A 134,115-nucleotide genomic window follows, 5' to 3' on the forward strand; every position below is an offset into this window, starting at 1 on the left:
ACTATCATTTACAAGTGTCTCCTTTTATTCCGTCCCAGCTTTGGACACGTCTTACAGGAAGTCAGCCCTTATTTATATATTTCTGCAGTGGCTGAAGCTTAATGAGAAAGAGTAACAAGTTGTTCATAACAACATAAGAAACACATTGTGCATTTTCTCTCAAATACTCCTTCACTTTGTGCCAAAAGAAATACCAAGGTGAATACCTAGGCCACAGATTCAAGCTAAAGATCTTCCTGCTGAATGCAAGGCGCAATAAAAACTGCATATCGCTGGACTAAAGCATTCCTTGCATAGCCTCTAACATCATAACATAACTGAGCTGCTAGCAGCAAGCTAACCAATACCTTTCTGAAATGAGAATGACATGTGCTTATCTGCTCAATCAGTGCTCAATCAGGCCAGATTTAGAAAAGGTGGAAAGGGTCCAAGTGGATGCCCCTTCCTTTTTAGGGTGGGTCCTGCTGACTATCATAGGATTGCTTGTAAAAGTGGTCAGGGTCAGAGGAAAAGCTGCCAACACTTCTTAGCGTTCTCTATAGATGCAGCCATTTTCTGTGACTGTAATTTCGGCCTTTTCCCAGAACTCTCTATTCTGCCTATGCAAATTAACAAAAGCAGTGCTTATTCCTCACTTGCTCAAAGGTCCTTCCTGTCCAGAAAGCTCTGATTAAGCATGCTTATTTTCTTTTTCTGGGATATTTTAAATTGTTTCGCTGTCCAGTCTGTGGCAGTAGAAAGCTGCTTATGATGCCAGGTTTTGATGAATCCCCAAGGTACAAGTACAGAGGAATATATCAGTCTCTAGGATATGGAACTTTTAGCTAACACATCACAATATGTGATGCTTGCCAAGAAAACACTACATTCTGGAGCGCTGATGATCAGAACATTCTGCTCCTGAAGGATAGAAAATACAGCTTGATTGAAATAAAGTCTGTTTATATTGACGCTCTCTCTCTCCCTATATATACATACATGCGTACACACACACACACAGGTATGTCATGCATTTCTTCAGATTTGTTTCAACCATTTACCATTTATTGGAGAATCCCTACTTTTCAAGTGACTGCAAATGAAGTCATCTCTGGCACTTTTTGTGCAAAGTAAGAGACGCACATGACACCTTTTTATAAAAGTCATCGGTTTCTTTGTTACTGTGTACTTTCAAAGCATGGGGCTTTCACACGTCAGGTAAACCTGATTACCACTACACAACAAAAGCAGATGCAGCTTTCTTATCTATGTCGTGATAGAACAGTTGTGAATTGAGTAGAAGAAGGGCCCTGATGTGATACTTATTACATGCAGCCTGTAAGATAGTCAAACATGCAGGCTAGGAAGGAAGATGCAAATATCAATGTATTAGAAAAACACCTAAAGGCGAGTGATATGCTTTCATTCATGCATGGCTAGGAAAAATCGCCATACTGTTGCAAACATTCTTACACCACCAACTGGAAATAAATGATTCTGACATTGAACGTAAAGGTGACAATGCATTTGTATCATCACCTTGAGAAGGATCATCTTGGAATTGAGCCGAGGGCCTCTGCACTCAAAGCCAGAAACACTCCACTAAAATAAGATTCCTGTTGGTGCCAACAATTCTCCATGTTAATGCTTGTTCTAGGTGAGCAGTGAACCGATTGCAGGGCTCTTTTGAAAGCAAGGTCTGAGAACCAACAGATACATCCACACGCCGATTACTTTAGTGTTTTGAGAGAATTCCCTTTCTTGGAACGAGATTGCATGAAATAATCTTCAGGGCTTGGACAATTCCATGGCAAAACGGCACCTATCAACATTGTAGCCAACACAATATAACAACTGTTTCTGCCCGGTTTCGAACCGGGGACCTTTCGCGTGTGAGGCAAACGTGATAACCACTACACTACAGAAACAGATACCTACAGTTGATTTTTCTGTAATGAAACTGCTCCGAACTGGCTATTCCATGGGCCTCTGGCTTTAGATTTATTTCATGCAACCTGCCCGACATCCCTAGCTGAACGCTCGTACATGCCATGCAAGACCAGATGTTTGGTATTAGCTCAGACTGGGCAGGGCTGAAGCATGAGACTCTAGCAAAGAATTATCCACTACTGCGAAGAAAAAATTGATGTTGGTTTTGAAACGCAAACTTCAAAACAACTTGAAAAGAGTACCAAGAAAAGGGCTCGTCCGGGATTTGAACCCGGGACCTCTCGCACCCAAAGCGAGAATCATACCCCTAGACCAACGAGCCCTCAAAATCCTCTTACCTCTCAAAAGCTAATACCGGCTCTAAGCCCGCAATGAAGATCATGCTGGTATCTTTATGATGCTTGGTCTGTGAATACGCATGAAAGTCAGTCTCAACTTACCCTTTCTCAAACGATAGCACTATCATTTACAAGTGTCTCCTTTTATTCCGTCCCAGCTTTGGACACGTCTTACAGGAAGTCAGCCCTTATTTATATATTTCTGCAGTGGCTGAAGCTTAATGAGAAAGAATAACAAGTTGTTCATAACAACCTAAGAAACACATTGTGCATTTTCTCTCAAATACTCCTTCACTTTGTGCCAAAAGAAATACCAAGGTGAATACCTAGGCCACAGATTCAAGCTAAAGATCTTCCTGCTGAATGCAAGGCGCAATAAAAACTGCATATCGCTGGACTAAAGCATTCCTTGCATAGCCTCTAACATCATAACATAACTGAGCTGCTAGCAGCAAGCTAACCAATACCTTTCTGAAATGAGAATGACATGTGCTTATCTGCTCAATCAGTGCTCAATGAGGCTCGATCAGGCGAGATTTAGAAAAGGTGGAAAGGGTCCAAGTGGATGCCCCTTCCTTTTTAGGGTGGGTCCTGCTGACTATCATAGGATTGCTTGTAAAAGTGGCCAGGGTCAGAGGAAAAGCTGCCAACACTTCTTAGCGTTCTCTATAGATGCAGCCATTTTCTGTGACTGTAATTTCGGCCTTTTCCCAGAAGTCTCTATTCTGCCTATGCAAATTAACAAAAGCAGTGCTTATTCCTCACTTGATCAAATGTCCTTCCTGTCCAGAAAGCTCTGATTAAGCATGCTTATTTTCTTTTTCTGGGATATTTTAAATTGTTTCGCTGTCCAGTCTGTGGCAGTAGAAAGCTGCTTATGATGCCAGGTTTTGATGAATCCCCAAGGTACAAGTACAGAGGAATATGTCAGTCTCTAGGATATGGAACTTTTAGCTAACACATCACAATATGTGATGCTTGCCAAGAAAACACTACATTCTGGAGCGCTGATGATCAGAACATTCTGCTCCTGAAGGATAGAAAAGACAGCTTGATTGAAATAAAGTCTGTTTATATTGACGCTCTCTCTCTCCCTATATATACATACATGCGTACACACACACACACAGGTATGTCATGCATTTCTTCAGATTTGTTTCAACCATTTACCATTTATTGGAGAATCCCTACTTTTCAAGTGACTGCAAATGAAGTCATCTCTGGCACTTTTTGTGCAAAGTAAGAGACACACATGACACCTTTTTATAAAAGTCATCGGTTTCTTTGTTACTGTGTACTTTCAAAGCATGGGGCTTTCACACGTCAGGTAAACCTGATTACCACTACACAACAAAAGCAGATGCAGCTTTCTTATCTATGTCGTGATAGAACAGTTGTGAATTGAGTAGAAGAAGGGCCCTGATGTGATACTTATTACATGCAGCCTGTAAGATAGTCAAACATGCAGGCTAGGAAGGAAGATGCAAATATCAATGTATTAGAAAAACACCTAAAGGCGAGTGATATGCTTTCATTCATGCATGGCTAGGAAAAATCGCCATACTGTTGCAAACATTCTTACACCACCAACTGGAAATAAATGATTCTGACATTAAACGTAAAGGTGACAATGCATTTGTATCATCACCTTGAGAAGGATCATCTTGGAATTGAGCCGAGGGCCTCTGCACTCAAAGCCAGAAACACTCCACTAAAATAAGATTCCTGTTGGTGCCAACAATTCTCCATGTTAATGCTTGTTCTAGGTGAGCAGTGAACCGATTGCAGGGCTCTTTTGAAGGCAAGGTCTGAGAACCAACAGATACATCCACACGCTGATTACTTTAGTGTTTTGAGAGAATTCCCTTTCTTGGAACGAGATTGCATGAAATAATCTTCAGGGCTTGGACAATTCCATGGCAAAACAGCACCTATCAACATTGTAGCCAACACAATATAACAACTGTTTCTGCCCGGTTTCGAACCGGGGACCTTTCGCGTGTGAGGCGAACGTGATAACCACTACACTACAGAAACAGATACCTACAGTTGATTTTTCTGTAATGAAACTGCTCCGAACTGGCTATTCCATGGGCCTCTGGCTTTAGATTTCTTTCATGCAACCTGCCCGACATCCCTAGCTGAACGCTCGTACATGCCATGCAAGACCAGATGTTTGGTATTAGCTCAGACTGGGCAGGGCTGAAGCATGAGACTCTAGCAAAGAATTATCCACTACTGCAAAGAAAAAATTGATGTTGGTTTTGAAACGCAAACTTCAAAACAACTTGAAAAGAATACCAAGAAAAGGGCTCGTCCGGGATTTGAACCCGGGACCTCTCGCACCCAAAGCGAGAATCATACCCCTAGACCAACGAGCCCTCAAAATCCTCTTACCTCTCAAAAGCTAATACCGGCTCTAAGCCCGCAATGAAGATCATGCTGGTATCTTTATGATGCTTGGTCTGTGAATACGCATGAAAGTCAGTCTCAACTTACCCTTTCTCAAACGATAGCACTATCATTTACAAGTGTCTCCTTTTATTCCGTCCCAGCTTTGGACACGTCTTACAGGAAGTCAGCCCTTATTTATATATTTCTGCAGTGGCTGAAGCTTAATGAGAAAGAGTAACAAGTTGTTCATAACAACATAAGAAACACATTGTGCATTTTCTCTCAATTACTCCTTCACTTTGTGCCAAAAAAAATACCAAGGTGAATACCTAGGCCACAGATTCAAGCTAAAGATCTTCCTGCTGAATGCAAGGTGCAATAAAAACTGCATATCGCTGGACTAAAGCATTCCTTGCATAGCCTCTAACATCATAACATAACTGAGCTGCTAGCAGCAAGCTAACCAATACCTTTCTGAAATGAGAATGACATGTGCTTATCTGCTCAATCAGTGCTCGATCAGGCGAGATTTAGAAAAGGTGGAAAGGGTCCAAGTGGATGCCCCTTCCTTTTTAGGGTGGGTCCTGCTGACTATCATAGGATTGCTTGTAAAAGTGGCCAGGGTCAGAGGAAAAGCTGCCAACACTTCTTAGCGTTCTCTATAGATGCAGCCATTTTCTGTGACTGTAATTTCGGCCTTTTCCCAGAAGTCTCTATTCTGCCTATGCAAATTAACAAAAGCAGTGCTTATTCCTCACTTGCTCAAATGTCCTTCCTGTCCAGAAAGCTCTGATTAAGCATGCTTATTTTCTTTTTCTGGGATATTTTAAATTGTTTCGCTGTCCAGTCTGTGGCAGTAGAAAGCTGCTTATGATGCCAGGTTTTGATGAATCCCCAAGGTACAAGTACAGAGGAATATATCAGTCTCTAGGATATGGAACTTTTAGCTAACACATCACAATATGTGATGCTTGCCAAGAAAACACTACATTCTGGAGCGCTGATGATCAGAACATTCTGCTCCTGAAGGATAGAAAAGACAGCTTGATTGAAATAAAGTCTGTTTATATTGACGCTCTCTCTCTCCCTATATATACATACATGCGTACACACACACACACAGGTATGTCATGCATTTCTTCAGATTTGTTTCAACCATTTACCATTTATTGGAGAATCCCTACTTTTCAAGTGACTGCAAATGAAGTCATCTCTGGCACTTTTTGTGCAAAGTAAGAGACACACATGACACCTTTTTATAAAAGTCATCGGTTTCTTTGTTACTGTGTACTTTCAAAGCATGGGGCTTTCACACGTCAGGTAAACCTGATTACCACTACACAACAAAAGCAGATGCAGCTTTCTTATCTATGTCGTGATAGAACAGTTGTGAATTGAGTAGAAGAAGGGCCCTGATGTGATACTTATTACATGCAGCCTGTAAGATAGTCAAACATGCAGGCTAGGAAGGAAGATGCAAATATCAATGTATTAGAAAAACACCTAAAGGCGAGTGATATGCTTTCATTCATGCATGGCTAGGAAAAATCGCCATACTGTTGCAAACATTCTTACACCACCAACTGGAAATAAATGATTCTGACATTAAACGTAAAGGTGACAATGCATTTGTATCATCACCTTGAGAAGGATCATCTTGGAATTGAGCCGAGGGCCTCTGCACTCAAAGCCAGAAACACTCCACTAAAATAAGATTCCTGTTGGTGCCAACAATTCTCCATGTTAATGCTTGTTCTAGGAGAGCAGTGAACCGATTGCAGGGCTCTTTTGAAAGCAAGGTCTGAGAACCAACAGATACATCCACACGCCGATTACTTTAGTGTTTTGAGAGAATTCCCTTTCTTGGAACGAGATTGCATGAAATAATCTTCAGGGCTTGGACAATTCCATGGCAAAACGGCACCTATCAACATTGTAGCCAACACAATATAACAACTGTTTCTGCCCGGTTTCAAACCGGGGACCTTTCGCGTGTGAGGCAAACGTGATAACCACTACACTACAGAAACAGATACCTACAGTTGATTTTTCTGTAATGAAACTGCTCCGAACTGGCTATTCCATGGGCCTCTGGCTTTAGATTTCTTTCATGCAACCTGCCCGACATCCCTAGCTGAACGCTCGTACATGCCATGCAAGACCAGATGTTTGGTATTAGCTCAGACTGGGCAGGGCTGAAGCATGAGACTCTAGCAAAGAATTATCCACTACTGCAAAGAAAAAATTGATGTTGGTTTTGAAACGCAAACTTCAAAACAACTTGAAAAGAGTACCAAGAAAAGGGCTCGTCCGGGATTTGAACCCGGGACCTCTCGCACCCAAAGCGAGAATCATACCCCTAGACCAACGAGCCCTCAAAATCCTCTTACCTCTCAAAAGCTAATACCGGCTCTAAGCCCGCAATGAAGATCATGCTGGTATCTTTATGATGCTTGGTCTGTGAATACGCATGAAAGTCAGTCTCAACTTACCCTTTCTCAAACGATAGCACTATCATTTACAAGTGTCTCCTTTTATTCCGTCCCAGCTTTGGACACGTCTTACAGGAAGTCAGCCCTTATTTATATATTTCTGCAGTGGCTGAAGCTTAATGAGAAAGAGTAACAAGTTGTTCATAACAACATAAGAAACACATTGTGCATTTTCTCTCAAATACTCCTTCACTTTGTGCCAAAAGAAATACCAAGGTGAATACCTAGGTCACAGATTCAAGCTAAAGATCTTCCTGCTGAATGCAAGGCGCAATAAAAACTGCATATCGCTGGACGAAAGCATTCCTTGCATAGCCTCTAACATCATAACATAACTGAGCTGCTAGCAGCAAGCTAACCAATACCTTTCTGAAATGAGAATGACATGTGCTTATCTGCTCAATCAGTGCTCAATTAGGCTCGATCAGGCGAGATTTAGAAAAGGTGGAAAGGGTCCAAGTGGATGCCCCTTCCTTTTTAGGGTGGGTCCTGCTGACTATCATAGGATTGCTTGTAAAAGTGGCCAGGGTCAGAGGAAAAGCTGCCAACACTTCTTAGCGTTCTCTATAGATGCAGCCATTTTCTGTGACTGTAATTTCGGCCTTTTCCCAGAAGTCTCTATTCTGCCTATGCAAATTAACAAAAGCAGTGCTTATTCCTCACTTGCTCAAATGTCCTTCCTGTCCAGAAAGCTCTGATTAAGCATGCTTATTTTCTTTTTCTGGGATATTTTAAATTGTTTCGCTGTCAAGTCTGTGGCAGTAGAAAGCTGCTTATGATGCCAGGTTTTGATGAATCCCCAAGGTACAAGTACAGAGGAATATATCAGTCTCTAGGATATGGAACTTTTAGCTAACACATCACAATATGTGATGCTTGCCAAGAAAACACTACATTCTGGAGTGCTGATGATCAGAACATTCTGCTCCTGAAGGATAGAAAAGACAGCTTGATTGAAATAAAGTCTGTTTATATTGACGCTCTCTCTCTCCCTATATATACATACATGCGTACACACACACACACAGGTATGTCATGCATTTCTTCAGATTTGTTTCAACCATTTACCATTTATTGGAGAATCCCTACTTTTCAAGTGACTGCAAATGAAGTCATCTCTGGCACTTTTTGTGCAAAGTAAGAGACACACATGACACCTTTTTATAAAAGTCATCGGTTTCTTTGTTACTGTGTACTTTCAAAGCATGGGGCTTTCACACGTCAGGTAAACCTGATTACCACTACACAACAAAAGCAGATGCAGCTTTCTTATCTATGTCGTGATAGAACAGTTGTGAATTGAGTAGAAGAAGGGCCCTGATGTGATACTTATTACATGCAGCCTGTAAGATAGTCAAACATGCAGGCTAGGAAGGAAGATGCAAATATCAATGTATTAGAAAAACACCTAAAGGCGAGTGATATGCTTTCATTCATGCATGGCTAGGAAAAATCGCCATACTGTTGCAAACATTCTTACACCACCAACTGGAAATAAATGATTCTGACATTAAACGTAAAGGTGACAATGCATTTGTATCATCACCTTGAGAAGGATCATCTTGGAATTGAGCCGAGGGCCTCTGCACTCAAAGCCAGAAACACTCCACTAAAATAAGATTCCTGTTGGTGCCAACAATTCTCCATGTTAATGCTTCTTCTAGGTGAGCAGTGAACTGATTGCAGGGCTCTTTTGAAAGCAAGGTCTGAGAACCAACAGATACATCCACACGCCGATTACTTTAGTGTTTTGAGAGAATTCCCTTTCTTGGAACGAGATTGCATGAAATAATCTTCAGGGCTTGGACAATTCCATGGCAAAACGGCACCTATCAACATTGTAGCCAACACAATATAACAACTGTTTCTGCCCGGTTTCAAACCAGGGACCTTTCGCGTGTGAGGCAAACGTGATAACCACTACACTACAGAAACAGATACCTACAGTTGATTTTTCTGTAATGAAACTGCTCCGAACTGGCTATTCCATGGGCCTCTGGCTTTAGATTTCTTTCATGCAACCTGCCCGACATCCCTAGCTGAACGCTCGTACATGCCATGCAAGACCAGATGTTTGGTATTAGCTCAGACTGGGCAGGGCTGAAGCATGAGACTCTAGCAAAGAATTATCCACTACTGCAAAGAAAAAATTGATGTTGGTTTTGAAACGCAAACTTCAAAACAACTTGAAAAGAGTACCAAGAAAAGGGCTCGTCCGGGATTTGAACCCGGGACCTCTCGCACCCAAAGCGAGAATCATACCCCTAGACCAACGAGCCCTCAAAATCCTCTTACCTCTCAAAAGCTAATACCGGCTCTAAGCCCGCAATGAAGATCATGCTGGTATCTTTATGATGCTTGGTCTGTGAATACGCATGAAAGTCAGTCTCAACTTACCCTTTCTCAAACGATAGCACTATCATTTACAAGTGTCTCCTTTTATTCCGTCCCAGCTTTGGACACGTCTTACAGGAAGTCAGCCCTTATTTATATATTTCTGCAGTGGCTGAAGCTTAATGAGAAAGAGTAACAAGTTGTTCATAACAACATAAGAAACACATTGTGCATTTTCTCTCAAATACTCCTTCACTTTGTGCCAAAAGAAATACCAAGGTGAATACCTAGGCCACAGATTCAAGCTAAAGATCTTCCTGCTGAATGCAAGGCGCAATAAAAACTGCATATCGCTGGACTAAAGCATTCCTTGCATAGCCTCTAACATCATAACATAACTGAGCTGCTAGCAGCAAGCTAACCAATACCTTTCTGAAATGAGAATGACATGTGCTTATCTGCTCAATCAGTGCTCAATGAGGCTCGATCAGGCGAGATTTAGAAAAGGTGGAAAGGGTCCAAGTGGATGCCCCTTCCTTTTTAGGGTGGGTCCTGCTGACTATCATAGGATTGCTTGTAAAAGTGGCCAGGGTCAGAGGAAAAGCTGCCAACACTTCTTAGCGTTCTCTATAGATGCAGCCATTTTCTGTGACTGTAATTTCGGCCTTTTCCCAGAAGTCTCTATTCTGCCTATGCAAATTAACAAAAGCAGTGCTTATTCCTCACTTGCTCAAATGTCCTTCCTGTCCAGAAAGCTCTGATTAAGCATGCTTATTTTCTTTTTCTGGGATATTTTAAATTGTTTCGCTGTCCAGTCTGTGGCAGTAGAAAGCTGCTTATGATGCCAGGTTTTGATGAATCCCCAAGGTACAAGTACAGAGGAATATGTCAGTCTCTAGGATATGGAACTTTTAGCTAACACATCACAATATGTGATGCTTGCCAAGAAAACACTACATTCTGGAGCGCTGATGATCAGAACATTCTGCTCCTGAAGGATAGAAAAGACAGCTTGATTGAAATAAAGTCTGTTTATATTGACGCTCTCTCTCTCCCTATATATACATACATGCGTACACACACACACACAGGTATGTCATGCATTTCTTCAGATTTGTTTCAACCATTTACCATTTATTGGAGAATCCCTACTTTTCAAGTGACTGCAAATGAAGTCATCTCTGGCACTTTTTGTGCAAAGTAAGAGACACACATGACACCTTTTTATAAAAGTCATCGGTTTCTTTGTTACTGTGTACTTTCAAAGCATGGGGCTTTCACACGTCAGGTAAACCTGATTACCACTACACAACAAAAGCAGATGCAGCTTTCTTATCTATGTCGTGATAGAACAGTTGTGAATTGAGTAGAAGAAGGGCCCTGATGTGATACTTATTACATGCAGCCTGTAAGATAGTCAAACATGCAGGCTAGGAAGGAAGATGCAAATATCAATGTATTAGAAAAACACCTAAAGGCGAGTGATATGCTTTCATTCATGCATGGCTAGGAAAAATCGCCATACTGTTGCAAACATTCTTACACCACCAACTGGAAATAAATGATTCTGACATTAAACGTAAAGGTGACAATGCATTTGTATCATCACCTTGAGAAGGATCATCTTGGAATTGAGCCGAGGGCCTCTGCACTCAAAGCCAGAAACACTCCACTAAAATAAGATTCCTGTTGGTGCCAACAATTCTCCATGTTAATGCTTGTTCTAGGTGAGCAGTGAACCGATTGCAGGGCTCTTTTGAAGGCAAGGTCTGAGAACCAACAGATACATCCACACGCTGATTACTTTAGTGTTTTGAGAGAATTCCCTTTCTTGGAACGAGATTGCATGAAATAATCTTCAGGGCTTGGACAATTCCATGGCAAAACAGCACCTATCAACATTGTAGCCAACACAATATAACAACTGTTTCTGCCCGGTTTCGAACCGGGGACCTTTCGCGTGTGAGGCGAACGTGATAACCACTACACTACAGAAACAGATACCTACAGTTGATTTTTCTGTAATGAAACTGCTCCGAACTGGCTATTCCATGGGCCTCTGGCTTTAGATTTCTTTCATGCAACCTGCCCGACATCCCTAGCTGAACGCTCGTACATGCCATGCAAGACCAGATGTTTGGTATTAGCTCAGACTGGGCAGGGCTGAAGCATGAGACTCTAGCAAAGAATTATCCACTACTGCAAAGAAAAAATTGATGTTGGTTTTGAAACGCAAACTTCAAAACAACTTGAAAAGAATACCAAGAAAAGGGCTCGTCCGGGATTTGAACCCGGGACCTCTCGCACCCAAAGCGAGAATCATACCCCTAGACCAACGAGCCCTCAAAATCCTCTTACCTCTCAAAAGCTAATACCGGCTCTAAGCCCGCAATGAAGATCATGCTGGTATCTTTATGATGCTTGGTCTGTGAATACGCATGAAAGTCAGTCTCAACTTACCCTTTCTCAAACGATAGCACTATCATTTACAAGTGTCTTCTTTTATTCCGTCCCAGCTTTGGACACGTCTTACAGGAAGTCAGCCCTTATTTATATATTTCTGCAGTGGCTGAAGCTTAATGAGAAAGAGTAACAAGTTGTTCATAACAACATAAGAAACACATTGTGCATTTTCTCTCAAATACTCCTTCACTTTGTGCCAAAAAAAATACCAAGGTGAATACCTAGGCCACAGATTCAAGCTAAAGATCTTCCTGCTGAATGCAAGGCGCAATAAAAACTGCATATCGCTGGACTAAAGCATTCCTTGCATAGCCTCTAACATCATAACATAACTGAGCTGCTAGCAGCAAGCTAACCAATACCTTTCTGAAATGAGAATGACATGTGCTTATCTGCTCAATCAGTGCTCGATCAGGCGAGATTTAGAAAAGGTGGAAAGGGTCCAAGTGGATGCCCCTTCCTTTTTAGGGTGGGTCCTGCTGACTATCATAGGATTGCTTGTAAAAGTGGCCAGGGTCAGAGGAAAAGCTGCCAAGACTTCTTAGCGTTCTCTATAGATGCAGCCATTTTCTGTGACTGTAATTTCGGCCTTTTCCCAGAAGTCTCTATTCTGCCTATGCAAATTAACAAAAGCAGTGCTTATTCCTCACTTGCTCAAATGTCCTTCCTGTCCAGAAAGCTCTGATTAAGCATGCTTATTTTCTTTTTCTGGGATATTTTAAATTGTTTCGCTGTCCAGTCTGTGGCAGTAGAAAGCTGCTTATGATGCCAGGTTTTGATGAATCCCCAAGGTACAAGTACAGAGGAATATATCAGTCTCTAGGATATGGAACTTTTAGCTAACACATCACAATATGTGATGCTTGCCAAGAAAACACTACATTCTGGAGCGCTGATGATCAGAACATTCTGCTCCTGAAGGATAGAAAAGACAGCTTGATTGAAATAAAGTCTGTTTATATTGACGCTCTCTCTCTCCCTATATATACATACATGCGTACACACACACACACAGGTATGTCATGCATTTCTTCAGATTTGTTTCAACCATTTACCATTTATTGGAGAATCCCTACTTTTCAAGTGACTGCAAATGAAGTCATCTCTGGCACTTTTTGTGCAAAGTAAGAGACACACATGACACCTTTTTATAAAAGTCATCGGTTTCTTTGTTACTGTGTACTTTCAAAGCATGGGGCTTTCACACGTCAGGTAAACCTGATTACCACTACACAACAAAAGCAGATGCAGCTTTCTTATCTATGTCGTGATAGAACAGTTGTGAATTGAGTAGAAGAAGGGCCCTGATGTGATACTTATTACATGCAGCCTGTAAGATAGTCAAACATGCAGGCTAGGAAGGAAGATGCAAATATCAATGTATTAGAAAAACACCTAAAGGCGAGTGATATGCTTTCATTCATGCATGGCTAGGAAAAATCGCCATACTGTTGCAAACATTCTTACACCACCAACTGGAAATAAATGATTCTGACATTAAACGTAAAGGTGACAATGCATTTGTATCATCACCTTGAGAAGGATCATCTTGGAATTGAGCCGAGGGCCTCTGCACTCAAAGCCAGAAACACTCCACTAAAATAAGATTCCTGTTGGTGCCAACAATTCTCCATGTTAATGCTTGTTCTAGGTGAGCAGTGAACCGATTGCAGGGCTCTTTTGAAAGCAAGGTCTGAGAACCAACAGATACATCCACACGCTGATTACTTTAGTGTTTTGAGAGAATTCCCTTTCTTGGAACGAGATTGCATGAAATAATCTTCAGGGCTTGGACAATTCCATGGCAAAACGGCACCTATCAACATTGTAGCCAACACAATATAACAACTGTTTCTGCCCGGTTTCAAACCGGGGACCTTTCGCGTGTGAGGCAAACGTGATAACCACTACACTACAGAAACAGATACCTACAGTTGATTTTTCTGTAATGAAACTGCTCCGAACTGGCTATTCCATGGGCCTCTGGCTTTAGATTTCTTTCATGCAACCTGCCCGACATCCCTAGCTGAACGCTCGTACATGCCATGCAAGACCAGATGTTTGGTATTAGCTCAGACTGGGCAGGGCTGAAGCATGAGACTCTAGCAAAGAATTATCCACTACGGCAAAGAAAAAATTGATGTTGGTTTTGAAACGCAAACTTCAAAACAACTTGAAAAGAGTACCAAGAAAAGGGCTCGTCCGGGATTTGAACCCGGGACCTCTCGCACCCATAGCGAGAATCATACCCCTAGACCAACGAGCCCTCAAAATCCTCTTACCTCTCAAAAGCTAATACCGGCTCTAAGCCCGCAATGAAGATCATGCTGGTATCTTTATGATGCTTGGTCTGTGAATACGCATGAAAGTCAGTCTCAACTTACCCTTTCTCAAACGATAGCACTATCATTTACAAGTGTCTCCTTTTATTCCGTCCCAGCTTTGGACACGTCTTACAGGAAGTCAGCCCTTATTTATATATTTCTGCAGTGGCTGAAGCTTAATGAGAAAGAGTAACAAGTTGTTCATAACAACATAAGAAACACATTGTGCATTTTCTCTCAAATACTCCTTCACTTTGTGCCAAAAGAAATACCAAGGTGAATACCTAGGTCACAGATTCAAGCTAAAGATCTTCCTGCTGAATGCAAGGCGCAATAAAAACTGCATATCGCTGGACGAAAGCATTCCTTGCATAGCCTCTAACATCATAACATAACTGAGCTGCTAGCAGCAAGCTAACCAATACCTTTCTGAAATGAGAATGACATGTGCTTATCTGCTCAATCAGTGCTCAATCAGGCCAGATTTAGAAAAGGTGGAAAGGGTCCAAGTGGATGCCCCTTCCTTTTTAGGGTGGGTCCTGCTGACTATCATAGGATTGCTTGTAAAAGTGGTCAGGGTCAGAGGAAAAGCTGCCAACACTTCTTAGCGTTCTCTATAGATGCAGCCATTTTCTGTGACTGTAATTTCGGCCTTTTCCCAGAACTCTCTATTCTGCCTATGCAAATTAACAAAAGCAGTGCTTATTCCTCACTTGCTCAAATGTCCTTCCTGTCCAGAAAGCTCTGATTAAGCATGCTTATTTTCTTTTTCTGGGATATTTTAAATTGTTTCGCTGTCAAGTCTGTGGCAGTAGAAAGCTGCTTATGATGCCAGATTTTGATGAATCCCCAAGGTACAAGTACAGAGGAATATATCAGTCTCTAGGATATGGAACTTTTAGCTAACACATCACAATATGTGATGCTTGCCAAGAAAACACTACATTCTGGAGCGCTGATGATCAGAACATTCTGCTCCTGAAGGATAGAAAAGACAGCTTGATTGAAATAAAGTCTGTTTATATTGACGCTCTCTCTCTCCCTATATATACATACATGCGTACACACACACACACACAGGTATGTCATGCATTTCTTCAGATTTGTTTCAACCATTTACCATTTATTGGAGAATCCCTACTTTTCAAGTGACTGCAAATGAAGTCATCTCTGGCACTTTTTGTGCAAAGTAAGAGACACACATGACACCTTTTTATAAAAGTCATCGGTTTCTTTGTTACTGTGTACTTTCAAAGCATGGGGCTTTCACACGTCAGGTAAACCTGATTACCACTACACAACAAAAGCAGATGCAGCTTTCTTATCTATGTCGTGATAGAACAGTTGTGAATTGAGTAGAAGAAGGGCCCTGATGTGATACTTATTACATGCAGCCTGTAAGATAGTCAAACATGCAGGCTAGGAAGGAAGATGCAAATATCAATGTATTAGAAAAACACCTAAAGGCGAGTGATATGCTTTCATTCATGCATGGCTAGGAAAAATCGCCATACTGTTGCAAACATTCTTACACCACCAACTGGAAATAAATGATTCTGACATTAAACGTAAAGGTGACAATGCATTTGTATCATCACCTTGAGAAGGATCATCTTGGAATTGAGCCGAGGGCCTCTGCACTCAAAGCCAGAAACACTCCACTAAAATAAGATTCCTGTTGGTGCCAACAATTCTCCATGTTAATGCTTGTTCTAGGTGAGCAGTGAACCGATTGCAGGGCTCTTTTGAAAGCAAGGTCTGAGAACCAACAGATACATCCACACGCCGATTACTTTAGTGTTTTGAGAGAATTCCCTTTCTTGGAACGAGATTGCATGAAATAATCTTCAGGGCTTGGACAATTCCATGGCAAAACGGCACCTATCAACATTGTAGCCAACACAATATAACAACTGTTTCTGCCCGGTTTCAAACCAGGGACCTTTCGCGTGTGAGGCAAACGTGATAACCACTACACTACAGAAACAGATACCTACAGTTGATTTTTCTGTAATGAAACTGCTCCGAACTGGCTATTCCATGGGCCTCTGGCTTTAGATTTCTTTCATGCAACCTGCCCGACATCCCTAGCTGAACGCTCGTACATGCCATGCAAGACCAGATGTTTGGTATTAGCTCAGACTGGGCAGGGCTGAAGCATGAGACTCTAGCAAAGAATTATCCACTACTGCAAAGAAAAAATTGATGTTGGTTTTGAAATGCAAACTTCAAAACAACTTGAAAAGAGTACCAAGAAAAGGGCTCGTCCGGGATTTGAACCCGGGACCTCTCGCACCCAAAGCGAGAATCATACCCCTAGACCAACGAGCCCTCAAAATCCTCTTACCTCTCAAAAGCTAATACCGGCTCTAAGCCCGCAATGAAGATCATGCTGGTATCTTTATGATGCTTGGTCTGTGAATACGCATGAAAGTCAGTCTCAACTTACCCTTTCTCAAACGATAGCACTATCATTTACAAGTGTCTCCTTTTATTCCGTCCCAGCTTTGGACACGTCTTACAGGAAGTCAGCCCTTATTTATATATTTCTGCAGTGGCTGAAGCTTAATGAGAAAGAGTAACAAGTTGTTCATAACAACATAAGAAACACATTGTGCATTTTCTCTCAAATACTCCTTCACTTTGTGCCAAAAGAAATACCAAGGTGAATACCTAGGCCACAGATTCAAGCTAAAGATCTTCCTGCTGAATGCAAGGCGCAATAAAAACTGCATATCGCTGGACTAAAGCATTCCTTGCATAGCCTCTAACATCATAACATAACTGAGCTGCTAGCAGCAAGCTAACCAATACCTTTCTGAAATGAGAATGACATGTGCTTATCTGCTCAATCAGTGCTCAATCAGGCCAGATTTAGAAAAGGTGGAAAGGGTCCAAGTGGATGCCCCTTCCTTTTTAGGGTGGGTCCTGCTGACTATCATAGGATTGCTTGTAAAAGTGGTCAGGGTCAGAGGAAAAGCTGCCAACACTTCTTAGCGTTCTCTATAGATGCAGCCATTTTCTGTGACTGTAATTTCGGCCTTTTCCCAGAACTCTCTATTCTGCCTATGCAAATTAACAAAAGCAGTGCTTATTCCTCACTTGCTCAAAGGTCCTTCCTGTCCAGAAAGCTCTGATTAAGCATGCTTATTTTCTTTTTCTGGGATATTTTAAATTGTTTCGCTGTCCAGTCTGTGGCAGTAGAAAGCTGCTTATGATGCCAGGTTTTGATGAATCCCCAAGGTACAAGTACAGAGGAATATATCAGTCTCTAGGATATGGAACTTTTAGCTAACACATCACAATATGTGATGCTTGCCAAGAAAACACTACATTCTGGAGCGCTGATGATCAGAACATTCTGCTCCTGAAGGATAGAAAAGACAGCTTGATTGAAATAAAGTCTGTTTATATTGACGCTCTCTCTCTCCCTATATATACATACATGCGTACACACACACACACAGGTATGTCATGCATTTCTTCAGATTTGTTTCAACCATTTACCATTTATTGGAGAATCCCTACTTTTCAAGTGACTGCAAATGAAGTCATCTCTGGCACTTTTTGTGCAAAGTAAGAGACGCACATGACACCTTTTTATAAAAGTCATCGGTTTCTTTGTTACTGTGTACTTTCAAAGCATGGGGCTTTCACACGTCAGGTAAACCTGATTACCACTACACAACAAAAGCAGATGCAGCTTTCTTATCTATGTCGTGATAGAACAGTTGTGAATTGAGTAGAAGAAGGGCCCTGATGTGATACTTATTACATGCAGCCTGTAAGATAGTCAAACATGCAGGCTAGGAAGGAAGATGCAAATATCAATGTATTAGAAAAACACCTAAAGGCGAGTGATATGCTTTCATTCATGCATGGCTAGGAAAAATCGCCATACTGTTGCAAACATTCTTACACCACCAACTGGAAATAAATGATTCTGACATTGAACGTAAAGGTGACAATGCAATTGTATCATCACCTTGAGAAGGATCATCTTGGAATTGAGCCGAGGGCCTCTGCACTCAAAGCCAGAAACACTCCACTAAAATAAGATTCCTGTTGGTGCCAACAATTCTCCATGTTAATGCTTGTTCTAGGTGAGCAGTGAACCGATTGCAGGGCTCTTTTGAAAGCAAGGTCTGAGAACCAACAGATACATCCACACGCCGATTACTTTAGTGTTTTGAGAGAATTCCCTTTCTTGGAACGAGATTGCATGAAATAATCTTCAGGGCTTGGACAATTCCATGGCAAAACGGCACCTATCAACATTGTAGCCAACACAATATAACAACTGTTTCTGCCCGGTTTCGAACCGGGGACCTTTCGCGTGTGAGGCAAACGTGATAACCACTACACTACAGAAACAGATACCTACAGTTGATTTTTCTGTAATGAAACTGCTCCGAACTGGCTATTCCATGGGCCTCTGGCTTTAGATTTCTTTCATGCAACCTGCCCGACATCCCTAGCTGAACGCTCGTACATGCCATGCAAGACCAGATGTTTGGTATTAGCTCAGACTGGGCAGGGCTGAAGCATGAGACTCTAGCAAAGAATTATCCACTACTGCGAAGAAAAAATTGATGTTGGTTTTGAAACGCAAACTTCAAAACAACTTGAAAAGAGTACCAAGAAAAGGGCTCGTCCGGGATTTGAACCCGGGACCTCTCGCACCCAAAGCGAGAATCATACCCCTAGACCAACGAGCCCTCAAAATCCTCTTACCTCTCAAAAGCTAATACCGGCTCTAAGCCCGCAATGAAGATCATGCTGGTATCTTTATGATGCTTGGTCTGTGAATACGCATGAAAGTCAGTCTCAACTTACCCTTTCTCAAACGATAGCACTATCATTTACAAGTGTCTCCTTTTATTCCGTCCCAGCTTTGGACACGTCTTACAGGAAGTCAGCCCTTATTTATATATTTCTGCAGTGGCTGAAGCTTAATGAGAAAGAGTAACAAGTTCATAACAACATAAGAAACACATTGTGCATTTTCTCTCAAATACTCCTTCACTTTGTGCCAAAAGAAATACCAAGGTGAATACCTAGGCCACAGATTCAAGCTAAAGATCTTCCTGCTGAATGCAAGGCGCAATAAAAACTGCATATCGCTGGACTAAAGCATTCCTTGCATAGCCTCTAACATCATAACATAACTGAGCTGCTAGCAGCAAGCTAACCAATACCTTTCTGAAATGAGAATGACATGTGCTTATCTGCTCAATCAGTGCTCAATGAGGCTCGATCAGGCGAGATTTAGAAAAGGTGGAAAGGGTCCAAGTGGATGCCCCTTCCTTTTTAGGGTGGGTCCTGCTGACTATCATAGGATTGCTTGTAAAAGTGGCCAGGGTCAGAGGAAAAGCTGCCAACACTTCTTAGCGTTCTCTATAGATGCAGCCATTTTCTGTGACTGTAATTTCGGCCTTTTCCCAGAAGTCTCTATTCTGCCTATGCAAATTAACAAAAGCAGTGCTTATTCCTCACTTGCTCAAATGTCCTTCCTGTCCAGAAAGCTCTGATTAAGCATGCTTATTTTCTTTTTCTGGGATATTTTAAATTGTTTCGCTGTCCAGTCTGTGGCAGTAGAAAGCTGCTTATGATGCCAGGTTTTGATGAATCCCCAAGGTACAAGTACAGAGGAATATGTCAGTCTCTAGGATATGGAACTTTTAGCTAACACATCACAATATGTGATGCTTGCCAAGAAAACACTACATTCTGGAGCGCTGATGATCAGAACATTCTGCTCCTGAAGGATAGAAAAGACAGCTTGATTGAAATAAAGTCTGTTTATATTGACGCTCTCTCTCTCCCTATATATACATACATGCGTACACACACACACACAGGTATGTCATGCATTTCTTCAGATTTGTTTCAACCATTTACCATTTATTGGAGAATCCCTACTTTTCAAGTGACTGCAAATGAAGTCATCTCTGGCACTTTTTGTGCAAAGTAAGAGACACACATGACACCTTTTTATAAAAGTCATCGGTTTCTTTGTTACTGTGTACTTTCAAAGCATGGGGCTTTCACACGTCAGGTAAACCTGATTACCACTACACAACAAAAGCAGATGCAGCTTTCTTATCTATGTCGTGATAGAACAGTTGTGAATTGAGTAGAAGAAGGGCCCTGATGTGATACTTATTACATGCAGCCTGTAAGATAGTCAAACATGCAGGCTAGGAAGGAAGATGCAAATATCAATGTATTAGAAAAACACCTAAAGGCGAGTGATATGCTTTCATTCATGCATGGCTAGGAAAAATCGCCATACTGTTGCAAACATTCTTACACCACCAACTGGAAATAAATGATTCTGACATTAAACGTAAAGGTGACAATGCATTTGTATCATCACCTTGAGAAGGATCATCTTGGAATTGAGCCGAGGGCCTCTGCACTCAAAGCCAGAAACACTCCACTAAAATAAGATTCCTGTTGGTGCCAACAATTCTCCATGTTAATGCTTGTTCTAGGTGAGCAGTGAACCGATTGCAGGGCTCTTTTGAAGGCAAGGTCTGAGAACCAACAGATACATCCACACGCTGATTACTTTAGTGTTTTGAGAGAATTCCCTTTCTTGGAACGAGATTGCATGAAATAATCTTCAGGGCTTGGACAATTCCATGGCAAAACAGCACCTATCAACATTGTAGCCAACACAATATAACAACTGTTTCTGCCCGGTTTCGAACCGGGGACCTTTCGCGTGTGAGGCGAACGTGATAACCACTACACTACAGAAACAGATACCTACAGTTGATTTTTCTGTAATGAAACTGCTCCGAACTGGCTATTCCATGGGCCTCTGGCTTTAGATTTCTTTCATGCAACCTGCCCGACATCCCTAGCTGAACGCTCGTACATGCCATGCAAGACCAGATGTTTGGTATTAGCTCAGACTGGGCAGGGCTGAAGCATGAGACTCTAGCAAAGAATTATCCACTACTGCAAAGAAAAAATTGATGTTGGTTTTGAAACGCAAACTTCAAAACAACTTGAAAAGAATACCAAGAAAAGGGCTCGTCCGGGATTTGAACCCGGGACCTCTCGCACCCAAAGCGAGAATCATACCCCTAGACCAACGAGCCCTCAAAATCCTCTTACCTCTCAAAAGCTAATACCGGCTCTAAGCCCGCAATGAAGATCATGCTGGTATCTTTATGATGCTTGGTCTGTGAATACGCATGAAAGTCAGTCTCAACTTACCCTTTCTCAAACGATAGCACTATCATTTACAAGTGTCTCCTTTTATTCCGTCCCAGCTTTGGACACGTCTTACAGGAAGTCAGCCCTTATTTATATATTTCTGCAGTGGCTGAAGCTTAATGAGAAAGAGTAACAAGTTGTTCATAACAACATAAGAAACACATTGTGCATTTTCTCTCAAATACTCCTTCACTTTGTGCCAAAAAAAATACCAAGGTGAATACCTAGGCCACAGATTCAAGCTAAAGATCTTCCTGCTGAATGCAAGGCGCAATAAAAACTGCATATCGCTGGACTAAAGCATTCCTTGCATAGCCTCTAACATCATAACATAACTGAGCTGCTAGCAGCAAGCTAACCAATACCTTTCTGAAATGAGAATGACATGTGCTTATCTGCTCAATCAGTGCTCGATCAGGCGAGATTTAGAAAAGGTGGAAAGGGTCCAAGTGGATGCCCCTTCCTTTTTAGGGTGGGTCCTGCTGACTATCATAGGATTGCTTGTAAAAGTGGCCAGGGTCAGAGGAAAAGCTGCCAACACTTCTTAGCGTTCTCTATAGATGCAGCCATTTTCTGTGACTGTAATTTCGGCCTTTTCCCAGAAGTCTCTATTCTGCCTATGCAAATTAACAAAAGCAGTGCTTATTCCTCACTTGCTCAAATGTCCTTCCTGTCCAGAAAGCTCTGATTAAGCATGCTTATTTTCTTTTTCTGGGATATTTTAAATTGTTTCGCTGTCCAGTCTGTGGCAGTAGAAAGCTGCTTATGATGCCAGGTTTTGATGAATCCCCAAGGTACAAGTACAGAGGAATATATCAGTCTCTAGGATATGGAACTTTTAGCTAACACATCACAATATGTGATGCTTGCCAAGAAAACACTACATTCTGGAGCGCTGATGATCAGAACATTCTGCTCCTGAAGGATAGAAAAGACAGCTTGATTGAAATAAAGTCTGTTTATATTGACGCTCTCTCTCTCCCTATATATACATACATGCGTACACACACACACACAGGTATGTCATGCATTTCTTCAGATTTGTTTCAACCATTTACCATTTATTGGAGAATCCCTACTTTTCAAGTGACTGCAAATGAAGTCATCTCTGGCACTTTTTGTGCAAAGTAAGAGACACACATGACACCTTTTTATAAAAGTCATCGGTTTCTTTGTTACTGTGTACTTTCAAAGCATGGGGCTTTCACACGTCAGGTAAACCTGATTACCACTACACAACAAAAGCAGATGCAGCTTTCTTATCTATGTCGTGATAGAACAGTTGTGAATTGAGTAGAAGAAGGGCCCTGATGTGATACTTATTACATGCAGCCTGTAAGATAGTCAAACATGCAGGCTAGGAAGGAAGATGCAAATATCAATGTATTAGAAAAACACCTAAAGGCGAGTGATATGCTTTCATTCATGCATGGCTAGGAAAAATCGCCATACTGTTGCAAACATTCTTACACCACCAACTGGAAATAAATGATTCTGACATTAAACGTAAAGGTGACAATGCATTTGTATCATCACCTTGAGAAGGATCATCTTGGAATTGAGCCGAGGGCCTCTGCACTCAAAGCCAGAAACACTCCACTAAAATAAGATTCCTGTTGGTGCCAACAATTCTCCATGTTAATGCTTGTTCTAGGTGAGCAGTGAACCGATTGCAGGGCTCTTTTGAAAGCAAGGTCTGAGAACCAACAGATACATCCACACGCTGATTACTTTAGTGTTTTGAGAGAATTCCCTTTCTTGGAACGAGATTGCATGAAATAATCTTCAGGGCTTGGACAATTCCATGGCAAAACGGCACCTATCAACATTGTAGCCAACACAATATAACAACTGTTTCTGCCCGGTTTCAAACCGGGGACCTTTCGCGTGTGAGGCAAACGTGATAACCACTACACTACAGAAACAGATACCTACAGTTGATTTTTCTGTAATGAAACTGCTCCGAACTGGCTATTCCATGGGCCTCTGGCTTTAGATTTCTTTCATGCAACCTGCCCGACATCCCTAGCTGAACGCTCGTACATGCCATGCAAGACCAGATGTTTGGTATTAGCTCAGACTGGGCAGGGCTGAAGCATGAGACTCTAGCAAAGAATTATCCACTACGGCAAAGAAAAAATTGATGTTGGTTTTGAAACGCAAACTTCAAAACAACTTGAAAAGAGTACCAAGAAAAGGGCTCGTCCGGGATTTGAACCCGGGACCTCTCGCACCCATAGCGAGAATCATACCCCTAGACCAACGAGCCCTCAAAATCCTCTTACCTCTCAAAAGCTAATACCGGCTCTAAGCCCGCAATGAAGATCATGCTGGTATCTTTATGATGCTTGGTCTGTGAATACGCATGAAAGTCAGTCTCAACTTACCCTTTCTCAAACGATAGCACTATCATTTACAAGTGTCTCCTTTTATTCCGTCCCAGCTTTGGACACGTCTTACAGGAAGTCAGCCCTTATTTATATATTTCTGCAGTGGCTGAAGCTTAATGAGAAAGAGTAACAAGTTGTTCATAACAACATAAGAAACACATTGTGCATTTTCTCTCAAATACTCCTTCACTTTGTGCCAAAAGAAATACCAAGGTGAATACCTAGGTCACAGATTCAAGCTAAAGATCTTCCTGCTGAATGCAAGGCGCAATAAAAACTGCATATCGCTGGACGAAAGCATTCCTTGCATAGCCTCTAACATCATAACATAACTGAGCTGCTAGCAGCAAGCTAACCAATACCTTTCTGAAATGAGAATGACATGTGCTTATCTGCTCAATCAGTGCTCAATCAGGCCAGATTTAGAAAAGGTGGAAAGGGTCCAAGTGGATGCCCCTTCCTTTTTAGGGTGGGTCCTGCTGACTATCATAGGATTGCTTGTAAAAGTGGTCAGGGTCAGAGGAAAAGCTGCCAACACTTCTTAGCGTTCTCTATAGATGCAGCCATTTTCTGTGACTGTAATTTCGGCCTTTTCCCAGAACTCTCTATTCTGCCTATGCAAATTAACAAAAGCAGTGCTTATTCCTCACTTGCTCAAATGTCCTTCCTGTCCAGAAAGCTCTGATTAAGCATGCTTATTTTCTTTTTCTGGGATATTTTAAATTGTTTCGCTGTCAAGTCTGTGGCAGTAGAAAGCTGCTTATGATGCCAGATTTTGATGAATCCCCAAGGTACAAGTACAGAGGAATATATCAGTCTCTAGGATATGGAACTTTTAGCTAACACATCACAATATGTGATGCTTGCCAAGAAAACACTACATTCTGGAGCGCTGATGATCAGAACATTCTGCTCCTGAAGGATAGAAAAGACAGCTTGATTGAAATAAAGTCTGTTTATATTGACGCTCTCTCTCTCCCTATATATACATACATGCGTACACACACACACACAGGTATGTCATGCATTTCTTCAGATTTGTTTCAACCATTTACCATTTATTGGAGAATCCCTACTTTTCAAGTGACTGCAAATGAAGTCATCTCTGGCACTTTTTGTGCAAAGTAAGAGACACACATGACACCTTTTTATAAAAGTCATCGGTTTCTTTGTTACTGTGTACTTTCAAAGCATGGGGCTTTCACACGTCAGGTAAACCTGATTACCACTACACAACAAAAGCAGATGCAGCTTTCTTATCTATGTCGTGATAGAACAGTTGTGAATTGAGTAGAAGAAGGGCCCTGATGTGATACTTATTACATGCAGCCTGTAAGATAGTCAAACATGCAGGCTAGGAAGGAAGATGCAAATATCAATGTATTAGAAAAACACCTAAAGGCGAGTGATATGCTTTCATTCATGCATGGCTAGGAAAAATCGCCATACTGTTGCAAACATTCTTACACCACCAACTGGAAATAAATGATTCTGACATTAAACGTAAAGGTGACAATGCATTTGTATCATCACCTTGAGAAGGATCATCTTGGAATTGAGCCGAGGGCCTCTGCACTCAAAGCCAGAAACACTCCACTAAAATAAGATTCCTGTTGGTGCCAACAATTCTCCATGTTAATGCTTGTTCTAGGTGAGCAGTGAACCGATTGCAGGGCTCTTTTGAAAGCAAGGTCTGAGAACCAACAGATACATCCACACGCCGATTACTTTAGTGTTTTGAGAGAATTCCCTTTCTTGGAACGAGATTGCATGAAATAATCTTCAGGGCTTGGACAATTCCATGGCAAAACGGCACCTATCAACATTGTAGCCAACACAATATAACAACTGTTTCTGCCCGGTTTCAAACCAGGGACCTTTCGCGTGTGAGGCAAACGTGATAACCACTACACTACAGAAACAGATACCTACAGTTGATTTTTCTGTAATGAAACTGCTCCGAACTGGCTATTCCATGGGCCTGTGGCTTTAGATTTCTTTCATGCAACCTGCCCGACATCCCTAGCTGAACGCTCGTACATGCCATGCAAGACCAGATGTTTGGTATTAGCTCAGACTGGGCAGGGCTGAAGCATGAGACTCTAGCAAAGAATTATCCACTACTGCAAAGAAAAAATTGATGTTGGTTTTGAAATGCAAACTTCAAAACAACTTGAAAAGAGTACCAAGAAAAGGGCTCGTCCGGGATTTGAACCCGGGACCTCTCGCACCCAAAGCGAGAATCATACCGCTAGACCAACGAGCCCTCAAAATCCTCTTACCTCTCAAAAGCTAATACCGGCTCTAAGCCCGCAATGAAGATCATGCTGGTATCTTTATGATGCTTGGTCTGTGAATACGCATGAAAGTCAGTCTCAACTTACCCTTTCTCAAACGATAGCACTATCATTTACAAGTGTCTCCTTTTATTCCGTCCCAGCTTTGGACACGTCTTACAGGAAGTCAGCCCTTATTTATATATTTCTGCAGTGGCTGAAGCTTAATGAGAAAGAGTAACAAGTTGTTCATAACAACATAAGAAACACATTGTGCATTTTCTCTCAAATACTCCTTCACTTTGTGCCAAAAGAAATACCAAGGTGAATACCTAGGCCACAGATTCAAGCTAAAGATCTTCCTGCTGAATGCAAGGCGCAATAAAAACTGCATATCGCTGGACTAAAGCATTCCTTGCATAGCCTCTAACATCATAACATAACTGAGCTGCTAGCAGCAAGCTAACCAATACCTTTCTGAAATGAGAATGACATGTGCTTATCTGCTCAATCAGTGCTCAATCAGGCCAGATTTAGAAAAGGTGGAAAGGGTTCAAGTGGATGCCCCTTCCTTTTTAGGGTGGGTCCTGCTGACTATCATAGGATTGCTTGTAAAAGTGGTCAGGGTCAGAGGAAAAGCTGCCAACACTTCTTAGCGTTCTCTATAGATGCAGCCATTTTCTGTGACTGTAATTTCGGCCTTTTCCCAGAACTCTCTATTCTGCCTATGCAAATTAACAAAAGCAGTGCTTATTCCTCACTTGCTCAAAGGTCCTTCCTGTCCAGAAAGCTCTGATTAAGCATGCTTATTTTCTTTTTCTGGGATATTTTAAATTGTTTCGCTGTCCAGTCTGTGGCAGTAGAAAGCTGCTTATGATGCCAGGTTTTGATGAATCCCCAAGGTACAAGTACAGAGGAATATATCAGTCTCTAGGATATGGAACTTTTAGCTAACACATCACAATATGTGATGCTTGCCAAGAAAACACTACATTCTGGAGCGCTGATGATCAGAACATTCTGCTCCTGAAGGATAGAAAAGACAGCTTGATTGAAATAAAGTCTGTTTATATTGACGCTCTCTCTCTCCCTATATATACATACATGCGTACACACACACACACAGGTATGTCATGCATTTCTTCAGATTTGTTTCAACCATTTACCATTTATTGGAGAATCCCTACTTTTCAAGTGACTGCAAATGAAGTCATCTCTGGCACTTTTTGTGCAAAGTAAGAGACGCACATGACACCTTTTTATAAAAGTCATCGGTTTTTTTGTTACTGTGTACTTTCAAAGCATGGGGCTTTCACACGTCAGGTAAACCTGATTACCACTACACAACAAAAGCAGATGCAGCTTTCTTATCTATGTCGTGATAGAACAGTTGTGAATTGAGTAGAAGAAGGGCCCTGATGTGATACTTATTACATGCAGCCTGTAAGATAGTCAAACATGCAGGCTAGGAAGGAAGATGCAAATATCAATGTATTAGAAAAACACCTAAAGGCGAGTGATATGCTTTCATTCATGCATGGCTAGGAAAAATCGCCATACTGTTGCAAACATTCTTACACCACCAACTGGAAATAAATGATTCTGACATTGAACGTAAAGGTGACAATGCATTTGTATCATCACCTTGAGAAGGATCATCTTGGAATTGAGCCGAGGGCCTCTGCACTCAAAGCCAGAAACACTCCACTAAAATAAGATTCCTGTTGGTGCCAACAATTCTCCATGTTAATGCTTGTTCTAGGTGAGCAGTGAACCGATTGCAGGGCTCTTTTGAAAGCAAGGTCTGAGAACCAACAGATACATCCACACGCCGATTACTTTAGTGTTTTGAGAGAATTCCCTTTCTTGGAACGAGATTGCATGAAATAATCTTCAGGGCTTGGACAATTCCATGGCAAAACGGCACCTATCAACATTGTAGCCAACACAATATAACAACTGTTTCTGCCCGGTTTCGAACCGGGGACCTTTCGCGTGTGAGGCAAACGTGATAACCACTACACTACAGAAACAGATACCTACAGTTGATTTTTCTGTAATGAAACTGCTCCGAACTGGCTATTCCATGGGCCTCTGGCTTTAGATTTCTTTCATGCAACCTGCCCGACATCCCTAGCTGAACGCTCGTACATGCCATGCAAGACCAGATGTTTGGTATTAGCTCAGACTGGGCAGGGCTGAAGCATGAGACTCTAGCAAAGAATTATCCACTACTGCGAAGAAAAAATTGATGTTGGTTTTGAAACGCAAACTTCAAAACAACTTGAAAAGAGTACCAAGAAAAGGGCTCGTCCGGGATTTGAACCCGGGACCTCTCGCACCCAAAGCGAGAATCATACCCCTAGACCAACGAGCCCTCAAAATCCTCTTACCTCTCAAAAGCTAATACCGGCTCTAAGCCCGCAATGAAGATCATGCTGGTATCTTTATGATGCTTGGTCTGTGAATACGCATGAAAGTCAGTCTCAACTTACCCTTTCTCAAACGATAGCACTATCATTTACAAGTGTCTCCTTTTATTCCGTCCCAGCTTTGGACACGTCTTACAGGAAGTCAGCCCTTATTTATATATTTCTGCAGTGGCTGAAGCTTAATGAGAAAGAATAACAAGTTGTTCATAACAACCTAAGAAACACATTGTGCATTTTCTCTCAAATACTCCTTCACTTTGTGCCAAAAGAAATACCAAGGTGAATACCTAGGCCACAGATTCAAGCTAAAGATCTTCCTGGTGAATGCAAGGCGCAATAAAAACTGCATATCGCTGGACTAAAGCATTCCTTGCATAGCCTCTAACATCATAACATAACTGAGCTGCTAGCAGCAAGCTAACCAATACCTTTCTGAAATGAGAATGACATGTGCTTATCTGCTCAATCAGTGCTCAATGAGGCTCGATCAGGCGAGATTTAGAAAAGGTGGAAAGGGTCCAAGTGGATGCCCCTTCCTTTTTAGGGTGGGTCCTGCTGACTATCATAGGATTGCTTGTAAAAGTGGCCAGGGTCAGAGGAAAAGCTGCCAACACTTCTTAGCGTTCTCTATAGATGCAGCCATTTTCTGTGACTGTAATTTCGGCCTTTTCCCAGAAGTCTCTATTCTGCCTATGCAAATTAACAAAAGCAGTGCTTATTCCTCACTTGCTCAAATGTCCTTCCTGTCCAGAAAGCTCTGATTAAGCATGCTTATTTTCTTTTTCTGGGATATTTTAAATTGTTTCGCTGTCCAGTCTGTGGCAGTAGAAAGCTGCTTATGATGCCAGGTTTTGATGAATCCCCAAGGTACAAGTACAGAGGAATATGTCAGTCTCTAGGATATGGAACTTTTAGCTAACACATCACAATATGTGATGCTTGCCAAGAAAACACTACATTCTGGAGCGCTGATGATCAGAACATTCTGCTCCTGAAGGATAGAAAAGACAGCTTGATTGAAATAAAGTCTGTTTATATTGACGCTCTCTCTCTCCCTATATATACATACATGCGTACACACACACACACAGGTATGTCATGCATTTCTTCAGATTTGTTTCAACCATTTACCATTTATTGGAGAATCCCTACTTTTCAAGTGACTGCAAATGAAGTCATCTCTGGCACTTTTTGTGCAAAGTAAGAGACACACATGACACCTTTTTATAAAAGTCATCGGTTTCTTTGTTACTGTGTACTTTCAAAGCATGGGGCTTTCACACGTCAGGTAAACCTGATTACCACTACACAACAAAAGCAGATGCAGCTTTCTTATCTATGTCGTGATAGAACAGTTGTGAATTGAGTAGAAGAAGGGCCCTGATGTGATACTTATTACATGCAGCCTGTAAGATAGTCAAACATGCAGGCTAAGAAGGAAGATGCAAATATCAATGTATTAGAAAAACACCTAAAGGCGAGTGATATGCTTTCATTCATGCATGGCTAGGAAAAATCGCCATACTGTTGCAAACATTCTTACACCACCAACTGGAAATAAATGATTCTGACATTAAACGTAAAGGTGACAATGCATTTGTATCATCACCTTGAGAAGGATCATCTTGGAATTGAGCCGAGGGCCTCTGCACTCAAAGCCAGAAACACTCCACTAAAATAAGATTCCTGTTGGTGCCAACAATTCTCCATGTTAATGCTTGTTCTAGGTGAGCAGTGAACCGATTGCAGGGCTCTTTTGAAGGCAAGGTCTGAGAACCAACAGATACATCCACACGCTGATTACTTTAGTGTTTTGAGAGAATTCCCTTTCTTGGAACGAGATTGCATGAAATAATCTTCAGGGCTTGGACAATTCCATGGCAAAACAGCACCTATCAACATTGTAGCCAACACAATATAACAACTGTTTCTGCCCGGTTTCGAACCGGGGACCTTTCGCGTGTGAGGCGAACGTGATAACCACTACACTACAGAAACAGATACCTACAGTTGATTTTTCTGTAATGAAACTGCTCCGAACTGGCTATTCCATGGGCCTCTGGCTTTAGATTTCTTTCATGCAACCTGCCCGACATCCCTAGCTGAACGCTCGTACATGCCATGCAAGACCAGATGTTTGGTATTAGCTCAGACTGGGCAGGGCTGAAGCATGAGACTCTAGCAAAGAATTATCCACTACTGCAAAGAAAAAATTGATGTTGGTTTTGAAACGCAAACTTCAAAACAACTTGAAAAGAATACCAAGAAAAGGGCTCGTCCGGGATTTGAACCCGGGACCTCTCGCACCCAAAGCGAGAATCATACCCCTAGACCAACGAGCCCTCAAAATCCTCTTACCTCTCAAAAGCTAATACCGGCTCTAAGCCCGCAATGAAGATCATGCTGGTATCTTTATGATGCTTGGTCTGTGAATACGCATGAAAGTCAGTCTCAACTTACCCTTTCTCAAACGATAGCACTATCATTTACAAGTGTCTCCTTTTATTCCGTCCCAGCTTTGGACACGTCTTACAGGAAGTCAGCCCTTATTTATATATTTCTGCAGTGGCTGAAGCTTAATGAGAAAGAGTAACAAGTTGTTCATAACAACATAAGAAACACATTGTGCATTTTCTCTCAAATACTCCTTCACTTTGTGCCAAAAAAAATACCAAGGTGAATACCTAGGCCACAGATTCAAGCTAAAGATCTTCCTGCTGAATGCAAGGCGCAATAAAAACTGCATATCGCTGGACTAAAGCATTCCTTGCATAGCCTCTAACATCATAACATAACTGAGCTGCTAGCAGCAAGCTAACCAATACCTTTCTGAAATGAGAATGACATGTGCTTATCTGCTCAATCAGTGCTCGATCAGGCGAGATTTAGAAAAGGTGGAAAGGGTCCAAGTGGATGCCCCTTCCTTTTTAGGGTGGGTCCTGCTGACTATCATAGGATTGCTTGTAAAAGTGGCCAGGGTCAGAGGAAAAGCTGCCAACACTTCTTAGCGTTCTCTATAGATGCAGCCATTTTCTGTGACTGTAATTTCGGCCTTTTCCCAGAAGTCTCTATTCTGCCTATGCAAATTAACAAAAGCAGTGCTTATTCCTCACTTGCTCAAATGTCCTTCCTGTCCAGAAAGCTCTGATTAAGCATGCTTATTTTCTTTTTCTGGGATATTTTAAATTGTTTCGCTGTCCAGTCTGTGGCAGTAGAAAGCTGCTTATGATGCCAGGTTTTGATGAATCCCCAAGGTACAAGTACAGAGGAATATATCAGTCTCTAGGATATGGAACTTTTAGCTAACACATCACAATATGTGATGCTTGCCAAGAAAACACTACATTCTGGAGCGCTGATGATCAGAACATTCTGCTCCTGAAGGATAGAAAAGACAGCTTGATTGAAATAAAGTCTGTTTATATTGACGCTCTCTCTCTCCCTATATATACATACATGCGTACACACACACACACAGGTATGTCATGCATTTCTTCAGATTTGTTTCAACCATTTACCATTTATTGGAGAATCCCTACTTTTCAAGTGACTGCAAATGAAGTCATCTCTGGCACTTTTTGTGCAAAGTAAGAGACACACATGACACCTTTTTATAAAAGTCATCGGTTTCTTTGTTACTGTGTACTTTCAAAGCATGGGGCTTTCACACGTCAGGTAAACCTGATTACCACTACACAACAAAAGCAGATGCAGCTTTCTTATCTATGTCGTGATAGAACAGTTGTGAATTGAGTAGAAGAAGGGCCCTGATGTGATACTTATTACATGCAGCCTGTAAGATAGTCAAACATGCAGGCTAGGAAGGAAGATGCAAATATCAATGTATTAGAAAAACACCTAAAGGCGAGTGATATGCTTTCATTCATGCATGGCTAGGAAAAATCGCCATACTGTTGCAAACATTCTTACACCACCAACTGGAAATAAATGATTCTGACATTAAACGTAAAGGTGACAATGCATTTGTATCATCACCTTGAGAAGGATCATCTTGGAATTGAGCCGAGGGCCTCTGCACTCAAAGCCAGAAACACTCCACTAAAATAAGATTCCTGTTGGTGCCAACAATTCTCCATGTTAATGCTTGTTCTAGGTGAGCAGTGAACCGATTGCAGGGCTCTTTTGAAAGCAAGGTCTGAGAACCAACAGATACATCCACACGCTGATTACTTTAGTGTTTTGAGAGAATTCCCTTTCTTGGAACGAGATTGCATGAAATAATCTTCAGGGCTTGGACAATTCCATGGCAAAACGGCACCTATCAACATTGTAGCCAACACAATATAACAACTGTTTCTGCCCGGTTTCAAACCGGGGACCTTTCGCGTGTGAGGCAAACGTGATAACCACTACACTACAGAAACAGATACCTACAGTTGATTTTTCTGTAATGAAACCGCTCCGAACTGGCTATTCCATGGGCCTCTGGCTTTAGATTTCTTTCATGCAACCTGCCCGACATCCCTAGCTGAACGCTCGTACATGCCATGCAAGACCAGATGTTTGGTATTAGCTCAGACTGGGCAGGGCTGAAGCATGAGACTCTAGCAAAGAATTATCCACTACGGCAAAGAAAAAATTGATGTTGGTTTTGAAACGCAAACTTCAAAACAACTTGAAAAGAGTACCAAGAAAAGGGCTCGTCCGGGATTTGAACCCGGGACCTCTCGCACCCATAGCGAGAATCATACCCCTAGACCAACGAGCCCTCAAAATCCTCTTACCTCTCAAAAGCTAATACCGGCTCTAAGCCCGCAATGAAGATCATGCTGGTATCTTTATGATGCTTGGTCTGTGAATACGCATGAAAGTCAGTCTCAACTTACCCTTTCTCAAACGATAGCACTATCATTTACAAGTGTCTCCTTTTATTCCGTCCCAGCTTTGGACACGTCTTACAGGAAGTCAGCCCTTATTTATATATTTCTGCAGTGGCTGAAGCTTAATGAGAAAGAGTAACAAGTTGTTCATAACAACATAAGAAACACATTGTGCATTTTCTCTCAAATACTCCTTCACTTTGTGCCAAAAGAAATACCAAGGTGAATACCTAGGTCACAGATTCAAGCTAAAGATCTTCCTGCTGAATGCAAGGCGCAATAAAAACTGCATATCGCTGGACGAAAGCATTCCTTGCATAGCCTCTAACATCATAACATAACTGAGCTGCTAGCAGCAAGCTAACCAATACCTTTCTGAAATGAGAATGACATGTGCTTATCTGCTCAATCAGTGCTCAATCAGGCCAGATTTAGAAAAGGTGGAAAGGGTCCAAGTGGATGCCCCTTCCTTTTTAGGGTGGGTCCTGCTGACTATCATAGGATTGCTTGTAAAAGTGGTCAGGGTCAGAGGAAAAGCTGCCAACACTTCTTAGCGTTCTCTATAGATGCAGCCATTTTCTGTGACTGTAATTTCGGCCTTTTCCCAGAACTCTCTATTCTGCCTATGCAAATTAACAAAAGCAGTGCTTATTCCTCACTTGCTCAAATGTCCTTCCTGTCCAGAAAGCTCTGATTAAGCATGCTTATTTTCTTTTTCTGGGATATTTTAAATTGTTTCGCTGTCAAGTCTGTGGCAGTAGAAAGCTGCTTATGATGCCAGATTTTGATGAATCCCCAAGGTACAAGTACAGAGGAATATATCAGTCTCTAGGATATGGAACTTTTAGCTAACACATCACAATATGTGATGCTTGCCAAGAAAACACTACATTCTGGAGCGCTGATGATCAGAACATTCTGCTCCTGAAGGATAGAAAAGACAGCTTGATTGAAATAAAGTCTGTTTATATTGACGCTCTCTCTCTCCCTATATATACATACATGCGTACACACACACACACAGGTATGTCATGCATTTCTTCAGATTTGTTTCAACCATTTACCATTTATTGGAGAATCCCTACTTTTCAAGTGACTGCAAATGAAGTCATCTCTGGCACTTTTTGTGCAAAGTAAGAGACACACATGACACCTTTTTATAAAAGTCATCGGTTTCTTTGTTACTGTGTACTTTCAAAGCATGGGGCTTTCACACGTCAGGTAAACCTGATTACCACTACACAACAAAAGCAGATGCAGCTTTCTTATCTATGTCGTGATAGAACAGTTGTGAATTGAGTAGAAGAAGGGCCCTGATGTGATACTTATTACATGCAGCCTGTAAGATAGTCAAACATGCAGGCTAGGAAGGAAGATGCAAATATCAATGTATTAGAAAAACACCTAAAGGCGAGTGATATGCTTTCATTCATGCATGGCTAGGAAAAATCGCCATACTGTTGCAAACATTCTTACACCACCAACTGGAAATAAATGATTCTGACATTAAACGTAAAGGTGACAATGCATTTGTATCATCACCTTGAGAAGGATCATCTTGGAATTGAGCCGAGGGCCTCTGCACTCAAAGCCAGAAACACTCCACTAAAATAAGATTCCTGTTGGTGCCAACAATTCTCCATGTTAATGCTTGTTCTAGGTGAGCAGTGAACCGATTGCAGGGCTCTTTTGAAAGCAAGGTCTGAGAACCAACAGATACATCCACACGCCGATTACTTTAGTGTTTTGAGAGAATTCCCTTTCTTGGAACAAGATTGCATGAAATAATCTTCAGGGCTTGGACAATTCCATGGCAAAACGGCACCTATCAACATTGTAGCCAACACAATATAACAACTGTTTCTGCCCGGTTTCAAACCAGGGACCTTTCGCGTGTGAGGCAAACGTGATAACCACTACACTACAGAAACAGATACCTACAGTTGATTTTTCTGTAATGAAACTGCTCCGAACTGGCTATTCCATGGGCCTCTGGCTTTAGATTTCTTTCATGCAACCTGCCCGACATCCCTAGCTGAACGCTCGTACATGCCATGCAAGACCAGATGTTTGGTATTAGCTCAGACTGGGCAGGGCTGAAGCATGAGACTCTAGCAAAGAATTATCCACTACTGCAAAGAAAAAATTGATGTTGGTTTTGAAATGCAAACTTCAAAACAACTTGAAAAGAGTACCAAGAAAAGGGCTCGTCCGGGATTTGAACCCGGGACCTCTCGCACCCAAAGCGAGAATCATACCCCTAGACCAGCGAGCCCTCAAAATCCTCTTACCTCTCAAAAGCTAATACCGGCTCTAAGCCCGCAATGAAGATCATGCTGGTATCTTTATGATGCTTGGTCTGTGAATACGCATGAAAGTCAGTCTCAACTTACCCTTTCTCAAACGATAGCACTATCATTTACAAGTGTCTCCTTTTATTCCGTCCCAGCTTTGGACACGTCTTACAGGAAGTCAGCCCTTATTTATATATTTCTGCAGTGGCTGAAGCTTAATGAGAAAGAGTAACAAGTTGTTCATAACAACATAAGAAACACATTGTGCATTTTCTCTCAAATACTCCTTCACTTTGTGCCAAAAGAAATACCAAGGTGAATACCTAGGCCACAGATTCAAGCTAAAGATCTTCCTGCTGAATGCAAGGCGCAATAAAAACTGCATATCGCTGGACTAAAGCATTCCTTGCATAGCCTCTAACATCATAACATAACTGAGCTGCTAGCAGCAAGCTAACCAATACCTTTCTGAAATGAGAATGACATGTGCTTATCTGCTCAATCAGTGCTCAATCAGGCCAGATTTAGAAAAGGTGGAAAGGGTCCAAGTGGATGCCCCTTCCTTTTTAGGGTGGGTCCTGCTGACTATCATAGGATTGCTTGTAAAAGTGGTCAGGGTCAGAGGAAAAGCTGCCAACACTTCTTAGCGTTCTCTATAGATGCAGCCATTTTCTGTGACTGTAATTTCGGCCTTTTCCCAGAACTCTCTATTCTGCCTATGCAAATTAACAAAAGCAGTGCTTATTCCTCACTTGCTCAAAGGTCCTTCCTGTCCAGAAAGCTCTGATTAAGCATGCTTATTTTCTTTTTCTGGGATATTTTAAATTGTTTCGCTGTCCAGTCTGTGGCAGTAGAAAGCTGCTTATGATGCCAGGTTTTGATGAATCCCCAAGGTACAAGTACAGAGGAATATATCAGTCTCTAGGATATGGAACTTTTAGCTAACACATCACAATATGTGATGCTTGCCAAGAAAACACTACATTCTGGAGCGCTGATGATCAGAACATTCTGCTCCTGAAGGATAGAAAAGACAGCTTGATTGAAATAAAGTCTGTTTATATTGACGCTCTCTCTCTCCCTATATATACATACATGCGTACACACACACACACAGGTATGTCATGCATTTCTTCAGATTTGTTTCAACCATTTACCATTTATTGGAGAATCCCTACTTTTCAAGTGACTGCAAATGAAGTCATCTCTGGCACTTTTTGTGCAAAGTAAGAGACGCACATGACACCTTTTTATAAAAGTCATCGGTTTCTTTGTTACTGTGTACTTTCAAAGCATGGGGCTTTCACACGTCAGGTAAACCTGATTACCACTACACAACAAAAGCAGATGCAGCTTTCTTATCTATGTCGTGATAGAACAGTTGTGAATTGAGTAGAAGAAGGGCCCTGATGTGATACTTATTACATGCAGCCTGTAAGATAGTCAAACATGCAGGCTAGGAAGGAAGATGCAAATATCAATGTATTAGAAAAACACCTAAAGGCGAGTGATATGCTTTCATTCATGCATGGCTAGGAAAAATCGCCATACTGTTGCAAACATTCTTACACCACCAACTGGAAATAAATGATTCTGACATTGAACGTAAAGGTGACAATGCATTTGTATCATCACCTTGAGAAGGATCATCTTGGAATTGAGCCGAGGGCCTCTGCACTCAAAGCCAGAAACACTCCACTAAAATAAGATTCCTGTTGGTGCCAACAATTCTCCATGTTAATGCTTGTTCTAGGTGAGCAGTGAACCGATTGCAGGGCTCTTTTGAAAGCAAGGTCTGAGAACCAACAGATACATCCACACGCCGATTACTTTAGTGTTTTGAGAGAATTCCCTTTCTTGGAACGAGATTGCATGAAATAATCTTCAGGGCTTGGACAATTCCATGGCAAAACGGCACCTATCAACATTGTAGCCAACACAATATAACAACTGTTTCTGCCCGGTTTCGAACCGGGGACCTTTCGCGTGTGAGGCAAACGTGATAACCACTACACTACAGAAACAGATACCTACAGTTGATTTTTCTGTAATGAAACTGCTCCGAACTGGCTATTCCATGGGCCTCTGGCTTTAGATTTCTTTCATGCAACCTGCCCGACATCCCTAGCTGAACGCTCGTACATGCCATGCAAGACCAGATGTTTGGTATTAGCTCAGACTGGGCAGGGCTGAAGCATGAGACTCTAGCAAAGAATTATCCACTACTGCGAAGAAAAAATTGATGTTGGTTTTGAAACGCAAACTTCAAAACAACTTGAAAAGAGTACCAAGAAAAGGGCTCGTCCGGGATTTGAACCCGGGACCTCTCGCACCCAAAGCGAGAATCATACCCCTAGACCAACGAGCCCTCAAAATCCTCTTACCTCTCAAAAGCTAATACCGGCTCTAAGCCCGCAATGAAGATCATGCTGGTATCTTTATGATGCTTGGTCTGTGAATACGCATGAAAGTCAGTCTCAACTTACCCTTTCTCAAACGATAGCACTATCATTTACAAGTGTCTCCTTTTATTCCGTCCCAGCTTTGGACACGTCTTACAGGAAGTCAGCCCTTATTTATATATTTCTGCAGTGGCTGAAGCTTAATGAGAAAGAATAACAAGTTGTTCATAACAACCTAAGAAACACATTGTGCATTTTCTCTCAAATACTCCTTCACTTTGTGCCAAAAGAAATACCAAGGTGAATACCTAGGCCACAGATTCAAGCTAAAGATCTTCCTGGTGAATGCAAGGCGCAATAAAAACTGCATATCGCTGGACTAAAGCATTCCTTGCATAGCCTCTAACATCATAACATAACTGAGCTGCTAGCAGCAAGCTAACCAATACCTTTCTGAAATGAGAATGACATGTGCTTATCTGCTCAATCAGTGCTCAATGAGGCTCGATCAGGCGAGATTTAGAAAAGGTGGAAAGGGTCCAAGTGGATGCCCCTTCCTTTTTAGGGTGGGTCCTGCTGACTATCATAGGATTGCTTGTAAAAGTGGCCAGGGTCAGAGGAAAAGCTGCCAACACTTCTTAGCGTTCTCTATAGATGCAGCCATTTTCTGTGACTGTAATTTCGGCCTTTTCCCAGAAGTCTCTATTCTGCCTATGCAAATTAACAAAAGCAGTGCTTATTCCTCACTTGCTCAAATGTCCTTCCTGTCCAGAAAGCTCTGATTAAGCATGCTTATTTTCTTTTTCTGGGATTTTTTAAATTGTTTCGCTGTCCAGTCTGTGGCAGTAGAAAGCTGCTTATGATGCCAGGTTTTGATGAATCCCCAAGGTACAAGTACAGAGGAATATGTCAGTCTCTAGGATATGGAACTTTTAGCTAACACATCACAATATGTGATGCTTGCCAAGAAAACACTACATTCTGGAGCGCTGATGATCAGAACATTCTGCTCCTGAAGGATAGAAAAGACAGCTTGATTGAAATAAAGTCTGTTTATATTGACGCTCTCTCTCTCCCTATATATACATACATGCGTACACACACACACACAGGTATGTCATGCATTTCTTCAGATTTGTTTCAACCATTTACCATTTATTGGAGAATCCCTACTTTTCAAGTGACTGCAAATGAAGTCATCTCTGGCACTTTTTGTGCAAAGTAAGAGACACACATGACACCTTTTTATAAAAGTCATCGGTTTCTTTGTTACTGTGTACTTTCAAAGCATGGGGCTTTCACACGTCAGGTAAACCTGATTACCACTACACAACAAAAGCAGATGCAGCTTTCTTATCTATGTCGTGATAGAACAGTTGTGAATTGAGTAGAAGAAGGGCCCTGATGTGATACTTATTACATGCAGCCTGTAAGATAGTCAAACATGCAGGCTAAGAAGGAAGATGCAAATATCAATGTATTAGAAAAACACCTAAAGGCGAGTGATATGCTTTCATTCATGCATGGCTAGGAAAAATCGCCATACTGTTGCAAACATTCTTACACCACCAACTGGAAATAAATGATTCTGACATTAAACGTAAAGGTGACAATGCATTTGTATCATCACCTTGAGAAGGATCATCTTGGAATTGAGCCGAGGGCCTCTGCACTCAAAGCCAGAAACACTCCACTAAAATAAGATTCCTGTTGGTGCCAACAATTCTCCATGTTAATGCTTGTTCTAGGTGAGCAGTGAACCGATTGCAGGGCTCTTTTGAAGGCAAGGTCTGAGAACCAACAGATACATCCACACGCTGATTACTTTAGTGTTTTGAGAGAATTCCCTTTCTTGGAACGAGATTGCATGAAATAATCTTCAGGGCTTGGACAATTCCATGGCAAAACAGCACCTATCAACATTGTAGCCAACACAATATAACAACTGTTTCTGCCCGGTTTCGAACCGGGGACCTTTCGCGTGTGAGGCGAACGTGATAACCACTACACTACAGAAACAGATACCTACAGTTGATTTTTCTGTAATGAAACTGCTCCGAACTGGCTATTCCATGGGCCTCTGGCTTTAGATTTCTTTCATGCAACCTGCCCGACATCCCTAGCTGAACGCTCGTACATGCCATGCAAGACCAGATGTTTGGTATTAGCTCAGACTGGGCAGGGCTGAAGCATGAGACTCTAGCAAAGAATTATCCACTACTGCAAAGAAAAAATTGATGTTGGTTTTGAAACGCAAACTTCAAAACAACTTGAAAAGAATACCAAGAAAAGGGCTCGTCCGGGATTTGAACCCGGGACCTCTCGCACCCAAAGCGAGAATCATACCCCTAGACCAACGAGCCCTCAAAATCCTCTTACCTCTCAAAAGCTAATACCGGCTCTAAGCCCGCAATGAAGATCATGCTGGTATCTTTATGATGCTTGGTCTGTGAATACGCATGAAAGTCAGTCTCAACTTACCCTTTCTCAAACGATAGCACTATCATTTACAAGTGTCTCCTTTTATTCCGTCCCAGCTTTGGACACGTCTTACAGGAAGTCAGCCCTTATTTATATATTTCTGCAGTGGCTGAAGCTTAATGAGAAAGAGTAACAAGTTGTTCATAACAACATAAGAAACACATTGTGCATTTTCTCTCAAATACTCCTTCACTTTGTGCCAAAAGAAATACCAAGGTGAATACCTAGGTCACAGATTCAAGCTAAAGATCTTCCTGCTGAATGCAAGGCGCAATAAAAACTGCATATCGCTGGACGAAAGCATTCCTTGCATAGCCTCTAACATCATAACATAACTGAGCTGCTAGCAGCAAGCTAACCAATACCTTTCTGAAATGAGAATGACATGTGCTTATCTGCTCAATCAGTGCTCGATCAGGCGAGATTTAGAAAAGGTGGAAAGGGTCCAAGTGGATGCCCCTTCCTTTTTAGGGTGGGTCCTGCTGACTATCATAGGATTGCTTGTAAAAGTGGCCAGGGTCAGAGGAAAAGCTGCCAACACTTCTTAGCGTTCTCTATAGATGCAGCCATTTTCTGTGACTGTAATTTCGGCCTTTTCCCAGAAGTCTCTATTCTGCCTATGCAAATTAACAAAAGCAGTGCTTATTCCTCACTTGCTCAAATGTCCTTCCTGTCCAGAAAGCTCTGATTAAGCATGCTTATTTTCTTTTTCTGGGATATTTTAAATTGTTTCGCTGTCCAGTCTGTGGCAGTAGAAAGCTGCTTATGATGCCAGGTTTTGATGAATCCCCAAGGTACAAGTACAGAGGAATATATCAGTCTCTAGGATATGGAACTTTTAGCTAACACATCACAATATGTGATGCTTGCCAAGAAAACACTACATTCTGGAGCGCTGATGATCAGAACATTCTGCTCCTGAAGGATAGAAAAGACAGCTTGATTGAAATAAAGTCTGTTTATATTGACGCTCTCTCTCTCCCTATATATACATACATGCATACACACACACACACAGGTATGTCATGCATTTCTTCAGATTTGTTTCAACCATTTACCATTTATTGGAGAATCCCTACTTTTCAAGTGACTGCAAATGAAGTCATCTCTGGCACTTTTTGTGCAAAGTAAGAGACACACATGACACCTTTTTATAAAAGTCATCGGTTTCTTTGTTACTGTGTACTTTCAAAGCATGGGGCTTTCACACGTCAGGTAAACCTGATTACCACTACACAACAAAAGCAGATGCAGCTTTCTTATCTATGTCGTGATAGAACAGTTGTGAATTGAGTAGAAGAAGGGCCCTGATGTGATACTTATTACATGCAGCCTGTAAGATAGTCAAACATGCAGGCTAGGAAGGAAGATGCAAATATCAATGTATTAGAAAAACACCTAAAGGCGAGTGATATGCTTTCATTCATGCATGGCTAGGAAAAATCGCCATACTGTTGCAAACATTCTTACACCACCAACTGGAAATAAATGATTCTGACATTAAACGTAAAGGTGACAATGCATTTGTATCATCACCTTGAGAAGGATCATCTTGGAATTGAGCCGAGGGCCTCTGCACTCAAAGCCAGAAACACTCCACTAAAATAAGATTCCTGTTGGTGCCAACAATTCTCCATGTTAATGCTTGTTCTAGGTGAGCAGTGAACCGATTGCAGGGCTCTTTTGAAAGCAAGGTCTGAGAACCAACAGATACATCCACACGCCGATTACTTTAGTGTTTTGAGAGAATTCCCTTTCTTGGAACGAGATTGCATGAAATAATCTTCAGGGCTTGGACAATTCCATGGCAAAACGGCACCTATCAACATTGTAGCCAACACAATATAACAACTGTTTCTGCCCGGTTTCAAACCGGGGACCTTTCGCGTGTGAGGCAAACGTGATAACCACTACACTACAGAAACAGATACCTACAGTTGATTTTTCTGTAATGAAACTGCTCCGAACTGGCTATTCCATGGGCCTCTGGCTTTAGATTTCTTTCATGCAACCTGCCCGACAACCCTAGCTGAACGCTCGTACATGCCATGCAAGACCAGATGTTTGGTATTAGCTCAGACTGGGCAGGGCAGAAGCATGAGACTCTAGCAAAGAATTATCCACTACTGCAAAGAAAAAATTGATGTTGGTTTTGAAACGCAAACTTCAAAACAACTTGAAAAGAGTACCAAGAAAAGGGCTCGTCCGGGATTTGAACCCAGGACCTCTCGCACCCAAAGCGAGAATCATACCCCTAGACCAACGAGCCCTCAAAATCCTCTTACCTCTCAAAAGCTAATACCGGCTCTAAGCCCGCAATGAAGATCATGCTGGTATCTTTATGATGCTTGGTCTGTGAATACGCATGAAAGTCAGTCTCAACTTACCCTTTCTCAAACGATAGCACTATCATTTACAAGTGTCTCCTTTTATTCCGTCCCAGCTTTGGACACGTCTTACAGGAAGTCAGCCCTTATTTATATATTTCTGCAGTGGCTGAAGCTTAATGAGAAAGAGTAACAAGTTGTTCATAACAACATAAGAAACACATTGTGCATTTTCTCTCAAATACTCCTTCACTTTGTGCCAAAAGAAATACCAAGGTGAATACCTAGGCCACAGATTCAAGCTAAAGATCTTCCTGCTGAATGCAAGGCGCAATAAAAACTGCATATCGCTGGACTAAAGCATTCCTTGCATAGCCTCTAACATCATAACATAACTGAGCTGCTAGCAGCAAGCTAACCAATACCTTTCTGAAATGAGAATGACATGTGCTTATCTGCTCAATCAGTGCTCAATCAGGCCAGATTTAGAAAAGGTGGAAAGGGTCCAAGTGGATGCCCCTTCCTTTTTAGGGTGGGTCCTGCTGACTATCATAGGATTGCTTGTAAAAGTGGTCAGGGTCAGAGGAAAAGCTGCCAACACTTCTTAGCGTTCTCTATAGATGCAGCCATTTTCTGTGACTGTAATTTCGGCCTTTTCCCAGAACTCTCTATTCTGCCTATGCAAATTAACAAAAGCAGTGCTTATTCCTCACTTGCTCAAAGGTCCTTCCTGTCCAGAAAGCTCTGATTAAGCATGCTTATTTTCTTTTTCTGGGATATTTTAAATTGTTTCGCTGTCCAGTCTGTGGCAGTAGAAAGCTGCTTATGATGCCAGGTTTTGATGAATCCCCAAGGTACAAGTACAGAGGAATATATCAGTCTCTAGGATATGGAACTTTTAGCTAACACATCACAATATGTGATGCTTGCCAAGAAAACACTACATTCTGGAGCGCTGATGATCAGAACATTCTGCTCCTGAAGGATAGAAAAGACAGCTTGATTGAAATAAAGTCTGTTTATATTGACGCTCTCTCTCTCCCTATATATACATACATGCGTACACACACACACACAGGTATGTCATGCATTTCTTCAGATTTGTTTCAACCATTTACCATTTATTGGAGAATCCCTACTTTTCAAGTGACTGCAAATGAAGTCATCTCTGGCACTTTTTGTGCAAAGTAAGAGACGCACATGACACCTTTTTATAAAAGTCATCGGTTTCTTTGTTACTGTGTACTTTCAAAGCATGGGGCTTTCACACGTCAGGTAAACCTGATTACCACTACACAACAAAAGCAGATGCAGCTTTCTTATCTATGTCGTGATAGAACAGTTGTGAATTGAGTAGAAGAAGGGCCCTGATGTGATACTTATTACATGCAGCCTGTAAGATAGTCAAACATGCAGGCTAGGAAGGAAGATGCAAATATCAATGTATTAGAAAAACACCTAAAGGCGAGTGATATGCTTTCATTCATGCATGGCTAGGAAAAATCGCCATACTGTTGCAAACATTCTTACACCACCAACTGGAAATAAATGATTCTGACATTGAACGTAAAGGTGACAATGCATTTGTATCATCACCTTGAGAAGGATCATCTTGGAATTGAGCCGAGGGCCTCTGCACTCAAAGCCAGAAACACTCCACTAAAATAAGATTCCTGTTGGTGCCAACAATTCTCCATGTTAATGCTTGTTCTAGGTGAGCAGTGAACCGATTGCAGGGCTCTTTTGAAAGCAAGGTCTGAGAACCAACAGATACATCCACACGCCGATTACTTTAGTGTTTTGAGAGAATTCCCTTTCTTGGAACGAGATTGCATGAAATAATCTTCAGGGCTTGGACAATTCCATGGCAAAACAGCACCTATCAACATTGTAGCCAACACAATATAACAACTGTTTCTGCCCGGTTTCGAACCGGGGACCTTTCGCGTGTGAGGCAAACGTGATAACCACTACACTACAGAAACAGATACCTACAGTTGATTTTTCTGTAATGAAACTGCTCCGAACTGGCTATTCCATGGGCCTCTGGCTTTAGATTTCTTTCATGCAACCTGCCCGACATCCCTAGCTGAACGCTCGTACATGCCATGCAAGACCAGATGTTTGGTATTAGCTCAGACTGGGCAGGGCTGAAGCATGAGACTCTAGCAAAGAATTATCCACTACTGCGAAGAAAAAATTGATGTTGGTTTTGAAACGCAAACTTCAAAACAACTTGAAAAGAGTACCAAGAAAAGGGCTCGTCCGGGATTTGAACCCGGGACCTCTCGCACCCAAAGCGAGAATCATACCCCTAGACCAACGAGCCCTCAAAATCCTCTTACCTCTCAAAAGCTAATACCGGCTCTAAGCCCGCAATGAAGATCATGCTGGTATCTTTATGATGCTTGGTCTGTGAATACGCATGAAAGTCAGTCTCAACTTACCCTTTCTCAAACGATAGCACTATCATTTACAAGTGTCTCCTTTTATTCCGTCCCAGCTTTGGACACGTCTTACAGGAAGTCAGCCCTTATTTATATATTTCTGCAGTGGCTGAAGCTTAATGAGAAAGAATAACAAGTTGTTCATAACAACCTAAGAAACACATTGTGCATTTTCTCTCAAATACTCCTTCACTTTGTGCCAAAAGAAATACCAAGGTGAATACCTAGGCCACAGATTCAAGCTAAAGATCTTCCTGGTGAATGCAAGGCGCAATAAAAACTGCATATCGCTGGACTAAAGCATTCCTTGCATAGCCTCTAACATCATAACATAACTGAGCTGCTAGCAGCAAGCTAACCAATACCTTTCTGAAATGAGAATGACATGTGCTTATCTGCTCAATCAGTGCTCAATGAGGCTCGATCAGGCGAGATTTAGAAAAGGTGGAAAGGGTCCAAGTGGATGCCCCTTCCTTTTTAGGGTGGGTCCTGCTGACTATCATAGGATTGCTTGTAAAAGTGGCCAGGGTCAGAGGAAAAGCTGCCAACACTTCTTAGCGTTCTCTATAGATGCAGCCATTTTCTGTGACTGTAATTTCGGCCTTTTCCCAGAAGTCTCTATTCTGCCTATGCAAATTAACAAAAGCAGTGCTTATTCCTCACTTGCTCAAATGTCCTTCCTGTCCAGAAAGCTCTGATTAAGCATGCTTATTTTCTTTTTCTGGGATATTTTAAATTGTTTCGCTGTCCAGTCTGTGGCAGTAGAAAGCTGCTTATGATGCCAGGTTTTGATGAATCCCCAAGGTACAAGTACAGAGGAATATGTCAGTCTCTAGGATATGGAACTTTTAGCTAACACATCACAATATGTGATGCTTGCCAAGAAAACACTACATTCTGGAGCGCTGATGATCAGAACATTCTGCTCCTGAAGGATAGAAAAGACAGCTTGATTGAAATAAAGTCTGTTTATATTGACGCTCTCTCTCTCCCTATATATACATACATGCGTACACACACACACACAGGTATGTCATGCATTTCTTCAGATTTGTTTCAACCATTTACCATTTATTGGAGAATCCCTACTTTTCAAGTGACTGCAAATGAAGTCATCTCTGGCACTTTTTGTGCAAAGTAAGAGACACACATGACACCTTTTTATAAAAGTCATCGGTTTCTTTGTTACTGTGTACTTTCAAAGCATGGGGCTTTCACACGTCAGGTAAACCTGATTACCACTACACAACAAAAGCAGATGCAGCTTTCTTATCTATGTCGTGATAGAACAGTTGTGAATTGAGTAGAAGAAGGGCCCTGATGTGATACTTATTACATGCAGCCTGTAAGATAGTCAAACATGCAGGCTAAGAAGGAAGATGCAAATATCAATGTATTAGAAAAACACCTAAAGGCGAGTGATATGCTTTCATTCATGCATGGCTAGGAAAAATCGCCATACTGTTGCAAACATTCTTACACCACCAACTGGAAATAAATGATTCTGACATTAAACGTAAAGGTGACAATGCATTTGTATCATCACCTTGAGAAGGATCATCTTGGAATTGAGCCGAGGGCCTCTGCACTCAAAGCCAGAAACACTCCACTAAAATAAGATTCCTGTTGGTGCCAACAATTCTCCATGTTAATGCTTGTTCTAGGTGAGCAGTGAACCGATTGCAGGGCTCTTTTGAAGGCAAGGTCTGAGAACCAACAGATACATCCACACGCTGATTACTTTAGTGTTTTGAGAGAATTCCCTTTCTTGGAACGAGATTGCATGAAATAATCTTCAGGGCTTGGACAATTCCATGGCAAAACAGCACCTATCAACATTGTAGCCAACACAATATAACAACTGTTTCTGCCCGGTTTCGAACCGGGGACCTTTCGCGTGTGAGGCGAACGTGATAACCACTACACTACAGAAACAGATACCTACAGTTGATTTTTCTGTAATGAAACTGCTCCGAACTGGCTATTCCATGGGCCTCTGGCTTTAGATTTCTTTCATGCAACCTGCCCGACATCCCTAGCTGAACGCTCGTACATGCCATGCAAGACCAGATGTTTGGTATTAGCTCAGACTGGGCAGGGCTGAAGCATGAGACTCTAGCAAAGAATTATCCACTACTGCAAAGAAAAAATTGATGTTGGTTTTGAAACGCAAACTTCAAAACAACTTGAAAAGAATACCAAGAAAAGGGCTCGTCCGGGATTTGAACCCGGGACCTCTCGCACCCAAAGCGAGAATCATACCCCTAGACCAACGAGCCCTCAAAATCCTCTTACCTCTCAAAAGCTAATACCGGCTCTAAGCCCGCAATGAAGATCATGCTGGTATCTTTATGATGCTTGGTCTGTGAATACGCATGAAAGTCAGTCTCAACTTACCCTTTCTCAAACGATAGCACTATCATTTACAAGTGTCTCCTTTTATTCCGTCCCAGCTTTGGACACGTCTTACAGGAAGTCAGCCCTTATTTATATATTTCTGCAGTGGCTGAAGCTTAATGAGAAAGAGTAACAAGTTGTTCATAACAACATAAGAAACACATTGTGCATTTTCTCTCAAATACTCCTTCACTTTGTGCCAAAAGAAATACCAAGGTGAATACCTAGGTCACAGATTCAAGCTAAAGATCTTCCTGCTGAATGCAAGGCGCAATAAAAACTGCATATCGCTGGACGAAAGCATTCCTTGCATAGCCTCTAACATCATAACATAACTGAGCTGCTAGCAGCAAGCTAACCAATACCTTTCTGAAATGAGAATGACATGTGCTTATCTGCTCAATCAGTGCTCGATCAGGCGAGATTTAGAAAAGGTGGAAAGGGTCCAAGTGGATGCCCCTTCCTTTTTAGGGTGGGTCCTGCTGACTATCATAGGATTGCTTGTAAAAGTGGCCAGGGTCAGAGGAAAAGCTGCCAACACTTCTTAGCGTTCTCTATAGATGCAGCCATTTTCTGTGACTGTAATTTCGGCCTTTTCCCAGAAGTCTCTATTCTGCCTATGCAAATTAACAAAAGCAGTGCTTATTCCTCACTTGCTCAAATGTCCTTCCTGTCCAGAAAGCTCTGATTAAGCATGCTTATTTTCTTTTTCTGGGATATTTTAAATTGTTTCGCTGTCCAGTCTGTGGCAGTAGAAAGCTGCTTATGATGCCAGGTTTTGATGAATCCCCAAGGTACAAGTACAGAGGAATATATCAGTCTCTAGGATATGGAACTTTTAGCTAACACATCACAATATGTGATGCTTGCCAAGAAAACACTACATTCTGGAGCGCTGATGATCAGAACATTCTGCTCCTGAAGGATAGAAAAGACAGCTTGATTGAAATAAAGTCTGTTTATATTGACGCTCTCTCTCTCCCTATATATACATACATGCATACACACACACACACAGGTATGTCATGCATTTCTTCAGATTTGTTTCAACCATTTACCATTTATTGGAGAATCCCTACTTTTCAAGTGACTGCAAATGAAGTCATCTCTGGCACTTTTTGTGCAAAGTAAGAGACACACATGACACCTTTTTATAAAAGTCATCGGTTTCTTTGTTACTGTGTACTTTCAAAGCATGGGGCTTTCACACGTCAGGTAAACCTGATTACCACTACACAACAAAAGCAGATGCAGCTTTCTTATCTATGTCGTGATAGAACAGTTGTGAATTGAGTAGAAGAAGGGCCCTGATGTGATACTTATTACATGCAGCCTGTAAGATAGTCAAACATGCAGGCTAGGAAGGAAGATGCAAATATCAATGTATTAGAAAAACACCTAAAGGCGAGTGATATGCTTTCATTCATGCATGGCTAGGAAAAATCGCCATACTGTTGCAAACATTCTTACACCACCAACTGGAAATAAATGATTCTGACATTAAACGTAAAGGTGACAATGCATTTGTATCATCACCTTGAGAAGGATCATCTTGGAATTGAGCCGAGGGCCTCTGCACTCAAAGCCAGAAACACTCCACTAAAATAAGATTCCTGTTGGTGCCAACAATTCTCCATGTTAATGCTTGTTCTAGGTGAGCAGTGAACCGATTGCAGGGCTCTTTTGAAAGCAAGGTCTGAGAACCAACAGATACATCCACACGCCGATTACTTTAGTGTTTTGAGAGAATTCCCTTTCTTGGAACGAGATTGCATGAAATAATCTTCAGGGCTTGGACAATTCCATGGCAAAACGGCACCTATCAACATTGTAGCCAACACAATATAACAACTGTTTCTGCCCGGTTTCAAACCGGGGACCTTTCGCGTGTGAGGCAAACGTGATAACCACTACACTACAGAAACAGATACCTACAGTTGATTTTTCTGTAATGAAACTGCTCCGAACTGGCTATTCCATGGGCCTCTGGCTTTAGATTTCTTTCATGCAACCTGCCCGACAACCCTAGCTGAACGCTCGTACATGCCATGCAAGACCAGATGTTTGGTATTAGCTCAGACTGGGCAGGGCAGAAGCATGAGACTCTAGCAAAGAATTATCCACTACTGCAAAGAAAAAATTGATGTTGGTTTTGAAACGCAAACTTCAAAACAACTTGAAAAGAGTACCAAGAAAAGGGCTCGTCCGGGATTTGAACCCAGGACCTCTCGCACCCAAAGCGAGAATCATACCCCTAGACCAACGAGCCCTCAAAATCCTCTTACCTCTCAAAAGCTAATACCGGCTCTAAGCCCGCAATGAAGATCATGCTGGTATCTTTATGATGCTTGGTCTGTGAATACGCATGAAAGTCAGTCTCAACTTACCCTTTCTCAAACGATAGCACTATCATTTACAAGTGTCTCCTTTTATTCCGTCCCAGCTTTGGACACGTCTTACAGGAAGTCAGCCCTTATTTATATATTTCTGCAGTGGCTGAAGCTTAATGAGAAAGAGTAACAAGTTGTTCATAACAACATAAGAAACACATTGTGCATTTTCTCTCAAATACTCCTTCACTTTGTGCCAAAAGAAATACCAAGGTGAATACCTAGGTCACAGATTCAAGCTAAAGATCTTCCTGCTGAATGCAAGGCGCAATAAAAACTGCATATCGCTGGACGAAAGCATTCCTTGCATAGCCTCTAACATCATAACATAACTGAGCTGCTAGCAGCAAGCTAACCAATACCTTTCTGAAATGAGAATGACATGTGCTTATCTGCTCAATCAGTGCTCAATCAGGCTCGATCAGGCGAGATTTAGAAAAGGTGGAAAGGGTCCAAGTGGATGCCCCTTCCTTTTTAGGGTGGGTCCTGCTGACTATCATAGGATTGCTTGTAAAAGTGGCCAGGGTCAGAGGAAAAGCTGCCAACACTTCTTAGCGTTCTCTATAGATGCAGCCATTTTGTGTGACTGTAATTTCGGCCTTTTCCCAGAAGTCTCTATTCTGCCTATGCAAATTAACAAAAGCAGTGCTTATTCCTCACTTGCTCAAATGTCCTTCCTGTCCAGAAAGCTCTGATTAAGCATGCTTATTTTCTTTTTCTGGGATATTTTAAATTGTTTCGCTGTCCAGTCTGTGGCAGTAGAAAGCTGCTTATGATGCCAGGTTTTGATGAATCCCCAAGGTACAAGTACAGAGGAATATATCAGTCTCTAGGATATGGAACTTTTAGCTAACACATCACAATATGTGATGCTTGCCAAGAAAACACTACATTCTGGAGCGCTGATGATCAGAACATTCTGCTCCTGAAGGATAGAAAAGACAGCTTGATTGAAATAAAGTCTGTTTATATTGACGCTCTCTCTCTCCCTATATATACATACATGCGTACACACACACACACAGGTATGTCATGCATTTCTTCAGATTTGTTTCAACCATTTACCATTTATTGGAGAATCCCTACTTTTCAAGTGACTGCAAATGAAGTCATCTCTGGCACTTTTTGTGCAAAGTAAGAGACACACATGGCACCTTTTTATAAAAGTCATCGGTTTCTTTGTTACTGTGTACTTTCAAAGCATGGGGCTTTCACACGTCAGGTAAACCTGATTACCACTACACAACAAAAGCAGATGCAGCTTTCTTATCTATGTCGTGATAGAACAGTTGTGAATTGAGTAGAAGAAGGGCCCTGATGTGATACTTATTACATGCAGCCTGTAAGATAGTCAAACATGCAGGCTAGGAAGGAAGATGCAAATATCAATGTATTAGAAAAACACCTAAAGGCGAGTGATATGCTTTCATTCATGCATGGCTAGGAAAAATCGCCATACTGTTGCAAACATTCTTACACCACCAACTGGAAATAAATGATTCTGACATTAAACGTAAAGGTGACAATGCATTTGTATCATCACCTTGAGAAGGATCATCTTGGAATTGAGCCGAGGGCCTCTGCACTCAAAGCCAGAAACACTCCACTAAAATAAGATTCCTGTGGTGCCAACAATTCTCCATGTTAATGCTTGTTCTAGGTGAGCAGTGAACCGATTGCAGGGCTCTTTTGAAAGCAAGGTCTGAGAACCAACAGATACATCCACACGCCGATTACTTTAGTGTTTTGAGAGAATTCCCTTTCTTGGAACGAGATTGCATGAAATAATCTTCAGGGCTTGGACAATTCCATGGCAAAACGGCACCTATCAACATTGTAGCCAACACAATATAACAACTGTTTCTGCCCGGTTTCAAACCGGGGACCTTTCGCGTGTGAGGCAAACGTGATAACCACTACACTACAGAAACAGATACCTACAGTTGATTTTTCTGTAATGAAACTGCTCCGAACTGGCTATTCCATGGGCCTCTGGCTTTAGATTTCTTTCATGCAACCTGCCCGACATCCCTAGCTGAACACTCGTACATGCCATGCAAGACCAGATGTTTGGTATTAGCTCAGACTGGGCAGGGCTGAAGCATGAGACTCTAGCAAAGAATTATCCACTACTGCAAAGAAAAAATTGATGTTGGTTTTGAAACGCAAACTTCAAAACAACTTGAAAAGAGTACAAAGAAAAGGGCTCGTCCGGGATTTGAACCCGGGACCTCTCGCACCCAAAGCGAGAATCATACCCCTAGACCAACGAGCCCTCAAAATCCTCTTACCTCTCAAAAGCTAATACCGGCTCTAAGCCCGCAATGAAGATCATGCTGGTATCTTTATGATGCTTGGTCTGTGAATACGCATGAAAGTCAGTCTCAACTTACCCTTTCTCAAACGATAGCACTATCATTTACAAGTGTCTCCTTTTATTCCGTCCCAGCTTTGGACACGTCTTACAGGAAGTCAGCCCTTATTTATATATTTCTGCAGTGGCTGAAGCTTAATGAGAAAGAGTAACAAGTTGTTCATAACAACATAAGAAACACATTGTGCATTTTCTCTCAAATACTCCTTCACTTTGTGCCAAAAGAAATACCAAGGTGAATACCTAGGCCACAGATTCAAGCTAAAGATCTTCCTGCTGAATGCAAGGCGCAATAAAAACTGCATATCGCTGGACTAAAGCATTCCTTGCATAGCCTCTAACATCATAACATAACTGAGCTGCTAGCAGCAAGCTAACCAATACCTTTCTGAAATGAGAATGACATGTGCTTATCTGCTCAATCAGTGCTCAATCAGGCGAGATTTAGAAAAGGTGGAAAGGGTCCAAGTGGATGCCCCTTCCTTTTTAGGGTGGGTCCTGCTGACTATCATAGGATTGCTTGTTAAAGTGGCCAGGGTCAGAGGAAAAGCTGCCAACACTTCTTAGCGTTCTCTATAGATGCAGCCATTTTCTGTGACTGTAATTTCGGCCTTTTCCCAGAAGTCTCTATTCTGCCTATGCAAATTAACAAAAGCAGTGCTTATTCCTCACTTGCTCAAATGTCCTTCCTGTCCAGAAAGCTCTGATTAAGCATGCTTATTTTCTTTTTCTGGGATATTTTAAATTGTTTCGCTGTCCAGTCTGTGGCAGTAGAAAGCTGCTTATGATGCCAGGTTTTGATGAATCCCCAAGGTACAAGTACAGAGGAATATGTCAGTCTCTAGGATATGGAACTTTTAGCTAACACATCACAATATGTGATGCTTGCCAAGAAAACACTACATTCTGGAGCGCTGATGATCAGAACATTCTGCTCCTGAAGGATAGAAAAGACAGCTTGATTGAAATAAAGTCTGTTTATATTGACGCTCTCTCTCTCCCTATATATACATACATGCATACACACACACACACAGGTATGTCATGCATTTCTTCAGATTTGTTTCAACCATTTACCATTTATTGGAGAATCCCTACTTTTCAAGTGACTGCAAATGAAGTCATCTCTGGCACTTTTTGTGCAAAGTAAGAGACACACATGACACCTTTTTATAAAAGTCATCGGTTTCTTTGTTACTGTGTACTTTCAAAGCATGGGGCTTTCACACGTCAGGTAAACCTGATTACCACTACACAACAAAAGCAGATGCAGCTTTCTTATCTATGTCGTGATAGAACAGTTGTGAATTGAGTAGAAGAAGGGCCCTGATGTGATACTTATTACATGCAGCCTGTAAGATAGTCAAACATGCAGGCTAGGAAGGAAGATGTAAATATCAATGTATTAGAAAAACACCTAAAGGCGAGTGATATGCTTTCATTCATGCATGGCTAGGAAAAATCGCCATACTGTTGCAAACATTCTTACACCACCAACTGGAAATAAATGATTCTGACATTAAACGTAAAGGTGACAATGCATTTGTATCATCACCTTGAGAAGGATCATCTTGGAATTGAGCCGAGGGCCTCTGCACTCAAAGCCAGAAACACTCCACTAAAATAAGATTCCTGTTGGTGCCAACAATTCTCCATGTTAATGCTTGTTCTAGGTGAGCAGTGAACCGATTGCAGGGCTCTTTTGAAAGCAAGGTCTGAGAACCAACAGATACATCCACACGCCGATTACTTTAGTGTTTTGAGAGAATTCCCTTTCTTGGAACGAGATTGCATGAAATAATCTTCAGGGCTTGGACAATTCCATGGCAAAACGGCACCTATCAACATTGTAGCCAACACAATATAACAACTGTTTCTGCCCGGTTTCGAACCGGGGACCTTTCGCGTGTGAGGCGAATGTGATAACCACTACACTACAGAAACAGATACCTACAGTTGATTTTTCTGTAATGAAACTGCTCCGAACTGGCTATTCCATGGGCCTCTGGCTTTAGATTTCTTTCATGCAACCTGCCCGACATCCCTAGCTGAACGCTCGTACATGCCATGCAAGACCAGATGTTTGGTATTAGCTCAGACTGGGCAGGGCTGAAGCATGAGACTCTAGCAAAGAATTATCCACTACTGCAAAGAAAAAATTGATGTTGGTTTTGAAACGCAAACTTCAAAACAACTTGAAAAGAGTACCAAGAAAAGGGCTCATCCGGGATTTGAACCCGGGACCTCTCGCACCCAAAGCGAGAATCATACCCCTAGACCAACGAGCCCTCAAAATCCTCTTACCTCTCAAAAGCTAATACCGGCTCTAAGCCCGCAATGAAGATCATGCTGGTATCTTTATGATGCTTGGTCTGTGAATACGCATGAAAGTCAGTCTCAACTTACCCTTTCTCAAACGATAGCACTATCATTTACAAGTGTCTCCTTTTATTCCGTCCCAGCTTTGGACACGTCTTACAGGAAGTCAGCCCTTATTTATATATTTCTGCAGTGGCTGAAGCTTAATGAGAAAGAGTAACAAGTTGTTCATAACAACATAAGAAACACATTGTGCATTTTCTCTCAAATACTCCTTCACTTTGTGCCCAAAAAAATACCAAGGTGAATACCTAGGCCACAGATTCAAGCTAAAGATCTTCCTGCTGAATGCAAGGCGCAATAAAAACTGCATATCGCTGGACTAAAGCATTCCTTGCATAGCCTCTAACATCATAACATAACTGAGCTGCTAGCAGCAAGCTAACCAATACCTTTCTGAAATGAGAATGACATGTGCTTATCTGCTCAATCAGTGCTCAATCAGGCGAGATTTAGAAAAGGTGGAAAGGGTCCAAGTGGATGCCCCTTCCTTTTTAGGGTGGGTCCTGCTGACTATCATAGGATTGCTTGTAAAAGTGGTCAGGGTCAGAGGAAAAGCTGCCAACACTTCTTAGCGTTCTCTATAGATGCAGCCATTTTCTGTGACTGTAATTTCGGCCTTTTCCCAGAAGTCTCTATTCTGCCTATGCAAATTAACAAAAGCAGTGCTTATTCCTCACTTGCTCAAAGGTCCTTCCTGTCCAGAAAGCTCTGATTAAGCATGCTTATTTTCTTTTTCTGGGATATTTTAAATTGTTTCGCTGTCCAGTCTGTGGCAGTTGAAAGCTGCTTATGATGCCAGGTTTTGATGAATCCCCAAGGTACAAGTACAGAGGAATATATCAGTCTCTAGGATATGGAACTTTTAGCTAACACATCACAATATGTGATGCTTGCCAAGAAAACACTACATTCTGGAGCGCTGATGTTCAGAACATTCTGCTCCTGAAGGATAGAAAAGACAGCTTGATTGAAATAAAGTCTGTTTATATTGACGCTCTCTCTCTCCCTATATATACATACATGCATACACACACACACACACACAGGTAAGTCATGCATTTCTTCAGATTTGTTTCAACCATTTACCATTTATTGGAGAATCCCTACTTTTCAAGTGACTGCAAATGAAGTCATCTCTGGCACTTTTTGTGCAAAGTAAGAGACACACATGACACCTTTTTATAAAAGTCATCGGTTTCTTTGTTACTGTGTACTTTCAAAGCATGGGGCTTTCACACGTCAGGTAAACCTGATTACCACTACACAACAAAAGCAGATGCAGCTTTCTTATCTATGTCGTGATAGAACAGTTGTGAATTGAGTAGAAGAAGGGCCCTGATGTGATACTTATTACATGCAGCCTGTAAGATAGTCAAACATGCAGGCTAGGAAGGAAGATGCAAATATCAATGTATTAGAAAAACACCTAAAGGCGAGTGATATGCTTTCATTCATGCATGGCTAGGAAAAATCGCCATACTGTTGCAAACATTCTTACACCACCAACTGGAAATAAATGATTCTGACATTAAACGTAAAGGTGACAATGCATTTGTATCATCACCTTGAGAAGGATCATCTTGGAATTGAGCCGAGGGCCTCTGCACTCAAAGCCAGAAACACTCCTCTAAAATAAGATTCCTGTTGGTGCCAACAATTCTCCATGTTAATGCTTGTTCTAGGTGAGCAGTGAACCGATTGCAGGGCTCTTTTGAAAGCAAGGTCTGAGAACCAACAGATACATCCACACGCCGATTACTTTAGTGTTTTGAGAGAATTCCCTTTCTTGGAACAAGATTGCATGAAATAATCTTCAGGGCTTGGACAATTCCATGGCAAAACGGCACCAATCAACATTGTAGACAACACAATATAACAACTGTTTCTGCCCGGTTTCGAACCGGGGACCTTTCGCGTGTGAGGCAAACGTGATAACCACTACACTACAGAAACAGATACCTACAGTTGATTTTTCTGTAATGAAACTGCTCCGAACTGGCTATTCCATGGGCCTCTGGCTTTAGATTTCTTTCATGCAACCTGCCCGACATCCCTAGCTGAACGCTCGTACATGCCATGCAAGACCAGATGTTTGGTATTAGCTCAGACTGGGCAGGGCTGAAGCATGAGACTCTAGCAAAGAATTATCCACTACTGCAAAGAAAAAATTGATGTTGGTTTTGAAACGCAAACTTCAAAACAACTTGAAAAGAGTACCAAGAAAAGGGCTCGCCCGGGATTTGAACCCGGGACCTCTCGCACCCAAAGCGAGAATCATACCCCTAGACCAACGAGCCCTCAAAATCCTCTTACCTCTCAAAAGCTAATACCGGCTCTAAGCCCGCAATGAAGATCATGCTGGTATCTTTATGATGCTTGGTCTGTGAATACGCATGAAAGTCAGTCTCAACTTACCCTTTCTCAAACGATAGCACTATCATTTACAAGTGTCTCCTTTTATTCCGTCCCAGCTTTGGACACGTCTTACAGGAAGTCAGCCCTTATTTATATATTTCTGCAGTGGCTGAAGCTTAATGAGAAAGAATAACAAGTTGTTCATAACAACATAAGAAACACATTGTGCATTTTCTCTCAAATACTCCTTCACTTTGTGCCAAAAGAAATACCAAGGTGAATACCTAGGCCACAGATTCAAGCTAAAGATCTTCCTGGTGAAGGCAAGGCGCAATAAAAACTGCATATCGCTGGACTAAAGCATTCCTTGCATAGCCTCTAACATCATAACATAACTGAGCTGCTAGCAGCAAGCTAACCAATACCTTTCTGAAATGAGAATGACATGTGCTTATCTGCTCAATCAGTGCTCAATCAGGCGAGATTTAGAAAAGGTGGAAAGGGTCCAAGTGGATGCCCCTTCCTTTTTAGGGTGGGTCCTGCTCACTATCATAGGATTGCTTGTAAAAGTGGCCAGGGTCAGAGGAAAAGCTGCCAACACTTCTTAGCGTTCTCTATAGATGCAGCCATTTTCTGTGACTGTAATTTCGGCCTTTTCCCAGAAGTCTCTATTCTGCCTATGCAAATTAACAAAAGCAGTGCTTATTCCTCACTTGCTCAAATGTCCTTCCTGTCCAGAAAGCTCTGATTAAGCATGCTTATTTTCTTTTTCTGGGATATTTTAAATTGTTTCGCTGTCCAGTCTGTGGCAGTAGAAAGCTGCTTATGATGCCAGGTTTTGATGAATCCCCAAGGTACAAGTACAGAGGAATATATCAGTCTCTAGGATATGGAACTTTTAGCTAACACATCACAATATGTGATGCTTGCCAAGAAAACACTACATTCTGGAGCGCTGATGATCAGAACATTCTGCTCCTGAAGGATAGAAAAGACAGCTTGATTGAAATAAAGTCTGTTTATATTGACGCTCTCTCTCTCCCTATATATACATACATGCGTACACACACACACACAGGTATGTCATGCATTTCTTCAGATTTGTTTCAACCATTTACCATTTATTGGAGAATCCCTACTTTTCAAGTGACTGCAAATGAAGTCATCTCTGGCACTTTTTGTGCAAAGTAAGAGACACACATGACACCTTTTTATAAAAGTCATCGTTTTCTTTGTTACTGTGTACTTTCAAAGCATGGGGCTTTCACACGTCAGGTAAACCTGATTACCACTACACAACAAAAGCAGATGCAGCTTTCTTATCTATGTCGTGATAGAAGAGTTGTGAATTGAGTAGAAGAAGGGCCCTGATGTGATACTTATTACATGCAGCCCGTAAGATAGTCAAACATGCAGGCTAGGAAGGAAGATGCAAATATCAATGTATTAGAAAAACACCTAAAGGCGAGTGATATGCTTTCATTCATGCATGGCTAGGAAAAATCGCCATACTGTTGCAAACATTCTTACACCACCAACTGGAAATAAATGATTCTGACATTAAACGTAAAGGTGACAATGCATTTGTATCATCACCTTGAGAAGGATCATCTTGGAATTGAGCCGAGGGCCTCTGCACTCAAAGCCAGAAACACTCCACTAAAATAAGATTCCTGTTGGTGCCAACAATTCTCCATGTTAATGCTTGTTCTAGGTGAGCAGTGAACCGATTGCAGGGCTCTTTTGAAAGCAAGGTCTGAGAACCAACAGATACATCCACACGCCGATTACTTTAGTGTTTTGAGAGAATTCCCTTTCTTGGAACGAGATTGCATGAAATAATCTTCAGGGCTTGGACAATTCCATGGCAAAACGGCACCTATCAACATTGTAGCCAACACAATATAACAACTGTTTCTGCCCGGTTTCAAACCGGGGACCTTTCGCGTGTGAGGCAAACGTGATAACCACTACACTACAGAAACAGATACCTACAGTTGATTTTTCTGTAATGAAACTGCTCCGAACTGGCTATTCCATGGGCCTCTGGCTTTAGATTTCTTTCATGCAACCTGCCCGACATCCCTAGCTGAACGCTCGTACATGCCATGCAAGACCAGATGTTTGGTATTAGCTCAGACTGGGCAGGGCTGAAGCATGAGACTCTAGCAAAGAATTATCCACTACTGCAAAGAAAAAATTGATGTTGGTTTTGAAACGCAAACTTCAAAACAACTTGAAAAGAGTACCAAGAAAAGGGCTCGTCCGGGATTTGAACCCGGGACCTCTCGCACCCAAAGCGAGAATCATACCCCTAGACCAACGAGCCCTCAAAATCCTCTTACCTCTCAAAAGCTAATACCGGCTCTAAGCCCGCAATGAAGATCATGCTGGTATCTTTATGATGCTTGGTCTGTGAATACGCATGAAAGTCAGTCTCAACTTACCCTTTCTCAAACGATAGCACTATCATTTACAAGTGTCTCCTTTTATTCCGTCCCAGCTTTGGACACGTCTTACAGGAAGTCAGCCCTTATTTATATATTTCTGCAGTGGCTGAAGCTTAATGAGAAAGAGTAACAAGTTGTTCATAACAACATAAGAAACACATTGTGCATTTTCTCTCAAATACTCCTTCACTTTGTGCCAAAAGAAATACCAAGGTGAATACCTAGGCCACAGATTCAAGCTAAAGATCTTCCTGCTGAATGCAAGGCGCAATAAAAACTGCATATCGCTGGACTAAAGCATTCCTTGCATAGCCTCTAACATCATAACATAACTGAGCTGCTAGCAGCAAGCTAACCAATACCTTTCTGAAATGAGAATGACATGTGCTTATCTGCTCAATCAGTGCTCAATCAGGCGAGATTTAGAAAAGGTGGAAAGGGTCCAAGTGGATGCCCCTTCCTTTTTAGGGTGGGTCCTGCTGACTATCATAGGATTGCTTGTAAAAGTGGTCAGGGTCAGAGGAAAAGCTGCCAACACTTCTTAGCGTTCTCTATAGATGCAGCCATTTTCTGTGACTGTAATTTCGGCCTTTTCCCAGAAGTCTCTATTCTGCCTATGCAAATTAACAAAAGCAGTGCTTATTCCTCACTTGCTCAAAGGTCCTTCCTGTCCAGAAAGCTCTGATTAAGCATGCTTATTTTCTTTTTCTGGGATATTTTAAATTGTTTCGCTGTCCAGTCTGTGGCAGTAGAAAGCTGCTTATGATGCCAGGTTTTGATGAATCCCCAAGGTACAAGTACAGAGGAATATATCAGTCTCTAGGATATGGAACTTTTAGCTAACACATCACAATATGTGATGCTTGCCAAGAAAACACTACATTCTGGAGCGCTGATGATCAGAACATTCTGCTCCTGAAGGATAGAAAAGACAGCTTGATTGAAATAAAGTCTGTTTATATTGACGCTCTCTCTCTCCCTATATATACATACATGCGTACACACACACACACAGGTATGTCATGCATTTCTTCAGATTTGTTTCAACCATTTACCATTTATTGGAGAATCCCTACTTTTCAAGTGACTGCAAATGAAGTCATCTCTGGCACTTTTTGTGCAAAGTAAGAGACGCACATGACACCTTTTTATAAAAGTCATCGGTTTCTTTGTTACTGTGTACTTTCAAAGCATGGGGCTTTCACACGTCAGGTAAACCTGATTACCACTACACAACAAAAGCAGATGCAGCTTTCTTATCTATGTCGTGATAGAACAGTTGTGAATTGAGTAGAAGAAGGGCCCTGATGTGATACTTATTACATGCAGCCTGTAAGATAGTCAAACATGCAGGCTAGGAAGGAAGATGCAAATATCAATGTATTAGAAAAACACCTAAAGGCGAGTGATATGCTTTCATTCATGCATGGCTAGGAAAAATCGCCATACTGTTGCAAACATTCTTACACGACCAACTGGAAATAAATGATTCTGACATTGAACGTAAAGGTGACAATGCATTTGTATCATCACCTTGAGAAGGATCATCTTGGAATTGAGCCGAGGGCCTCTGCACTCAAAGCCAGAAACACTCCACTAAAATAAGATTCCTGTTGGTGCCAACAATTCTCCATGTTAATGCTTGTTCTAGGTGAGCAGTGAACCGATTGCAGGGCTCTTTTGAAAGCAAGGTCTGAGAACCAACAGATACATCCACACGCCGATTACTTTAGTGTTTTGAGAGAATTCCCTTTCTTGGAACGAGATTGCATGAAATAATCTTCAGGGCTTGGACAATTCCATGGCAAAACGGCACCTATCAACATTGTAGCCAACACAATATAACAACTGTTTCTGCCCGGTTTCGAACCGGGGACCTTTCGCGTGTGAGGCAAACGTGATAACCACTACACTACAGAAACAGATACCTACAGTTGATTTTTCTGTAATGAAACTGCTCCGAACTGGCTATTCCATGGGCCTCTGGCTTTAGATTTCTTTCATGCAACCTGCCCGACATCCCTAGCTGAACGCTCGTACATGCCATGCAAGACCAGATGTTTGGTATTAGCTCAGACTGGGCAGGGCTGAAGCATGAGACTCTAGCAAAGAATTATCCACTACTGCGAAGAAAAAATTGATGTTGGTTTTGAAACGCAAACTTCAAAACAACTTGAAAAGAGTACCAAGAAAAGGGCTCGTCCGGGATTTGAACCCGGGACCTCTCGCACCCAAAGCGAGAATCATACCCCTAACCCAACGAGCCCTCAAAATCCTCTTATCTCTCAAAAGCTAATACCGGCTCTACGCCCGCAATGAAGATCATGCTGGTATCTTTATGATGCTTGGTCTGTGAATACGCATGAAAGTCAGTCTCAACTTACCCTTTCTCAAACGATAGCACTATCATTTACAAGTGTCTCCTTTTATTCCGTCCCAGCTTTGGACACGTCTTACAGGAAGTCAGCCCTTATTTATATATTTCTTCAGTGGCTGAAGCTTAATGAGAAAGAGTAACAAGTTGTTCATAACAACATAAGAAACACATTGTGCATTTTCTCTCAAATACTCCTTCACTTTGTGCCAAAAGAAATACCAAGGTGAATACCTAGGCCACAGATTCAAGCTAAAGATCTTCCTGCTGAATGCAAGGCGCAATAAAAACTGCATAATGCTGGACTAAAGCATTCCTTGCATAGCCTCTAACATCATAACATAACTGAGCTGCTAGCAGCAAGCTAACCAATACCTTTCTGAAATGAGAATTACATGTGCTTATCTGCTCAATCAGTGCTCAATCAGGCGAGATTTAGAAAAGGTGGAAAGGGTCCAAGTGGATGCCCCTTCCTTTTTAGGGTGGGTCCTGCTGACTATCATAGGATTGCTTGTAAAAGTGGCCAGGGTCAGAGGAAAAGCTGCCAACACTTCTTAGCGTTCTCTATAGATGCAGCCATTTTCTGTGACTGTAATTTCGGCCTTTTCCCAGAAGTCTCTATTCTGCCTATGCAAATTAACAAAAGCAGTGCTTATTCCTCACTTGCTCAAATGTCCTTCCTGTCCAGAAAGCTCTGATTAAGCATGCTTATTTTCTTTTTCTGGGATATTTTAAATTGTTTCGCTGTCCAGTCTGTGGCAGTAGAAAGCTGCTTATGATGCCAGGTTTTGATGAATCCCCAAGGTACAAGTAAAGAGGAATATATCAGTCTCTAGGATATGGAACTTTTAGCTAACACATCACAATATGTGATGCTTGCCAAGAAAACACTACATTCTGGAGCGCTGATGATCAGAACATTCTGCTCCTGAAGGATAGAAAAGACAGCTTGATTGAAATAAAGTCTGTTTATATTGACGCTCTCTCTCTCCCTATATATACATACATGCATACACACACACACACAGGTATGTCATGCATTTCTTCAGATTTGTTTCAACCATTTACCATTTATTGGAGAATCCCTACTTTTCAAGTGACTGCAAATGAAGTCATCTCTGGCACTTTTTGTGCAAAGTAAGAGACACACATGACACCTTTTTATAAAAGTCATCGGTTTCTTTGTTACTGTGTACTTTCAAAGCATGGGGCTTTCACACGTCAGGTAAACCTGATTACCACTACACAACAAAAGCAGATGCAGCTTTCTTATCTATGTCGTGATAGAACAGTTGTGAATTGAGTAGAAGAAGGGCCCTGATGTGATACTTATTACATGCAGCCTGTAAGATAGTCAAACATGCAGGCTAGGAAGGAAGATGCAAATATCAATGTATTAGAAAAACACCTAAAGGCGAGTGATATGCTTTCATTCATGCATGGCTAGGAAAAATCGCCATACTGTTGCAAACATTCTTACACCACCAACTGGAAATAAATGATTCTGACATTAAACGTAAAGGTGACAATGCATTTGTATCATCACCTTGAGAAGGATCATCTTGGAATTGAGCCGAGGGCCTCTGCACTCAAAGCCAGAAACACTCCACTAAAATAAGATTCCTGTTGGTGCCAACAATTCTCCATGTTAATGCTTGTTCTAGGTGAGCAGTGAACCGATTGCAGGGCTCTTTTGAAAGCAAGGTCTGAGAACCAACAGATACATCCACACGCCGATTACTTTAGTGTTTTGAGAGAATTCCCTTTCTTGGAACGAGATTGCATGAAATAATCTTCAGGGCTTGGACAATTCCATGGCAAAACGGCACCTATCAACATTGTAGCCAACACAATATAACAACTGTTTCTGCCCGGTTTCGAACCGGGGACCTTTCGCGTGTGAGGCGAACGTGATAACCACTACACTACAGAAACAGATACCTACAGTTGATTTTTCTGTAATGAAACTGCTCCGAACTGGCTATTCCATGGGCCTCTGGCTTTAGATTTCTTTCATGCAACCTGCCCGACATCCCTAGCTGAACGCTCGTACATGCCATGCAAGACCAGATGTTTGGTATTAGCTCAGACTGGGCAGGGCTGAAGCATGAGACTCTAGCAAAGAATTATCCACTACTGCAAAGAAAAAATTGATGTTGGTTTTGAAACGCAAACTTCAAAACAACTTGAAAAGAGTACCAAGAAAAGGGCTCGTCCGGGATTTGAACCCGGGACCTCTCGCACCCAAAGCGAGAATCATACCCCTAGACCAACGAGCCCTCAAAATCCTCTTACCTCTCAAAAGCTAATACCGGCTCTAAGCCCGCAATGAAGATCATGCTGGTATCTTTATGATGCTTGGTCTGTGAATACGCATGAAAGTCAGTCTCAACTTACCCTTTCTCAAACGATAGCACTATCATTTACAAGTGTCTCCTTTTATTCCGTCCCAGCTTTGGACACGTCTTACAGGAAGTCAGCCCTTATTTATATATTTCTGCAGTGGCTGAAGCTTAATGAGAAAGAGTAACAAGTTGTTCATAACAACATAAGAAACACATTGTGCATTTTCTCTCAAATACTCCTTCACTTTGTGCCAAAAGAAATACCAAGGTGAATACCTAGGCCACAGATTCAAGCTAAAGATCTTCCTGGTGAAGGCAAGGCGCAATAAAAACTGCATATCGCTGGACTAAAGCATTCCTTGCATAGCCTCTAACATCATAACATAACTGAGCTGCTAGCAGCAAGCTAACCAATACCTTTCTGAAATGAGAATGACATGTGCTTATCTGCTCAATCAGTGCTCAATCAGGCGAGATTTAGAAAAGGTGGAAAGGGTCCAAGTGGATTCCCCTTCCTTTTTAGGGTGGGTCCTGCTGACTATCATAGGATTGCTTGTAAAAGTGGTCAGGGTCAGAGGAAAAGCTGCCAACACTTCTTAGCATTCTCTATAGATGCAGCCATTTTCTGTGACTGTAATTTCGGCCTTTTCCCAGAAGTCTCTATTCTGCCTATGCAAATTAACAAAAGCAGTGCTTATTCCTCACTTGCTCAAAGGTCCTTCCTGTCCAGAAAGCTCTGATTAAGCATGCTTATTTTCTTTTTCTGGGATATTTTAAATTGTTTCGCTGTCCAGTCTGTGGCAGTAGAAAGCTGCTTATGATGCCAGGTTTTGATGAATCCCCAAGGTACAAGTACAGAGGAATATATCAGTCTCTAGGATATGGAACTTTTAGCTAACACATCACAATATGTGATGCTTGCCAAGAAAACACTACATTCTGGAGCGCTGATGTTCAGAACATTCTGCTCCTGAAGGATAGAAAAGACAGCTTGATTGAAATAAAGTCTGTTTATATTGACGCTCTCTCTCACTATATATACATACATGCATACACACACACACACAGGTAAGTCATGCATTTCTTCAGATTTGTTTCAACCATTTACCATTTATTGGAGAATCCCTACTTTTCAAGTGACTGCAAATGAAGTCATCTCTGGCACTTTTTGTGCAAAGTAAGAGACACACATGACACCTTTTTATAAAAGTCATCGGTTTCTTTGTTACTGTGTACTTTCAAAGCATGGGGCTTTCACACGTCAGGTAAACCTGATTACCACTACACAACAAAAGCAGATGCAGCTTTCTTATCTATGTCGTGATAGAACAGTTGTGAATTGAGTAGAAGAAGGGCCCTGATGTGATACTTATTACATGCAGCCTGTAAGATAGTCAAACATGCAGGCTAGGAAGGAAGATGCAAATATCAATGTATTAGAAAAACACCTAAAGGCGAGTGATATGCTTTCATTCATGCATGGCTAGGAAAAATCGCCATACTGTTGCAAACATTCTTACACCACCAACTGGAAATAAATGATTCTGACATTAAACGTAAAGGTGACAATGCATTTGTATCATCACCTTGAGAAGGATCATCTTGGAATTGAGCCGAGGGCCTCTGCACTCAAAGCCAGAAACACTCCACTAAAATAAGATTCCTGTTGGTGCCAACAATTCTCCATGTTAATGCTTGTTCTAGGTGAGCAGTGAACCGATTGCAGGGCTCTTTTGAAAGCAAGGTCTGAGAACCAACAGATACATCCACACGCCGATTACTTTAGTGTTTTGAGAGAATTCCCTTTCTTGGAACAAGATTGCATGAAATAATCTTCAGGGCTTGGACAATTCCATGGCAAAACGGCACCTATCAACATTGTAGACAACACAATATAACAACTGTTTCTGCCCGGTTTCGAACCGTGGACCTTTCGCGTGTGAGGCGAACGTGATAACCACTACACTACAGAAACAGATACCTACAGTTGATTTTTCTGTAATGAAACTGCTCCGAACTGGCTATTCCATGGGCCTCTGGCTTTAGATTTCTTTCATGCAACCTGCCCGACATCCCTAGCTGAACGCTCGTACATGCCATGCAAGACCAGATGTTTGGTATTAGCTCAGACTGGGCAGGGCTGAAGCATGAGACTCTAGCAAAGAATTATCCACTACTGCAAAGAAAAAATTGATGTTGGTTTTGAAACGCAAACTTCAAAACAACTTGAAAAGAGTACCAAGAAAAGGGCTCGTCCGGGATTTGAACCCGGGACCTCTCGCACCCAAAGCGAGAATCATACCCCTAGACCAACGAGCCCTCAAAATCCTCTTACCTCTCAAAAGCTAATACCGGCTCTAAGCCCGCAATGAAGATCATGCTGGTATCTTTATGATGCTTGGTCTGTGAATACGCATGAAAGTCAGTCTCAACTTACCCTTTCTCAAACGATAGCACTATCATTTACAAGTGTCTCCTTTTATTCCGTCCCAGCTTTGGACACGTCTTACAGGAAGTCAGCCCTTATTTATATATTTCTGCAGTGGCTGAAGCTTAATGAGAAAGAATAACAAGTTGTTCATAACAACATAAGAAACACATTGTGCATTTTCTCTCAAATACTCCTTCACTTTGTGCCAAAAGAAATACCAAGGTGAATACCTAGGCCACAGATTCAAGCTAAAGATCTTCCTGGTGAAGGCAAGGCGCAATAAAAACTGCATATCGCTGGACTAAAGCATTCCTTGCATAGCCTCTAACATCATAACATAACTGAGCTGCTAGCAGCAAGCTAACCAATACCTTTCTGAAATGAGAATGACATGTGCTTATCTGCTCAATCAGTGCTCAATCAGGCGAGATTTAGAAAAGGTGGAAAGGGTCCAAGTGGATGCCCCTTCCTTTTTAGGGTGGGTCCTGCTGACTATCATAGGATTGCTTGTAAAAGTGGTCAGGGTCAGAGGAAAAGCTGCCAACACTTCTTAGCGTTCTCTATAGATGCAGCCATTTTCTGTGACTGTAATTTCGGCCTTTTCCCAGAAGTCTCTATTCTGCCTATGCAAATTAACAAAAGCAGTGCTTATTCCTCACTTGCTCAAAGGTCCTTCCTGTCCAGAAAGCTCTGATTAAGCATGCTTATTTTCTTTTTCTGGGATATTTTAAATTGTTTCGCTGTCCAGTCTGTGGCAGTAGAAAGCTGCTTATGATGCCAGGTTTTGATGAATCCCCAAGGTACAAGTACAGAGGAATATATCAGTCTCTAGGATATGGAACTTTTAGCTAACACATCACAATATGTGATGCTTGCCAAGAAAACACTACATTCTGGAGCGCTGATGTTCAGAACATTCTGCTCCTGAAGGATAGAAAAGACAGCTTGATTGAAATAAAGTCTGTTTATATTGACGCTCTCTCTCTCCCTATATATACATACATGCATACACACACACACACAGGTAAGTCATGCATTTCTTCAGATTTGTTTCAACCATTTACCATTTATTGGAGAATCCCTACTTTTCAAGTGACTGCAAATGAAGTCATCTCTGGCACTTTTTGTGCAAAGTAAGAGACACACATGACACCTTTTTATAAAAGTCATCGGTTTCTTTGTTACTGTGTACTTTCAAAGCATGGGGCTTTCACACGTCAGGTAAACCTGATTACCACTACACAACAAAAGCAGATGCAGCTTTCTTATCTATGTCGTGATAGAACAGTTGTGAATTGAGTAGAAGAAGGGCCCTGATGTGATACTTATTACATGCAGCCTGTAAGATAGTCAAACATGCAGGCTAGGAAGGAAGATGCAAATATCAATGTATTAGAAAAACACCTAAAGGCGAGTGATATGCTTTCATTCATGCATGGCTAGGAAAAATCGCCATACTGTTGCAAACATTCTTACACCACCAACTGGAAATAAATGATTCTGACATTAAACGTAAAGGTGACAATGCATTTGTATCATCACCTTGAGAAGGATCATCTTGGAATTGAGCCGAGGGCCTCTGCACTCAAAGCCAGAAACACTCCACTAAAATAAGATTCCTGTTGGTGCCAACAATTCTCCATGTTAATGCTTGTTCTAGGTGAGCAGTGAACCGATTGCAGGGCTCTTTTGAAAGCAAGGTCTGAGAACCAACAGATACATCCACACGCCGATTACTTTAGTGTTTTGAGAGAATTCCCTTTCTTGGAACAAGATTGCATGAAATAATCTTCAGGGCTTGGACAATTCCATGGCAAAACGGCACCTATCAACATTGTAGACAACACAATATAACAACTGTTTCTGCCCGGTTTCGAACCGGGGACCTTTCGCGTGTGAGGCGAACGTGATAACCACTACACTACAGAAACAGATACCTACAGTTGATTTTTCTGTAATGAAACTGCTCCGAACTGGCTATTCCATGGGCCTCTGGCTTTAGATTTCTTTCATGCAACCTGCCCGACATCCCTAGCTGAACGCTCGTACATGCCATGCAAGACCAGATGTTTGGTATTAGCTCAGACTGGGCAGGGCTGAAGCATGAGACTCTAGCAAAAAATTATCCACTACTGCAAAGAAAAAATTGATGTTGGTTTTGAAACGCAAACTTCAAAACAACTTGAAAAGAGTACCAAGAAAAGGGCTCGTCCGGGATTTGAACCCGGGACCTCTCGCACCCAAAGCGAGAATCATACCCCTAGACCAACGAGCCCTCAAAATCCTCTTACCTCTCAAAAGCTAATACCGGCTCTAAGCCTGCAATGAAGATCATGCTGGTATCTTTATGATGCTTGGTCTGTGAATACGCATGAAAGTCAGTCTCAACTTACCCTTTCTCAAACGATAGCACTATCATTTACAAGTGTCTCCTTTTATTCCGTCCCAGCTTTGGACACGTCTTACAGGAAGTCAGCCCTTATTTATATATTTCTTCAGTGGCTGAAGCTTAATGAGAAAGAATAACAAGTTGTTCATAACAACATAAGAAACACATTGTGCATTTTCTCTCAAATACTCCTTCACTTTGTGCCAAAAGAAATACCAAGGTGAATACCTAGGCCACAGATTCAAGCTAAAGATCTTCCTGGTGAAGGCAAGGCGCAATAAAAACTGCATATCGCTGGACTAAAGCATTCCTTGCATAGCCTCTAACATCATAACATAACTGAGCTGCTAGCAGCAAGCTAACCAATACCTTTCTGAAATGAGAATGACATGTGCTTATCTGCTCAATCAGTGCTCAATCAGGTGAGATTTAGAAAAGGTGGAAAGGGTCCAAGTGGATGCCCCTTCCTTTTTAGGGTGGGTCCTGCTGACTATCATAGGATTGCTTGTAAAAGTGGCCAGGGTCAGAGGAAAAGCTGCCAACACTTCTTAGCGTTCTCTATAGATGCAGCCATTTTCTGTGACTGTAATTTCGGCCTTTTCCCAGAAGTCTCTATTCTGCCTATGCAAATTAACAAAAGCAGTGCTTATTCCTCACTTGCTCAAATGTCCTTCCTGTCCAGAAAGCTCTGATTAAGCATGCTTATTTCCTTTTTCTGGGATATTTTAAATTGTTTCGCTGTCCAGTCTGTGGCAGTAGAAAGCTGCTTATGATGCCAGGTTTTGATGAATCCCCAAGGTACAAGTACAGAGGAATATATCAGTCTCTAGGATATGGAACTTTTAGCTAACACATCACAATATGTGATGCTTGCCAAGAAAACACTACATTCTGGAGCGCTGATGATCAGAACATTCTGCTCCTGAAGGATAGAAAAGACAGCTTGATTGAAATAAAGTCTGTTTATATTGACGCTCTCTCTCTCCCTATATATACATACATGCATACACACACACACACAGGTATGTCATGCATTTCTTCAGATTTGTTTCAACCATTTACCATTTATTGGAGAATCCCTACTTTTCAAGTGACTGCAAATGAAGTCATCTCTGGCACTTTTTGTGCAAAGTAAGAGACACACATGACACCTTTTTATAAAAGTCATCGGTTTCTTTGTTACTGTGTACTTTCAAAGCATGGGGCTTTCACACGTCAGGTAAACCTGATTACCACTACACAACAAAAGCAGATGCAGCTTTCTTATCTATGTCGTGATAGAACAGTTGTGAATTGAGTAGAAGAAGGGCCCTGATGTGATACTTATTACATGCAGCCTGTAAGATAGTCAAACATGCAGGCTAGGAAGGAAGATGCAAATATCAATGTATTAGAAAAACACCTAAAGGCGAGTGATATGCTTTCATTCATGCATGGCTAGGAAAAATCGCCATACTGTTGCAAACATTCTTACACCACCAACTGGAAATAAATGATTCTGACATTAAACGTAAAGGTGACAATGCATTTGTATCATCACCTTGAGAAGGATCATCTTGGAATTGAGCCGAGGGCCTCTGCACTCAAAGCCAGAAACACTCCACTAAAATAGGATTCCTGTTGGTGCCAACAATTCTTCATGTTAATGCTTGTTCTAGGTGAGCAGCGAACCGATTGCAGGGCTCTTTTGAAAGCAAGGTCTGAGAACCAACAGATACATCCACACGCCGATTACTTTAGTGTTTTGAGAGAATTCCCTTTCTTGGAACGAGATTGCATGAAATAATCTTCAGGGCTTGGACAATTCCATGGCAAAACGGCACCTATCAACATTGTAGCCAACACAATATAACAACTGTTTCTGCCCGGTTTCGAACCGGGGACCTTTCGCGTGTGAGGCGAACGTGATAACCACTACACTACAGAAACAGATACCTACAGTTGATTTTTCTGTAATGAAACTGCTCCGAACTGGCTATTCCATGGGCCTCTGGCTTTAGATTTAATTCATGCAACCTGCCCGACATCCCTAGCTGAACGCTCGTACATGCCATGCAAGACCGGATGTTTGGTATTAGCTCAGACTGGGCAGGGCTGAAGTATGAGACTCTAGCAAAGAATTATCCACTACTGCAAAGAAAAAATTGATGTTGGCTTTGAAACGCAAACTTCAAAACAACTTGAAAAGAGTACCAAGAAAAGGGCTCGTCCGGGATTTGAACCCGGGACCTCTCGCACCCAAAGCGAGAATCATACCCCTAGACCAACGAGCCCTCAAAATCCTCTTACCTCTCAAAAGCCAATGCCGGCTCTAAGCCCGCAATGAAGATCATGCTGGTATCTTTATGATGCTTGGTCTGTGAATACGCATGAAAGTCAGTCTCAACTTACCCTTTCTCAAACGATAGCACTATCATTTACAAGTGTCTCCTTTTATTTCGTCCCAGCTTTGGACACGTCTTACAGGAAGTCAGCCCTTATTTATATATTTCTGCAGTGGCTGAAGCTTAACGAGAAAGAGTAACAAGTTGTTCATAACAACATAAGAAACACATTGTGCATTTTCTCTCAAATACTCCTTCACTTTGTGCCAATAGAAATACCAAGGTGAATACCTAGGCCACAGATTCAAGCTAAAGATCTTCCTGCTGAATGCAAGGCGCAATAAAAATTGCATATCGCTGGACTAAAGCATTCCTTGCATAGCCTCTAACATCATAACATAACTGAGCTGCTAGCAGCAAGCTAACCAATACCTTTCTGAAATGAGAATTACATGTGCTTATCTGCTCAATCAGTGCTCGATCAAGCTCGATCAGGCGAGACTTAGAAAAGGTGGAAAGGGTCCAAGTGGATGCCCCTTCCTTTTTAGGGTGGGTCCTGCTGACTATCATAGGATTGCTTGTAAAAGTGGCCAGGGTCAGAGGAAAAGCTGCCAACACTTCTTAGCGTTCTCTATAGATGCAGTTATTTTCTGTGTCTGTAATTTCGGCCTTTTCCCAGAAGTCTCTATTCTGCCTATGCAAATTAACAAAAGCAGTGCTTATTCCTCACTTGCTCAAATGTCCTTCCTGTCCAGAAAGCTCTGATTAAGCATGCTTATTTTCTTTTTCTGGGATATTTTAAATTGTTTCGCTGTCCAGTCTGTGAGCAGTAGAAAGCTGCTTATTATGCCAGGTTTTGATGAATCCCCAAGGTGCAAGTACAGAGGAATATATCAGTCTGTAGGATATGGAACTTTTAGCTAACACATCACAATATGTGATGCTTGCCAAGAAAACACTACATTCTGGAGCGCTAATGATCAGAACATTCTGCTCCTGAAGGATAGAAAAGACAGCTTGATTGAAATAAAGTCTGTTTATATTGACGCTCTCTCTCTCCCTATATATACATACATGCGTACACACACACACACAGGTATGTCATGCATTTCTTCAGATTTGTTTCAACCATTTACCATTTATTGGAGAATCCCTACTTTTCAAGTGACTGCAAATGAAGTCATCTCTGGCACTTTTTGTGCAAAGTAAGAGACACACATGGCACCTTTTTATAAAAGTCATCGGTTTCTTTGTTACTGTGTACTTTCAAAGCATGGGGCTTTCACACGTCAGGTAAACCTGATTACCACTACACAACAAAAGCAGATGCAGCTTTCTTATCTATGTCGTGATAGAACAGTTGTGAATTGAGTAGAAGAAGGGCCCTGATGTGATACTTATTACATGCTTCCTGTAAGATAGTCAAACATGCAGGCTAGGAAGGAAGATGCAAATATCAATGTATTAGAAAAACACCTAAAGGCGAGTGATATGCTTTCATTCATGCATGGCTAGGAAAAATCGCCATACTGTTGCAAACATTCTTACACCACCAACTGGAAATAAATGATTCTGACATTAAACGTAAAGGTGACAATGCATTTGTATCATCACCTTGAGAAGGATCATCTTGGAATTGAGCCGAGGGCCTCTGCACTCAAAGCCAGAAACACTCCACTAAAATAGGATTCCTGTTGGTGCCAACAATTCTTCATGTTAATGCTTGTTCTAGGTGAGCAGCGAACCGATTGCAGGGCTCTTTTGAAAGCAAGGTCTGAGAACCAACAGATACATCCACACGCCGATTACTTTAGTGTTTTGAGAGAATTCCCTTTCTTGGAACGAGATTGCATGAAATAATCTTCAGGGCTTGGACAATTCCATGGCAAAACGGCACCTATCAACATTGTAGCCAACACAATATAACAACTGTTTCTGCCCGGTTTCGAACCGGGGACCTTTCGCGTGTGAGGCGAACGTGATAACCACTACACTACAGAAACAGATACCTACAGTTGATTTTTCTGTAATGAAACTGCTCCGAACTGGCTATTCCATGGGCCTCTGGCTTTAGATTTAATTCATGCAACCTGCCCGACATCCCTAGCTGAACGCTCGTACATGCCATGCAAGACCGGATGTTTGGTATTAGCTCAGACTGGGCAGGGCTGAAGCATGAGACTCTAGCAAAGAATTATCCACTACTGCAAAGAAAAAATTGATGTTGGCTTTGAAACGCAAACTTCAAAACAACTTGAAAAGAGTACCAAGAAAAGGGCTCGTCCGGGATTTGAACCCGGGACCTCTCGCACCCAAAGCGAGAATCATACCCCTAGACCAACGAGCCCTCAAAATCCTCTTACCTCTCAAAAGCCAATGCCGGCTCTAAGCCCGCAATGAAGATCATGCTGGTATCTTTATGATGCTTGGTCTGTGAATACGCATGAAAGTCAGTCTCAACTTACCCTTTCTCAAACGATAGCACTATCATTTACAAGTGTCTCCTTTTATTTCGTCCCAGCTTTGGACACGTCTTACAGGAAGTCAGCCCTTATTTATATATTTCTGCAGTGGCTGAAGCTTAATGAGAAAGAGTAACAAGTTGTTCATAACAACATAAGAAACACATTGTGCATTTTCTCTCAAATACTCCTTCACTTTGTGCCAATAGAAATACCAAGGTGAATACCTAGGCCACAGATTCAAGCTAAAGATCTTCCTGCTGAATGCAAGGCGCAATAAAAATTGCATATCGCTGGACTAAAGCATTCCTTGCATAGCCTCTAACATCATAACATAACTGAGCTGCTAGCAGCAAGCTAACCAATACCTTTCTGAAATGAGAATTACATGTGCTTATCTGCTCAATCAGTGCTCGATCAAGCTCGATCAGGCGAGACTTAGAAAAGGTGGAAAGGGTCCAAGTGGATGCCCCTTCCTTTTTAGGGCGGGTCCTGCTGACTATCATAGGATTGCTTGTAAAAGTGGCCAGGGTCAGAGGAAAAGCTGCCAACACTTCTTAGCGTTCTCTATAGATGCAGCCATTTTCTGTGTCTGTAATTTCGGCCTTTTCCCAGAAGTCTCTATTCTGCCTATGCAAATTAACAAAAGCAGTGCTTATTCCTCACTTGCTCAAATGTCCTTCCTGTCCAGAAAGCTCTGATTAAGCATGCTTATTTTCTTTTTCTGGGATATTTTAAATTGTTTCGCTGTCCAGTCTGTGAGCAGTAGAAAGCTGCTTATCATGCCAGGTTTTGATGAATCCCCAAGGTGCAAGTACAGAGGAATATATCAGTCTGTAGGATATGGAACTTTTAGCTAACACATCACAATATGTGATGCTTGCCAAGAAAACACTACATTCTGGAGCGCTGATGATCAGAACATTCTGCTCCTGAAGGATAGAAAAGACAGCTTGATTAAAATAAAGTCTGTTTATATTGACGCTCTCTCTCTCCCTATATATACATACATGCGTACACACACACACACAGGTATGTCATGCATTTCTTCAGATTTGTTTCAACCATTTACCATTTATTGGAGAATCCCTACTTTTCAAGTGACTGCAAATGAAGTCATCTCTGGCACTTTTTGTGCAAAGTAAGAGACACACATGACACCTTTTTATAAAAGTCATCGGTTTCTTTGTTACTGTGTACTTTCAAAGCATGGGGCTTTCACACGTCAGGTAAACCTGATTACCACTACACAACAAAAGCAGATGCAGCTTTCTTATCTATGTCGTGATAGAACAGTTGTGAATTGAGTAGAAGAAGGGCCCTGATGTGATACTTATTACATGCTTCCTGTAAGATAGTCAAGCATGCAGGCTAGGAAGGAAGATGCAAATATCAATGTATTAGAAAAACACCTAAAGGCGAGTGATATGCTTTTATTCATGCATGGCTAGGAAAAATCGCCATACTGTTGCAAACATTCTTACACCACCAACTGGAAATAAATGATTCTGACATTAAACGTAAAAGTGACAATGCATTTGTATCATCACCTTGAGAAGGATCATCTTCGAATTGAGCCGAGGGCCTCTGCACTCAAAGCCAGAAACACTCCACTAAAATAGGATTCCTGTTGGTGCCAACAATTCTTCATGTTAATGCTTGTTCTAGGTGAGCAGCGAACCGATTGCAGGGCTCTTTTGAAAGCAAGGTCTGAGAACCAACAGATACATCCACACGCCGATTACTTTAGTGTTTTGAGAGAATTCCCTTTCTTGGAACGAGATTGCATGAAATAATCTTCAGGGCTTGGACAATTCCATGGCAAAACGGCACCTATCAACATTGTAGCCAACACAATATAACAACTGTTTCTGCCCGGTTTCGAACCGGGGACCTTTCGCGAGTGAGGCGAACGTGATAACCACTACACTACAGAAACAGATACCTACAGTTGATTTTTCTGTAATGAAACTGCTCCGAACTGGCTATTCCATGGGCCTCTGGCTTTAGATTTAATTCATGCAACCTGCCCGACATCCCTAGCTGAACGCTCGTACATGCCATGCAAGACCAGATGTTTGGTATTAGCTCAGACTGGGCAGGGCTGAAGCATGAGACTCTAGCAAAGAATTATCCACTACTGCAAAGAAAAAATTGATGTTGGCTTTGAAACGCAAACTTCAAAACAACTTGAAAAGAGTACCAAGAAAAGGGCTCGTCCGTGCTTTGAACCCGGGACCTCTCGCACCCAAAGCGAAAATCATACCCCTAGACCAACGAGCCCTCAAAATCCTCTTACCTCTCAAAAGCCAATACCGGCTCTAAGCCCGCAATGAAGATCATGCTGGTATCTTTATGATGCTTGGTCTGTGAATACGCATGAAAGTCAGTCTCAACTTACCCTTTCTCAAACGATAGCACTATCATTTACAAGTGTCTCCTTTTATTTCGTCCCAGCTTTGGACACGTCTTACAGGAAGTCAGCCCTTATTTATATATTTCTGCAGTGGCTGAAGCTTAATGAGAAAGAGTAACAAGTTGTTCATAACAACATAAGAAACACATTGTGCATTTTCTCTCAAATATTCCTTCACTTTGTGCCAATAGAAATACCAAGGTGAATACCTAGGCCACAGATTCAAGCTAAAGATCTTCCTGCTGAATGCAAGGCGCAATAAAAACTGCATATCGCTGGACTAAAGCATTCCTTGCATAGCCTCTAACATCATAACATAACTGAGCTGCTAGCAGCAAGCTAACCAATACCTTTCTGAAATGAGAATTACATGTGCTTATCTGCTCAATCAGTGCTCAATCAGGCTCGATCAGGCGAGACTTAGAAAAGGTGGAAAGGGTCCAAGTGCATGCCCCTTCCTTTTTAGGGTGGGTCCTGCTGACTATCATAGGATTGCTTGTAAAAGTGGCCAGGGTCAGAGGAAAAGCTGCCAACACTTCTTAGCGTTCTCTATAGATGCAGTTATTTTCTGTGTCTGTAATTTCGGCCTTTTCCCAGAAGTCTCTATTCTGCCTATGCAAATTAACAAAAGCAGTGCTTATTCCTCACTTGCTCAAATGTCCTTCCTGTCCAGAAAGCTCTGATTAAGCATGCTTATTTTCTTTTTCTGGGATATTTTAAATTGTTTCGCTGTCCAGTCTGTGAGCAGTAGAAAGCTGCTTATTATGCCAGGTTTTGATGAATCCCCAAGGTGCAAGTACAGAGGAATATATCAGTCTGTAGGATATGGAACTTTTAGCTAACACATCACAATATGTGATGCTTGCCAAGAAAACACTACATTCTGGAGCGCTGATGATCAGAACATTCTGCTCCTGAAGGATAGAAAAGACAGCTTGATTGAAATAAAGTCTGTTTATATTGACGCTCTCTCTCTCCCTATATATACATACATGCGTACACACACACACACAGGTATGTCATGCATTTCTTCAGATTTGTTTCAACCATTTACCATTTATTGGAGAATCCCTACTTTTCAAGTGACTGCAAATGAAGTCATCTCTGGCACTTTTTGTGCAAAGTAAGAGACACACATGGCACCTTTTTATAAAAGTCATCGGTTTCTTTGTTACTGTGTACTTTCAAAGCATGGGGCTTTCACACGTCAGGTAAACCTGATTACCACTACACAACAAAAGCAGATGCAGCTTTCTTATCTATGTCGTGATAGAACAGTTGTGAATTGAGTAGAAGAAGGGCCCTGATGTGATACTTATTACATGCTTCCTGTAAGATAGTCAAACATGCAGGCTAGGAAGGAAGATGCAAATATCAATGTATTAGAAAAACACCTAAAGGCGAGTGATATGCTTTCATTCATGCATGGCTAGGAAAAATCGCCATACTGTTGCAAACATTCTTACACCACCAACTGGAAATAAATGATTCTGACATTAAACGTAAAGGTGACAATGCATTTGTATCATCACCTTGAGAAGGATCATCTTGGAATTGAGCCGAGGGCCTCTGCACTCAAAGCCAGAAACACTCCACTAAAATAGGATTCCTGTTGGTGCCAACAATTCTTCATGTTAATGCTTGTTCTAGGTGAGCAGCGAACCGATTGCAGGGCTCTTTTGAAAGCAAGGTCTGAGAACCAACAGATACATCCACACGCCGATTACTTTAGTGTTTTGAGAGAATTCCCTTTCTTGGAACGAGATTGCATGAAATAATCTTCAGGGCTTGGACAATTCCATGGCAAAACGGCACCTATCAACATTGTAGCCAACACAATATAACAACTGTTTCTGCCCGGTTTCGAACCGGGGACCTTTCGCGTGTGAGGCGAACGTGATAACCACTACACTACAGAAACAGATACCTACAGTTGATTTTTCTGTAATGAAACTGCTCCGAACTGGCTATTCCATGGGCCTCTGGCTTTAGATTTAATTCATGCAACCTGCCCGACATCCCTAGCTGAACGCTCGTACATGCCATGCAAGACCGGATGTTTGGTATTAGCTCAGACTGGGCAGGGCTGAAGCATGAGACTCTAGCAAAGAATTATCCACTACTGCAAAGAAAAAATTGATGTTGGCTTTGAAACGCAAACTTCAAAACAACTTGAAAAGAGTACCAAGAAAAGGGCTCGTCCGGGATTTGAACCCGGGACCTCTCGCACCCAAAGCGAGAATCATACCCCTAGACCAACGAGCCCTCAAAAACTTCTTACCTCTCAAAAGCCAATGCCGGCTCTAAGCCCGCAATGAAGATCATGCTGGTATCTTTATGATGCTTGGTCTGTGAATACGCATGAAAGTCAGTCTCAACTTACCCTTTCTCAAACGATAGCACTATCATTTACAAGTGTCTCCTTTTATTTCGTCCCAGCTTTGGACACGTCTTACAGGAAGTCAGCCCTTATTTATATATTTCTGCAGTGGCTGAAGCTTAATGAGAAAGAGTAACAAGTTGTTCATAACAACATAAGAAACACATTGTGCATTTTCTCTCAAATACTCCTTCACTTTGTGCCAATAGAAATACCAAGGTGAATACCTAGGCCACAGATTCAAGCTAAAGATCTTCCTGCTGAATGCAAGGCGCAATAAAAATTGCATATCGCTGGACTAAAGCATTCCTTGCATAGCCTCTAACATCATAACATAACTGAGCTGCTAGCAGCAAGCTAACCAATACCTTTCTGAAATGAGAATTACATGTGCTTATCTGCTCAATCAGTGCTCGATCAAGCTCGATCAGGCGAGACTTAGAAAAGGTGGAAAGGGTCCAAGTGGATGCCCCTTCCTTTTTAGGGTGGGTCCTGCTGACTATCATAGGATTGCTTGTAAAAGTGGCCAGGGTCAGAGGAAAAGCTGCCAACACTTCTTAGCGTTCTCTATAGATGCAGTTATTTTCTGTGTCTGTAATTTCGGCCTTTTCCCAGAAGTCTCTATTCTGCCTATGCAAATTAACAAAAGCAGTGCTTATTCCTCACTTGCTCAAATGTCCTTCCTGTCCAGAAAGCTCTGATTAAGCATGCTTATTTTCTTTTTCTGGGATATTTTAAATTGTTTCGCTGTCCAGTCTGTGAGCAGTAGAAAGCTGCTTATTATGCCAGGTTTTGATGAATCCCCAAGGTGCAAGTACAGAGGAATATATCAGTCTGTAGGATATGGAACTTTTAGCTAACACATCACAATATGTGATGCTTGCCAAGAAAACACTACATTCTGGAGCGCTGATGATCAGAACATTCTGCTCCTGAAGGATAGAAAAGACAGCTTGATTGAAATAAAGTCTGTTTATATTGACGCTCTCTCTCTCCCTATATATACATACATGCGTACACACACACACACAGGTATGTCATGCATTTCTTCAGATTTGTTTCAACCATTTACCATTTATTGGAGAATCCCTACTTTTCAAGTGACTGCAAATGAAGTCATCTCTGGCACTTTTTGTGCAAAGTAAGAGACACACATGACACCTTTTTATAAAAGTCATCGGTTTCTTTGTTACTGTGTACTTTCAAAGCATGGGGCTTTCACACGTCAGGTAAACCTGATTACCACTACACAACAAAAGCAGATGCAGCTTTCTTATCTATGTTGTGATAGAACAGTTGTGAATTGAGTAGAAGAAGGGCCCTGATGTGATACTTATTACATGCTTCCTGTAAGATAGTCAAACATGCAGGCTAGGAAGGAAGATGCAAATATCAATGTATTAGAAAAACACCTAAAGGCGAGTGATATGCTTTCATTCATGCATGGCTAGGAAAAATCGCCATACTGTTGCAAACATTCTTACACCACCAACTGGAAATAAATGATTCTGACATTAAACGTAAAGGTGACAATGCATTTGTATCATCACCTTGAGAAGGATCATCTTGGAATTGAGCCGAGGGCCTCTGCACTCAAAGCCAGAAACACTCCACTAAAATAAGATTCCTGTTGGTGCCAACAATTCTTCATGTTAATGCTTGTTCTAGGTGAGCAGCGAACCGATTGCAGGGCTCTTTTGAAAGCAAGGTCTGAGAACCAACGGATACATCCACACGCCGATTACTTTAGTGTTTTGAGAGAATTCCCTTTCTTGGAACGAGATTGCATGAAATAATCTTCAGGGCTTGGACAATTCCATGGCAAAACGGCACCTATCAACATTGTAGCCAACACAATATAACAACTGTTTCTGCCCGGTTTCGAACCAGGGACCTTTCGCGTGTGAGGCGAACGTGATAACCACTACACTACAGAATCAGATACCTACAGTTGATTTTTCTGTAATGAAACTGCTCCGAACTGGCTATTCCATGGGCCTCTGGCTTTAGATTTAATTCATGCAACCTGCCCAACATCCCTAGCTGAACGCTCGTACATGCCATGCAAGACCAGATGTTTGGTATTAGCTCAGACTGGGCAGGGCTGAAGCATGAGACTCTAGCAAAGAATTATCCACTACTGCAAAGAAAAAATTGATGTTGGCTTTGAAACGCAAACTTCAAAACAACTTGAAAAGAGTACCAAGAAAAGGGCTCGTCCGCGATTTGAACCCGGGACCTCTCGCACCCAAAGCGAGAATCATACCCCTAGACCAACGAGCCCTCAAAATCCTCTTACCTCTCAAAAGCCAATACCGGCTCTAAGCCCGCAATGAAGATCATGCTGGTATCTTTATGATGCTTGGTCTGTGAATACGCATGAAAGTCAGTCTCAACTTACCCTTTCTCAAACGATAGCACTATCATTTACAAGTGTCTCCTTTTATTTTGTCCCAGCTTTGGACACGTCTTACAGGAAGTCAGCCCTTATTTATATATTTCTGCAGTGGCTGAAGCTTAATGAGAAAGAGTAACAAGTTGTTCATAACAACATAAGAAACACATTGTGCATTTTCTCTCAAATACTCCTTCACTTTGTGCCAATAGAAATACCAAGGTGAATACCTAGGCCACAGATTCAAGCTAAAGATCTTCCTGCTGAATGCAAGGCGCAATAAAAACTGCATATCGCTGGACTAAAGCATTCCTTGCATAGCCTCTAACATCATAACATAACTGAGCTGCTAGCAGCAAGCTAACCAATACCTTTCTGAAATGAGAATTACATGTGCTTATCTGCTCAATCAGTGCTCAATCAGGCGAGACTTAGAAAAGGTGGAAAGGGTCCAAGTGGATGCCCCTTCCTTTTTAGGGTGGGTCCTGCTGACTATCATAGGATTGCTTGTAAAAGTGGCCAGGGTCAGAGGAAAAGCTGCCAACACTTCTTAGCGTTCTCTATAGATGCAGCCATTTTCTGTGTCTGTAATTTCGGCCTTTTCCCAGAAGTCTCTATTCTGCCTATGCAAATTAACAAAAGCAGTGCTTATTCCTCACTTGCTCAAATGTCCTTCCTGTCCAGAAAGCTCTGATTAAGCATGCTTATTTTCTTTTTCTGGGATATTTTAAATTGTTTCGCTGTCCAGTCTGTGAGCAGTAGAAAGCTGCTTATCATGCCAGGTTTTGATGAATCCCCAAGGTGCAAGTACAGAGGAATATATCAGTCTGTAGGATATGGAACTTTTAGCTAACACATCACAATATGTGATGCTTGCCAAGAAAACACTACATTCTGGAGCGCTGATGATCAGAACATTCTGCTCCTGAAGGATAGAAAAGACAGCTTGATTAAAATAAAGTCTGTTTATATTGACGCTCTCTCTCTCCCTAGATATACATACATGCGTACACACACACACACAGGTATGTCATGCATTTCTTCAGATTTGTTTCAACCATTTACCATTTATTGGAGAATCCCTACTTTTCAAGTGACTGCAAATGAAGTCATCTCTGGCACTTTTTGTGCAAAGTAAGAGACACACATGACACCTTTTTATAAAAGTCATCGGTTTCTTTGTTACTGTGTACTTTCAAAGCATGGGGCTTTCACACGTCAGGTAAACCTGATTACCACTACACAACAAAAGCAGATGCAGCTTTCTTATCTATGTCGTGATAGAACAGTTGTGAATTGAGTAGAAGAAGGGCCCTGATGTGATACTTATTACATGCTTCCTGTAAGATAGTCAAGCATGCAGGCTAGGAAGGAAGATGCAAATATCAATGTATTAGAAAAACACCTAAAGGCGAGTGATATGCTTTCATTCATGCATGGCTAGGAAAAATCGCCATACTGTTGCAAACATTCTTACACCACCAACTGGAAATAAATGATTCTGACATTAAACGTAAAAGTGACAATGCATTTGTATCATCACCTTGAGAAGGATCATCTTCGAATTGAGCCGAGGGCCTCTGCACTCAAAGCCAGAAACACTCCACTAAAATAGGATTCCTGTTGGTGCCAACAATTCTTCATGTTAATGCTTGTTCTAGGTGAGCAGCGAACCGATTGCAGGGCTCTTTTGAAAGCAAGGTCTGAGAACCAACAGATACATCCACACGCCGATTACTTTAGTGTTTTGAGAGAATTCCCTTTCTTGGAACGAGATTGCATGAAATAATCTTCAGGGCTTGGACAATTCCATGGCAAAACGGCACCTATCAACATTGTAGCCAACACAATATAACAACTGTTTCTGCCCGGTTTCGAACCGGGGACCTTTCGCGAGTGAGGCGAACGTGATAACCACTACACTACAGAAACAGATACCTACAGTTGATTTTTCTGTAATGAAACTGCTCCGAACTGGCTATTCCATGGGCCTCTGGCTTTAGATTTAATTCATGCAACCTGCCCGACATCCCTAGCTGAACGCTCGTACATGCCATGCAAGACCGGATGTTTGGTATTAGCTCAGACTGGGCAGGGCTGAAGCATGAGACTCTAGCAAAGAATTATCCACTACTGCAAAGAAAAAATTGATGTTGGCTTTGAAACGCAAACTTCAAAACAACTTGAAAAGAGTACCAAGAAAAGGGCTCGTCCGGGATTTGAACCCGGGACCTCTCGCACCCAAAGCGAGAATCATACCCCTAGACCAACGAGCCCTCAAAATCCTCTTACCTCTCAAAAGCCAATGCCGGCTCTAAGCCCGCAATGAAGATCATGCTGGTATCTTTATGATGCTTGGTCTGTGAATACGCATGAAAGTCAGTCTCAACTTACCCTTTCTCAAACGATAGCACTATCATTTACAAGTGTCTCCTTTTATTTCGTCCCAGCTTTGGACACGTCTTACAGGAAGTCAGCCCTTATTTATATATTTCTGCAGTGGCTGAAGCTTAATGAGAAAGAGTAACAAGTTGTTCATAACAACATAAGAAACACATTGTGCATTTTCTCTCAAATACTCCTTCACTTTGTGCCAATAGAAATACCAAGGTGAATACCTAGGCCACAGATTCAAGCTAAAGATCTTCCTGCTGAATGCAAGGCGCAATAAAAATTGCATATCGCTGGACTAAAGCATTCCTTGCATAGCCTCTAACATCATAACATAACTGAGCTGCTAGCAGCAAGCTAACCAATACCTTTCTGAAATGAGAATTACATGTGCTTATCTGCTCAATCAGTGCTCGATCAAGCTCGATCAGGCGAGACTTAGAAAAGGTGGAAAGGGTCCAAGTGGATGCCCCTTCCTTTTTAGGGTGGGTCCTGCTGACTATCATAGGATTGCTTGTAAAAGTGGCCAGGGTCAGAGGAAAAGCTGCCAACACTTCTTAGCGTTCTCTATAGATGCAGTTATTTTCTGTGTCTGTAATTTCGGCCTTTTCCCAGAAGTCTCTATTCTGCCTATGCAAATTAACAAAAGCAGTGCTTATTCCTCACTTGCTCAAATGTCCTTCCTGTCCAGAAAGCTCTGATTAAGCATGCTTATTTTCTTTTTCTGGGATATTTTAAATTGTTTCGCTGTCCAGTCTGTGAGCAGTAGAAAGCTGCTTATTATGCCAGGTTTTGATGAATCCCCAAGGTGCAAGTACAGAGGAATATATCAGTCTGTAGGATATGGAACTTTTAGCTAACACATCACAATATGTGATGCTTGCCAAGAAAACACTACATTCTGGAGCGCTGATGATCAGAACATTCTGCTCCTGAAGGATAGAAAAGACAGCTTGATTGAAATAAAGTCTGTTTATATTGACGCTCTCTCTCTCCCTATATATACATACATGCGTACACACACACACACAGGTATGTCATGCATTTCTTCAGATTTGTTTCAACCATTTACCATTTATTGGAGAATCCCTACTTTTCAAGTGACTGCAAATGAAGTCATCTCTGGCACTTTTTGTGCAAAGTAAGAGACACACATGACACCTTTTTATAAAAGTCATCGGTTTCTTTGTTACTGTTTACTTTCAAAGCATGGGGCTTTCACACGTCAGGTAAACCTGATTACCACTACACAACAAAAGCAGATGCAGCTTTCTTATCTATGTTGTGATAGAACAGTTGTGAATTGAGTAGAAGAAGGGCCCTGATGTGATACTTATTACATGCTTCCTGTAAGATAGTCAAACATGCAGGCTAGGAAGGAAGATGCAAATATCAATGTATTAGAAAAACACCTAAAGGCGAGTGATATGCTTTCATTCATGCATGGCTAGGAAAAATCGCCATACTGTTGCAAACATTCTTACACCACCAACTGGAAATAAATGATTCTGACATTAAACGTAAAGGTGACAATGCATTTGTATCATCACCTTGAGAAGGATCATCTTGGAATTGAGCCGAGGGCCTCTGCACTCAAAGCCAGAAACACTCCACTAAAATAAGATTCCTGTTGGTGCCAACAATTCTTCATGTTAATGCTTGTTCTAGGTGAGCAGCGAACCGATTGCAGGGCTCTTTTGAAAGCAAGGTCTGAGAACCAACGGATACATCCACACGCCGATTACTTTAGTGTTTTGAGAGAATTCCCTTTCTTGGAACGAGATTGCATGAAATAATCTTCAGGGCTTGGACAATTCCATGGCAAAACGGCACCCATCAACATTGTAGCCAACACAATATAACAACTGTTTCTGCCCGGTTTCGAACCAGGGACCTTTCCCGTGTGAGGCGAACGTGATAACCACTACACTACAGAATCAGATACCTACAGTTGATTTTTCTGTAATGAAACTGCTCCGAACTGGCTATTCCATGGGCCTCTGGCTTTAGATTTAATTCATGCAACCTGCCCGACATCCCTAGCTGAACGCTCGTACATGCCATGCAAGACCAGATGTTTGGTATTAGCTCAGACTGGGCAGGGCTGAAGCATGAGACTCTAGCAAAGAATTATCCACTACTGCAAAGAAAAAATTGATGTTGGCTTTGAAACGCAAACTTCAAAACAACTTGAAAAGAGTACCAAGAAAAGGGCTCGTCCGCGATTTGAACCCGGGACCTCTCGCACCCAAAGCGAGAATCATACCCCTAGACCAACGAGCCCTCAAAATCCTCTTACCTCTCAAAAGCCAATACCGGCTCTAAGCCCGCAATGAAGATCATGCTGGTATCTTTATGATGCTTGGTCTGTGAATACGCATGAAAGTCAGTCTCAACTTACCCTTTCTCAAACGATAGCACTATCATTTACAAGTGTCTCCTTTTATTTTGTCCCAGCTTTGGACACGTCTTACAGGAAGTCAGCCCTTATTTATATATTTCTGCAGTGGCTGAAGCTTAATGAGAAAGAGTAACAAGTTGTTCATAACAACATAAGAAACACATTGTGCATTTTCTCTCAAATACTCCTTCACTTTGTGCCAATAGAAATACCAAGGTGAATACCTAGGCCACAGATTCAAGCTAAAGATCTTCCTGCTGAATGCAAGGCGCAATAAAAACTGCATATCGCTGGACTAAAGCATTCCTTGCATAGCCTCTAACATCATAACATAACTGAGCTGCTAGCAGCAAGCTAACCAATACCTTTCTGAAATGAGAATTACATGTGCTTATCTGCTCAATCAGTGCTCAATCAGGCTCGATCAGGCGAGACTTAGAAAAGGTGGAAAGGGTCCAAGTGGATGCCCCTTCCTTTTTAGGGTGGGTCCTGCTGACTATCATAGGATTGCTTGTAAAAGTGGCCAGGGTCAGAGGAAAAGCTGCCAACACTTCTTAGCGTTCTCTATAGATGCAGCCATTTTCTGTGTCTGTAATTTCGGCCTTTTCCCAGAAGTCTCTATTCTGCCTATGCAAATTAACAAAAGCAGTGCTTATTCCTCACTTGCTCAAATGTCCTTCCTGTCCAGAAAGCTCTGATTAAGCATACTTATTTTCTTTTTCTGGGATATTTTAAATTGTTTCGCTGTCCAGTCTGTGAGCAGTAGAAAGCTGCTTATCATGCCAGGTTTTGATGAATCCCCAAGGTGCAAGTACAGAGGAATATATCAGTCTGTAGGATATGGAACTTTTAGCTAACACATCACAATATGTGATGCTTGCCAAGAAAACACTACATTCTGGAGCGCTGATGATCAGAACATTCTGCTCCTGAAGGATAGAAAAGACAGCTTGATTAAAATAAAGTCTGTTTATATTGACGCTCTCTCTCTCCCTATATATACATACATGCGTACACACACACACACAGGTATGTCATGCATTTCTTCAGATTTGTTTCAACCATTTACCATTTATTGGAGAATCCCTACTTTTCAAGTGACTGCAAATGAAGTCATCTCTGGCACTTTTTGTGCAAAGTAAGAGACACACATGACACCTTTTTATAAAAGTCATCGGTTTCTTTGTTACTGTGTACTTTCAAAGCATGGGGCTTTCACACGTCAGGTAAACCTGATTACCACTACACAACAAAAGCAGATGCAGCTTTCTTATCTATGTCGTGATAGAACAGTTGTGAATTGAGTAGAAGAAGGGCCCTGATGTGATACTTATTACATGCTTCCTGTAAGATAGTCAAGCATGCAGGCTAGGAAGGAAGATGCAAATATCAATGTATTAGAAAAACACCTAAAGGCGAGTGATATGCTTTCATTCATGCATGGCTAGGAAAAATCGCCATACTGTTGCAAACATTCTTACACCACCAACTGGAAATAAATGATTCTGACATTAAACGTAAAAGTGACAATGCATTTGTATCATCACCTTGAGAAGGATCATCTTCGAATTGAGCCGAGGGCCTCTGCACTCAAAGCCAGAAACACTCCACTAAAATAGGATTCCTGTTGGTGCCAACAATTCTTCATGTTAATGCTTGTTCTAGGTGAGCAGCGAACCGATTGCAGGGCTCTTTTGAAAGCAAGGTCTGAGAACCAACAGATACATCCACACGCCGATTACTTTAGTGTTTTGAGAGAATTCCCTTTCTTGGAACGAGATTGCATGAAATAATCTTCAGGGCTTGGACAATTCCATGGCAAAACGGCACCTATCAACATTGTAGCCAACACAATATAACAACTGTTTCTGCCCGGTTTCGAACCGGGGACCTTTCGCGAGTGAGGCGAACGTGATAACCACTACACTACAGAAACAGATACCTACAGTTGATTTTTCTGTAATGAAACTGCTCCGAACTGGCTATTCCATGGGCCTCTGGCTTTAGATTTAATTCATGCAACCTGCCCGACATCCCTAGCTGAACGCTCGTACATGCCATGCAAGACCAGATGTTTGGTATTAGCTCAGACTGGGCAGGGCTGAAGCATGAGACTCTAGCAAAGAATTATCCACTACTGCAAAGAAAAAATTGATGTTGGCTTTGAAACGCAAACTTCAAAACAACTTGAAAAGAGTACCAAGAAAAGGGCTCGTCCGGGCTTTGAACCCGGGACCTCTCGCACCCAAAGCGAGAATCATACCCCTAGACCAACGAGCCCTCAAAATCCTCTTACCTCTCAAAAGCCAATACCGGCTCTAAGCCCGCAATGAAGATCATGCTGGTATCTTTATGATGCTTGGTCTGTGAATACGCATGAAAGTCAGTCTCAACTTACCCTTTCTCAAACGATAGCACTATCATTTACAAGTGTCTCCTTTTATTTCGTCCCAGCTTTGGACACGTCTTACAGGAAGTCAGCCCTTATTTATATATTTCTGCAGTGGCTGAAGCTTAATGAGAAAGAGTAACAAGTTGTTCATAACAACATAAGAAACACATTGTGCATTTTCTCTCAAATATTCCTTCACTTTGTGCCAATAGAAATACCAAGGTGAATACCTAGGCCACAGATTCAAGCTAAAGATCTTCCTGCTGAATGCAAGGCGCAATAAAAACTGCATATCGCTGGACTAAAGCATTCCTTGCATAGCCTCTAACATCATAACATAACTGAGCTGCTAGCAGCAAGCTAACCAATACCTTTCTGAAATGAGAATTACATGTGCTTATCTGCTCAATCAGTGCTCAATCAGGCTCGATCAGGCGAGACTTAGAAAAGGTGGAAAGGGTCCAAGTGGATGCCCCTTCCTTTTTAGGGTGGGTCCTGCTGACTATCATAGGATTGCTTGTAAAAGTGGCCAGGGTCAGAGGAAAAGCTGCCAACACTTCTTAGCGTTCTCTATAGATGCAGTTATTTTCTGTGTCTGTAATTTCGGCCTTTTCCCAGAAGTCTCTATTCTGCCTATGCAAATTAACAAAAGCAGTGCTTATTCCTCACTTGCTCAAATGTCCTTCCTGTCCAGAAAGCTCTGATTAAGCATGCTTATTTTCTTTTTCTGGGATATTTTAAATTGTTTCGCTGTCCAGTCTGTGAGCAGTAGAAAGCTGCTTATTATGCCAGGTTTTGATGAATCCCCAAGGTGCAAGTACAGAGGAATATATCAGTCTGTAGGATATGGAACTTTTAGCTAACACATCACAATATGTGATGCTTGCCAAGAAAACACTACATTCTGGAGCGCTGATGATCAGAACATTCTGCTCCTGAAGGATAGAAAAGACAGCTTGATTGAAATAAAGTCTGTTTATATTGACGCTCTCTCTCTCCCTATATATACATACATGCGTACACACACACACACAGGTATGTCATGCATTTCTTCAGATTTGTTTCAACCATTTACCATTTATTGGAGAATCCCTACTTTTCAAGTGACTGCAAATGAAGTCATCTCTGGCACTTTTTGTGCAAAGTAAGAGACACACATGGCACCTTTTTATAAAAGTCATCGGTTTCTTTGTTACTGTGTACTTTCAAAGCATGGGGCTTTCACACGTCAGGTAAACCTGATTACCACTACACAACAAAAGCAGATGCAGCTTTCTTATCTATGTCGTGATAGAACAGTTGTGAATTGAGTAGAAGAAGGGCCCTTATGTGATACTTATTACATGCTTCCTGTAAGATAGTCAAACATGCAGGCTAGGAAGGAAGATGCAAATATCAATGTATTAGAAAAACACCTAAAGGCGAGTGATATGCTTTCATTCATGCATGGCTAGGAAAAATCGCCATACTGTTGCAAACATTCTTACACCACCAACTGGAAATAAATGATTCTGACATTAAACGTAAAGGTGACAATGCATTTGTATCATCACCTTGAGAAGGATCATCTTGGAATTGAGCCGAGGGCCTCTGCACTCAAAGCCAGAAACACTCCACTAAAATAGGATTCCTGTTGGTGCCAACAATTCTTCATGTTAATGCTTGTTCTAGGTGAGCAGCGAACCGATTGCAGGGCTCTTTTGAAAGCAAGGTCTGAGAACCAACAGATACATCCACACGCCGATTACTTTAGTGTTTTGAGAGAATTCCTTTTCTTGGAACGAGATTGCATGAAATAATCTTCAGGGCTTGGACAATTCCATGGCAAAACGGCACCTATCAACATTGTAGCCAACACAATATAACAACTGTTTCTGCCCGGTTTCGAACCGGGGACCTTTCGCGTGTGAGGCGAACGTGATAACCACTACACTACAGAAACAGATACCTACAGTTGATTTTTCTGTAATGAAACTGCTCCGAACTGGCTATTCCATGGGCCTCTGGCTTTAGATTTAATTCATGCAACCTGCCCGACATCCCTAGCTGAACGCTCGTACATGCCATGCAAGACCGGATGTTTGGTATTAGCTCAGACTGGGCAGGGCTGAAGCATGAGACTCTAGCAAAGAATTATCCACTACTGCAAAGAAAAAATTGATGTTGGCTTTGAAACGCAAACTTCAAAACAACTTGAAAAGAGTACCAAGAAAAGGGCTCGTCCGGGATTTGAACCCGGGACCTCTCGCACCCAAAGCGAGAATCATACCCCTAGACCAACGAGCCCTCAAAATCCTCTTACCTCTCAAAAGCCAATGCCGGCTCTAAGCCCGCAATGAAGATCATGCTGGTATCTTTATGATGCTTGGTCTGTGAATACGCATGAAAGTCAGTCTCAACTTACCCTTTCTCAAACGATAGCACTATCATTTACAAGTGTCTCCTTTTATTTCGTCCCAGCTTTGGACACGTCTTACAGGAAGTCAGCCCTTATTTATATATTTCTGCAGTGGCTGAAGCTTAATGAGAAAGAGTAACAAGTTGTTCATAACAACATAAGAAACACATTGTGCATTTTCTCTCAAATACTCCTTCACTTTGTGCCAATAGAAATACCAAGGTGAATACCTAGGCCACAGATTCAAGCTAAAGATCTTCCTGCTGAATGCAAGGCGCAATAAAAATTGCATATCGCTGGACTAAAGCATTCCTTGCATAGCCTCTAACATCATAACATAACTGAGCTGCTAGCAGCAAGCTAACCAATACCTTTCTGAAATGAGAATTACATGTGCTTATCTGCTCAATCAGTGCTCGATCAAGCTCGATCAGGCGAGACTTAGAAAAGGTGGAAAGGGTCCAAGTGGATGCCCCTTCCTTTTTAGGGTGGGTCCTGCTGACTATCATAGGATTGCTTGTAAAAGTGGCCAGGGTCAGAGGAAAAGCTGCCAACACTTCTTAGCGTTCTCTATAGATGCAGTTATTTTCTGTGTCTGTAATTTCGGCCTTTTCCCAGAAGTCTCTATTCTGCCTATGCAAATTAACAAAAGCAGTGCTTATTCCTCACTTGCTCAAATGTCCTTCCTGTCCAGAAAGCTCTGATTAAGCATGCTTATTTTCTTTTTCTGGGATATTTTAAATTGTTTCGCTGTCCAGTCTGTGAGCAGTAGAAAGCTGCTTATTATGCCAGGTTTTGATGAATCCCCAAGGTGCAAGTACAGAGGAATATATCAGTCTGTAGGATATGGAACTTTTAGCTAACACATCACAATATGTGATGCTTGCCAAGAAAACACTACATTCTGAAGCGCTGATGATCAGAACATTCTGCTCCTGAAGGATAGAAAAGACAGCTTGATTGAAATAAAGTCTGTTTATATTGACGCTCTCTCTCTCCCTATATATACATACATGCGTACACACACACACACAGGTATGTCATGCATTTCTTCAGATTTGTTTCAACCATTTACCATTTATTGGAGAATCCCTACTTTTCAAGTGACTGCAAATGAAGTCATCTCTGGCACTTTTTGTGCAAAGTAAGAGACACACATGGCACCTTTTTATAAAAGTCATCGGTTTCTTTGTTACTGTGTACTTTCAAAGCATGGGGCTTTCACACGTCAGGTAAACCTGATTACCACTACACAACAAAAGCAGATGCAGCTTTCTTATCTATGTCGTGATAGAACAGTTGTGAATTGAGTAGAAGAAGGGCCCTGATGTGATACTTATTACATGCTTCCTGTAAGATAGTCAAACATGCAGGCTAGGAAGGAAGATGCAAATATCAATGTATTAGAAAAACACCTAAAGGCGAGTGATATGCTTTCATTCATGCATGGCTAGGAAAAATCGCCATACTGTTGCAAACATTCTTACACCACCAACTGGAAATAAATGATTCTGACATTAAACGTAAAGGTGACAATGCATTTGTATCATCACCTTGAGAAGGATCATCTTGGAATTGAGCCGAGGGCCTCTGCACTCAAAGCCAGAAACACTCCACTAAAATAGGATTCCTGTTGGTGCCAACAATTCTTCATGTTAATGCTTGTTCTAGGTGAGCAGCGAACCGATTGCAGGGCTCTTTTGAAAGCAAGGTCTGAGAACCAACAGATACATCCACACGCCGATTACTTTAGTGTTTTGAGAGAATTCCCTTTCTTGGAACGAGATTGCATGAAATAATCTTCAGGGCTTGGACAATTCCATGGCAAAACGGCACCTATCAACATTGTAGCCAACACAATATAACAACTGTTTCTGCCCGGTTTCGAACCGGGGACCTTTCGCGTGTGAGGCGAACGTGATAACCACTACACTACAGAAACAGATACCTACAGTTGATTTTTCTGTAATGAAACTGCTCCGAACTGGCTATTCCATGGGCCTCTGGCTTTAGATTTAATTCATGCAACCTGCCCGACATCCCTAGCTGAACGCTCGTACATGCCATGCAAGACCGGATGTTTGGTATTAGCTCAGACTGGGCAGGGCTGAAGCATGAGACTCTAGCAAAGAATTATCCACTACTGCAAAGAAAAAATTGATGTTGGCTTTGAAACGCAAACTTCAAAACAACTTGAAAAGAGTACCAAGAAAAGGGCTCGTCCGGGATTTGAACCCGGGACCTCTCGCACCCAAAGCGAGAATCATACCCCTAGACCAACGAGCCCTCAAAATCCTCTTACCTCTCAAAAGCCAATGCCGGCTCTAAGCCCGCAATGAAGATCATGCTGGTATCTTTATGATGCTTGGTCTGTGAATACGCATGAAAGTCAGTCTCAACTTACCCTTTCTCAAACGATAGCACTATCATTTACAAGTGTCTCCTTTTATTTCGTCCCAGCTTTGGACACGTCTTACAGGAAGTCAGCCCTTATTTATATATTTCTGCAGTGGCTGAAGCTTAATGAGAAAGAGTAACAAGTTGTTCATAACAACATAAGAAACACATTGTGCATTTTCTCTCAAATACTCCTTCACTTTGTGCCAATAGAAATACCAAGGTGAATACCTAGGCCACAGATTCAAGCTAAAGATCTTCCTGCTGAATGCAAGGCGCAATAAAAATTGCATATCGCTGGACTAAAGCATTCCTTGCATAGCCTCTAACATCATAACATAACTGAGCTGCTAGCAGCAAGCTAACCAATACCTTTCTGAAATGAGAATTACATGTGCTTATCTGCTCAATCAGTGCTCGATCAAGCTCGATCAGGCGAGACTTAGAAAAGGTGGAAAGGGTCCAAGTGGATGCCCCTTCCTTTTTAGGGCGGGTCCTGCTGACTATCATAGGATTGCTTGTAAAAGTGGCCAGGGTCAGAGGAAAAGCTGCCAACACTTCTTAGCGTTCTCTATAGATGCAGCCATTTTCTGTGTCTGTAATTTCGGCCTTTTCCCAGAAGTCTCTATTCTGCCTATGCAAATTAACAAAAGCAGTGCTTATTCCTCACTTGCTCAAATGTCCTTCCTGTCCAGAAAGCTCTGATTAAGCATGCTTATTTTCTTTTTCTGGGATATTTTAAATTGTTTCGCTGTCCAGTCTGTGAGCAGTAGAAAGCTGCTTATCATGCCAGGTTTTGATGAATCCCCAAGGTGCAAGTACAGAGGAATATATCAGTCTGTAGGATATGGAACTTTTAGCTAACACATCACAATATGTGATGCTTGCCAAGAAAACACTACATTCTGGAGCGCTGATGATCAGAACATTCTGCTCCTGAAGGATAGAAAAGACAGCTTGATTAAAATAAAGTCTGTTTATATTGACGCTCTCTCTCTCCCTATATATACATACATGCGTACACACACACACACAGGTATGTCATGCATTTCTTCAGATTTGTTTCAACCATTTACCATTTATTGGAGAATCCCTACTTTTCAAGTGACTGCAAATGAAGTCATCTCTGGCACTTTTTGTGCAAAGTAAGAGACACACATGACACCTTTTTATAAAAGTCATCGGTTTCTTTGTTACTGTGTACTTTCAAAGCATGGGGCTTTCACACGTCAGGTAAACCTGATTACCACTACACAACAAAAGCAGATGCAGCTTTCTTATCTATGTCGTGATAGAACAGTTGTGAATTGAGTAGAAGAAGGGCCCTGATGTGATACTTATTACATGCTTCCTGTAAGATAGTCAAGCATGCAGGCTAGGAAGGAAGATGCAAATATCAATGTATTAGAAAAACACCTAAAGGCGAGTGATATGCTTTCATTCATGCATGGCTAGGAAAAATCGCCATACTGTTGCAAACATTCTTACACCACCAACTGGAAATAAATGATTCTGACATTAAACGTAAAAGTGACAATGCATTTGTATCATCACCTTGAGAAGGATCATCTTCGAATTGAGCCGAGGGCCTCTGCACTCAAAGCCAGAAACACTCCACTAAAATAGGATTCCTGTTGGTGCCAACAATTCTTCATGTTAATGCTTGTTCTAGGTGAGCAGCGAACCGATTGCAGGGCTCTTTTGAAAGCAAGGTCTGAGAACCAACAGATACATCCACACGCCGATTACTTTAGTGTTTTGAGAGAATTCCCTTTCTTGGAACGAGATTGCATGAAATAATCTTCAGGGCTTGGACAATTCCATGGCAAAACGGCACCTATCAACATTGTAGCCAACACAATATAACAACTGTTTCTGCCCGGTTTCGAACCGGGGACCTTTCGCGAGTGAGGCGAACGTGATAACCACTACACTACAGAAACAGATACCTACAGTTGATTTTTCTGTAATGAAACTGCTCCGAACTGGCTATTCCATGGGCCTCTGGCTTTAGATTTAATTCATGCAACCTGCCCGACATCCCTAGCTGAACGCTCGTACATGCCATGCAAGACCAGATGTTTGGTATTAGCTCAGACTGGGCAGGGCTGAAGCATGAGACTCTAGCAAAGAATTATCCACTACTGCAAAGAAAAAATTGATGTTGGCTTTGAAACGCAAACTTCAAAACAACTTGAAAAGAGTACCAAGAAAAGGGCTCGTCCGGGCTTTGAACCCGGGACCTCTCGCACCCAAAGCGAAAATCATACCCCTAGACCAACGAGCCCTCAAAATCCTCTTACCTCTCAAAAGCCAATACCGGCTCTAAGCCCGCAATGAAGATCATGCTGGTATCTTTATGATGCTTGGTCTGTGAATACGCATGAAAGTCAGTCTCAACTTACCCTTTCTCAAACGATAGCACTATCATTTACAAGTGTCTCCTTTTATTTCGTCCCAGCTTTGGACACGTCTTACAGGAAGTCAGCCCTTATTTATATATTTCTGCAGTGGCTGAAGCTTAATGAGAAAGAGTAACAAGTTGTTCATAACAACATAAGAAACACATTGTGCATTTTCTCTCAAATATTCCTTCACTTTGTGCCAATAGAAATACCAAGGTGAATACCTAGGCCACAGATTCAAGCTAAAGATCTTCCTGCTGAATGCAAGGCGCAATAAAAACTGCATATCGCTGGACTAAAGCATTCCTTGCATAGCCTCTAACATCATAACATAACTGAGCTGCTAGCAGCAAGCTAACCAATACCTTTCTGAAATGAGAATTACATGTGCTTATCTGCTCAATCAGTGCTCAATCAGGCTCGATCAGGCGAGACTTAGAAAAGGTGGAAAGGGTCCAAGTGCATGCCCCTTCCTTTTTAGGGTGGGTCCTGCTGACTATCATAGGATTGCTTGTAAAAGTGGCCAGGGTCAGAGGAAAAGCTGCCAACACTTCTTAGCGTTCTCTATAGATGCAGTTATTTTCTGTGTCTGTAATTTCGGCCTTTTCCCAGAAGTCTCTATTCTGCCTATGCAAATTAACAAAAGCAGTGCTTATTCCTCACTTGCTCAAATGTCCTTCCTGTCCAGAAAGCTCTGATTAAGCATGCTTATTTTCTTTTTCTGGGATATTTTAAATTGTTTCGCTGTCCAGTCTGTGAGCAGTAGAAAGCTGCTTATTATGCCAGGTTTTGATGAATCCCCAAGGTGCAAGTACAGAGGAATATATCAGTCTGTAGGATATGGAACTTTTAGCTAACACATCACAATATGTGATGCTTGCCAAGAAAACACTACATTCTGGAGCGCTGATGATCAGAACATTCTGCTCCTGAAGGATAGAAAAGACAGCTTGATTGAAATAAAGTCTGTTTATATTGACGCTCTCTCTCTCCCTATATATACATACATGCGTACACACACACACACAGGTATGTCATGCATTTCTTCAGATTTGTTTCAACCATTTACCATTTATTGGAGAATCCCTACTTTTCAAGTGACTGCAAATGAAGTCATCTCTGGCACTTTTTGTGCAAAGTAAGAGACACACATGGCACCTTTTTATAAAAGTCATCGGTTTCTTTGTTACTGTGTACTTTCAAAGCATGGGGCTTTCACACGTCAGGTAAACCTGATTACCACTACACAACAAAAGCAGATGCAGCTTTCTTATCTATGTCGTGATAGAACAGTTGTGAATTGAGTAGAAGAAGGGCCCTGATGTGATACTTATTACATGCTTCCTGTAAGATAGTCAAACATGCAGGCTAGGAAGGAAGATGCAAATATCAATGTATTAGAAAAACACCTAAAGGCGAGTGATATGCTTTCATTCATGCATGGCTAGGAAAAATCGCCATACTGTTGCAAACATTCTTACACCACCAACTGGAAATAAATGATTCTGACATTAAACGTAAAGGTGACAATGCATTTGTATCATCACCTTGAGAAGGATCATCTTGGAATTGAGCCGAGGGCCTCTGCACTCAAAGCCAGAAACACTCCACTAAAATAGGATTCCTGTTGGTGCCAACAATTCTTCATGTTAATGCTTGTTCTAGGTGAGCAGCGAACCGATTGCAGGGCTCTTTTGAAAGCAAGGTCTGAGAACCAACAGATACATCCACACGCCGATTACTTTAGTGTTTTGAGAGAATTCCCTTTCTTGGAACGAGATTGCATGAAATAATCTTCAGGGCTTGGACAATTCCATGGCAAAACGGCACCTATCAACATTGTAGCCAACACAATATAACAACTGTTTCTGCCCGGTTTCGAACCGGGGACCTTTCGCGTGTGAGGCGAACGTGATAACCACTACACTACAGAAACAGATACCTACAGTTGATTTTTCTGTAATGAAACTGCTCCGAACTGGCTATTCCATGGGCCTCTGGCTTTAGATTTAATTCATGCAACCTGCCCGACATCCCTAGCTGAACGCTCGTACATGCCATGCAAGACCGGATGTTTGGTATTAGCTCAGACTGGGCAGGGCTGAAGCATGAGACTCTAGCAAAGAATTATCCACTACTGCAAAGAAAAAATTGATGTTGGCTTTGAAACGCAAACTTCAAAACAACTTGAAAAGAGTACCAAGAAAAGGGCTCGTCCGGGATTTGAACCCGGGACCTCTCGCACCCAAAGCGAGAATCATACCCCTAGACCAACGAGCCCTCAAAATCCTCTTACCTCTCAAAAGCCAATGCCGGCTCTAAGCCCGCAATGAAGATCATGCTGGTATCTTTATGATGCTTGGTCTGTGAATACGCATGAAAGTCAGTCTCAACTTACCCTTTCTCAAACGATAGCACTATCATTTACAAGTGTCTCCTTTTATTTCGTCCCAGCTTTGGACACGTCTTACAGGAAGTCAGCCCTTATTTATATATTTCTGCAGTGGCTGAAGCTTAATGAGAAAGAGTAACAAGTTGTTCATAACAACATAAGAAACACATTGTGCATTTTCTCTCAAATACTCCTTCACTTTGTGCCAATAGAAATACCAAGGTGAATACCTAGGCCACAGATTCAAGCTAAAGATCTTCCTGCTGAATGCAAGGCGCAATAAAAATTGCATATCGCTGGACTAAAGCATTCCTTGCATAGCCTCTAACATCATAACATAACTGAGCTGCTAGCAGCAAGCTAACCAATACCTTTCTGAAATGAGAATTACATGTGCTTATCTGCTCAATCAGTGCTCGATCAAGCTCGATCAGGCGAGACTTAGAAAAGGTGGAAAGGGTCCAAGTGGATGCCCCTTCCTTTTTAGGGTGGGTCCTGCTGACTATCATAGGATTGCTTGTAAAAGTGGCCAGGGTCAGAGGAAAAGCTGCCAACACTTCTTAGCGTTCTCTATAGATGCAGCCATTTTCTGTGACTGTAATTTCGGCCTTTTCCCAGAAGTCTCTATTCTGCCTATGCAAATTAACAAAAGCAGTGCTTATTCCTCACTTGCTCAAATGTCCTTCCTGTCCAGAAAGCTCTGATTAAGCATGCTTATTTTCTTTTTCTGGGATATTTTAAATTGTTTTGCTGTCCAGTCTGTGAGCAGTAGAAAGCTGCTTATTATGCCAGGTTTTGATGAATCCCCAAGGTGCAAGTACAGAGGAATATATCAGTCTGTAGGATATGGAACTTTTAGCTAACACATCACAATATGTGATGCTTGCCAAGAAAACACTACATTCTGGAGCGCTGATGATCAGAACATTCTGCTCCTGAAGGATAGAAAAGACAGCTTGATTGAAATAAAGTCTGTTTATATTGACGCTCTCTCTCTCCCTATATATACATACATGCGTACACACACACACACAGGTATGTCATGCATTTCTTCAGATTTGTTTCAACCATTTACCATTTATTGGAGAATCCCTACTTTTCAAGTGACTGCAAATGAAGTCATCTCTGGCACTTTTTGTGCAAAGTAAGAGACACACATGACACCTTTTTATAAAAGTCATCGGTTTCTTTGTTACTGTGTACTTTCAAAGCATGGGGCTTTCACACGTCAGGTAAACCTGATTACCACTACACAACAAAAGCAGATGCAGCTTTCTTATCTATGTCGTGATAGAACAGTTGTGAATTGAGTAGAAGAAGGGCCCTGATGTGATACTTATTACATGCTTCCTGTAAGATAGTCAAGCATGCAGGCTAGGAAGGAAGATGCAAATATCAATGTATTAGAAAAACACCTAAAGGCGAGTGATATGCTTTCATTCATGCATGGCTAGGAAAAATCGCCATACTGTTGCAAACATTCTTACACCACCAACTGGAAATAAATGATTCTGACATTAAACGTAAAAGTGACAATGCATTTGTATCATCACCTTGAGAAGGATCATCTTCGAATTGAGCCGAGGGCCTCTGCACTCAAAGCCAGAAACACTCCACTAAAATAGGATTCCTGTTGGTGCCAACAATTCTTCATGTTAATGCTTGTTCTAGGTGAGCAGCGAACCGATTGCAGGGCTCTTTTGAAAGCAAGGTCTGAGAACCAACAGATACATCCACACGCCGATTACTTTAGTGTTTTGAGAGAATTCCCTTTCTTGGAACGAGATTGCATGAAATAATCTTCAGGGCTTGGACAATTCCATGGCAAAACGGAACCTATCAACATTGTAGCCAACACAATATAACAACTGTTTCTGCCCGGTTTCGAACCGGGGACCTTTCGCGAGTGAGGCGAACGTGATAACCACTACACTACAGAAACAGATACCCACAGTTGATTTTTCTGTAATGAAACTGCTCCGAACTGGCTATTCCATGGGCCTCTGGCTTTAGATTTAATTCATGCAACCTGCCCGACATCCCTAGCTGAACGCTCGTACATGCCATGCAAGACCAGATGTTTGGTATTAGCTCAGACTGGGCAGGGCTGAAGCATGAGACTCTAGCAAAGAATTATCCACTACTGCAAAGAAAAAATTGATGTTGGCTTTGAAACGCAAACTTCAAAACAACTTGAAAAGAGTACCAAGAAAAGGGCTCGTCCGGGCTTTGAACCCGGGACCTCTCGCACCCAAAGCGAAAATCATACCCCTAGACCAACGAGCCCTCAAAATCCTCTTACCTCTCAAAAGCCAATACCGGCTCTAAGCCCGCAATGAAGATCATGCTGGTATCTTTATGATGCTTGGTCTGTGAATACGCATGAAAGTCAGTCTCAACTTACCCTTTCTCAAACGATAGCACTATCATTTACAAGTGTCTCCTTTTATTTCGTCCCAGCTTTGGACACGTCTTACAGGAAGTCAGCCCTTATTTATATATTTCTGCAGTGGCTGAAGCTTAATGAGAAAGAGTAACAAGTTGTTCATAACAACATAAGAAACACATTGTGCATTTTCTCTCAAATATTCCTTCACTTTGTGCCAATAGAAATACCAAGGTGAATACCTAGGCCACAGATTCAAGCTAAAGATCTTCCTGCTGAATGCAAGGCGCAATAAAAACTGCATATCGCTGGACTAAAGCATTCCTTGCATAGCCTCTAACATCATAACATAACTGAGCTGCTAGCAGCAAGCTAACCAATACCTTTCTGAAATGAGAATTACATGTGCTTATCTGCTCAATCAGTGCTCGATCAAGCTCGATCAGGCGAGACTTAGAAAAGGTGGAAAGGGTCCAAGTGGATGCCCCTTCCTTTTTAGGGTAGGTCCTGCTGACTATCATAGGATTGCTTGTAAAAGTGGCCAGGGTCAGAGGAAAAGCTGCCAACACTTCTTAGCGTTCTCTATAGATGCAGTTATTTTCTGTGTCTGTAATTTCGGCCTTTTCCCAGAAGTCTCTATTCTGCCTATGCAAATTAACAAAAGCAGTGCTTATTCCTCACTTGCTCAAATGTCCTTCCTGTCCAGAAAGCTCTGATTAAGCATGCTTATTTTCTTTTTCTGGGATATTTTAAATTGTTTTGCTGTCCAGTCTGTGAGCAGTAGAAAGCTGCTTATTATGCCAGGTTTTGATGAATCCCCAAGGTGCAAGTACAGAGGAATATATCAGTCTGTAGGATATGGAACTTTTAGCTAACACATCACAATATGTGATGCTTGCCAAGAAAACACTACATTCTGGAGCGCTGATGATCAGAACATTCTGCTCCTGAAGGATAGAAAAGACAGCTTGATTGAAATAAAGTCTGTTTATATTGACGCTCTCTCTCTCCCTATATATACATACATGCGTACACACACACACACAGGTATGTCATGCATTTCTTCAGATTTGTTTCAACCATTTACCATTTATTGGAGAATCCCTACTTTTCAAGTGACTGCAAATGAAGTCATCTCTGGCACTTTTTGTGCAAATTAAGAGACACACATGACACCTTTTTATAAAAGTCATCGGTTTCTTTGTTACTGTGTACTTTCAAAGCATGGGGCTTTCACACGTCAGGTAAACCTATTACCACTACACAACAAAAGCAGATGCAGCTTTCTTATCTATGTCGTGATAGAACAGTTGTGAATTGAGTAAAAGAAGGGCCCTGATGTGATACTTATTACATGCAGCCTGTAAGATAGTCAAACATGCAGGCTAGGAAGGAAGATGCAAATATCAATGTATTAGAAAAACACCTAAAGGCGAGTGATATGCTTTCATTCATGCATGGCTAGGAAAAATCGCCATACTGTTGCAAACATTCTTACACCACCAACTGGAAATAAATGATTCTGACATTAAACGTAAAAGTGACAATGCATTTGTATCATCACCTTGAGAAGGATCATCTTCGAATTGAGCCGAGGGCCTCTGCACTCAAAGCCAGAAACACTCCACTAAAATAGGATTCCTGTTGGTGCCAACAATTCTTCATGTTAATGCTTGTTCTAGGTGAGCAGCGAACCGATTGCAGGGCTCTTTTGAAAGCAAGGTCTGAGAACCAACAGATACATCCACACGCCGATTACTTTAGTGTTTTGAGAGAATTCCCTTTCTTGGAACGAGATTGCATGAAATAATCTTCAGGGCTTGGACAATTCCATGGCAAAACGGCACCTATCAACATTGTAGCCAACACAATATAACAACTGTTTCTGCCCGGTTTCGAACCGGGGACCTTTCGCGAGTGAGGCGAACGTGATAACCACTACACTACAGAAACAGATACCTACAGTTGATTTTTCTGTAATGAAACTGCTCCGAACTGGCTATTCCATGGGCCTCTGGCTTTAGATTTAATTCATGCAACCTGCCCGACATCCCTAGCTGAACGCTCGTACATGCCATGCAAGACCAGATGTTTGGTATTAGCTCAGACTGGGCAGGGCTGAAGCATGAGACTCTAGCAAAGAATTATCCACTACTGCAAAGAAAAAATTGATGTTGGCTTTGAAACGCAAACTTCAAAACAACTTGAAAAGAGTACCAAGAAAAGGGCTCGTCCGGGCTTTGAACCCGGGACCTCTCGCACCCAAAGCGAAAATCATACCCCTAGACCAACGAGCCCTCAAAATCCTCTTACCTCTCAAAAGCCAATACCGGCTCTAAGCCCGCAATGAAGATCATGCTGGTATCTTTATGATGCTTGGTCTGTGAATACGCATGAAAGTCAGTCTCAACTTACCCTTTCTCAAACGATAGCACTATCATTTACAAGTGTCTCCTTTTATTTCGTCCCAGCTTTGGACACGTCTTACAGGAAGTCAGCCCTTATTTATATATTTCTGCAGTGGCTGAAGCTTAATGAGAAAGAGTAACAAGTTGTTCATAACAACATAAGAAACACATTGTGCATTTTCTCTCAAATATTCCTTCACTTTGTGCCAATAGAAATACCAAGGTGAATACCTAGGCCACAGATTCAAGCTAAAGATCTTCCTGCTGAATGCAAGGCGCAATAAAAACTGCATATCGCTGGACTAAAGCATTCCTTGCATAGCCTCTAACATCATAACATAACTGAGCTGCTAGCAGCAAGCTAACCAATACCTTTCTGAAATGAGAATTACATGTGCTTATCTGCTCAATCAGTGCTCGATCAAGCTCGATCAGGCGAGACTTAGAAAAGGTGGAAAGGGTCCAAGTGGATGCCCCTTCCTTTTTAGGGTGGGTCCTGCTGACTATCATAGGATTGCTTGTAAAAGTGGCCAGGGTCAGAGGAAAAGCTGCCAACACTTCTTAGCGTTCTCTATAGATGCAGTTATTTTCTGTGTCTGTAATTTCGGCCTTTTCCCAGAAGTCTCTATTCTGCCTATGCAAATTAACAAAAGCAGTGCTTATTCCTCACTTGCTCAAATGTCCTTCCTGTCCAGAAAGCTCTGATTAAGCATGCTTATTTTCTTTTTCTGGGATATTTTAAATTGTTTTGCTGTCCAGTCTGTGAGCAGTAGAAAGCTGCTTATTATGCCAGGTTTTGATGAATCCCCAAGGTGCAAGTACAGAGGAATATATCAGTCTGTAGGATATGGAACTTTTAGCTAACACATCACAATATGTGATGCTTGCCAAGAAAACACTACATTCTGGAGCGCTGATGATCAGAACATTCTGCTCCTGAAGGATAGAAAAGACAGCTTGATTGAAATAAAGTCTGTTTATATTGACGCTCTCTCTCTCCCTATATATACATACATGCGTACACACACACACACAGGTATGTCATGCATTTCTTCAGATTTGTTTCAACCATTTACCATTTATTGGAGAATCCCTACTTTTCAAGTGACTGCAAATGAAGTCATCTCTGGCACTTTTTGTGCAAAGTAAGAGACACACATGACACCTTTTTATAAAAGTCATCGGTTTCTTTGTTACTGTGTACTTTCAAAGCATGGGGCTTTCACACGTCAGGTAAACCTGATTACCACTACACAACAAAAGCAGATGCAGCTTTCTTATCTATGTCGTGATAGAACAGTTGTGAATTGAGTAGAAGAAGGGCCCTGATGTGATACTTATTACATGCTTCCTGTAAGATAGTCAAGCATGCAGGCTAGGAAGGAAGATGCAAATATCAATGTATTAGAAAAACACCTAAAGGCGAGTGATATGCTTTCATTCATGCATGGCTAGGAAAAATCGCCATACTGTTGCAAACATTCTTACACCACCAACTGGAAATAAATGATTCTGACATTAAACGTAAAAGTGACAATGCATTTGTATCATCACCTTGAGAAGGATCATCTTCGAATTGAGCCGAGGGCCTCTGCACTCAAAGCCAGAAACACTCCACTAAAATAGGATTCCTGTTGGTGCCAACAATTCTTCATGTTAATGCTTGTTCTAGGTGAGCAGCGAACCGATTGCAGGGCTCTTTTGAAAGCAAGGTCTGAGAACCAACAGATACATCCACACGCCGATTACTTTAGTGTTTTGAGAGAATTCCCTTTCTTGGAACGAGATTGCATGAAATAATCTTCAGGGCTTGGACAATTCCATGGCAAAACGGCACCTATCAACATTGTAGCCAACACAATATAACAACTGTTTCTGCCCGGTTTCGAACCGGGGACCTTTCGCGAGTGAGGCGAACGTGATAACCACTACACTATAGAAACAGATACCTACAGTTGATTTTTCTGTAATGAAACTGCTCCGAACTGGCTATTCCATGGGCCTCTGGCTTTAGATTTAATTCATGCAACCTGCCCGACATCCCTAGCTGAACGCTCGTACATGCCATGCAAGACCAGATGTTTGGTATTAGCTCAGACTGGGCAGGGCTGAAGCATGAGACTCTAGCAAAGAATTATCCACTACTGCAAAGAAAAAATTGATGTTGGCTTTGAAACGCAAACTTCAAAACAACTTGAAAAGAGTACCAAGAAAAGGGCTCGTCCGGGCTTTGAACCCGGGACCTCTCGCACCCAAAGCGAAAATCATACCCCTAGACCAACGAGCCCTCAAAATCCTCTTACCTCTCAAAAGCCAATACCGGCTCTAAGCCCGCAATGAAGATCATGCTGGTATCTTTATGATGCTTGGTCTGTGAATACGCATGAAAGTCAGTCTCAACTTACCCTTTCTCAAACGATAGCACTATCATTTACAAGTGTCTCCTTTTATTTCGTCCCAGCTTTGGACACGTCTTACAGGAAGTCAGCCCTTATTTATATATTTCTGCAGTGGCTGAAGCTTAATGAGAAAGAGTAACAAGTTGTTCATAACAACATAAGAAACACATTGTGCATTTTCTCTCAAATATTCCTTCACTTTGTGCCAATAGAAATACCAAGGTGAATACCTAGGCCACAGATTCAAGCTAAAGATCTTCCTGCTGAATGCAAGGCGCAATAAAAACTGCATATCGCTGGACTAAAGCATTCCTTGCATAGCCTCTAACATCATAACATAACTGAGCTGCTAGCAGCAAGCTAACCAATACCTTTCTGAAATGAGAATTACATGTGCTTATCTGCTCAATCAGTGCTCAATCAGGCTCGATCAGGCGAGACTTAGAAAAGGTGGAAAGGGTCCAAGTGCATGCCCCTTCCTTTTTAGGGTGGGTCCTGCTGACTATCATAGGATTGCTTGTAAAAGTGGCCAGGGTCAGAGGAAAAGCTGCCAACACTTCTTAGCGTTCTCTATAGATGCAGTTATTTTCTGTGTCTGTAATTTCGGCCTTTTCCCAGAAGTCTCTATTCTGCCTATGCAAATTAACAAAAGCAGTGCTTATTCCTCACTTGCTCAAATGTCCTTCCTGTCCAGAAAGCTCTGATTAAGCATGCTTATTTTCTTTTTCTGGGATATTTTAAATTGTTTCGCTGTCCAGTCTGTGAGCAGTAGAAAGCTGCTTATTATGCCAGGTTTTGATGAATCCCCAAGGTGCAAGTACAGAGGAATATATCAGTCTGTAGGATATGGAACTTTTAGCTAACACATCACAATATGTGATGCTTGCCAAGAAAACACTACATTCTGGAGCGCTGATGATCAGAACATTCTGCTCCTGAAGGATAGAAAAGACAGCTTGATTGAAATAAAGTCTGTTTATATTGACGCTCTCTCTCTCCCTATATATACATACATGCGTACACACACACACACAGGTATGTCATGCATTTCTTCAGATTTGTTTCAACCATTTACCATTTATTGGAGAATCCCTACTTTTCAAGTGACTGCAAATGAAGTCATCTCTGGCACTTTTTGTGCAAAGTAAGAGACACACATGGCACCTTTTTATAAAAGTCATCGGTTTCTTTGTTACTGTGTACTTTCAAAGCATGGGGCTTTCACACGTCAGGTAAACCTGATTACCACTACACAACAAAAGCAGATGCAGCTTTCTTATCTATGTCGTGATAGAACAGTTGTGAATTGAGTAGAAGAAGGGCCCTGATGTGATACTTATTACATGCTTCCTGTAAGATAGTCAAACATGCAGGCTAGGAAGGAAGATGCAAATATCAATGTATTAGAAAAACACCTAAAGGCGAGTGATATGCTTTCATTCATGCATGGCTAGGAAAAATCGCCATACTGTTGCAAACATTCTTACACCACCAACTGGAAATAAATGATTCTGACATTAAACGTAAAGGTGACAATGCATTTGTATCATCACCTTGAGAAGGATCATCTTGGAATTGAGCCGAGGGCCTCTGCACTCAAAGCCAGAAACACTCCACTAAAATAGGATTCCTGTTGGTGCCAACAATTCTTCATGTTAATGCTTGTTCTAGGTGAGCAGCGAACCGATTGCAGGGCTCTTTTGAAAGCAAGGTCTGAGAACCAACAGATACATCCACACGCCGATTACTTTAGTGTTTTGAGAGAATTCCCTTTCTTGGAACGAGATTGCATGAAATAATCTTCAGGGCTTGGACAATTCCATGGCAAAACGGCACCTATCAACATTGTAGCCAACACAATATAACAACTGTTTCTGCCCGGTTTCGAACCGGGGACCTTTCGCGTGTGAGGCGAACGTGATAACCACTACACTACAGAAACAGATACCTACAGTTGATTTTTCTGTAATGAAACTGCTCCGAACTGGCTATTCCATGGGCCTCTGGCTTTAGATTTAATTCATGCAACCTGCCCGACATCCCTAGCTGAACGCTCGTACATGCCATGCAAGACCGGATGTTTGGTATTAGCTCAGACTGGGCAGGGCTGAAGCATGAGACTCTAGCAAAGAATTATCCACTACTGCAAAGAAAAAATTGATGTTGGCTTTGAAACGCAAACTTCAAAACAACTTGAAAAGAGTACCAAGAAAAGGGCTCGTCCGGGATTTGAACCCGGGACCTCTCGCACCCAAAGCGAGAATCATACCCCTAGACCAACGAGCCCTCAAAATCCTCTTACCTCTCAAAAGCCAATGCCGGCTCTAAGCCCGCAATGAAGATCATGCTGGTATCTTTATGATGCTTGGTCTGTGAATACGCATGAAAGTCAGTCTCAACTTACCCTTTCTCAAACGATAGCACTATCATTTACAAGTGTCTCCTTTTATTTCGTCCCAGCTTTGGACACGTCTTACAGGAAGTCAGCCCTTATTTATATATTTCTGCAGTGGCTGAAGCTTAATGAGAAAGAGTAACAAGTTGTTCATAACAACATAAGAAACACATTGTGCATTTTCTCTCAAATACTCCTTCACTTTGTGCCAATAGAAATACCAAGGTGAATACCTAGGCCACAGATTCAAGCTAAAGATCTTCCTGCTGAATGCAAGGCGCAATAAAAATTGCATATCGCTGGACTAAAGCATTCCTTGCATAGCCTCTAACATCATAACATAACTGAGCTGCTAGCAGCAAGCTAACCAATACCTTTCTGAAATGAGAATTACATGTGCTTATCTGCTCAATCAGTGCTCGATCAAGCTCGATCAGGCGAGACTTAGAAAAGGTGGAAAGGGTCCAAGTGGATGCCCCTTCCTTTTTAGGGTGGGTCCTGCTGACTATCATAGGATTGCTTGTAAAAGTGGCCAGGGTTAGAGGAAAAGCTGCCAACACTTCTTAGCGTTCTCTATAGATGCAGCCATTTTCTGTGACTGTAATTTCGGCCTTTTCCCAGAAGTCTCTATTCTGCCTATGCAAATTAACAAAAGCAGTGCTTATTCCTCACTTGCTCAAATGTCCTTCCTGTCCAGAAAGCTCTGATTAAGCATGCTTATTTTCTTTTTCTGGGATATTTTAAATTGTTTTGCTGTCCAGTCTGTGAGCAGTAGAAAGCTGCTTATTATGCCAGGTTTTGATGAATCCCCAAGGTGCAAGTACAGAGGAATATATCAGTCTGTAGGATATGGAACTTTTAGCTAACACATCACAATATGTGATGCTTGCCAAGAAAACACTACATTCTGGAGCGCTGATGATCAGAACATTCTGCTCCTGAAGGATAGAAAAGACAGCTTGATTGAAATAAAGTCTGTTTATATTGACGCTCTCTCTCTCCCTATATATACATACATGCGTACACACACACACACAGGTATGTCATGCATTTCTTCAGATTTGTTTCAACCATTTACCATTTATTGGAGAATCCCTACTTTTCAAGTGACTGCAAATGAAGTCATCTCTGGCACTTTTTGTGCAAAGTAAGAGACACACATGACACCTTTTTATAAAAGTCATCGGTTTCTTTGTTACTGTGTACTTTCAAAGCATGGGGCTTTCACACGTCAGGTAAACCTGATTACCACTACACAACAAAAGCAGATGCAGCTTTCTTATCTATGTCGTGATAGAACAGTTGTGAATTGAGTAGAAGAAGGGCCCTGATGTGATACTTATTACATGCTTCCTGTAAGATAGTCAAGCATGCAGGCTAGGAAGGAAGATGCAAATATCAATGTATTAGAAAAACACCTAAAGGCGAGTGATATGCTTTCATTCATGCATGGCTAGGAAAAATCGCCATACTGTTGCAAACATTCTTACACCACCAACTGGAAATAAATGATTCTGACATTAAACGTAAAAGTGACAATGCATTTGTATCATCACCTTGAGAAGGATCATCTTCGAATTGAGCCGAGGGCCTCTGCACTCAAAGCCAGAAACACTCCACTAAAATAGGATTCCTGTTGGTGCCAACAATTCTTCATGTTAATGCTTGTTCTAGGTGAGCAGCGAACCGATTGCAGGGCTCTTTTGAAAGCAAGGTCTGAGAACCAACAGATACATCCACACGCCGATTACTTTAGTGTTTTGAGAGAATTCCCTTTCTTGGAACGAGATTGCATGAAATAATCTTCAGGGCTTGGACAATTCCATGGCAAAACGGAACCTATCAACATTGTAGCCAACACAATATAACAACTGTTTCTGCCCGGTTTCGAACCGGGGACCTTTCGCGAGTGAGGCGAACGTGATAACCACTACACTACAGAAACAGATACCCACAGTTGATTTTTCTGTAATGAAACTGCTCCGAACTGGCTATTCCATGGGCCTCTGGCTTTAGATTTAATTCATGCAACCTGCCCGACATCCCTAGCTGAACGCTCGTACATGCCATGCAAGACCAGATGTTTGGTATTAGCTCAGACTGGGCAGGGCTGAAGCATGAGACTCTAGCAAAGAATTATCCACTACTGCAAAGAAAAAATTGATGTTGGCTTTGAAACGCAAACTTCAAAACAACTTGAAAAGAGTACCAAGAAAAGGGCTCGTCCGGGCTTTGAACCCGGGACCTCTCGCACCCAAAGCGAAAATCATACCCCTAGACCAACGAGCCCTCAAAATCCTCTTACCTCTCAAAAGCCAATACCGGCTCTAAGCCCGCAATGAAGATCATGCTGGTATCTTTATGATGCTTGGTCTGTGAATACGCATGAAAGTCAGTCTCAACTTACCCTTTCTCAAACGATAGCACTATCATTTACAAGTGTCTCCTTTTATTTCGTCCCAGCTTTGGACACGTCTTACAGGAAGTCAGCCCTTATTTATATATTTCTGCAGTGGCTGAAGCTTAATGAGAAAGAGTAACAAGTTGTTCATAACAACATAAGAAACACATTGTGCATTTTCTCTCAAATATTCCTTCACTTTGTGCCAATAGAAATACCAAGGTGAATACCTAGGCCACAGATTCAAGCTAAAGATCTTCCTGCTGAATGCAAGGCGCAATAAAAACTGCATATCGCTGGACTAAAGCATTCCTTGCATAGCCTCTAACATCATAACATAACTGAGCTGCTAGCAGCAAGCTAACCAATACCTTTCTGAAATGAGAATTACATGTGCTTATCTGCTCAATCAGTGCTCGATCAAGCTCGATCAGGCGAGACTTAGAAAAGGTGGAAAGGGTCCAAGTGGATGCCCCTTCCTTTTTAGGGTAGGTCCTGCTGACTATCATAGGATTGCTTGTAAAAGTGGCCAGGGTCAGAGGAAAAGCTGCCAACACTTCTTAGCGTTCTCTATAGATGCAGTTATTTTCTGTGTCTGTAATTTCGGCCTTTTCCCAGAAGTCTCTATTCTGCCTATGCAAATTAACAAAAGCAGTGCTTATTCCTCACTTGCTCAAATGTCCTTCCTGTCCAGAAAGCTCTGATTAAGCATGCTTATTTTCTTTTTCTGGGATATTTTAAATTGTTTTGCTGTCCAGTCTGTGAGCAGTAGAAAGCTGCTTATTATGCCAGGTTTTGATGAATCCCCAAGGTGCAAGTACAGAGGAATATATCAGTCTGTAGGATATGGAACTTTTAGCTAACACATCACAATATGTGATGCTTGCCAAGAAAACACTACATTCTGGAGCGCTGATGATCAGAACATTCTGCTCCTGAAGGATAGAAAAGACAGCTTGATTGAAATAAAGTCTGTTTATATTGACGCTCTCTCTCTCCCTATATATACATACATGCGTACACACACACACACAGGTATGTCATGCATTTCTTCAGATTTGTTTCAACCATTTACCATTTATTGGAGAATCCCTACTTTTCAAGTGACTGCAAATGAAGTCATCTCTGGCACTTTTTGTGCAAATTAAGAGACACACATGACACCTTTTTATAAAAGTCATCGGTTTCTTTGTTACTGTGTACTTTCAAAGCATGGGGCTTTCACACGTCAGGTAAACCTATTACCACTACACAACAAAAGCAGATGCAGCTTTCTTATCTATGTCGTGATAGAACAGTTGTGAATTGAGTAAAAGAAGGGCCCTGATGTGATACTTATTACATGCAGCCTGTAAGATAGTCAAACATGCAGGCTAGGAAGGAAGATGCAAATATCAATGTATTAGAAAAACACCTAAAGGCGAGTGATATGCTTTCATTCATGCATGGCTAGGAAAAATCGCCATACTGTTGCAAACATTCTTACACCACCAACTGGAAATAAATGATTCTGACATTAAACGTAAAAGTGACAATGCATTTGTATCATCACCTTGAGAAGGATCATCTTCGAATTGAGCCGAGGGCCTCTGCACTCAAAGCCAGAAACACTCCACTAAAATAGGATTCCTGTTGGTGCCAACAATTCTTCATGTTAATGCTTGTTCTAGGTGAGCAGCGAACCGATTGCAGGGCTCTTTTGAAAGCAAGGTCTGAGAACCAACAGATACATCCACACGCCGATTACTTTAGTGTTTTGAGAGAATTCCCTTTCTTGGAACGAGATTGCATGAAATAATCTTCAGGGCTTGGACAATTCCATGGCAAAACGGCACCTATCAACATTGTAGCCAACACAATATAACAACTGTTTCTGCCCGGTTTCGAACCGGGGACCTTTCGCGAGTGAGGCGAACGTGATAACCACTACACTACAGAAACAGATACCTACAGTTGATTTTTCTGTAATGAAACTGCTCCGAACTGGCTATTCCATGGGCCTCTGGCTTTAGATTTAATTCATGCAACCTGCCCGACATCCCTAGCTGAACGCTCGTACATGCCATGCAAGACCAGATGTTTGGTATTAGCTCAGACTGGGCAGGGCTGAAGCATGAGACTCTAGCAAAGAATTATCCACTACTGCAAAGAAAAAATTGATGTTGGCTTTGAAACGCAAACTTCAAAACAACTTGAAAAGAGTACCAAGAAAAGGGCTCGTCCGGGCTTTGAACCCGGGACCTCTCGCACCCAAAGCGAAAATCATACCCCTAGACCAACGAGCCCTCAAAATCCTCTTACCTCTCAAAAGCCAATACCGGCTCTAAGCCCGCAATGAAGATCATGCTGGTATCTTTATGATGCTTGGTCTGTGAATACGCATGAAAGTCAGTCTCAACTTACCCTTTCTCAAACGATAGCACTATCATTTACAAGTGTCTCCTTTTATTTCGTCCCAGCTTTGGACACGTCTTACAGGAAGTCAGCCCTTATTTATATATTTCTGCAGTGGCTGAAGCTTAATGAGAAAGAGTAACAAGTTGTTCATAACAACATAAGAAACACATTGTGCATTTTCTCTCAAATATTCCTTCACTTTGTGCCAATAGAAATACCAAGGTGAATACCTAGGCCACAGATTCAAGCTAAAGATCTTCCTGCTGAATGCAAGGCGCAATAAAAACTGCATATCGCTGGACTAAAGCATTCCTTGCATAGCCTCTAACATCATAACATAACTGAGCTGCTAGCAGCAAGCTAACCAATACCTTTCTGAAATGAGAATTACATGTGCTTATCTGCTCAATCAGTGCTCGATCAAGCTCGATCAGGCGAGACTTAGAAAAGGTGGAAAGGGTCCAAGTGGATGCCCCTTCCTTTTTAGGGTGGGTCCTGCTGACTATCATAGGATTGCTTGTAAAAGTGGCCAGGGTCAGAGGAAAAGCTGCCAACACTTCTTAGCGTTCTCTATAGATGCAGTTATTTTCTGTGTCTGTAATTTCGGCCTTTTCCCAGAAGTCTCTATTCTGCCTATGCAAATTAACAAAAGCAGTGCTTATTCCTCACTTGCTCAAATGTCCTTCCTGTCCAGAAAGCTCTGATTAAGCATGCTTATTTTCTTTTTCTGGGATATTTTAAATTGTTTTGCTGTCCAGTCTGTGAGCAGTAGAAAGCTGCTTATTATGCCAGGTTTTGATGAATCCCCAAGGTGCAAGTACAGAGGAATATATCAGTCTGTAGGATATGGAACTTTTAGCTAACACATCACAATATGTGATGCTTGCCAAGAAAACACTACATTCTGGAGCGCTGATGATCAGAACATTCTGCTCCTGAAGGATAGAAAAGACAGCTTGATTGAAATAAAGTCTGTTTATATTGACGCTCTCTCTCTCCCTATATATACATACATGCGTACACACACACACACAGGTATGTCATGCATTTCTTCAGATTTGTTTCAACCATTTACCATTTATTGGAGAATCCCTACTTTTCAAGTGACTGCAAATGAAGTCATCTCTGGCACTTTTTGTGCAAAGTAAGAGACACACATGACACCTTTTTATAAAAGTCATCGGTTTCTTTGTTACTGTGTACTTTCAAAGCATGGGGCTTTCACACGTCAGGTAAACCTGATTACCACTACACAACAAAAGCAGATGCAGCTTTCTTATCTATGTCGTGATAGAACAGTTGTGAATTGAGTAGAAGAAGGGCCCTGATGTGATACTTATTACATGCTTCCTGTAAGATAGTCAAGCATGCAGGCTAGGAAGGAAGATGCAAATATCAATGTATTAGAAAAACACCTAAAGGCGAGTGATATGCTTTCATTCATGCATGGCTAGGAAAAATCGCCATACTGTTGCAAACATTCTTACACCACCAACTGGAAATAAATGATTCTGACATTAAACGTAAAAGTGACAATGCATTTGTATCATCACCTTGAGAAGGATCATCTTCGAATTGAGCCGAGGGCCTCTGCACTCAAAGCCAGAAACACTCCACTAAAATAGGATTCCTGTTGGTGCCAACAATTCTTCATGTTAATGCTTGTTCTAGGTGAGCAGCGAACCGATTGCAGGGCTCTTTTGAAAGCAAGGTCTGAGAACCAACAGATACATCCACACGCCGATTACTTTAGTGTTTTGAGAGAATTCCCTTTCTTGGAACGAGATTGCATGAAATAATCTTCAGGGCTTGGACAATTCCATGGCAAAACGGCACCTATCAACATTGTAGCCAACACAATATAACAACTGTTTCTGCCCGGTTTCGAACCGGGGACCTTTCGCGAGTGAGGCGAACGTGATAACCACTACACTATAGAAACAGATACCTACAGTTGATTTTTCTGTAATGAAACTGCTCCGAACTGGCTATTCCATGGGCCTCTGGCTTTAGATTTAATTCATGCAACCTGCCCGACATCCCTAGCTGAACGCTCGTACATGCCATGCAAGACCAGATGTTTGGTATTAGCTCAGACTGGGCAGGGCTGAAGCATGAGACTCTAGCAAAGAATTATCCACTACTGCAAAGAAAAAATTGATGTTGGCTTTGAAACGCAAACTTCAAAACAACTTGAAAAGAGTACCAAGAAAAGGGCTCGTCCGGGCTTTGAACCCGGGACCTCTCGCACCCAAAGCGAAAATCATACCCCTAGACCAACGAGCCCTCAAAATCCTCTTACCTCTCAAAAGCCAATACCGGCTCTAAGCCCGCAATGAAGATCATGCTGGTATCTTTATGATGCTTGGTCTGTGAATACGCATGAAAGTCAGTCTCAACTTACCCTTTCTCAAACGATAGCACTATCATTTACAATTGTCTCCTTTTATTTCGTCCCAGCTTTGGACACGTCTTACAGGAAGTCAGCCCTTATTTATATATTTCTGCAGTGGCTGAAGCTTAATGAGAAAGAGTAACAAGTTGTTCATAACAACATAAGAAACACATTGTGCATTTTCTCTCAAATATTCCTTCACTTTGTGCCAATAGAAATACCAAGGTGAATACCTAGGCCACAGATTCAAGCTAAAGATCTTCCTGCTGAATGCAAGGCGCAATAAAAACTGCATATCGCTGGACTAAAGCATTCCTTGCATAGCCTCTAACATCATAACATAACTGAGCTGCTAGCAGCAAGCTAACCAATACCTTTCTGAAATGAGAATTACATGTGCTTATCTGCTCAATCAGTGCTCAATATGCTCGATCAGGCGAGACTTAGAAAAGGTGGAAAGGGTCCAAGTGCATGCCCCTTCCTTTTTAGGGTGGGTCCTGCTGACTATCATAGGATTGCTTGTAAAAGTGGCCAGGGTCAGAGGAAAAGCTGCCAACACTTCTTAGCGTTCTCTATAGATGCAGTTATTTTCTGTGTCTGTAATTTCGGCCTTTTCCCAGAAGTCTCTATTCTGCCTATGCAAATTAACAAAAGCAGTGCTTATTCCTCACTTGCTCAAATGTCCTTCCTGTCCAGAAAGCTCTGATTAAGCATGCTTATTTTCTTTTTCTGGGATATTTTAAATTGTTTCGCTGTCCAGTCTGTGAGCAGTAGAAAGCTGCTTATTATGCCAGGTTTTGATGAATCCCCAAGGTGCAAGTACAGAGGAATATATCAGTCTGTAGGATATGGAACTTTTAGCTAACACATCACAATATGTGATGCTTGCCAAGAAAACACTACATTCTGGAGCGCTGATGATCAGAACATTCTGCTCCTGAAGGATAGAAAAGACAGCTTGATTGAAATAAAGTCTGTTTATATTGACGCTCTCTCTCTCCCTATATATACATACATGCGTACACACACACACACAGGTATGTCATGCATTTCTTCAGATTTGTTTCAACCATTTACCATTTATTGGAGAATCCCTACTTTTCAAGTGACTGCAAATGAAGTCATCTCTGGCACTTTTTGTGCAAAGTAAGAGACACACATGGCACCTTTTTATAAAAGTCATCGGTTTCTTTGTTACTGTGTACTTTCAAAGCATGGGGCTTTCACACGTCAGGTAAACCTGATTACCACTACACAACAAAAGCAGATGCAGCTTTCTTATCTATGTCGTGATAGAACAGTTGTGAATTGAGTAGAAGAAGGGCCCTGATGTGATACTTATTACATGCTTCCTGTAAGATAGTCAAACATGCAGGCTAGGAAGGAAGATGCAAATATCAATGTATTAGAAAAACACCTAAAGGCGAGTGATATGCTTTCATTCATGCATGGCTAGGAAAAATCGCCATACTGTTGCAAACATTCTTACACCACCAACTGGAAATAAATGATTCTGACATTAAACGTAAAGGTGACAATGCATTTGTATCATCACCTTGAGAAGGATCATCTTGGAATTGAGCCGAGGGCCTCTGCACTCAAAGCCAGAAACACTCCACTAAAATAAGATTCCTGTTGGTGCCAACAATTCTTCATGTTAATGCTTGTTCTAGGTGAGCAGCGAACCGATTGCAGGGCTCTTTTGAAAGCAAGGTCTGAGAACCAACAGATACATCCACACGCCGATTACTTTAGTGTTTTGAGAGAATTCCCTTTCTTGGAACGAGATTGCATGAAATAATCTTCAGGGCTTGGACAATTCCATGGCAAAACAGCACCTATCAACATTGTAGCCAACACAATATAACAACTGTTTCTGCCCGGTTTCGAACCGGGGACCTTTCGCGTGTGAGGCGAACGTGATAACCACTACACTACAGAAACAGATACCTACAGTTGATTTTTCTGTAATGAAACTGCTCCGAACTGGCTATTCCATGGGCCTCTGGCTTTAGATTTAATTCATGCAACCTGCCCGACATCCCTAGCTGAACGCTCGTACATGCCATGCAAGACCGGATGTTTGGTATTAGCTCAGACTGGGCAGGGCTGAAGCATGAGACTCTAGCAAAGAATTATCCACTACTGCAAAGAAAAAATTGATGTTGGCTTTGAAACGCAAACTTCAAAACAACTTGAAAAGAGTACCAAGAAAAGGGCTCGTCCGGGATTTGAACCCGGGACCTCTCGCACCCAAAGCGAGAATCATACCCCTAGACCAACGAGCCCTCAAAATCCTCTTACCTCTCAAAAGCCAATGCCGGCTCTAAGCCCGCAATGAAGATCATGCTGGTATCTTTATGATGCTTGGTCTGTGAATACGCATGAAAGTCAGTCTCAACTTACCCTTTCTCAAACGATAGCACTATCATTTACAAGTGTCTCTGTTGGAAAACCACTCCCACACTAGAAGGGGTGGTGGTGGACCTTCCCAACACAATGGGGTAGCTTGGCTCGAGTGGTCAGGAATCAGGCGCAGTGCTAAGCATACAATATACCCATACAATAACCATGCGTGCATCCGTTCCAAAAACGACTCTACACCGTAAAAATTATGAAAATATTCTTTCTTTATCTTTTTCTCTTAGTTGCTGATTGGAAAAATAAATAGGTCAATCACAATATACAAGTTTCAATTAGTGCAGGTCAAATAAATATTGGCTGTTTGATGAAATAAATAGGGGTGATCATAAATAACAGGGCATAAATACAAGTGCAATATATACAGACAATTAAATACTTTGAGGCAATAAATACTGTACTAATAAATATTGTACACCAACAAGTCCTGTGGACCTATAAATATAGTGCAGCAATAAATAGATAAAAAATTCAATAAATACAGTATCCCCAATAAATAATTAAAAGTATACAGCAACCCTCATGTAATCAGATGACACTTCAATTCTTAAGGGCTGATTTGGCCCAGGCACAGCTTGTAGGGTTGTGGAAGGCTTGAGGGGGGCTACTCCCTGGCTGGGACAAGGCTGAGGCCTAAGCTGAGGTAGATCAAAGGGGGGAATACCAGTGCCCTGGCTTTCTCTCTCCACACAACCTCTCTAGGTTAGTCCCAGTTCACCCCTTGCACAGTCAGGTTGGTTTCAGCACCTCCCTAGCCCCTTAGAGCAGTCTCTCAGGTCTCCACAGGGCCTTAGGCGCCCTCTACTCCACTTACTGCCCTTTTTCTGATGTTCCGACGCCGCTGGAGTCGTGTCGACGCCGTGAGGCGGTTCCGGTTCGGTCTCGGCGGCCTCGGCACAATGTCAGTTCTTTGACGACGCCGGCAGGCGGTTCCGGTCCGATGTCGGTGGCCTCGGTTCGATCTCGACCTCCGATTCGACGGCGTCGGGCAGTCTCTTCACGATGTCGACTTCGGGCGGCTCCGGTCCGATGGCGCTCTCGGCTCCGATGACGTAGGCCGGCCTGGCCTCGATGTCGACTTCCGGCGACTCCGGGGTGCGATCCTCACCCCCGACCTCCGGTGCTCCTCCTCACAGGCTCCGGGCGACTCCGGAGTGCGATCCTCACTCCCGACCTCCGGTGCTCCTCTACCTCGGTCTCCGACGACTCCGGAGGGCGGACTTCACTCCTCCGATGACGCCGCTCGCTCGACCTCGGTTCACTTCCTCCTCGACCTCTGGTATTCCTCACGACCTCCGTCGGCGCCCTCTCACGACCTCAGGCGGCTCCGGGTACGACGTCTGCTACTTCAGTCAGCGCCGCTTCTTCACCTCGGGCTCCAGGTCTTCAGGCTACTCGACGCCGGACTCCAGGGAAACCAGTTCTCAGGTCAGAATCTTGCTGTTTTCTTGGTTCTAAGGCCTGTTCCTGCTGTCCAGGTCCTTAGGATAAGTTTCTTCTGTCTTCTTCCCACACAGGGCTATAGGCTGGGATCCATCAGTAGGGACAAGTATCAAGGGTGGGTTTATGGACCCCACTCCAGGCACAAGTTTCCACCCCTGCTGCTTCACTCCTTCCTCCTTCACTGTTGTGCTCCTCTCTCTTCACCAGTCAGGTGCCAACTGCCAGCTCCAACTGCCAACTGCCTCTCTTATCCTCCCAACATTCTAAACGGTCTCCAACTGTCACAGAGTTCTGGAATCTCCTGGAATGTTCTGGAAGGTGCTGGTAGGTTCCAGTGGATGCTGGTGATGTCACAGGTGGCCACCATTTTGTGCTTCAGGCCCTCAGACAGAAGTTTCAGGGGTAGCTAAAATGGCTCCCTGAATCTGCAGCAACACGAAAAAGTCTGGTGGTTCCCAAAAAGGAAAAATTCAAACAGGGTTTGAGGCAAAAGTGGGACAAAATAAATAATGATGAGGAGGGACCACCCAAAGGGCTGACAGGTCTAACACGCGTCCCCCCCAGCTGAAAGTGGGGAGAGCTACCCAACCCCTTGGGAGTTCTCATCACTAAGGCGGAAATACCTTGAGAGACCGTCTGCATTGGCGTGGTCCACTCCAGGCCGATGTTCCACCTGAAAGTCCATCCCCTGTAGGGAAATAGACCACCTCAACAACTTGGGATTCTCCCCCTTCATTTGCATCAGCCAACGAAGGGGTCGGTGGTCGGTCTGAACAAGGAAGTGCGAGCCAAACAGGTATGGCCGCAACTTCTTCAGAGCCCATACCACTGCAAAGGCTTCACGCTCTATTGCACTCCACTTCTGTTCCCTGGGAAGTAGTCTCCTGGATAGGAAGACCACGGGTTGATCCAGACCCTCTTCGTTGAGTTGCGATAACACTGCCCCAATGCCATGTTCTGATGCATCTGTCTGGACAATGAACTTCTTGGAAAAGTCTGGGGCCCTTAAGACCGGGGCCTCGCACATGGCTTTCTTCAATTTCTCAAAGGCTTGCTGACAAGCCTCCGTCCAGACTACCCGTCGAGGTTGTTTCTTGGACGTGAGCTCCGTGAGGGGGGCTACGATGGTACCGTACCCCTTCACGAAGCGGCGGTAATATCCCGTGAGGCCCAAAAATGCTCGGACCTCAGTCTGTGTCTTGGGGGGTTCCCAGGCCATGATGGCCTCGATCTTCGCCTGGAGGGGTTGCACCGTTCCCCTACCCACCAAGTGTCCAAGGTACACTACCGACCCCTGCCCGATCTGGCACTTGCTGGCCTTGATCGTCAATCCAGCTTGTCTCAGGGCCTGGAGAACAGCTTGCAGGTGACGCAAGTGATCCTCCCAGCTGCTACTGAAGACGGCTATGTCATCCAGATAAGCAGCAGAGAAACTCTCCATTCCGGTGAGGATCTGGTTTACCAGGCGCTGAAACGTGGCAGGTGCGTTCTTGAGCCCAAAGGGCATCACACAGAACTGGTAGTGGCCATTGGGCGTGGAGAAGGCTGACCTTTCCCTTGCTCCATCAGTCAAAGAGATCTGCCAGTACCCTGAAGTAAGGTCAAAGGTACTTAGATATTGGGCAGCTCCCAGCCGGTCAATCAATTCATCCGCCCTAGGGATCGGATGTGCATCAGTCTTTGTCACTGAATTCAGTCCCCGGTAGTCCACACAGAACCTCAGTTCTGGTTGGGCACCCGGTGGTGCAGCTTTCGGTACTAACACCACCGGACTGGACCAGGGGCTGCTAGAAGGTTCAATCACTCCTAGCTCCAGCATCTTAGTGACCTCACTATGAATGCTGGCCTTCACCTTGTCTGACATCCGGTAGATCTTGGACTTCACAGGTGGGCTGTCTCCTGTGTCCACGTCATGGACGCACAGGTGAGTCCTACCCGGGACAAGGGAGAACAACGAAGAGTACTGCCCCAGGACCTGGCGACAGTCCTCCTGCTGTTCAGGAGTTAGAGATGGGGAGAGAATCACTCCCTCCACCGACCCATCCTTTTCCTGAGACGCAAACAGATCAGGGAGAGGCTCGCTTTCCACGTCCTCTCCTCCGTCAGTCACCATCATCAAGATGACTTCGGGCCTCTCGTGGTGGGGTTTGAGGCGGTTGGCATGCAGCACCCGCAGGGGCTGACGAGGGGTCTTCAGGTCCACCAAGTAGGTAGCCTTACCCTTCTTCTCCAACACCTCAAAGGGTCCTGACCAGCGATCCTGGAGGGCACTAAGCTCTCCTGGTTCGATCACCCACACCTTCTGGCCAGGCTCCAACTCCACCGGGTGAGCGTTGTGGTCATACCACGCCTTCATCACTGCTTGGCTGGCTTCCAAGTTGTCAGAAGCTTGCTTCCACAACTTAGCCATTTGGCTCCGGAAGGCCAGCATGTAGCTCACCACATCCTGGGGGAGCTTTCTGGGAGTTCTTTCCCATCCGTCTCTCACCAGGTTAAGAGGTCCGCGTACAGGGTGCCCATACAGAAGCTCGAAGGGGCTGAAGCCCACTCCCTTCTGTGGCACTTCCCTGTAGGAAAAAAGTAAACAGGGTAGGAGGACGTCCCATTTCCTCCGCAGGCTTTCAGGCAGACTTCTGATCATGCCCTTCAAGGTTTTGTTAAACCTCTCCACCAGACCATTGGTCTGGGGGTGGTAAGGAGTTGTGAACCGGTAGGTCACTCCACACTCCTTCCACATCGCCCGCATGTACGCTGACATGAAGTTGGTCCCCCTGTCGGACACAACCTCCTTGGGAAAACCCACTCGGGTAAAGATTCCCATCAGGGCCCTAGCCACAACAGGTGCTGTTATGGTCCTCAGAGGTATTGCCTCTGGGTACCGTGTGGCATGATCCACCAGAACCAGGATAAACCTGTGACCAGCTGTAGTTGGCGGATCTAACGGACCCACAATGTCGATGCCCACCCTTTCAAAGGGGGTGCTAACGACAGGAAGTGGTTCCAGGGGAGCTTTCAGCTTCACCCCTGTTTTCCCACTGGCTTGGCAAGACACACATGTCCGGCAGTAGGTATCGGACGACACTTTCATCTGAGGCCAATAAAAGTGTGGGACAAGACGGGCGAAGGTCTTGTCTTGCCCCAGGTGTCCTGCCAATGGTATCTCGTGAGCCAACTCTAAAAGGAAGGCTCGATAACGTTGAGGAACTACCAAGGCTCGTGACGATCCATGTAGGGGTGCCTTGGGTTCACTGTAGAGGAGGCCATCCTCCCAGTAAACACTGTAGTTCCCTTCAACGTTCCCTGCTGCCTGGGCTTCGGCCTGTCGCCTCAGCCCCTCAAGGGTAGGGCACTCCCTCTGGCCCTGGCAGAATTCCTCCCTGGACGGGCCTCCCTCCACGTGCCACTCGGCCGGGATGGGTAAGTCCTCCAGGTTGGTAACGTCCCCCTCCGCAGACTCCTGGCCCACCACCTCCGGTGGCCTATCCGTCCTACGGGGTGGAGACGCCGAGGCAGGCTCCTCCTGTCTTCGGTTCTTCCCTTGACTGGCAGCTGGCTGGGCCTTTGTTCCAGGCTCCAGCCGGAATGAACTCCCTCTTCGGGTAGTCGCGGACCTTGTGCTAACACAGGCCCAGTCAGGTGTACCCAGCATCTCGGTGTGAGTCCGGTATTCCACCTCCTTCCAAGCGTTGTGCTCCATGTCATTCCCCAGCAGACAATCGACTGGCACGGCAGGGCTTACGGCAACTCGAAGTGAACCTGCAACCCCCCCCCATTCAAAGGGAACCTCGGCCACGGGATAGTGGCCTGTTCTGCCGTCAGCCATCGCGGCTGGGTGGAGTACATCGGGAATTACCTGCTCTGGAGACACCAGCTGGCTACGCACCATAGTCATACTGGCTCCTGTGTCTCTCAGAGCCTCCCCTCTTTGGCCGTTGATGGTGATCCACTGCCCATACTTTGCGGTATTTGCGGGCACCTGGATCTTAGGAACCATCTCCCGTTCTCCCAGGGACACTAAAGTGACACCCGCCCACTCCCTTCCCTTAGTTAAGGGCATCTCCTCCCCGAGCACTACACTAGCTACTCCGGGGGTCTTTCCTCCAGTGGGAGGGGGTGATCGTTTCTGACACTTCGGATCTCCTTTATAGTGTCCAACGCCACCGCACTCGTAGCAATGGACAACCCTTGGCTGCTGACTCTGGCCAGGATTAGGGTTTCTGGGTGGGTTAGCCTTAGAGGTGAATCCTGTTCCCTTCCCTTGGAAGTTATTTTGGGGGCCTTTGGAGAACTCCTTTTTCTTTTCCCCTCCCTCTTTCTTCTGGGGGGCGCCCTGTCCGGCCTTTTGAGTATCCCCTCCAGTCCCCCTTGTGGACACCCGGGTACTAGCCCAAATGTCCGCCTCCTCAGCAAGCTTCCGGGGACTGGTCAGCTTGCTATCCACCAGGTGTTGCCGCAGTTCAGGGAAACATTTCTCGAGTAGGTGTTCCTTCAGTACTAGGTCAAACAGCTCCTCGTAGTTCCTTACTTCACTGCCCTGAATCCAACCTTCCAGTGCCTTCTTTGCATAGTCCAGGAAGTCCACCCAATTCTGTGTGCCCAGTTTGTGACTACCCCTGAACTTCTGTCTGTACTTTTCAGGTGTTAGTCCAAACTTTCTGATGAGCGCCAGTTTCATGGTGGGGTAGTGGGTCTGCTCATCCTCTTCGAGGGCCAATAAAGCATCCCTACCAGCTGGAGGCATGTACCTATACAATCCTCCTCCCCAATACTTCACTGGAACCCCATGGGCCCTCAACGAGACCTCATAGGCTGCTAGCCACTTGGCGATGTCGTCACCCGCCCCATAGCTAGCTACTATGTCCTTTGGCAGGTAAGGTTTGGATTCCCTGGTGATTTCTTGGTCTTTGCTGCCACCATTGGGAACAGTTGGTGCCCCAATTCTTAAGATCTGAAGCTCTATCTCTTTCAGTCTTATCTCATGAGCCATCCTCTCTTTCTCCGTCTCATGAGCCAACCTCTGTTCCTCCTTCTCCTTCTCCAGCTTTGCTAAATCCCATGTGAGCTGTCTTTTCTCTCTCCGATCTGCTAACTCCACGCTGGATAAGCCCCCGCTAGAGACAGTGCTGCCCTTCCTAGAAAGTGTCCTGGGCCCTGCTGACAGGTTCCCCACCTCAGGTTGGTACATCTCAGCCCCCTCGGGGTCAGGCTCTCCATCCCTGTCTTCCTCCTCAGCCTTGCTTTCTCGGCGTGCCTCCCCCCAAGCCCTTAAGCTGGTTTGGAGTGCACCCTTCTTTGCTCCTGGGGGACAGTACACCCCCTCCCGCTGGCAAAACTCCCTGAGTTGGGCCACAGTGTACGTTTCTAAATCTTCCAGTACAAACTCCATCTTGCCCACTCAGGTTAGAGGACAGGTTTTGTGCAGTAAAAATGCAGGGGGGTACCTTTAATAATACCTCCTCCCACCACCAGAGTAAATTTGGAAAAAACAAAAACCCACAATTAGGAAGGCCGCTTTGAGAAAACTCCCGGTGTAGGCCTATGGACTACCCACAGTTATTGTTGAGTATACGTAGGCACAGCTCTATCCCACCACTGAACACCAATTTATGTTGGAAAACCACTCCCACACTAGAAGGGGTGGTGGTGGACCTTCCCAACACAATGGGGTAGCTTGGCTCGAGTGGTCAGGAATCAGGCGCAGTGCTAAGCATACAATATACCCATACAATAACCATGCGTGCATCCGTTCCAAAAACGACTCTACACCGTAAAAATTATGAAAATATTCTTTCTTTATCTTTTTCTCTTAGTTGTTGATTGGAAAAATAAATAGGTCAATCACAATATACAAGTTTCAATTAGTGCAGGTCAAATAAATATTGGCTGTTTGATGAAATAAATAGGGGTGATCATAAATAACAGGGCATAAATACAAGTGCAATATATACAGACAATTAAATACTTTGAGGCAATAAATACTGTACTAATAAATATTGTACACCAACAAGTCCTGTGGACCTATAAATATAGTGCAGCAATAAATAGATAAAAAATTCAATAAATACAGTATCCCCAATAAATAATTAAAAGTATACAGCAACCCTCATGTAATCAGATGACACTTCAATTCTTAAGGGCTGATTTGGCCCAGGCACAGCTTGTAGGGTTGTGGAAGGCTTGAGGGGGGCTACTCCCTGGCTGGGACAAGGCTGAGGCCTAAGCTGAGGTAGATCAAAGGGGGGAATACCAGTGCCCTGGCTTTCTCTCTCCACACAACCTCTCTAGGTTAGTCCCAGTTCACCCCTTGCACAGTCAGGTTGGTTTCAGCACCTCCCTAGCCCCTTAGAGCAGTCTCTCAGGTCTCCACAGGGCCTTAGGCGCCCTCTACTCCACTTACTGCCCTTTTTCTGATGTTCCGACGCCGCTGGAGTCGTGTCGACGCCGTGAGGCGGTTCCGGTTCGGTCTCGGCGGCCTCGGCACAATGTCAGTTCTTTGACGACGCCGGCAGGCGGTTCCGGTCCGATGTCGGTGGCCTCGGTTCGATCTCGACCTCCGATTCGACGGCGTCGGGCAGTCTCTTCACGATGTCGACTTCGGGCGGCTCCGGTCCGATGGCGCTCTCGGCTCCGATGACGTAGGCCGGCCTGGCCTCGATGTCGACTTCCGGCGACTCCGGGGTGCGATCCTCACCCCCGACCTCCGGTGCTCCTCCTCACAGGCTCCGGGCGACTCCGGAGTGCGATCCTCACTCCCGACCTCCGGTGCTCCTCTACCTCGGTCTCCGACGACTCCGGAGGGCGGACTTCACTCCTCCGATGACGCCGCTCGCTCGACCTCGGTTCACTTCCTCCTCGACCTCTGGTATTCCTCACGACCTCCGTCGGCGCCCTCTCACGACCTCAGGCGGCTCCGGGTACGACGTCTGCTACTTCAGTCAGCGCCGCTTCTTCACCTCGGGCTCCAGGTCTTCAGGCTACTCGACGCCGGACTCCAGGGAAACCAGTTCTCAGGTCAGAATCTTGCTGTTTTCTTGGTTCTAAGGCCTGTTCCTGCTGTCCAGGTCCTTAGGATAAGTTTCTTCTGTCTTCTTCCCACACAGGGCTATAGGCTGGGATCCATCAGTAGGGACAAGTATCAAGGGTGGGTTTATGGACCCCACTCCAGGCACAAGTTTCCACCCCTGCTGCTTCACTCCTTCCTCCTTCACTGTTGTGCTCCTCTCTCTTCACCAGTCAGGTGCCAACTGCCAGCTCCAACTGCCAACTGCCTCTCTTATCCTCCCAACATTCTAAACGGTCTCCAACTGTCACAGAGTTCTGGAATCTCCTGGAATGTTCTGGAAGGTGCTGGTAGGTTCCAGTGGATGCTGGTGATGTCACAGGTGGCCACCATTTTGTGCTTCAGGCCCTCAGACAGAAGTTTCAGGGGTAGCTAAAATGGCTCCCTGAATCTGCAGCAACACGAAAAAGTCTGGTGGTTCCCAAAAAGGAAAAATTCAAACAGGGTTTGAGGCAAAAGTGGGACAAAATAAATAATGATGAGGAGGGACCACCCAAAGGGCTGACAGGTCTAACAGTCTCCTTTTATTTCGTCCCAGCTTTGGACACGTCTTACAGGAAGTCAGCCCTTATTTATATATTTCTGCAGTGGCTGAAGCTTAATGAGAAAGAGTAACAAGTTGTTCATAACAACATAAGAAACACATTGTGCATTTTCTCTCAAATACTCCTTCACTTTGTGCCAATAGAAATACCAAGGCGAATACCTAGGCCACAGATTCAAGCTAAAGATCTTCCTGCTGAATGCAAGGCGCAATAAAAATTGCATATCGCTGGACTAAAGCATTCCTTGCATAGCCTCTAACATCATAACATAACTGAGCTGCTAGCAGCAAGCTAACCAATACCTTTCTGAAATGAGAATTACATGTGCTTATCTGCTCAATCAGTGCTCGATCAAGCTCGATCAGGCGAGACTTAGAAAAGGTGGAAAGGGTCCAAGTGGATGCCCCTTCCTTTTTAGGGTGGGTCCTGCTGACTATCATAGGATTGCTTGTAAAAGTGGCCAGGGTCAGAGGAAAAGCTGCCAACACTTCTTAGCGTTCTCTATAGATGCAGTTATTTTCTGTGTCTGTAATTTCGGCCTTTTCCCAGAAGTCTCTATTCTGCCTATGCAAATTAACAAAAGCAGTGCTTATTCCTCACTTGCTCAAATGTCCTTCCTGTCCAGAAAGCTCTGATTAAGCATGCTTATTTTCTTTTTCTGGGATATTTTAAATTGTTTCGCTGTCCAGTCTGTGAGCAGTAGAAAGCTGCTTATTATGCCAGGTTTTGATGAATCCCCAAGGTGCAAGTACAGAGGAATATATCAGTCTGTAGGATATGGAACTTTTAGCTAACACATCACAATATGTGATGCTTGCCAAGAAAACACTACATTCTGGAGCGCTGATGATCAGAACATTCTGCTCCTGAAGGATAGAAAAGACAGCTTGATTGAAATAAAGTCTGTTTATATTGACGCTCTCTCTCTCCCTATATATACATACATGCGTACACACACACACACAGGTATGTCATGCATTTCTTCAGATTTGTTTCAACCATTTACCATTTATTGGAGAATCCCTACTTTTCAAGTGACTGCAAATGAAGTCATCTCTGGCACTTTTTGTGCAAAGTAAGAGACACACATGACACCTTTTTATAAAAGTCATCGGTTTCTTTGTTACTGTGTACTTTCAAAGCATGGGGCTTTCACACGTCAGGTAAACCTGATTACCACTACACAACAAAAGCAGATGCAGCTTTCTTATCTATGTCGTGATAGAACAGTTGTGAATTGAGTAGAAGAAGGGCCCTGATGTGATACTTATTACATGCTTCCTGTAAGATAGTCAAGCATGCAGGCTAGGAAGGAAGATGCAAATATCAATGTATTAGAAAAACACCTAAAGGCGAGTGATATGCTTTCATTCATGCATGGCTAGGAAAAATCGCCATACTGTTGCAAACATTCTTACACCACCAACTGGAAATAAATGATTCTGACATTAAACGTAAAAGTGACAATGCATTTGTATCATCACCTTGAGAAGGATCATCTTCGAATTGAGCCGAGGGCCTCTGTTGCAGGGATTCTGCTGATACACAGAACTATGCGAAGAACCCCAGGACCTCAGTGAATTGTGGTGTACCAGAAACTCACCTCAGAACCCAGAACCCAGTATCCGGCTAGCATAAGTGTCCCATTAGTTATCCGAGATTTAGCTCGGCGGTCCCAATGTGTAGACAACCCAGAACAAGCGACTCAGTACATACTCAGGAATGGTGGGAATCGGAAATACCTGTTCGTATATTATTCTCACATCAGTCCACAACAATAATCAACAGAGACACGTTGTAAATAAAAGGGGTTTATTTTTATAGACCACGTGTCCTAAGATGCAGTACTTTGGCTAATACAAGCAGACAAATGATTAATATCAAAACCAGCAACATAGTTACAATACCATAGAATATAAAAGGGGTGATCATATTATAATGTCAGTGGATACTACCACCTTCCCTTTACTATGAAGCTAATATTATTAGTATGCTAATAGAAGGTCTCTTAGGCTTGAATAGGGGACCCCATACCTCAAAGATCAGCTTAGTGAAATCACATCACAGGAGCATCAGGAGACTTCTCGCAGGAAGGCTCGTCTTCGGTCTGAATAATAAACATGATGTCTGTGATACTAAAAGCACTAATTTTCAGGCATTTGCAGCTGCGCGTGTGTTATGGCTAAATAGTGGGCCGATCAACCTAGAGCGAAAAACATGCATTGTGTAATAACCCAGACTGTTTGTGACACCATGTACAGACCAAGGTCGCTGCGCAGAGCCTGGGATAGTAACAACAGATCGCGCTTGTGTGAAGCAAGTCTCGAGTCAACAGTTTGTTTTAAGAAATAACATGTAAACGCAGTGCCGTGTGCAAAAGCAAAAAGATGGCTTTCTAACATCTAACGTGGTTATGCTAACTTAACAATGCCTGTACGTATTCAGAGAGAACTCACTACACGCCCCCTTGATCGAAGCACTATTTAGTAGGCAAGAAAAGAGAGAACGCAGAGTTCAGTTTCGTCAGAGCAGAACAAGGCGTAACCAATTCAAAGGTTCAGAATGAGTTAAAGTCTGAAACGAAAAAAATTGAAAAGCAACAGGGGAAACTGTGGTGTCCGGAAAAAAAATATAATCAATTAAAAAAAAAAACTCAAAATAACCATCATGGAGAAAGCAAAAAAGTAAATGCCGCGGCAGGGTGCTGTCCAGGAGCGACAGGTGCCAAGGACGATAGTTCAGTCAATCCATGAATGTATAGGCAGCATATGTGGCAACCGCTTCCAACAAAAAATCATTTGCAGGGCCAGCGAAAGTCTCAGCCATCCAATCCATCAACGAGAAGGAACACACGTGTTCTTCAATCAGCGGAGCTTCCAGCACGATCAGAGGGCACCCGGAATGTACTTCCAAATAGCTCATAGCCAAGAAGTTGCAGGCAGCTGTAGAGATGTCCCAATTACCCAGGATCCCATGTGCTGCTCCACACGCCATTATCCGGACACCAGAACAGGTCAACTCGTGAGACACTAAGGGCCTCATTAGTCGATCGAAATCCGGCACCGGAGACACCAGGCTGGTCAAGCACAAATCCAAAGGCCATTCAAAGGGGCAATCCAGGCAGTGTAGCACAGGCTGTACGCAGGTGAAGTAGCAATACCGGAAGGACAATCCATACGCCAGGCTTAAAGTCGCCAACGGCAGAGTTCCATAAAAGTCAAGCATCCTATCCCGAAGAAGCTGCAGGCGGGACAGGTGCACGAGTGGCACAGATGGAGCAGCCATTTCGTAGAATGAAAAGGAAAAGCAGCACACCTGCCGCTAGCGCCAGAAGTAGCGGAACACCTCCAAAGATGCTCGAGAACAGAGAATGAAAAAAGCCCGGAACCACACCAAAAATAGTTTGGAAAGAGGTCACGAGACCCGAGCCCACAAGTTTAAAAAAATGAGCCAGGCCGGTCGTGGACGAGGCATTGAAAATAGTTTGGATCAAAGAGCCGAAATGTAGGGGGAGGTCAGTATTCAGAAGCGCCTGTACCTCTGTGCGCGTATTAGCAACGTGAAGGTCGAATGTTTCACGAGAGGAAGTCAAAGACACCTCTTTTTGGGACAATAAGGCTCTTATTCTGCTCAACTGGTTGAACTCTGCTTTCAAGGTTGGAATCGAAGGCCAGATAGAAACATCCAGCCGCCCATGCGGGGGTGGAAAGAGAACATTATTGCAGCAGACAACTTTCTGCGAGACAGTTACTATGTATGGGATTCCCACTAACATCCCACAGCAAGCTTCAGTATTCAAAATTAAATAACTACCGTTAGCAAGCAGCTTGAAAGAAGGGGTAATCATAGGCACTGGGACACCTCGCAGAACGCAGGCCAAATTCGGGGCTTGTACATTGCACGCGCCGTGTAATTGAATGTGCCTACAAACCAAGGAATGGTCTGGTGACGTGGTGCATTCCTCGCCTTTCAAATAAACCTCAGTTCCGTCCCTAGTACATCTATACGTAAAGGGGAGGGACCAAACCTCGTGTATGAAAGCGGTGCCTAGCGGTTCATATCTACCTAAAGCATAATGTTTCATACAAGACGTAAACTTAAAAAGCGCAAAAGGGAGAGTTATCAATCCGTGTGCTAGCCACGTAGCCGAATTGATCTCCGCTACTGAGAAGGGCAATGGCTCCAATTTTTCAATATGTAACAATGAATATGTAGCATCCTTCATGGACATAAAGCGCTGCTTGTCAGTAAGGTTAAAGGGAAGGAATAACGATGTAGTGTTCAAATAGTCCCAAGGGACCCTCCCTGCCTTTAACGTCTGCAATGTCCACGCAAACTGCATAACAGAACGCAACTGGTTTTGACCATGATATAACACAGACATATCATCATGCACAATATCAACAACTGACGAAACAATATTATCTAATGTATAAATCCTAGAAGAGAGAGTGCTAATGCTATTATCTATAACGGCTAAAACCTTCTCCATGTTGGCTTGGTCAATAGCTCTCAATCTGGAAGCCGCCTCAATCTGTGACAACTTCCAGACTTCGTTGTAAATAGCATACGCCCACCTTTTGGTTCTGCCGCTCACAGGACCCTTAACAAAATCATTCAAATCTATTCTGTCATGTAATTGTGATAAGTGATCCTTGACAGACGCCAAAGTGGAATGTCGCAGCCAAGATTGACATAACTTGCCCACAGAGTATGTAGTGACAGTATGTGACGACTCAAACCGAGGGTCTACACGTTCTTGAGTATATCCCGGTTTCAGTCCCAGAAAACGTCGTTGACAGATATCTGAACTGCTTTGCCAAATTAACCAACCCTCACTATCAACCTTCGAAATATTGAAAGATGTATTTGAAACTAAGGATTGCAAAGCAGCGCGGGACAGATCTGTGTGGTTATCCCAATTGGGATAAGCGCCCAGATCTGGCACAGAAGGTGACTTTAATTGTTTAGAAGTAGCCAATCCGAAACAGGTGGTTTGGAAGATGGATGAATTTAAAAATAAAATATGATTTGGTATAAGACAGGCACGATGTAAAGCCTCTGTACCCTGTACCTGCCACGGCTTGGAACCCCAAACCGACTTTAGATCAATAGTAGCCTTCCATACATCATAACCTTTGATTGACAACTCGTCCACGAAGGACTTAGAATAAAGTAGCTTCGTGTGTGTCAGTCTAACTTTTGCGGCAGACTCAGGCAGCACCTTAAAATAAAACGCTGCCGGGTTGGAAACACTGAAATCGGTAAAATATGAATACTTGTTAACCAGTGTTTGTGAACTTCCGAATTCGGGAGTAGGACAGTGTTCCCATTGGGTAAAATTTACAAAATTTCTAAACGTTGTTGCTTTATGCAGGAAATGATTGCCATAATGTTGAAAACAATACTGTTCCGCATAATTAGCCGCATTTTCGTATAAATCTTCAGCATCAAAAGCGGCATAATATTTCAAATCAGAAAACAGTGATTCAATGGCGTGTACATCCCAATCATCAGAACGTATGTTCTGCCTAACCACATCACCCATAGAAACACGAAATACATTAGGTACATTAATGACCTCAGTAGGCCCATGAATTTGGAATTTAACAGCATCCCATGCGATTCCATCCAAGACGGGCCAGGCAGTAATATTCACAAAAGTCTGGTCCCTCTTCATGATGTGGGACGAGGAGTGGGGGGCCAAAGTTCCATTGATAAGTCTAATTGTCGATCTCTCACTCAGATAGTGGCCATCCACAAGACGGAAAAAAACTATTACAAATCCAATGGACATAAACAAAAAAACACTGAAAAGCAACAGCCAAATGTATGTCCAAGGGGCAATCAAAAAATGTCTCTTAAACCAGCTGAAAAAAACTGCAATGTTCGATGGGGGGCTTGAGGGCAATGAGTTAGTGTCAAAGGAGAAACGGGACTGTCCAAGCGCCGTAGATTGTAAAACAGGTGAGGGACCACGTGTAGGATAAGCATACTCAGTCTCTTCGGGCAAACCACCAGCCGATGGTATCAACAAGGGATCAGTAACCGATTGCATCTCGATGGCAACATCAGGCAAGGTGTTGGAGGCAAGAGTCAACATTGAATTTCTTTGCAGCGTCTGGCATGAAACTGCTGGAGTCACACTAAGAAGTATCGGCCACTCGCTGAAGTTTGACATTGTCAATAGAGATGTACCTGTTTTCTTTGCGACCAGGAAGTGGAGGTAAAACGACTGTTCTTGTACCCTGCACTCCAAGCACTGGAACTGGTGCACGATAAGAGGGGCCGAACTCCTTCTTGTTCTCCACCTTCTCACGGACTAGATCACCAACTCGGGGTAGCCAGCCGACTACCGGAATCTGAACTTCAGCTTCAGATGTGGAGGGCATGTGTTCCTTCGATAGAGTGTCTCTGGCTTCTTGCAGAGTCTGTAAAACAGCACAGTGATCATCTACGTCAAAGGGTGCGGTCGACGCCGCCATGTCTAGACCATCAAGGTCTGGTACAAACATTCTTATTCCGAAGAGCATCATGTACGGGGTCCGCCCACCCAGAGACCTTCTAGGGAGATTATTAAGTGCACGTTGGACGTTATACAAATGGGCTAGCCAGTTTCGGCCTGTGCCTAAAACACGGGCTGTCAATGATTGCTTTAAGTCACGGTTCATTCGCTCCACCACACTATTACCCTCAGGTCGGTAGGGGGACGAAAATTTGACTAGGACCCCCAAATTTCTCATAGCCTCCTTGTAAGCCTTAGAGGCAAACGCAGGGCCCTGATCAGAATGGAAGGTACCACACGCAAAAGTTCCCACAAAGACACGCAAATCTCTGATGACAGTCCGCGAGTCAGCACTCCTTTGTGGCCATACCCACAGAAAACGTGTGCACGAATCCACTGCAACCAAGATGTACTTGTACGCAGTATCAGAAGAAAAAGGACCGCAGTGATCCAAATAAACACAACCAAATGGTTTATTGGATATGTACAATTGTGTTTGTGATGGGCGCGCAACAGTAGAAGGTTTAATCTGTTGGCAAATGTCACAATCGAGAACATAAGCGCGCGCTTGTTTATATAAACCGAACCACCAGTAACGTTGTTGTAGCAGAGATATAGTGGCTGACACTCCGGCGTGGGCTGACGCCAACCCCTCATGAGCAGCCAGAATCAGTGCGGGTCTGCAGTCCGCGTTGGGAATAATTCTATCACCAACGTCGTTAATCCTCACTAATGGGACATTATCAGGACTTAAATGGTAAATGTAACGAGAAGGAAAACCCTTCGGGTAATCGCCTCCCTTTTCTGTAGCAGCAATAGCTGCCAAGATGTCATCATCAATCTTACTCTTTGATCTGGTTACTGCTGCCACTAAGTATGTAGTCACTGCTGTTTTTGCTGCCTCGTCAGCCAAGCCGTTGCCGACAGCATGGACACCAAGTCGTTGGTGACCAAGAGTGTGAATTACATTCACGAGTGGGAGACGTTCTTTAAAGTCTGCCACTCGAACCCAAAGCGTTTTATGCTTAATTGTGCCACCTTTCGTGTCTCGATAATCATTCTGAGACCAGAAGTGTAAATTGTCATTATAGGACTGGACACAGTAGAAAGAATCACTCACAATTAGAGTAGTGACTCGGGGATCGGCAAACTCCAGTGCAAGCACTAGAGCCCGAAGCTCCGCCAATTGCGCGGTACAATCGCCCAATGACTGCGTATGCACTGCATCAGATTGGAATTCACCATTTACGAAAGTACCTACGACAATTGCGCAAGCCGCTGAGTAGGCGTGCTTTGATCCAATTGCGGGCTGCGCAGACCCGTCAG

The 134,115-nt window shown here is 42.7% G+C and overlaps 18 non-coding genes across 18 annotated transcripts; all 18 read right to left on the reverse strand.

The window, feature by feature from the left end:
- Positions 1 to 4,231: 4,231 nt before the first annotated feature.
- Positions 4,232 to 4,304, reverse strand: TRNAV-CAC (transfer RNA valine (anticodon CAC)). Its single transcript has one exon. It is a non-coding gene; the product is annotated as a tRNA-Val (tRNA).
- Positions 4,305 to 11,412: 7,108 nt separating this feature from the next.
- Positions 11,413 to 11,485, reverse strand: TRNAV-CAC (transfer RNA valine (anticodon CAC)). Its single transcript has one exon. It is a non-coding gene; the product is annotated as a tRNA-Val (tRNA).
- A 9,484-nt stretch (positions 11,486 to 20,969) lies between these two features.
- TRNAV-CAC (transfer RNA valine (anticodon CAC)) lies at positions 20,970 to 21,042 on the reverse strand. The gene has a single exon. It is a non-coding gene; the product is annotated as a tRNA-Val (tRNA).
- A 5,046-nt stretch (positions 21,043 to 26,088) lies between these two features.
- On the reverse strand, positions 26,089 to 26,160 carry TRNAP-UGG (transfer RNA proline (anticodon UGG)). Its single transcript has one exon. It is a non-coding gene; the product is annotated as a tRNA-Pro (tRNA).
- A 4,367-nt stretch (positions 26,161 to 30,527) lies between these two features.
- Positions 30,528 to 30,600, reverse strand: TRNAV-CAC (transfer RNA valine (anticodon CAC)). Its single transcript has one exon. It is a non-coding gene; the product is annotated as a tRNA-Val (tRNA).
- Positions 30,601 to 40,085: 9,485 nt separating this feature from the next.
- TRNAV-CAC (transfer RNA valine (anticodon CAC)) lies at positions 40,086 to 40,158 on the reverse strand. The gene has a single exon. It is a non-coding gene; the product is annotated as a tRNA-Val (tRNA).
- Positions 40,159 to 47,256: 7,098 nt separating this feature from the next.
- Positions 47,257 to 47,329, reverse strand: TRNAV-CAC (transfer RNA valine (anticodon CAC)). The gene has a single exon. It is a non-coding gene; the product is annotated as a tRNA-Val (tRNA).
- Positions 47,330 to 54,426: 7,097 nt separating this feature from the next.
- On the reverse strand, positions 54,427 to 54,499 carry TRNAV-CAC (transfer RNA valine (anticodon CAC)). Its single transcript has one exon. It is a non-coding gene; the product is annotated as a tRNA-Val (tRNA).
- Positions 54,500 to 63,978: 9,479 nt separating this feature from the next.
- TRNAV-CAC (transfer RNA valine (anticodon CAC)) lies at positions 63,979 to 64,051 on the reverse strand. Its single transcript has one exon. It is a non-coding gene; the product is annotated as a tRNA-Val (tRNA).
- Positions 64,052 to 68,750: 4,699 nt separating this feature from the next.
- TRNAV-CAC (transfer RNA valine (anticodon CAC)) lies at positions 68,751 to 68,823 on the reverse strand. The gene has a single exon. It is a non-coding gene; the product is annotated as a tRNA-Val (tRNA).
- A 2,314-nt stretch (positions 68,824 to 71,137) lies between these two features.
- On the reverse strand, positions 71,138 to 71,210 carry TRNAV-CAC (transfer RNA valine (anticodon CAC)). Its single transcript has one exon. It is a non-coding gene; the product is annotated as a tRNA-Val (tRNA).
- Positions 71,211 to 73,535: 2,325 nt separating this feature from the next.
- On the reverse strand, positions 73,536 to 73,608 carry TRNAV-CAC (transfer RNA valine (anticodon CAC)). Its single transcript has one exon. It is a non-coding gene; the product is annotated as a tRNA-Val (tRNA).
- Positions 73,609 to 78,331: 4,723 nt separating this feature from the next.
- Positions 78,332 to 78,404, reverse strand: TRNAV-CAC (transfer RNA valine (anticodon CAC)). The gene has a single exon. It is a non-coding gene; the product is annotated as a tRNA-Val (tRNA).
- An 11,907-nt stretch (positions 78,405 to 90,311) lies between these two features.
- On the reverse strand, positions 90,312 to 90,384 carry TRNAV-CAC (transfer RNA valine (anticodon CAC)). Its single transcript has one exon. It is a non-coding gene; the product is annotated as a tRNA-Val (tRNA).
- A 2,325-nt stretch (positions 90,385 to 92,709) lies between these two features.
- On the reverse strand, positions 92,710 to 92,782 carry TRNAV-CAC (transfer RNA valine (anticodon CAC)). Its single transcript has one exon. It is a non-coding gene; the product is annotated as a tRNA-Val (tRNA).
- Positions 92,783 to 97,505: 4,723 nt separating this feature from the next.
- On the reverse strand, positions 97,506 to 97,578 carry TRNAV-CAC (transfer RNA valine (anticodon CAC)). The gene has a single exon. It is a non-coding gene; the product is annotated as a tRNA-Val (tRNA).
- Positions 97,579 to 107,096: 9,518 nt separating this feature from the next.
- TRNAV-CAC (transfer RNA valine (anticodon CAC)) lies at positions 107,097 to 107,169 on the reverse strand. Its single transcript has one exon. It is a non-coding gene; the product is annotated as a tRNA-Val (tRNA).
- A 9,517-nt stretch (positions 107,170 to 116,686) lies between these two features.
- Positions 116,687 to 116,759, reverse strand: TRNAV-CAC (transfer RNA valine (anticodon CAC)). Its single transcript has one exon. It is a non-coding gene; the product is annotated as a tRNA-Val (tRNA).
- Between the last annotated feature and the right edge of the window lie 17,356 nt (positions 116,760 to 134,115).

This window comes from Triturus cristatus, chromosome 8, assembly GCF_964204655.1.
Source record: "Triturus cristatus chromosome 8, aTriCri1.1, whole genome shotgun sequence".
Lineage (NCBI taxonomy): Eukaryota > Metazoa > Chordata > Amphibia > Caudata > Salamandridae > Triturus > Triturus cristatus.